Source organism: Ziziphus jujuba, chromosome 12, assembly GCF_031755915.1.
Source record: "Ziziphus jujuba cultivar Dongzao chromosome 12, ASM3175591v1".
NCBI lineage: Eukaryota > Viridiplantae > Streptophyta > Magnoliopsida > Rosales > Rhamnaceae > Ziziphus > Ziziphus jujuba.
This window is the reverse complement of record NC_083390.1, coordinates 1445119-1557875: the sequence shown is the minus strand read 5'-3', so window position 1 is coordinate 1557875 and position 112757 is coordinate 1445119. Positions and strand designations below refer to the sequence as shown.

The 112757-nt window shown below is 32.6% G+C and overlaps 14 protein-coding genes, 2 long non-coding RNA genes, 2 other non-coding genes and 1 pseudogene across 41 annotated transcripts; 10 read left to right on the top strand and 9 right to left on the bottom strand.

Moving 5' to 3' along the window:
* Positions 1 to 897: 897 nt before the first annotated feature.
* On the bottom strand, positions 898 to 4745 carry LOC107428172 (4-coumarate--CoA ligase 1). Its single transcript, XM_048462822.2, has 5 exons — positions 3623 to 4745; positions 1882 to 2080; positions 1522 to 1735; positions 1308 to 1410; positions 898 to 1204 (listed from the first exon to the last, which is right to left on the bottom strand). Exons 1-5 carry the CDS (start codon positions 4628 to 4630, stop codon positions 1085 to 1087), a joined length of 1644 nt encoding a protein of 547 aa, XP_048318779.2. The 5' UTR covers positions 4631 to 4745; the 3' UTR covers positions 898 to 1084.
* Positions 4746 to 7003: 2258 nt separating this feature from the next.
* LOC112493205 (uncharacterized) lies at positions 7004 to 7903 on the bottom strand. Its single transcript, XM_048462824.2, has 2 exons — positions 7603 to 7903; positions 7004 to 7285 (listed from the first exon to the last, which is right to left on the bottom strand). Exons 1-2 carry the CDS (start codon positions 7656 to 7658, stop codon positions 7030 to 7032), a joined length of 312 nt encoding a protein of 103 aa, XP_048318781.2. The 5' UTR covers positions 7659 to 7903; the 3' UTR covers positions 7004 to 7029.
* A 1527-nt stretch (positions 7904 to 9430) lies between these two features.
* LOC107428193 (ACT domain-containing protein ACR11) lies at positions 9431 to 14035 on the bottom strand. The gene is made up of 10 exons (XM_016038684.4): positions 13580 to 14035; positions 12708 to 12759; positions 12471 to 12596; positions 12218 to 12312; positions 11369 to 11453; positions 11197 to 11256; positions 10493 to 10548; positions 10175 to 10280; positions 9993 to 10061; positions 9431 to 9773 (listed from the first exon to the last, which is right to left on the bottom strand). The coding sequence occupies exons 1-10, from the start codon at positions 13735 to 13737 to the stop codon at positions 9711 to 9713; spliced, it is 870 nt and encodes a 289-aa protein (XP_015894170.1). The 5' UTR covers positions 13738 to 14035; the 3' UTR covers positions 9431 to 9710.
* A 678-nt stretch (positions 14036 to 14713) lies between these two features.
* Positions 14714 to 19969, bottom strand: LOC107428192 (vacuolar cation/proton exchanger 2). Of its 3 annotated transcripts, none has more exons than XM_016038682.4 (12): positions 19497 to 19969; positions 18160 to 18599; positions 17822 to 17889; positions 17699 to 17727; positions 17350 to 17546; positions 16998 to 17210; positions 16652 to 16783; positions 16115 to 16231; positions 15909 to 15962; positions 15609 to 15725; positions 15312 to 15405; positions 14714 to 15055 (listed from the first exon to the last, which is right to left on the bottom strand). In XM_016038682.4, exons 2-12 carry the CDS (start codon positions 18511 to 18513, stop codon positions 15045 to 15047), a joined length of 1386 nt encoding a protein of 461 aa, XP_015894168.1. In that variant the 5' UTR covers positions 18514 to 18599; positions 19497 to 19969; the 3' UTR covers positions 14714 to 15044. The 3 variants fall into 3 exon arrangements, with proteins under 3 accessions (XP_015894168.1, XP_015894169.1, XP_015894167.1); XM_016038683.4 differs by having other exon boundaries at positions 18160 to 18518; XM_016038681.4 differs by having other exon boundaries at positions 18160 to 18513; positions 19497 to 19966.
* A 1772-nt stretch (positions 19970 to 21741) lies between these two features.
* On the bottom strand, positions 21742 to 24564 carry LOC125418670 (mitogen-activated protein kinase kinase 5). Its single transcript, XM_048462823.2, has one exon. It carries the CDS (start codon positions 23969 to 23971, stop codon positions 22868 to 22870), a length of 1104 nt encoding a protein of 367 aa, XP_048318780.2. The 5' UTR covers positions 23972 to 24564; the 3' UTR covers positions 21742 to 22867.
* A 1710-nt stretch (positions 24565 to 26274) lies between these two features.
* On the top strand, positions 26275 to 29218 carry LOC107428185 ((R)-mandelonitrile lyase-like). The gene is made up of 2 exons (XM_016038671.4): positions 26275 to 26889; positions 27460 to 29218. Exons 1-2 carry the CDS (start codon positions 26610 to 26612, stop codon positions 29019 to 29021), a joined length of 1842 nt encoding a protein of 613 aa, XP_015894157.3. The 5' UTR covers positions 26275 to 26609; the 3' UTR covers positions 29022 to 29218.
* A 2769-nt stretch (positions 29219 to 31987) lies between these two features.
* LOC107428194 (GATA transcription factor 28) lies at positions 31988 to 36085 on the bottom strand. Of its 5 annotated transcripts, none has more exons than XM_016038687.4 (8): positions 35893 to 36085; positions 35168 to 35502; positions 34639 to 34725; positions 34420 to 34514; positions 34010 to 34138; positions 33193 to 33298; positions 32506 to 32574; positions 31988 to 32401 (listed from the first exon to the last, which is right to left on the bottom strand). In XM_016038687.4, exons 2-8 carry the CDS (start codon positions 35498 to 35500, stop codon positions 32327 to 32329), a joined length of 894 nt encoding a protein of 297 aa, XP_015894173.3. In that variant the 5' UTR covers positions 35501 to 35502; positions 35893 to 36085; the 3' UTR covers positions 31988 to 32326. The 5 variants fall into 5 exon arrangements, with proteins under 5 accessions (XP_015894173.3, XP_060669444.1, XP_024934145.3 ...); XM_060813461.1 differs by having other exon boundaries at positions 34420 to 34553; positions 35168 to 35666; positions 35893 to 36084; XM_025078377.3 differs by having other exon boundaries at positions 34420 to 34553; positions 35168 to 35658; positions 35893 to 36084.
* Positions 36086 to 36976: 891 nt separating this feature from the next.
* On the bottom strand, positions 36977 to 40770 carry LOC107428196 (GATA transcription factor 28). 2 transcript variants are annotated; one of them, XM_025078378.3, is made up of 8 exons: positions 40560 to 40770; positions 39857 to 40338; positions 39396 to 39482; positions 39180 to 39274; positions 38775 to 38906; positions 38173 to 38278; positions 37476 to 37544; positions 36977 to 37361 (listed from the first exon to the last, which is right to left on the bottom strand). In XM_025078378.3, exons 2-8 carry the CDS (start codon positions 40187 to 40189, stop codon positions 37293 to 37295), a joined length of 891 nt encoding a protein of 296 aa, XP_024934146.1. In that variant the 5' UTR covers positions 40190 to 40338; positions 40560 to 40770; the 3' UTR covers positions 36977 to 37292. The 2 variants fall into 2 exon arrangements, with proteins under 2 accessions (XP_024934146.1, XP_015894174.1); XM_016038688.4 differs by having other exon boundaries at positions 39180 to 39313; positions 40560 to 40769.
* Positions 40771 to 41972: 1202 nt separating this feature from the next.
* Positions 41973 to 47705, top strand: LOC107428197 (mannosyl-oligosaccharide 1,2-alpha-mannosidase MNS1). Its single transcript, XM_016038689.4, has 14 exons — positions 41973 to 42473; positions 43183 to 43230; positions 43666 to 43842; positions 44043 to 44155; positions 44452 to 44517; positions 44708 to 44879; positions 44973 to 45062; positions 45342 to 45466; positions 45615 to 45680; positions 45981 to 46089; positions 46173 to 46271; positions 46542 to 46622; positions 46698 to 46868; positions 46970 to 47705. Exons 1-14 carry the CDS (start codon positions 42321 to 42323, stop codon positions 47213 to 47215), a joined length of 1716 nt encoding a protein of 571 aa, XP_015894175.1. The 5' UTR covers positions 41973 to 42320; the 3' UTR covers positions 47216 to 47705.
* A 1138-nt stretch (positions 47706 to 48843) lies between these two features.
* On the top strand, positions 48844 to 51951 carry LOC107428178 (probable cinnamyl alcohol dehydrogenase 1). Of its 10 annotated transcripts, none has more exons than XM_048463068.2 (7): positions 48845 to 49071; positions 49541 to 49664; positions 50126 to 50239; positions 50316 to 50546; positions 50788 to 51073; positions 51160 to 51310; positions 51485 to 51951. In XM_048463068.2, the coding sequence occupies exons 2-7, from the start codon at positions 49573 to 49575 to the stop codon at positions 51679 to 51681; spliced, it is 1071 nt and encodes a 356-aa protein (XP_048319025.2). In that variant the 5' UTR covers positions 48845 to 49071; positions 49541 to 49572; the 3' UTR covers positions 51682 to 51951. The 10 variants fall into 10 exon arrangements, with proteins under 10 accessions (XP_048319028.2, XP_048319026.2, XP_048319025.2 ...); XM_025078603.3 differs by having other exon boundaries at positions 49503 to 49664; XM_060813720.1 differs by having other exon boundaries at positions 49483 to 49664.
* An 845-nt stretch (positions 51952 to 52796) lies between these two features.
* Positions 52797 to 55821, top strand: LOC107428187 (probable cinnamyl alcohol dehydrogenase 1). Of its 3 annotated transcripts, XM_025078579.3 has the most exons (7): positions 52800 to 53023; positions 53490 to 53648; positions 54081 to 54194; positions 54271 to 54501; positions 54777 to 55062; positions 55159 to 55309; positions 55422 to 55821. In XM_025078579.3, exons 2-7 carry the CDS (start codon positions 53557 to 53559, stop codon positions 55616 to 55618), a joined length of 1071 nt encoding a protein of 356 aa, XP_024934347.3. In that variant the 5' UTR covers positions 52800 to 53023; positions 53490 to 53556; the 3' UTR covers positions 55619 to 55821. The 3 variants fall into 3 exon arrangements, with proteins under 3 accessions (XP_060669296.1, XP_024934347.3, XP_060669295.1); XM_060813313.1 differs by lacking the exon at positions 53490 to 53648 and having other exon boundaries at positions 52797 to 53023; positions 54285 to 54501; XM_060813312.1 differs by lacking the exon at positions 52800 to 53023 and having other exon boundaries at positions 53143 to 53648; positions 54285 to 54501.
* A 181-nt stretch (positions 55822 to 56002) lies between these two features.
* Positions 56003 to 61347, top strand: LOC107428174 (metal tolerance protein C4). Its single transcript, XM_016038648.4, has 13 exons — positions 56003 to 56746; positions 56860 to 56914; positions 57281 to 57413; positions 57554 to 57609; positions 57969 to 58083; positions 58221 to 58278; positions 58375 to 58493; positions 58674 to 58793; positions 59096 to 59197; positions 59277 to 59349; positions 59587 to 59654; positions 59791 to 59851; positions 59936 to 61347. Exons 1-13 carry the CDS (start codon positions 56428 to 56430, stop codon positions 60058 to 60060), a joined length of 1404 nt encoding a protein of 467 aa, XP_015894134.2. The 5' UTR covers positions 56003 to 56427; the 3' UTR covers positions 60061 to 61347.
* A 2379-nt stretch (positions 61348 to 63726) lies between these two features.
* On the top strand, positions 63727 to 68311 carry LOC107428171 (vacuolar protein sorting-associated protein 52 A-like; annotated as a pseudogene).
* Positions 68312 to 68525: 214 nt separating this feature from the next.
* On the top strand, positions 68526 to 69235 carry LOC132800278 (uncharacterized). The gene is made up of 3 exons (XR_009635259.1): positions 68526 to 68595; positions 68682 to 68814; positions 68925 to 69235. It is a non-coding gene; the product is annotated as an uncharacterized LOC132800278 (long non-coding RNA).
* Positions 69236 to 69855: 620 nt separating this feature from the next.
* Positions 69856 to 72219, bottom strand: LOC107428176 (large ribosomal subunit protein uL30y). Its single transcript, XM_016038649.4, has 7 exons — positions 72060 to 72219; positions 71313 to 71486; positions 71124 to 71221; positions 70982 to 71039; positions 70539 to 70618; positions 70351 to 70453; positions 69856 to 70272 (listed from the first exon to the last, which is right to left on the bottom strand). The coding sequence occupies exons 2-7, from the start codon at positions 71484 to 71486 to the stop codon at positions 70057 to 70059; spliced, it is 729 nt and encodes a 242-aa protein (XP_015894135.2). The 5' UTR covers positions 72060 to 72219; the 3' UTR covers positions 69856 to 70056.
* A 5168-nt stretch (positions 72220 to 77387) lies between these two features.
* On the top strand, positions 77388 to 87957 carry LOC107428190 (calcium-transporting ATPase 9, plasma membrane-type). 4 transcript variants are annotated; one of them, XM_048462354.2, is made up of 35 exons: positions 77389 to 77503; positions 77736 to 77792; positions 77954 to 78246; positions 79059 to 79175; positions 79261 to 79300; positions 79758 to 79867; positions 79993 to 80124; positions 80244 to 80333; positions 80701 to 80770; positions 81230 to 81300; positions 81380 to 81463; positions 81546 to 81623; positions 81706 to 81777; positions 82099 to 82182; positions 82271 to 82353; positions 82444 to 82552; positions 82644 to 82699; positions 82864 to 82906; positions 83004 to 83087; positions 83207 to 83344; positions 83442 to 83507; positions 83593 to 83691; positions 83867 to 83977; positions 84078 to 84248; positions 84753 to 84812; positions 85075 to 85239; positions 85371 to 85487; positions 85728 to 85826; positions 85962 to 86099; positions 86221 to 86321; positions 86731 to 86776; positions 86863 to 86997; positions 87201 to 87308; positions 87405 to 87496; positions 87615 to 87957. In XM_048462354.2, exons 3-35 carry the CDS (start codon positions 78043 to 78045, stop codon positions 87718 to 87720), a joined length of 3279 nt encoding a protein of 1092 aa, XP_048318311.1. In that variant the 5' UTR covers positions 77389 to 77503; positions 77736 to 77792; positions 77954 to 78042; the 3' UTR covers positions 87721 to 87957. The 4 variants fall into 4 exon arrangements, with proteins under 4 accessions (XP_048318312.1, XP_048318309.1, XP_048318311.1 ...); XM_048462355.2 differs by having other exon boundaries at positions 77388 to 77503; positions 77736 to 78246; positions 84081 to 84248; XM_048462352.2 differs by having other exon boundaries at positions 77388 to 77503; positions 77736 to 78246.
* Positions 87958 to 89310: 1353 nt separating this feature from the next.
* Positions 89311 to 89383, bottom strand: TRNAK-UUU (transfer RNA lysine (anticodon UUU)). Its single transcript has one exon. It is a non-coding gene; the product is annotated as a tRNA-Lys (tRNA).
* A 778-nt stretch (positions 89384 to 90161) lies between these two features.
* LOC112493141 (uncharacterized) lies at positions 90162 to 93161 on the top strand. Of its 3 annotated transcripts, XR_009635022.1 has the most exons (3): positions 90184 to 90628; positions 91049 to 91094; positions 91228 to 93161. It is a non-coding gene; the product is annotated as an uncharacterized LOC112493141 (long non-coding RNA). The 3 variants fall into 3 exon arrangements; XR_009635021.1 differs by lacking the exon at positions 91049 to 91094 and having other exon boundaries at positions 90162 to 90628; XR_007237406.2 differs by having other exon boundaries at positions 90162 to 91094.
* A 3602-nt stretch (positions 93162 to 96763) lies between these two features.
* On the top strand, positions 96764 to 107937 carry LOC125418353 (uncharacterized). The gene is made up of 13 exons (XR_009635201.1): positions 96764 to 96895; positions 97691 to 97755; positions 97914 to 98034; positions 98378 to 98428; positions 98512 to 98593; positions 103092 to 103148; positions 103239 to 103274; positions 103359 to 103746; positions 103889 to 104814; positions 104975 to 105742; positions 105913 to 106192; positions 106275 to 107220; positions 107358 to 107937. It is a non-coding gene; the product is annotated as an uncharacterized LOC125418353 (transcript).
* Positions 107938 to 112757: the final 4820 nt, after the last annotated feature.

Below are 112757 nucleotides of genomic sequence, written 5' to 3'. Positions count from 1 at the left end.
AAGATCAAGCTGTCCTCCTGATTCTATTTTTACCAAATTAACAAAAAAATAAATAATATATAAGACGATCGAACAGATTAAATGAGGGGAGAGTTTGAAGAAATTAATGTGTTTATCCAATGCTTCAACGCATTCCAACAAAGCGGTCCGCCAACTCTCTCGTAGTTGTAGACAATAATGTAAGCAAATTAATGATAGAATTTATTTATTTATTTATTATTATTTTTTATTTTTATTTTTTTTTTTTGTAAGTAATTAATGATATATAGTTCGGGTAGAGAAAAAGGGCTACACGTGTATGGAATTCTATGTCCAAGGATGAGGATCTATCTCCTCTGACCTGTCCCAGATGATGGCATCGGGGCCTCACATGATGTTCTGGGTCATGGTCCAACAAAAAACCTCGGATACAATTAAAACACCAGTTAATATCAAAGCCAAAATCCAGGTGATAATAAGAAACACATAGCGTCCCCTATTGCATGCAATGGAGAGAAGCTTTGGTACATCGGATATACATTTTATGTGAAAGAAGGTATACACATACACCTTATGTGAGTGAGGGTGTTCATTCATTCGGTGTACTCTGTAATTTTCTTTTGCTTGCAATGGGTAGCGTAAATTCATGAATGAGACAGGCATGTTGCATAGGGAATGTTAATTATTCCGAAAAGAAAAGCTCGCAAGGAGAACTAGGGAATAAACTCTAAGGGAGACTTAGGCATTGAAGAGGCTCATCAAGTTAGAGGCATGTAAGAAAAACTAATACCTGGTTGTTTTTCTATCAAACTAACTTAGGCTCCCTCCTCCACTCCCAGTGGGAGTGAGTGAGCTGAGCCAAGTAATTAACTATGTTTATAGACGCATCCATTAGGATTTAATATTACTCGAAGCATCTCAATCAATTTCAAAGTCTTTATAGCATTAATTAATAATTACACATATTTTCAAGTTCACAAGTTAATTATATATGGCAATGGGTATGAATTGGAGAAATTCAATATTGTTGTTATTTTGTTCAACAACCAAACATTATGTAGTAAATATGGCCCCGTAATGTAGTTAATCACTTCAAGCCCAATATCTAATTTGGAAATCCAGCAGCAAGTTTTGCTCTCAACTCCTTCCGCAAGATTTTTCCAGATGGCGATTTTGGAATGGCTTCGATGAAAAATACCCGATTTATTCTTTTATAAAATACAACCTGCAAATTGTCATCACATATAAATATATATATATATTAAAAATGTACCAAAATCTATTAAAAATTGTTTTCTATATATTTTTTTCTATTTATAAATATATACCTCTTTAGAAACAAATTGCTTGATTTCATCCTCGGTGATGTTGGAGCCATTTGATCTGACCACAAATGCAACAGGAATTTCCCCCGCTGCTTCATCTTTCATGCTGAAAATTTTATCATTTGTTTTTTTTTTTAAATACATTAGTTAGTTCATATATTTTTAATCATAGTATTATATGTAAAATGAGATTGATTATGTATAATGTATGACTTACGGAACAACTGCAGCATCAGAGATGTAAGGATGGGTTAGTAGAAGAGCTTCAAGTTCAGCAGGGGCAACCTGAAACCCTTTGTATTTGATGAGTTCTTTTAACCTATCAACAATGAAGAGCTCATCATCATCATCGACCAATCCAATATCTCCGGTATGCAACCAACCTTCATCGTCTATGGTTCTCTTTGTAGCCTCTGGATCGTTAAGATAACCTATATAATACAATATTATAAACATATATTAAAATCGTCTCGATAGGTCAAGTCACAATATCATACCATATTATAAAAAAATGAAACACCGTGTAAATATTAATTATATATTTTATATATATATTATATAATTAAGTAGTAAGTACCTTTCATGATTTGGTCACCACGAATGCAAATCTCTCCAGGCTGGTTTCTTGGTAAAGAAGAACCAGATTCAGGGTCAACGATCTTTAATTCTGCATTTCTAACAACAGTTCCACACCCTCCTGCTTTCACTTCAAATGGTTTCTTTGCAAATGCCAATGACATTGTCAACACCGGCCCTGCTTCTGTCATTCCATATCCCTGAAATATACGTTACTTATTAATTCAAAACCCTTCATTATTTTTTAATGATCTCTACCTTTAACTACTCCATATATTTATTACACGAAAAGATTTTGAACGATTTGATCAACACCTAGAGTTTCTTTTTATTACACGAAAACATTTTGAACGATTTAATCAACACCTAGAGTTTCTTTCTTTTTTTCCAATTTGAGATTGCCAAATTCTTCTTCTCTATGGTTTTTTATTTTTTTTTTGGTCTTTTATGAATTTCTAGATTAAAGACAAGAAAGCGTAGCACTTTTTAGACTATTTCAAAGAGAGACGTTTCAGAGAATTTAACTTCTAGGCCCCTATATATATGTACCACCAACCCTATTTTAAGTCTATAACTGAAGATGGAGTTATGTGCCTTCTTATTAATTATTAATTCGACTTATAAATAAAAGTCCTACTTTTACGATAATTTTTTTTCATCAAAAAGAATTAAACGGGTTATTTCAAGGTCTATTCATCATTGTAAACTTTGGGAAAAAAAAACAAATTAACTCGGATGCATATATCATCTATACTTATAACTACAAGCCGCAAGGACAAAAGTTTTTAAATATATATTCTTATGTACAAAGACAAGTCAAAATGGGCATGTACTTTAGGATGAGTATTATAATTATATTGCAATAGCTGAAATTTGTGGTTTGCCACTAACTAAGGTTGCCATCACTTAGATACTGCCACATGGCAATAGATATAGCTACAGTGGGTAAAATGGCTTTTTGCCTTTTAGCCGGGTTCAGGGAAATCCTCTTATATATATATATATATATATATATATTCTCAGTCAAAAGAAAAATGTCAAGACTTTGATTTATTAGGTATGCCTAATTAGCAAACCATGACATGTTTTATATATTCTCAAAAAAATATATAAATAGAACAAAATAAAATAAAACATTTTCAGTTCATAATTGTAAGCATCATTTTTAGTTGGTCTATTTATTATGTCCAACTCCAAATGTCATTATCATTCACCCAATTTCCCTCACTTAGCCTTCCCAACCACCAAATATATAAATATTATGCCTGCTCAACCAAAATTGAACACACGCTATAAGTCACCCTCCACAAGCTGTCTATTACATCCGCATATCTATCCACAAATTCAGTTTCTTTGCTATATATGATGTTGAGTTTCTAGAAATTATTAAACAATTAAAAAAATTTATCCATGTGTGCGCGCGACAATTACATTATTCTAATTCTTGACATAATCATTGACTTGTTAAGCGACACTTTTTTTGTTTTGAGACTTGGTTAAGCGACCTTGACATCACACTAAACTTTTTATAAACAATAGTAATCTATGTAAACATCTTGCTTTACCAAAACAATATCAGACCTGATTTTTCTATCAAATTTGGGTCTCGATAACTTATAATTAATAAGCCAGAGCCACGGACAATCACAAAAAAATAAAAACAAGAGGACCATGATTATTATTTTAATTAATCAAAAAAGAAAGAAAGAAAAAGAAATTGAAATTTCCAAATCAATGCTTACCTGGCCCAGCGTCACATTTGGAAACTTGCATCTGACACTGTCTTCAAGCTCCTTACCCAGTGGAGCACCACCAGACTTGAGAACTCTCAAAGACGACAAGTCGTATTTATCAAGCTCAGGATACTTGGAAATAGCCAAAACAATCGGCGGCACAATCGGTGCCACGCTCACTCTATGTTTCTCGATCAGCTTCAAGAGCAAGCCGATCTCAAATTTAGGCATTATCAAAATGGCGGCTCCGGCTCGTAGCGCGCAGAGCAAAACAGAGTTCAACGAATAAATATGGAAGAGAGGCAAAACGCACAAAACGACATCGTCTTTATCGTAATACAGGTTCGGGTTCTCTCCGTCGACTTGTTGGGCCACGCTGGTAACTAGTCCCTTGTGCGTCAGCATCACTCCCTTCGGCAATCCTGTCGTTCCGGACGAGTACGGCAGCGCGACGACGTCGTCGGGTTGAATATCCACATCCGGCAAGTCGTTTTCGTCTGACTGACTTAATTCCGAGAAATGCAAGCAGCCTTCGGGAGGCGAATCGACGGTGACGATTTTAGCATCGTTTTGTACTTCCAGATAATCCTTCACTTTGTCGTAATAAGCAGCTTGAGTTATAATCAGCCTCGCCTTGGAAGCTTTGGCTTGTTTCAAGATCTCGGCGGGAGTGAAGAAAGGATTCGCCGCAGTGGTCATCGCGCCGCGGAACGACGCGCCAAGGAATGTGAGGACGAATTCCGGCGAGTTCGGGAGCAGAACCATGATCACGTGGCCTTGTCGGACTCCGAGACGGTTTAATCCGGCGGCGACTTTGCGAGCGGTGAGCTCGACTTCGGCGTAGGAATAGACTTGGCCCGTGACGCCATTGATGAGGCAAGGACGAGAGACGTGCTCAGGAGACTGCTTGTTCTGGAAGCAGTAGGTGTGGAGAGGAAGGTGTTTGGGGATATAGATATCGGGAAGTCTCGACCTGAAAATGATGTCTGTTTGTTGTTTCGTTTCGGTGACCGCCATTAATGACTAGAAGAAGAAAAAGAAGACGAAATGCAGAGAGAGAGAGAGAGAATTAATGAAAAGGAGGAGTTGAGGGGGTTGGGATAGTTGGTTTGGCCCTGCAAAGTGAAGGAAGAGAAGAACGTCATAATATACAAGGAAACAAGGAGTGGTTTGGGTGGCAAAAGTTGGTGGTTGGTGAAGGGGTACAATTGGAATATTATATTTTGATCAATGGTAAACTGGAAAAAAAAAAAAAAAATGGTGTTATGAAAAATATGAAATGTGTACAAAAATGACAAGTATGGTTGGTGACTTGTAAAGGCAAAAAGTGGGGTTTGTAAAGTATATGGGGTTGGTGAGAGAGTGCGAGAGGCAGTGTTTTGGGAGGTGGTGGCGGTGGGGGTGGTGGTGGTGGTGGAATGTGGGGTCCTCATTTCAAATGACCCCACTTTGATTTTTCACCTACCACCAAGTGGTCGGAAAAAAAAGTCTTTCCCTTATGGCTGCCGCTGTCCTTCACCTACTCCCACGGCCAACGCCGCCGTATTTGCTTCGGTTAATGGGAAGAGATTTCGTAGTGCTATTCTATCATTAATGTTGATAATCATTGATGATAAATGACTACCTATATGATAGCTTTAAAAAAATGACAAAATTAAAAATGTAATCAGTAAGTAGTAATATTTAATAACTTAAATTATAATAATGTGGTTCACATCATCTGTGATGCTTAGTAGCTTTGGCTTGGATCATAAAAGGCTTGTACGGATGATGATTGGAATCTATATATGTATATGTTTATGTATAGATTAAGCCAATATGGAATGGGGCTGGTATTTGCGTTGTCATTACACATGCTTATTTTGTTTTTATATTATTGTTGTTGTTACTCTTTGATGGTGAACTTTGGAAGAACCAAAAATAAAATAAAATAAAATAAAGTATTGATTGAATTAGAATGTTATTCAGCAGCATAAACTTGGTTTAAGATGGAAACAGTCACAGGACACTTTTGTTGTCCGATACGTACGTGCGGTCACAATTCCATGCTTTTGTATTGAATATATATGTATATATATGGAAATTACAATAAAATGTTATGTGTTTGTATTTTTTTTTTATATTTATCTGTCTTTTTACATATTAATTATAGCTAATCACGTTAGATGTATCATTGTAACATGTGCAACAATAAATATTTTTTTCTTATATTTTAAGGTTATTTTTATCTTAAAAAAACGTCTAGCAGCCCATAAGTTATATGGGTTTATAGTGCTTAATTTGTTTTTTTTATATTGTTTGAATCTTCGACATATATTCTAACTAATGGGTGGTTTTAAAATATGATAAAATATAATTGTAATTTTCAAAAGTTCAATTTTTTGTTCTCCTTTTTTTTATTTTTTTTTATTTTTAAGGAACATTCAAAATCATTACAATTGAGATGAGGGAGGAATTTCAACTTCAACTAAAATTGTATTTTTAATGATTTAATTGTTGGATTAGGGTTACAGATGCTTAAAGAAATTTGTATATTACATAAAGTAAGAGTTTTACTAAAAAATATTATTATCTGATTCATATACAAATTTTAACATGTTTTGAGATATAAGTATAAATAATAGTGACATGTAATGTTTGTTGAGGGTAGAGAAGAAAATGTCTTACTCGGAAAACAATACTTTTAAATTATTATTGAAAGAAAAAGAATGATGAAGACTTTTAGCTCCTCTGTCGTTTCAATATTCTATAAGGGGAATCACAATGATGTCACTCGTAGAAAATGCATTAAATCCTTACTATATACGATTTCATGTCTAATCCAAATTATAAACCAAAAATAATAATAATAATAATAAAATAAAATCTAGAAACACCAAAGCAAAGCGACCTTTCAACAATTATGATACCAAATCAAACAGTCATTTAAATGTGTCCTTGAGCATTTATAGTGTGGCAAATACATGTATATATGCAACATTATTGAAAATTATGAAGTTAATTAATGCTTTAAGAGCAAGAAAATTAATTTTCTCTGATTCTTATACATATTACCTTTCATATTTTCTTATCAATTAGGGGATTTTGATTAATTTACGGGTGAATATTTATATAAATATTATCCTTTATCATTAAAACAACATTAAAACTGATTATAAATTTACACAATTTGATTTACTATGCTTCCTTCACAATCTCTATGTTTTTCTTAGATGAATGAAGAAGTTTTCTATTTGAAAATAAATAAATAAACACGTTGCTTGCCTTGCATATTCCAATGTGAAAATATGTAGCAAATTAAGCTTCAGTAGAATGATACACAAATTTTTGAACTAAAATGGGAAATTTTTAATTTTTTTTTCCATTTCTGATTAAAGAAATATAGAATAATTAATAAATTAATCATACTGATTATACTAAGAAAACCAATTGACAGGAGTCATGTCTTTTTCAGCATTTGGAGGAACATCTTGCATGACTTTCTCATTGCCTTTTGGGTAATAAATTCCAGTCTTTTCATGAGGAATCCAGAAATTATTATTGTTATTATTATGATAATCATAATAATTATCCTGGCTCATCTTCTTCGCTTCTTCACCTTCCACTTTCATGCTCTCGCGTATGCCATCCCCAGTAGAGCCTTTCTTATGGTAAGCTTTTCGCCCTATTTGCCTGCATTTAACAAGTCAACACACACACACACACACACATATAAATTGACAATATAACAATAAATAAGGCGCTCCATTTAATCTTTGCCATAATCCTCTATATTGAGAGGGCCATCTATTGAAAAAAAAAAATATATATATATATATATATATAATAGAAATTATTCACAAACTGCAAATTTTCATGGTTCAAAAGGATCATAGCATAGTAGTCAAATGTCTTTTATGACCCTTTAGGAAGGGTTGGAGTTGAAATTCAAATTAGGAAAAAAAAAAAAAAAAGGCAAATATAGCACTAAGAGTAGAGAGAGAGAATACTTGAAAAAAATGGAGTTTATGGAATTTGCTCCTCTCCCAAAGGCCGTGGTTGACATTTTGATTGATTAAAGCTTAGGGTGCATTTCATGTATATATAGATAGATAGATAGATAGAAAGATACATAGAGATATAGATATAGAATATAGAATATGTATAGACAGAGAGATAGAGAGATGATATAATCACAAGTCATGAGACGGTATGGATGGAAGCTGTATGTTATCCATTTCTCTCTTCCCAATGAGGAGAGTTTTTAGTTAAGGATTGGGGACCGTTTCTGCTTATGTGATTGTCCACTTTAAGGTCTTTTACAAAAGATGCTTCATTATCCTATCAAACTTGGGTTTCTTACATCATCTTCAATGTGTGGGTGGATTTTTGTCTATGTAGTATAAAAATATAGAAAAAATTTTACTTATGTGAACTAAATATTTATTTTAAAGTTATTCTCTAATTATTCTATTTATATTTTATTTAATTAATTGATAATGTGTCAATCATTTCTATTTTCAAGTATGGATTTTTTTTGGATAAAAAATGTTTCTATTTTTTTTTTCCTTATAAGTGTATTATTAAATATTTATTTTGTTTAAGAAAAAGTAAACTCCTTTTTTTTTATTTGCCACAATTTGACAAAATCTTTGCACTAACCCAATGAACAGGACTTTTTTTTTAAATTTTTTTTTTTTAACCGCTACTTCTTTTTCTAATGTGTGACAAAAAAATTTTAGTAATGGATAGAATCATTGGACATGTTTTTACAACAATAACCATTTAAATTTAATCTTCAAGTTTTATGAACATTCAATCACATCTGGAGATAATAAAAATTTCTCTCATCCAATTTAAATTATGACCAATATACATCAAACTTATCTATCATCATTTACTCTCAAAGAAGAAGTTTTATTTGACAATCAATTTTTTTTTTCCCCATTTTTTAGCCGCTCACATTTACACTCTAAGTTAAGGGTATGAATCATGCCCCCTCCTCTTAAATTTAGAAAATTTGTAATCATGACCCCAAAAAAAAGGGGCTTTTTTTCTTTTTTCTTTTTGTATAAATAAATGGTTTTGCCACTTGATGAAACTATAACACTATTTAGTATCAATTTTCCATACTCTTATTTTAATTTTTTTCTTGTAGAATCTCTATTTAGGCCAACTATAACCCATACTTTATCATCCCTTTGAAGACAGACTAGTCAAAAGTATAACCAAAGTAAAACTTAAAACGTATGATAAACAATGACTTTCGGAATTCCATATTTCTACAAACTTTTAATATCCTTCTAGCTCTTGTTATAGTCTATTTGGGATCAAAATAAAAATGGAATTTCTTTAAATGTTAGAGGCATATATGAAGGAAAAAAAAAAAAAAATCATACTGTATATTTAAAATCTATCACGGACAATTAATTTAGGTAGCTTCGAATTCTTTTTATATTTTATTTTTTTGTCGTGCGACCCACAAACTTTTTGGGCCCAAAATGAAAAGTCCGAACCTTTCCATCGGTGGGCTAGCCTTTTCAACCGGAGCAGGCCACCCGAAACGCATTGAAGTTCTATTTTGTTTTCTGTGTACAGAAAAGCATGTTAAAGTCTATAAACCAACAAAAATTTATGACAGAAATTTTATTAGTGACCATAAAAGCAAAAATCAATTTTTACCCCCAAAAAATAAAAAAGAAAAAAAAAGCAAAAATCAATATTTGCACATACAAGAAATGAATCCATTTCAAACAGCAATAAGAAATAGAAAGATCACTAATAAACATGCAATAATTATTTTCATGCTCATATACTTCTTGATTTTATTTTGGGGCATGGTCATAAATCCTTCCACTGAGAGCTTTATTGACAGAAGGCGAGCAAACGTAGGAGGCAAAGAGGGTTACTATAATGTAATTACAACAATTTCAATAATTTTGATTTTACATTTCTGTTGCAAAGTCAAATTTAAACTTCCTATCAATGTTTTGTCCATATATATCCATCAAATCGAGAAAATGATGCAACAGTGTTTTAGAATTTCCCTCAAGCTTATTATTTTTGGACAATTTCCAAAATCCTTCCCTGTAAGTTTCCATTAGTAATGCTTAGAAGCTCAAAAACTAGATTCCTCGGTTGTTGGGCGCCTTAGAAAGTATCGCAAGCTGTTAGCAATAACCTGCAAAAGTTGGTACCATAAGTTTTTACATCAAAGCAAGCAGAAAACAAAAGTAGACACCGAGCCTCGTATAGTTTTCAACACAGGTCAACAAGCTTAGTGGTAATGCAAATTTAGCAGGCTGAGGTTTGTCACTCAAATCTTTCTTCGCAGAATTTAACATAGTAAAATAATGAGTTATATTTTCACTGCTCTTTCATCGCTGGAATCTTAGCTTACCTGTTGGAGAGGTTTGATTAAGGCCTTACCCTTGTAGCTAACATGAAATTTGGCCTTAGCCAATAAACCCTAGGTTGTCAAACAAAAATTAAAGAAAAAATTAATAAACATGGCCACTAGGTGGGAAAAAAAAAAAAAAAAAAAAAAATCAAAGGTGCAGTAGGACAGCCAGAAATGACCACCTCGGTGTCAAATTCTCCTGATTCAACAGCTATGTCGATTTCAGTTATTATCTTTACAAGATCTACAAGTAGTCCGGGCCGATCAGCTGTTTCCACATAAAGGAGACTGTAGAAAAGAAGATATTTTTTAAATAGCAAAACACCTACAATAGTGAATAAGACATCATTTTCCCAGGACTTTCTCATTCAAGTATGTCGTGAATGGCTGCTATTGGCTGATGTAGAGATACAGTCTCAATTACTATTGTTCAAAGCACAATAGCAGTTTCTGGGTTGCAAGAGCCCGTCAATCAAGAAAAATACTGATTCACACATTACCTTCGGTCAGGACCATCATCACTGATGCTTATGTGGGTTGCTATGTCCACATCAACCTGAGGAATTAGAGCATAACAAGTTTGAATTGGGACAAATATATAGGGCCAAGACTCCACTACTTTGACACTTGACACATGCATCATCTATCCATCAGGTAATACAAACGATGTTACATGCATTATTGCATATGCAGAATTTTTTTAAAATGAGCTTTGATTAAATCCACACTAATCCCCCTCAATTCTTTTGTAAGTTACCCCCAAAAAAAAGAAAAAAAAAAAAATCATGAATTTTGGAGCAAACTACTCAATTTTGTAACAGTAAAATAGTAGTTTGGGAAATTTGATTTGAGTAATTCACAAAAAGTCAAGCAATGGACCCTATGTGAAGTAAAAGAGAGAAGGGGGAAGCTGCGAGATGTCTCTCTTGAGGATAATGTATAGAAAACAACATTTGAAAATACTTTTGTATGTGTATCACTATGAAGAACCAATTATATTCATGCTTTAACTTGCACAACTGCCCCATGCATGACCACAGGCTTACAGCACCAACTGATACATATACAACAAGCAAAACAATGTCAATCAGAGACAAGCTTCAGCTGAAATAATTAGAATTTCCAAAGAACAACAAATCTGCAGCAGAGAATATCGATTTATGTCTACATATAATAATACTCAAGAGCAGAAGAGTTCAAACACCTCTTGTTTTGGTGGCACAATTCCAAATGCTACTCCCATTGCTAACTGAGAGCTTGATTCCTGAAAGACAGACAGAATACATTCAGAAAGCTTAAAAAGAGATATTCTTGCAAGAGGTTTGCTACCAAATATTATATCGAAAGCAAAAAGAAAGGGATCAAACAACATATACCGGGTGATACTCAATCAGATTGTTTATTATTGTCAAACGAATTGCCTCAAGCAACTCTGGATTTTCTACTTTTCTACCAGTATCCCTGCAAAAAAACCCTATCACTTTGTCAATCAGATTAGCCTAGTACAAGATAAACATACATCTTCGGAAAATAGCTTGCAAATTCAATTGAGAAGCTAGGTTTGCATAGTGATTCAGGACACGGCTAACTACGTCCCCCTAATAATCCATGGATAAGCGTATTTTTAGCTCACTTGCACATGAGTTCATGGATCCACCTTTTTTTAATTCAAGTAGGAGCAGACAAGTAAGTTGGGTTTAAAAACAACAACAAAGGGTTTATCTTTTAAATAAAATAAAAAACTATATATTCGAATAAATAAATAAAGAAAAGAAATGTCAAACTTCATCGTATACAAAATCAGATTTCTAAACAATCTAATAATATAGTTTACAAAATCAGATTTCTAAACAATCTAACAATATAGTTTCTGTACAATAACCTTAACATGATGATGACTACCGAACCAGAGGAGGATCATGTGTGGTAAAAACACAATGAAATAAAAAAGCAATTTTTCTACCAATGTCACAAATGGTGTAGGAAACATAAACAATAATATAACAACAAACCCAAATTGCAGTCACTTCCAGTTTTCAGAAGTTCAAAAATACATGCAAAGGAGGATCATGCATCGTAATAACACCATGAAACAAAAAAAGCAATTTTTCTATCAATGTCACAAATTGTACAGCAAATATAAACAACAATATAAGAACAAACATAAATTGCAGTCACTTCCAGTTTTCAGAAGTTCAAATATATAGGTAAAGCATCAAACTTACGCTCTAGTGATGGCAAACTTGTTATGCTTCCCAGAAGAGTCCAAATATACATTTGCCTTGACAACATTCAAGCCAAGATTTTTAAGGGCATCCATCTGCAGCCATTTATACAGTTAATGTACATTATTTGATACACTCTTAGCTAGGAACAAAGAAAAGATTTCACTGAAGTAGAATAATTGTATTCCATAATCAAATTTACAATCATCAAGTTAATGAGAGGTTATTTAAAGCAGCAGTATTGGCTTTATACAGTATCCAGAAGAGCTCCCAGTCGATCACCAAAGGTTATCTCCACCACTGTAGCATTTGGATCGGAGTCTTGGTCAATAATTACTTTAGGAATTGGAATTGAATCGGTCTCACTATGGCTCCCGTCCTGTTCACAATCCGTTCCCCAAAATCCAACATCCAAAACAAAATAGGTAACTTAGCAGGTTGAACATACAACAAAAGACATGCGGATGACACAATGAAAATTGACCAATACCTCAACAGCTGTAGATGACGATGCTCGTGGAACAATTGTAGACGATAACATTCTGTCAAAGAAGGCACATCAACTTAGAGACAAGCATAGCAACAATGCATTTCAAATAAAGCCATGGCTAGTAATCTAAACAAAAGGCCATATGGCATGCACTATACATTTTGCAGCATGCTTTCATTTTCAATGCTGCAGGCTAGACACTCAAATAGAGCTTTAAACGCTGTCAGCACTATGAATCTAACCAACAACTATCTTTGAGTTTTGATACCAGTTATATTTTCTAGGGTCATCATTGACTTCAGAACTCCTAATAATTTTGGCTTCATTTGCAAAAGATAATATAAAAAAAATCTCTGATCCATCTCCATTACTAATTTTAAAATATATAATGACTGTTTTGAACCCAAAACACAGCTAAAGACAGATTCAAACCCCATTAATTTATTCGATTCTTAACCTTCCTGGAAAAGAAAACCAACAATCATCATAGAGACATCAAATAAACAAACTAAGTACAAATAGTAGAATCCCATGTTCCATATTCCAAAACTGATATAACTAAAAATAAATAAATAAACAACTTTTTGGTGCCGAAACTTTTAAGTGAAATACGATTAAAATTATAACAAAGGAAAGCCCAATGACTACTAATAGAAAACAAAGAAGACAGATCCATGAAAAAAAAAAATTAAAAGAAATTTTCAAAAAGGAAAACATAGCTGCTTGGCAAAGCGATAGAAATCTGTGAAGTAGCTGAACAAATAAACTTATCAACTTCCTATCCAAACCACCAAACAAAAACCAATAGAATCTTTTTCTCATAATAAATGAGGAAAAAAATTCGAAAACCAAAAGACATTTGATTAGCATACCTTTCCTTAGGAATAATGTAGAAGCGTTTAGAGCCAAAGCTAAAGCCAAAGGATCCATTCACAAAAGACCCACTTGACAATGGAATAAGAAAGCTCCTCGAACTATAATTACAATTCAAGTGAACCCCAGTACTCAAAGAAGCCATAGCCACAGCCATTTCAAACTCAATCCGGAAAACAAAAGTATGTGAAAAATTAGAGTGAACCCAGATTAAAGAACATCAGGAGTTCGAAGAAGAAACCAGAATGTGATATCAAGGAATTGCAGCTGAAGATGGGCAGTATTGGCCTTGGCTTTGATATATTCGCCATGACAGATGAGATAAATAGTGAGCAGAAAAGCTGAAAAAATAAAAATAAAAAAGCACTCTTTTATCTCTTCCTGCTCTGCTCTCTTTCACTGTTTTTATTTTTTTATTTTATTTTTTATATTTAAAAAATAAAAGTTTCGTTAAAAAAATAAAAATATAAATTTCAGTATTTTGCTTCTTCAGAATTTTCTCAAACGCCCGTTCGTCATCTCCACAAATGATTTCCAAAATTTCTTTTTTATTTTTTTATTTTTTTATTTTTTTATTTTTTACCTTAAAAAAGAAAAGGTCAAATTTTTTTTTTTTTTTTGGGTTTTGTTGTCTCGTGCTGCGTTGGCCATTTCCTTGCCCATAAAAGCGACGCGTTTGGTTAAGAATTCAGAATTCAAGATTGTGTTCCATTCCACGTGCTCCGCACGTGTTTTTGTCTTGTTTATAGCAGACCCAGATTCGTTGGCCCAATTTATTGTGTGGGCTTCTAGGTCCATTTCCATGGTCTTTATTTATTCCTTTTTTTTTTTTTTTTTGGAATGCGAAAATTGATTTTAATTGCCAATATAAATACTTCATTACCAAACTTCACACACCAATTGACGCCGCGCATTATCTTACTATGACCAAAATATACATATTATTATCATACTTCCAAATGCATTGAAGTGGAAGCATCCATAAAGAAAAATATATTCTACTCATAATTCAAAGCGTTGAACACCACCCCCACACATGGAATCCACCTCAATCCAAGAAAAGCACACAGAATTGCTAGGCAAAATACCATACAAGCTATAGAAGTCCATAAGGAAGAGATCGGGGAGGACTATTTAATAAAATGTAATTTGTTGAAATTGAAATTGAAGGGTCATTTTATGACAAACATTTGAGAAAGAATGAGAATCGCAAAAACAAAGATTACAGCTCAATTCTCATGTTTGTCAACATAAATTTGTTCAACTCTATTTTACAACGATGAAAAATTTTCCAGCTTCTGATGCTGGCAGATCATATGGGTGTTCCATTACATGATCTAGAGAAATAAAACAAAATGCAGGCTTGAAAATTAATGGAAGAGTAGCTTTGAGTACATTGCCTGCTTCCTCTTTTGCAGTGGAGATACATTGTCCGCATGCACCAACACCGAGCCATTGATTATGTTAATCGTCATCTGCACAAATAACAATATTCATGATTAAATCAGGTTTTTGCTGAGTTTTAGTTCCAAAAATGACTCGCAAAACAAAAAGCTTGTGGATAGAGGGAGACATTATATAACATGAAGATGAGGGATTTTTAGTTACTTTATGAATACTCCACAATCCTGTATTTTCTTCTAATTACAATTATTTCAACTTATTAAGAAATGAGCATTTTTCATGAGATATTATAATTTACAATAACAACTTTAAGTCTCTGTGTCTCACCATTTGAAGGGTCAACGTGTACAAAGAAACTGGCTGCAACTATGAGGTAGCACAGAATAAGCATCAAGCCTTTAAAATAGTTTGAGGTTCCTTCCTACACACAGAGAAGATACGGTTAGGAAGTTTTTGTTGCAAAGCAATGCCGCATTTTGAAGTAAGAAAGATAGCATCTACAACAAATCTACTTGTCACCATCATATTAAAAAAAGAATAATCAAAACAACCAGGTGATAATATTATGAATGTTTACAAGTCATTCAAAAAGTGGAAGACAACATAAAGAAAAGGCTCACCCACCTGTAACATAAATGCCACTACCAGCACAGTTATAAAGAGTGTAGCAGTCTCAAAGAGTTTAAAATTTAAATCCATAGGCTGTCCCATGATCCACCCAACAACTACACAGAACGGGATCTACAATACCAAACAGCACAAAAGTCATAAACCTTTTTATAGATATCTGGAATTTGATATCAACAATTGTTGTGAGCCTATCTCCCAAATATAACCAACTTAAAAATATATCAACTTGCAGGAAAGTTGAATTGAGGTTAGTAAATGTCTCATCAAACTTCAATAATTATTTTGAGTACTTACCACAAACATAGATATTTGTGTAGAAGATCCAATAGCAACTCCAAGTGTGATGTCCTAGTGAAAAATTAAGTCCATCAATGGGGAGGAAAAAGAAGAAGAAGAAGAAGAAGAAGAAGAAGAAGAAGAAGAGGAAGAGAGAGAGAGAGAGAGAGAGAGAGAGAGAGAGAGAGAGAGAGATAAGCTGTATATATCTTCAAAGCACTTACAAGCTTATCTTTCATGGCAAACATGATCGCACTTGCATGCTCTGCTGCATTTCCTACAATAGGGAGCAGTATGACACTAATAAAAGCCACAGGCATGTTCAGCGACTCAGATGCTCCCTACAAGAAACCACAAATAATATGAAACACTCTATCAAAGCCCTGACCAAACTAACCTATAATCAAGAATTTGCATTTACAAGGGTGCCTCATAAAACATGGAACTTAGTGTAGAAGAGTTGTTGGAATGGAGTTTCAAGTGATAACATGGGCAAGTGCAAAGGGTGGAGTAAGCTAAAGAATCTAAAACAGATTAGGTGGCCTTTTTAACCTTAATATTAGAATTCTTATCAACTACAACAAAACTTTTGGCAAAGTAATCAAGTGGAGACTAAAAGGTATTCCCCTTTTAACAGGCATATATAAAAATTTGAAGTTGAAAAAGTCATTAAAATGATGGCAATTAAAAGAACTAGGCATACGAGTCTATTAAGTTGCAGTCCGTCACAAACAATGAATCAAATTTCAATTAGGTTTTACCTGGATGGCATCAACAAGGTATCCAGATAAAATTGACACCCATACAGTCAAAATAGCAAGCCAGCAAATTGCTTCCCAGTGAGTTAACTCAGGAGCTTCCTCTTCATCGGAATCTTCATTATTGTCTCCTTCCTATAACCATTACCAAGGTATGATATTCAAGACAATATTATACAATTCTATCATTTAATTATTAGCCACATCAAATCAGGAATCATGCCATATAACAAAGCATTCAAAAACAAAAATAACTAAGATTGGCTTCATAAATCCAATGTTGAACCACTCAGGATCAAATAAATCTTCTTCTCCAAGTACCAAACCAAAAAATTGAAAAAAAACTTACCCCATCAAGAGGACCATATAAGTTCTGCTGACTTCTAAGCTGAAAGAAAAGGTAGCTTGCATACGCCACTAGCATTATACAGCTGCTAAATCTTGATAAAGACAACTCAGACTTCCCAAAATGTAGTTCCGAGTGTGTGAAGTGAAGTACAGCTGGAAACATTATACCCATTACTGCCATTAACAGCAATCCAGAGTTCACAATGGCAGCTGCCTGTTGCAAAAGTAACCCACTTTGATGTACAATCAATATAGAAAAGAATGGAAAAGCCAACTTTACCTAAAATATCATTGGAGAGAAAAATAAAAAAATAAAAAAAAATAAAAAAAGGGTACATTCAGATCGTGACTACCTTATTGAAAACTTGAACTTTCTTATGATGAATTATCCCACCAGTGAAGAAAGCACATCCAAGCACTAGGAGCATGTTTGATAAGATGGATCCCAGTAAAGATTGCTGAACAACCCTAATCATTCCATGCTTCAAAGCATAAATCGATATTATCATTTCTGTCGCATTTCCAAATGTGGCATTCAGAAGACCTCCAACTGTGAATACCAACACAAGTAATCAGAAATCAAAAGAAGTATTTAAAATCAGTTGGGAACAGGAATTCCCAAGCTGAAGATAAAGATTACCTCTCAATGGCCATGAGAAAATAATTTATTTAACAATAACAGAAAAACATAAATAATTGTACCTGTTGATCCCGTGTAGAAAGCAAGCTGCCTGCAATTAAGTAATGGGCAAGAGTATTAGGCTCTAAGTTTTAAGATGACTATAAGAAACTCAGCTTGATCTAACTCGCCAAGTCAAAACTTACTCTGTTGCAAATCCTAGACGCTCTGCCAATGGTGTGATGCCCAATAAGCTAAAGAAGAAGACCAATCCCTAACACATATAAGATAATCGTCACGAACCAAAAACCACAAGGAAATATAATTTAAATTCTAAAGTTATAACATAGTAGGTGTACACCACAACACTATCATTCCAGGTTTTAAAAGAAAATGCACAAGTTTCCAACGCAAAACAACCTTTTATTGATCAGTTGCTTCAACAATTTCATTCTTCTACAGGTTTACCCTTCCTAAATCTACTGGATTCTTCTTCTAACCAAAGCAGATACTCATAAAGATGTTGACGGGCTGTAATTCTTACATGTTTTCCAGTGACATAGTGTAGCAATATTGCCAACGGACCAAAAGGTAGCAGTATGTTGATCTTTGCTCTAATTAAGATGATGTAAATACTCCCAAGAGGTCTTATTCGCATGAGCTTGTAAATAAATGAGTTCACCGAATTCACACGCGAACGCATATGGGCCATCTCAAAATCCAATGAATTGATTTTCCGTCCGGCTGATGATGTGCCAAAAGGGATCTCCTCATCAGACTCAAGGTCTGTCTTCGAAATCTCAAAATCCAATGAATTCATTTTCCTTCCGGCTGGTGATGTGCTAAAAGGGATCTCCTCATCAGACTCAAGGTCTGTCTTCTCCTCAATTGATCCCATCTGCACTGACAGGTTATCAACCAATTTAAGTACAGACACAAGCAACACGAGCAGAGCAGACAAACATAATATCTCTGATTTAACTCCTGTTATTGTAATAAGAAAACAAATATTTATAATATTTTAGCTGCTTAAAACAAAAGGGTTAGAAAATAAGACAAAGTTAATGATTCTGATCATGTACAATAAGCAATTAGGAAGAAAGCTTCAAACGAGGTTACATATATACAATAGCTACTTTTTCCTTTTCAATTTTATATGAAAACATAAAAGAACTTTGAAAGTTTGCAAAGTGAATCCCTTGAGAGTTCTGTTATAATGGCGGTCCCTTATTTATTTAATCATTTGATTCTTCTTCAATTGGGGATTCAGAGATGTCTGGTTTCATTAATTTAATCAAGGAATGGACATTTATTGCTTACGGCTTTAATCTGAGATTTTTCTACAACAAAACTAATACCGCAAAATTTAAACATAAAAATCAGTACAACCACAAGTGCAATCTTTTTTTTTTTTTTTTTTTTTCACATTCTACACTGATAAACACCCCCCCAAAAAAGGAAAAAAAAAAAAAAAGAAGCTTTTTTCAAAAAAGGAAAAAACGAAATATTTAAAACGGGTTGCAATCAAAGAAAAGAGATTTCAGATACAGTTTTTAGCTTAATTTGCATAAAAAGTAAAAAGACACTCTCAAAGTCATTGTACTGAATCGGAGGGACCACTACTCGGAAAATCCAGTTTATCAGCTTTAAACTCAAGTTCACCCCCTAAATATCGTCTCGTTCCAAAGTATTAAAAATAATAATAATATTAATAAACATATAAATACATAATTTCATAAATTCTAGGAATCTTAGACAGTGTTCCGACAGTTTAACATAATATTTGCAGCAGATGGAAATTAAAAAAAGACCCAAAAAAAGAAAAAAAGGCAAAGCAAAGCAAAATCAAAATATCAAAAGCAGAAGCAGAAAAACACTTACCTAGCACAAGAAGAAGAAAAAACACCAGTGATCCGAGAACTGGATCCGATTCGATCCCGAAAAGTGATTTGGGCTCTGAGCTCAGCGAGAGCCTGAGAGTGTAGACTCCGCCAGCTCGGATCAGAAGGCTTTCGTTCGGGTCGGGTTTTAAATTGGCTCTTTTTCTGTTTTTGCTGGTTTCGTCTTCTTTGTTTACTTATTCTGAGATTTAATTCTGAGAGCTTTTTTATTTTTGTTTTTGCCTAGACAGAGAGAGAGAGAGAGAGAAAGAAAAATGATGGTGATTTGATGGCCGGCATGGATTGGAAGTGAATTAAGCCACCGTTGCCCATGAAGGTTCTGCGAAGTACCGCCTTTTTAATTATTTTTTTAATTTTTTAATTTTATAATAAACCACTTTTCATTGTCGTTCATTTTATCTTTCTTCCCACGACTCACCGTTTTGATTTTCTATTCTTTTCTTTTCTTTTCTTTTCCTTTTAATGTAATAACATCATCCTTCATGAACAAAATATAAAAGCCCAAAAATTTATTCAAACTGACTATTCGTGGAAAGTTTCCATTTACACGAAGTTTCTAAATTTGGAAGCCAACTTTGACAGAATGTCTATAAACTAGAATAGACTTTCTAAAAGAAAAAATAAATAAAAGATACGAAGATTACTACAACAAATGGTATAAGAAGCATGAAGATTGGGATAGATTCTACATAATGGAATTTAATGTCCTAAAATGTTCCGATTACCGAATCAATGCATGACACTTGTCATGAAGGGCAAGGTTACCAATATTGATATTATATCTAGCAAATTAATTAACACCAAAGAAGGTATATGAAAAATTAACAAGGGGAAACATCTTGATAAGTTGAAAGATCCTAACATTATTTGTCCAAAGTCACGGAACATATCGTTGAGTAGTGTGGAACGTGAATGTCTGGTGAGGCTGTAGCAAATATAATTAAACTCACAACTCACAACTCACAACTCACAACTCACAACCTACTTATTTGACCAAATCAAAAGGATAAAAATGAAAAAGGCAAAGACCAAACGTTGACAATATATATAGAGGAATGAATAAAAATTACTAAAGCCAAGAATGTTACGACAAGAGAGAGGCCCCCAAAAAAAGAAAAAAGAAAAAAAAAAGGCATAATAAGACTGAAGGGAAAAAGATCTTTCGTATTCACTAATCCAAATCATCTGTATTATTAGTTGTGTTTGTTATGTAATAGTGTTTACTAATAATGTTTGTCATTGGATTAGACTACCTAAAGTTGATGATTTCAAAAGTTAAAATATTGATAGTTTCAGCATTACAAGGACATTGAAATCTTCAACTTTAAGTTAAAGAAAATTGAAGAAAACAAAGATGGAAGCTCAAGTCAGCATTCGCATAATAAAACTCGTTACTTGATCTTCAATACTAGATTGACATTGCAGTCCGAAAATATGTCAAACCAAATCCAGAATGTGTTTAAACAGAGCGTATAAAGAGTCAAAATTGGCTATTTGAAAATTTAAAAAAAAATAATAAAAAATAAAAATCGAAAGGAGACTAGCTAAGAATTGATTGGTCGACTGAGCTAAAGATCTAGTTATCTAGAATCTGGATCATGTCACTCCAACAATCAGAATTAAAATTTTCGTATTAGGTAAAACGTTGGCATGTTTACCCTTGAAACATCCAAACTTAATCCTTAATGATCTACTACCCATTCAAGCAGAAAAAGCCAAAGACTATACTTTTAGGACATATATTATTTGTGTCCAACACGTTTGCATATGCAAAGATCAACAAATTGTTATTTTTCTTTTGCTTTTGTTCTTTAATTTATTAAAAATATTAAAACGTTTTACAATGTGCATACGCATCCTGTGCTACCATAAGCTATCAAATTATTAATTACTATCAGTAGTCGTTAATTGTTATTATCATTGATGACATGTAACATTACTCTTTAACGTATAGCACAAGTTATTTTTGAAACTTTACCAAGCATAAACCTTAATTATTATATATCACTTGTAAATTTAAGGCAGAAAGAAAGCCACTTAAATAATGAGTTGAAATTCCGGTGCAAAATTTAATCGAGGCTTAATAAATCAATATAGCAAATGAAAAGAAGATGCTTAGAGTAGGAGAAAGTCTTGGAAGAAGAACTAAACACAGCATTCAACTTGCTGTTTGTATCGTAAAGCCACCTCCTACATAACCAAGACATCAAAAGAAGAAAAAGAAATGGCGGGAACAAAAAAGCAGCAGCCAAAAACCAGATGGTTTTCAGCTCTCACTATTGATTTTATTCAACATATTACAGAAACAAACACCTCTGCAAATATGCAGAAACTCTTGGTAGCTCCTCATCTTCATCTTCATCAAATAAAAAAAAAAAGTACAGCACAATTTTATCAAACCCACATTGGATTATGTCTTTGCTTTCTACAATGGCATTTAACCATATGATATGAACGTCCTTCCTCCCTTCCCACCCCCCTCTCTTCACTATCCCCATATCCCTAAATACAAGAAATGGAAGAGGAAGAAAGAATAAATGAAATTTACCATTAAACCATTTCGTACATAAACAAGGACTCCAACTAATGACAGACAGGAGGAGGTAAAAAGTAAGAGAGAGAGAGAGAGAGAGAGAAGAGTATCAGCAACTTTCCCTTTTCCGTGTAATCACCATGATGATATACAGAGAGATTCGTGCATTAATATTACAAAGGCCAATCTAAAATATCATCTACCCACTCTCCCACCCATAATAAGTCGAAAAGCACAAAGATTCACATTTGATTCTTCCCAAAAATACCCCACCTACAAGATTTTTAACTATATTTGGCAAAATTAAAAAAAAAAAAAAAATTCACCCCCAAGAAATTCCATACCCACCTGCCTACAAAACCATAATCCATCAAACTTGGCTACAACAAAAATGGATTACCTCAAATTCAAAACTTTTTTAAGGGGGTTCAGTCCCCATAACAGAACCAAGAACACGATCAGCAATAATAATGATAATAATAATAATATTAGTAATCCAGCTTCCTTCCCATTTTTGTGGTAAAAATTTAACATTTTTATCAAATGACAGATTGATGATTCACCAACAGATTTGAGTGATTGGTTTTGGTTTAAGCAAATGAACCGGAAAACATAACCCAGGAAAAGTTCTTCCAATCATATCAAAAATTACACCAAATCATTACTATTATAGTCAAAAATAAGGAGGGGGAAAAAAAAAAGAGAAAAGAAGGAAAATTCATTTCATTTGACAGAGAGGGAAAAACCAAAGAGAGAAAGAGAAGAAGGAAAAAAAAAAAAAAAAAAAAAGGATCACTAAGCTAAAAAGAGCTACAAAGCTAAGAAGGAAGTGGGCGTGGAGGAGGAGGCAAAAGTTGATGAACATTGTTATGCACCTGGTTCTGACCACCATTGTACTGCGATATGAATGGGTGCCCCAACAATCTCGAAGCTGTCCACCTTCTCCCAGGTTCTCTCTGCAAACAGCAAGCGATAAAGTCCCTGAACTCCCTGGAAGCCGTAGCCGGAGCCTCAGGCGGCTGCGACATACAGATTGCACACATCAAGCTAGCCCAATCTCCTTGGCGACCCACCGCGAAAGGAAACCTACCCAGATAGAATTCAAGAATGCTAACCCCAAGACTCCAAATATCCCCTGCATACCCATCGTACTGACCCTGATTGAGATCGGTGTTGATCCTCTCCGGGCTCATGTAAGCAATGGTTCCGACCGATGAGTTACAAGGGTCCATAGTCTGAGCTAAGATACGGCTAACCCCAAAATCTGCGATCTTGACCTGCCTCCTAGCGTTAATCAGCAGATTCGAGGGCTTGATGTCCCTGTGAACGATTTTCCGGCCATGGAGATAGGCGAGTCCGCGGAGGATCTGGCAAGCGAGGCCGGAAAGTTTCTGTTCATTAGGGATATGATTGCCTTCCAGAGAACCCCCGTCCATGAACTCGAGGAGGACTTCGATTTCGCCGTTACGGTCGTACATGTCGTGGCACTTGACGACGTTAGGGTTGTCAACGTCTCGAAGGATCTGGATCTCACGGCACATCTGACGGCGAACAGATTCCTCGTGATTCCCATGGATCACCTTCAGGGCGAAGAGCCGGCCGGTCAACCGGTGGATCACCTTGTAAACGGTACCTCCGCTTCCGCTTCCGATTCGGTTAACCCGCTCCAGCTCCTTCAAGTCGATTCGGATATTGTTGTTGTGGTTGTTAGTGCTGCTATTGTTGCCTTGATGGTGGTTGTGAATCGACGAAGCCGACGATGAAGACGAAGGGGCCGAGCTCGGAGGCAAAGGTAAAGGCACGGCTAAGGATGTGTCCCGCTGTGGAAGAGGTAGGGTTAGGTCGGGACGACGTCGTCCTCCTCTTTCCTTCTTCGTTGTGGTTGGGCCAGAAGGCGGCGGAGGCGATTGACTCGGTCTCATGACTCACTGATTTCTTCGAATCGATTTGAAAACTCAGATTGAAAAAAAAAAAAAAAAAAACAAAACCAACAATCGCTTCCTTCTTCTTCCTCTTTCTTCCGCGTTGAATTTACTCTCTCTCTGTCTCTCTCTCTATGTATTTCTTCTTCTATATATATATATTTATTTTTTCCTCACCCTTTCTTTTCCGAATATCTATTTTCTTTCTTTCCAAGAAAATGAAAAAAATTTTCCGGGAGAATTCAATAGGAGAAAATCAGCATTTGATTGAGGGAGACGTGGGAGAGGATTTTGAACCTTTCGATTTGCCGTGTATATATATATATAAGTAATTATATACAGAAGGAGGATGAGGGTTTGGTGTTTGGTTTCTTGGAATCGAAAATCCAAACCATGACTAATTCGTTTGAGCAAGTGAAATTTTTGTTTTTCCGAATTTTCTAGAGAGAAAGTTCCTGGAAGAGGCAAAAGAGGAAAAAAAAAAAAAGAAAAAAGAGCAAGAGCAAGGAGAAAATTAAGCAGAAAACTAAAATGTATTAAAAATAAAAAACACGAAAGAAAAAGAAGAGAGAGAGAAATTGCAAATACCCAAATAATATTAGATCGAGGTAGAGAGAGAGAGAGAGAGAGAGAGAGAGAGAGGTTGCAATCAAAAAGAGGGAATCGAGATTTAAAAGGCAAAGCACCGCACGCGCTTCCAGAGAGAGTAGGTGTCAATAAACAATTCGATTGGAGGGTGTATAAGTGGACCCCGGGATGTCCAATTAACGGTAGATGAAGCGCGTGATTGTCGGAGCGTGGGATTAAAGACGTTGGGGGTATCTTCGTGGAAATATATTGGGAGGGTATTTGCTTAGGGCTCTGGACCCCCACCACAGCCTCCCCATTAGGACCTTTTTACTGGGCATCTGGTAACACCGGATCCTAGCCTTTTATTTTTTTTATGAGTATAATAAATGTGTGTTGGTTTTGTTTTTGTTTTTATATTTTTATTTTTTATTGGGGATGAGAATTGAGAAGAGATGCTTTCTCTCATAGCTTTATAAATTGGATTATTGGCACTGTGATGTATCCTTTGGAACCATGCATATATATGTATATGATATGATTTTTACTGGGACATAAATTTGACTACCAAGCCAAATATCTATGTTTGGAGTTTGGTTTATTGGGTAAGGATAAAATTTTATATATTTTGCCTTCATTTCAAAATCAAATCCAAATTATTGGATAAAACCATATCCAAACGAATGATCCATAATTATTTCAATTCAATTTCTGAACCTTTTGAATTGGGGATATATATTGTTTTGCACCTAAAAATATGCTTTCAAAGGAAAATTTGTTTTTAAAAAAAAAATAATAATAGCAAAGATTTTTCCCTGTTTTTTTACCCTTTTAAAAAAAAAAAAAAAAAAACCAGCTAACACCTTCTTTCTTGTCTAAAATAATTGACATAACTCTCATTAATTACTAAAAAAAGAAAAGTACTGTATGAATATTAATGTTTGTTAAAAATTATGAAACTACCATTTGTATTATTCTTATTATTTGTCATAATTAAACTACCATTCATTGATTTACCTGTTTGTAATTGATCCAATTAAATATCCCAAGATGCATTGAGTTTGCTGGGATATATTAACTTTACTTGTGAACATTTTTGGAAGCTTTATAGCTCCCGTACCAGGGAAAAACAAATTATATTCTTAACTTTAATTAAATATGTTCATTGAAAAAAAAAAACAAAAAAACAAAAAACAAAAGCTGATCGAATTTTCTAAAAGTTGCTTCTTATCTCTCTCTTTTTCTTTTTTATAGAAAGTAAAAAAACTACATAGCATATTTAGATTTTTCTTATGTTAATACCATAGCATATTTAGATCGTTTACCAATATAAAGTTGACCTTTTCCTCATATTAATATTCATGACTCTCAAACGTCAACCTCAATTTTTAATAAACACATCTTCTCTAATATTCACAGGCATTTTGTATCATACAATGCATTAATGAGTAAAACCATATAATTAAAAGGGCTTCATAATTCTTGGCACACTTTATTGTAAAATTTTGACTTTTTTTTAATGCAATTTATGGTCAATCAGAGGTAAATTTGTCATTTTATTGTCTCTTTTTTTTTTTTCCTTTTTTTTTCTTGGGCTATTTTTCTACTAAGGAGATCCTGATATACTACTAGCATACTTGGGTATTTGCAACAAATTTGTATACATATATTTTATTGAAAAAGGAATATTTTCAAAGTAAATACTATTTTCAATTTATTATAACTTCATTACTAAGAATATTTTCAATTCACTTTCGCCTTCCATGTATCGTTCCAATGCCGTTGTCTTTTATTTATTTATATATTTTTACCGACATTGAAACAATGAACCAAAGATTTTAAAGTCAAATATTCCTTGAAATTTAAAAGTTAAATTAAAAAGAAATACTCTAAAAAGAAAACTAACAAATAAAAAAAAAAAAGAAAAAAAAGAAAAATGAAGAAACAGGCACTGTCAGTTTCATCTTATCGCTGGGGCCTCTCACTGCATTGAGGCTGAGACCGTCAATTCCATCTCTATGGAGATCAAAAATAAAAAATTAAAATTTAACGGTGGATGATCGACTAGAGAATGCTGAAGCCGTATCAAGTATATAACACACACAGCCTTTCACTCTGCTACAACGACTACTTACTTTTACAACTGCTTCTGTGTTTCTGGTCTTCTCTATTCTCTCTCTGTCTCTCTCTCGCAAGAAACACCAAGAAAATTTTATATCTTCTCCAAGTAGCACACAAGAATTCTTCAATGGCGAAATCTATTTGCTTTTGTTTACAGAAGCTTGTGTTTTTCATCTTGTTGAGTGCCATCGTTTCTCATGCCAGACCACCACAAGTGCTTCCTCGTCAAGGTATAACTCTTTCTCTTCTCCATTCAACCTCAATTTTCTTCTTCGTTCTTCTTTGTTATCTGATATGGCGATGAATATTTCTCTCTCAATCTTCCCTGTATTGGAAAAATTCAGCTTAAATACATAAAACCCAGATAGCAATTTCATTTTTTTCTTTTCCATCTCAGAAAAAAGGTTGCAAGAAAACAAATTAAAAAGCTTGTTCTTTTCTGCTCCAAACGAGCCCCACTGAACAGATTTTCGCAGAGTTGAGTCATTTTCATTGTTTTCTTTCAGACTTTTTCTTGGCAACCATTTGAATCTCTGTATAGAGCCAAGCAATCTGACAGCATTATACCCAGATTGGAAATTTCGTTTTCTTTTTTCCACTGATTTCTGTATCATCGTAAACCAACCAAGAAAAAGCTTTTTCTCCTCCATCTCAGACAGAACTTCCAAGAAAACGATATATCGCATTTAGTTGGCTTTTTACACTCACCATTTTCATTGTTTTCCTCCCGGCTTTTTTTCTTGCTAACCAAACAAGAAGAAAAGAAAATCTCACATTTTTCTCAAAACTTTATAATACAGAGCCAAGCTACCTGAAGTTCGTGTTCAACGCCACGGACTTACCCTCGGAGGACTACTACGACTACATCGTCGTCGGAGGAGGCACCGCCGGCTGCCCATTGGCGGCGAGTCTCTCCCACACATTCCGAGTCCTCTTGCTGGAACGCGGTGGAATCGCATACGGCAAGGCCAACCTCATGACCCAAGACGGTTTCTTATCCACCCTAGTGGAAGTCAACGCCTTTGACTCGCCGGCCCAAGCCTTCACCTCAGAAGACGGAGTTCCGAACGCCAGGGGTCGCGTTCTCGGCGGCAGCAGTGCGATTAACGCCGGCTTCTACAGCCGAGCCGACATGGACTTTTATAAGAATTCGGGGATCAACTGGGACCTCAAGCTGGTCAACGAATCCTACGATTGGGTCGAAAGGGCAATCGTTTTCCGACCCGAATTGAAGAACTGGCAGTCGGCGGTACGTGACGGGTTGCTGGAAGCGGGTGTGGATCCCTATAATGGGTTCAGTTTGGATCATATTCCGGGTACCAAGATTGGCGGGTCGACGTTCGATAGCTTCGGACGGAGACACAGTGCGGCGGATCTTTTGCTCTACGCCAGGGCCGCGAATATCCGAGTTGGGGTTTACGCAAGCGTCGAGAGGGTTCTCTTGGCCTCGACGACGCCATTTTCTGGGTCAAGACAGTCGGCCATTGGCGTCGTTTTCAGGGATTCGAACGGGAGGTACCACCACGCGATGGTGAGGAGGCACGGCGAGGTGATTCTCTCTGCCGGCGCAATCGGAAGCCCACAGCTGCTCCTTCTCTCCGGCGTTGGTCCCCGGCCACAACTCTCGGCTTGGGGAATTCCAGTGGCCCGCCATTCACCCTACGTCGGACAGTTTCTGTACGATAATCCCAGGAATGGAATCTCCATTGTCCCTTCGATTCCGTTGGAGCATTCTCTCATACAGGTTGTGGGCATTACTGAAGACGGAGCTTACATCGAAGCAGCTTCCAATATCATTCCCTTCGCTTCGCCAGCTCGCTCAGTCTTCATCCATACACCGTCTTCTCCACTGTACCTAACGGTGGCAACTCTCATGGAGAAGATCGTGGGCCCGGTGTCATCTGGGTCGCTGAGACTGGGTTCATTGGACGTGAGAGTGAACCCCATTATCCGATTCAACTACTTCAACAACCCGGTGGACGTCCGGCGGTGCGTGAACGGCACGAGGAAGCTCGCCGGAGTGCTGAGGAGCCGGTCCATGGAGGATTTCAAGTTCAGGGACTGGTTCGGGAACAGGGATTTCAGGTTCGTTGGGCCAGCGCTGCCTGTGAACCAAACGGATGAGGATCAGATGGCGGACTTCTGCAGGAGGACGGTGAGCACGATCTGGCACTACCATGGAGGTTGCGTGGTTGGGAAGGTGGTTGATGGGGATTTCATGGTTATGGGGATGAATGGGCTTCGGGTCGTTGACGGGTCGGTGTTTGGTGTGTCGCCGGGGACGAACCCTCAGGCGACGTTGATGATGATGGGGAGGTATGTGGGGATGAAGATCATAAGGGACCGGTTGAGATATAGTTGATTGATTGTTTCGTGGGAAAAAAGCATAGAGAGGTTACCCGCCAAATTCCTTGCTCGTTTTCGAAATTTGTGTAGAGATTTTGACTTTGACTTTTTTGAATTAGGATTTTCTTTCTTTTATGAATATTTGTTGTAAATCTGTAAAGGAAGATTAAAGGGCCCAATGGGGTTACATTTAGACCCAATGACCCAATTCTTTTTGTGTACTTACAATAATAATTGAAAATTACATTTTTCCTTCAAATAACGTATATGATATTCACTAGTTTAAAATGTTTCTCAGTAAATTTTGTTTCTTAATAGAGGGCACATGCCTTTCTAAGGTGATGCTTTCTGTTCGTTTTTAAAACGGTGGTTCAAACCAAGGCAAATTTTTTAATATGACTATAGACCATGTAGAAAGGACAATGCCAAAAGAGCTTAAATTCAAGGGATCAAATGTTGTTTGTCTTAACAGATTTCACCATCGTAGTAGTTCCAAAGGAAATTGCACATATTAAGATCAAGATGGAGAAGTTTAGATCAAAAGCGGGACAAATGTTAACAATGATTTGTATTATTGCTGGTGGCGGGTAGGGAATTGTTTAAGAATTGCACAATTAAAAGCAAGCAGTTTTAATCTACGAAACATATAAAACTTTTCTATGAAACTAATCAAAAAAACTGTTTTCGCTGATTAGTTTTATATGATGCTTGCTACAAAAAATGTTCAGTCATCTTGTATGCAATCTGCGAAAAACCAACAGACAATCCACCAACAGCATACTCGTTGTAACTTCATGTCTTTTGTCCAAACTCAAAAGTGGTTATATACTCATTCTCTTAAAACATAAAACTATTAGTTGTTATTGTTTTTTTATCTCCAGATATCCATAGATCTTTATCAACACTTGTTGTCTGAGTCTAATTAGTCCTAATTCTTTACACCAACAAAGGATTATTTTATACAATTTTCGGATTCAAAAGACTTAAAAGTTTTATTGATGAAAAATCACTTTAATACCAATTACTCACACCTGATTACTGTGTTGAGCAGTTATTGGCATTGTAACAACAATAGCACAGCTTGAACCTGAGAAAGATAATATAATGGATTCTATCAGCAAGCTAGCTGTTTAATATTGTTGAGAACAGTGCACATATCTCAATTTTCCTGAGTTAAAGAAAAGTCATACAACACATGTAAGATAGCAACAATGCTAAAACAATTTTAACTCAAAATACTTTTTACATGCTAACTTGTATTACAAGTAATTTAAAAATACCTAGTTTTGGCTCAGCAACAATATTTATTAGAAGGCATATTTCCAACAATGGGTGCATAAGCATTGCTGCTCTTTCACCATACTAGGCTTTTATTATATTATAGACTAAGCTGGTATACTAAAACAGATTTTGTAGCAAATACCGGCCAGTAATGTTTACTAATGGATAGTTCTCTCCACGATAGTAAATGAACTATCAGTGTGTCAACACCTGAAGTGTTGGTTAATGTGGGGATGGACATCTAGGATGTGGGAAATGAATTGCTGTATTTGTTGTCCTTAAGAGTGAGTGAGTGTGTTTTATTTTATTTTATTTTTGTAAGTTACATGCACCTAAATTTTTACATACACTTAGATTGTTTTCATAAGTCGGCAGGGTATTGCAATAACTTTGTCAAAAGCGACGACATCAAGAATTTAAGAGACATTGAACAGTAGTACAGTATCCAGATTGATGAAACGCCAATGAATGTTGCTATCTTTATATAAACAGATGCTGGCCATTTGTGTGTGCGTGTGGAGTGATCTTGTTATTTCGATCTGTTACTGTGATTGACGAATCTGTGCAGTTTTTTTTTTTTTTTTTTTCATCTTTCATTTTGCCATGGATTAAAATGCTATTTACGAGAGTTCAAGTCTGTTGCAAATTATATATTCGCAGTTTATACACCATTGATTGCAGGATGGGGCAACAAAATAATTTAGAAGGATAAAATGGTTTTTAGGTGTATAATGCTAAAATATGAAATTGTTTACCAAATAGCTTAAAAAAATATGATGTTATAATTTTTATTTATTTATTTTTTAAATAATCTAATAGGTTTGTCAGCCACATTTTTGGTGCATTATTTTGTTACATCTTATTATCATTCAATTTTTTTTTTCTTAAGGGAAACATAATAGTATATTTGCCATTACAAAAAAATAAAAAATAAAAAGGTTTAATTCACGCTTAAGGTACTTTCTTTAGGGATAATCTCCAAAAATCTAAATAAAGTCAACCATTGACTCAATAGTCCTTTTCCTTTTTTGCTGGGCATTTCAATTTTTTCTATACTTGATATATGTTTAAATACAAAAATAACTATTTGAAAGCTCAGAATTGTTATTTTTGTATTATTATCTAAATAAATTTAAAAAATACTTTTACCATATTCATAATATATTTAAATTTAAATGATTTATCATATTTAAAAATAATACATAAATAAGTATAAAAGTTGATTTTCTTTTATTAATTTTAACCAAATTTGATGCTTTAAAAAACTAAAATTTTAAATTACTTTTTTATTGTTATCAAATATATAAATAGAAATCATTATTTCATTTTATTTTATTTTTATTTCTATAAATAATTTATTTCCATTTTAATAGAAATAACCATTCTGTAAACTAAAGGTCAAAAATTCAAAATGCAAAAGCACACAAAGTTTTGAGGTTGAGGGGCGTGTTGTTGGATTGAAACGAATAATGTTTCTTTATATTATTTCTGACTATTATATATTAAATTCTTTTATTGTATTAGCCATTATTATATATTGGATTTGTAATAATATATAAATAGGAATGTATTGAACTAGTTTCTTTATTCGGTTTGAGCAATTTTCTACTTTTATAACCTTGTATTGGATATGCTTTGTTAGGACATTTAACTTTCTTTTTTCCCCTCTTAAACACGGCTAGTTAAGAAACTAAACAGGTATGATTAAAACTAAAACCATATTAAACGATCATACTAATAACCCGTTAGGTCTGCACAATAACAACTTTACAGGCATATTTGATTTTACTCTATTTAACTATAACACTATGCACATTGTCTGGGCACTAGCTCGCCATCCCACTTCTAGTCTCCTGAGGGACCTGCCTGTCTGTCAGCTAAAGTAGATATGAACTAATCAAACCAAGTAGGCGAAAAATCTGTCAGCATTGGAGCATCACTTCCTTACAAACTCATCCAAAGAGGCATTGAAGAATTACTTCCTAATTAACTTATACCCTCAATACCCCCTTATGATGGTCTAAACCAGAATGATGGCTATCAAGCAGAATCACCACCATTCCCTGAAGTTCCAAGAACCATTTGGTCGGCCTCAACGTTTCCACTCTCCATAGCCTGCAAAGTGGGAGGAGAGAGAAGTCAAGGAATGGTACGATAGAGAACCATAATTTCAAAAACCTCAACCGTGACATATAAAATTAAATGAAATAGTTCCTTACCTCATTCCTGCTTGTGGAAGTATTTTGCCCAGACTGAGATACTGCCTTGGATAGGTCCCTAAGGGTTCCCTATCATAAATAGATAAAAGTGACCTTAATGATATATTACTAATAAGAGAACCATTTCTTTCCTTTCAGAACATTTTCACATAATTTCTGAACGAAAAGGCGAAGGAAATTCCTGTCACTAACTAAGTTGACAGAATAACTCAACAAATTATGGAAATTTTGTTTAATTCCATGAAAACCAAATAGTGTGAGAAGACTTGGTAGAAAGTAACGCAGGTTTAGGGATCACAATTTTTTTAAAAACAGAAACAGCAAACATAAAACCACCTTACTTGAAATCCAAATAGATATCATGCCAAAGTTTCAATCACGTGTTCTTCAGTAAATTTTTTTTCTTATCAGAGGACACTTGGCTTTCTAAGGTGCTGCTTTCTGTTAATTTTTAAATTAGTGGTTCATTCTAAGGCAAATTTTGAACATGGCTATAGGCCAGGTAGAAAGGACACTGCTAAAAGAGCTTAAATTTGAAGGACCAAGTGTTGTTTGTCTGAACAAATTTTATCTTCGTAGGAATCTCTTGAGATAGAAACTGCTTATTATAATAGACCCTGTAGATATATGTGAAATGGTATTAAATGAGTTGCTATAGATGACGTACAAGAAGCTCTTAGTACCCACCTTGTTAGCCCACATAAGTCCACATGCATTGCAAAGGGTTCTTGGTCCTTCAGGTCCACGCCGCATCATTGGTGTACACTTCTCACTGATGCCACAATGTTGGCAGCTGGAAGTAGTTCCACAGGATATTGCCCATATAAGATCAAGAAGGAGAAGTTCAGATGAAAAGAGGGATAAATATCCAACCCATGATAACAGGTTGTTCCTAACAGCATGCACTAAGTGAGCATGGAGAATAATAACACATGATTCCACACAAATGTTAATAGTTTTAATGTTGTTGCTGGTGGTGGTGTTCTTTTTTCTTTTTTTGGGGTTAGGGAAATGTTTGAAAATTGCAAAGGAAAATATAGAGCAAGCAATTTTATCTAAAGATGTGCACATAAAGAGACTTGCAACTTATAAAATATGATATAAACATAAAATTTTTTCTATGAAACTAATCAGAAAAAAAATGTTTTTAATGGTTAGATTCACATGATGCTTTCTAGAAAAAATGGTTAGTCGTCATGTATGCAATCAGTGAACAACCCACAGACAAGCGACCAACAACATAATTGTTGTAACTACATGTCTTTGGTCAAAACTGGTTTGTCTTCTTTAAAACATAAAACTATTAGTTAGTAATTGTGTTTTCACCTCAAAATGTCCATAGATCTTTGTCAAAACTTGTAGTCTGAGTCCAATTTGTCCTAACTCTTTACACCAACAAAGGACTAATTTATACAACTTTCAACGTTGGAAAATTTAAAAGTTTATTGATGAATATGCCATCGGAGGTGACATTATAAAGTAAATATAAATCATATTCACTTACAGAATCTCTGAATGTTGGCCACCATTACCATCCTGACACCAGTCATTTGTCCCCATACTTGTTGCAGCTGATGCGGAATCATCATTATTGCACTTAGAAGATGTAAATTGACCCTTGTTCCGTTGCATTCTTCAACAATTCAATAAAATAATCAAAAAAGGGACCACCATTTTTCAATATTCTAAGCATCAGGGTTTCATTAACTATCAAACGTGCTGGCCATTCAAAAAATGAAACAGATAAAACAGAAAAAACAATAGAGCAAAAAAGAAACGAAAAATTGACACAGTTAGATGACATCATACTCAACTTATACTATGCAAAAAAGAAGTAATAACACCTCCACATTTGATAAACTATTTCCCGGTGAAGATGTTAATGATATAATAAAACAGATGCCAGCTGCATACCTAAGTGCTACCTCTTTACGAACAGTATAGCGAATTTTCTTGTCAAAATTCCGTTCTTTTCGCTTCTCACGGAATCGAATCAGCGAGGCAACTCTCTGAGGGACAGTAAATCGTTGTGGAGTAGCCGCAAGACCCTGATTGAAATACTTATTATCAAGGTACTACGACATAAAAAACACATTACCCATCAAAAAATCACTTTATACCAATTACTCAAACCTGATTATTGTGTTGAGCAGATATTGGCACTGCAGGAACGCTTGGAGGTACTTCACCACCTCTTAGCAATAATAGCACAGCTTGAACCTGAGCAAGATAATAGAAGGTTTTCTATCAGCAAGCTGTCTCATATTGTGAGGAAAGTGCATATATCTCAACTTTCCAGACTGATGATATGCCATACAGTAAGATTGAAACAATGCTAAAACAATTTTCACTCTGTATTTTACTTGCTAAATTGTATTACAAGCAATTTAAAACTATCTCGCTTTGGCTCAGTGCCAATATTTGGTAGAAGAAGGCATATTCTCTAAACTGGGTGCATAAGCACTGAAAATATTTCAAATACTATGGTTCTATTATACCATAGACTTACCTGGCATACTAAAACAGTTTTGGTTTTTTTTCAGTAGATACCCAGCAATGTTTACTCATACTCCAAGATTATCATTCATGCGAGAAAAACTGTCAGGTGAAACTTAAAAATCCATTACACTGTGAAATATAAAATTGAAGGGAATGAAATAACCTTCTCTGGTGCAACTGAGTCAAAAACATAAACTTGACCCTGAAAAGACAAGGTAAGCTGGTCTCCACTGTCACCGCCAAGATCTACCATCGAACTACGAGTATCAGAAAGGTTCCCGAGATTAGACTGGATGGTTCCCTCCACAACATCAGTACCATCGGCAACCCCATCCCCACAATTACCATCATCATTACCCTCAGCCACTCCACTCCCATTACTTAGATGGTGCAAAACATGATGATCATGCTCTTGCACATACTGCAAATGCACCTGATGATGTTGCTGAGCATCGCTCATATGCATCCGAACATCATTCCCATGAATGCCTTCCATTCCTAATCATCAAAATTTGTTTTGGACGAACTAATCATCAAAATTTGTATTCAACTATTTCACCACTTTCAGATTTTCTTCCTATAAACTTTTCTACATAATAAGCTTCCACCTTTACATCAATGCCAAAAAGATACAAATTTGAAGATCAATTTGGGCTGTTTGGCTGATAAGAAAATAGAAAACCCAAATAAAAAAAAAAAATTTATTTTTTTAGAAAATAGAAGTTGCAAAGAACTACGTTTAAGAGATATATTTGAGTCAAAGTGAATAATTGAACTTATTTTCTTTCAACTTCCCAATGTTTCTCAGCAAACAAACGGTGTCCTTAATTTAATTCGGGAAAAAAAAAAAGAAAAAAAAGAGAAAGAAAATAGGATAAACTGAATTACCATTCAAATGCGAATATTGGAGAGTTTTAGACGAAGAAGAAGAAGGAAAGTTTGAAGCTTTGATGAGAAAAATGACTTGATGGTTTGGAATGGAGGGCTTGTTTGGAGTACGAGTTTCTCTGTAAATTGGAATGGGTTTCGACAGGGAAAGAGGTGTGAGAATGACCTTGAGGGACACGGTTTCCTTATTGCAATTAATCTTTTTTTTTTTTTTAAATAATAATAATAAATGAATAAATTCTATTTTTCATTATTTTTTTCTCCCGTCTAATTTTATTTTAACCCTCAATTTAATAATTAATTTTTTTTGAGTCATTTAAAAGAAACAATATCCTTAAGTGCCCCATAATTATTGAAATTAGTAGATAAATTTTAAAATAATAAGGCTATATAAATACCAAAAAGCCTGATAAAATATTTAGTTAGGTAATGAAGTATCACTTTTATATTTAATTATATTTATTTATGTTTAGCAATTAAATAAAACACATCATTTTCACATATTATCGTAGTAAATGAACCTTGTAGGATTTCTGATTTTAAAAATGAATGATACTATGTCATTAAAACAGCTTAGTAGGGTAAATCACTTATAACAAATTCCAAACTCTGAGTCCAGCGCCTCCATATTTAAGTTATATTATTAGTTCAACCAACTAAAAAAATGTTTAAAATGAATTTTTTTAATAATAGTAAAGAAAAATTGTGCTAGTCCCATTATAAGAGTAAAGAAGCTTTATTCATAAGGGAGAGAACCAAAGATTTTCTTTTTAACAATCATTTGGCACTTTGCCACAGTTTCAGTTACATTCAGTCTATTTTTACAACTTCGGAAATGAACGATGGATCTTCAATTTCATTGTGTTTGGGGAGGGTGGAACTGAACAAGAAACGATGGAAGTTTTACCAAAAAGCAACAACGGAAGTTCTTGATTCTCAAACACCGTGAGAATTGACCACCGTGAGAATTGACCGAACAATGAAATTATTGGATATCTTTTCACTTGGCTGCAAAACACAAGATGCCACAGAGGGCGGAAAACCCAAAAAAAAAAAGAAAAAAAAAAAGAAAAAGAAAAACACATTCTTTGGAATGGCTGGCTACTGGTTTACCCTTAGATTGAAAGAACAAGATCAATTTTACAGGCATTTTGTTCAATTACAACACCAACACATTCTTTGGAACTGGCTGGTTATCCCAACTTTAGTCTCCTAAGAGACCTGCCTGTCTGTTAGCTCAAGAAGTTAAAGATTTGCCGAATTCAAGAACACGGAAAAACTTGCCAGCATAATCATGGAATGCAATCTGAAACTAAGCCTTACAAAATCATCGAAAACAAGAATCAGTTCCTAATTAACTTTATCTTGATTATCTCCTTGATGGTCCAAACCAGAATAAGTTATGATGCAGAATCGCCACTGTTCCCTGAAGTTCCAAGAACCATTTGGTTGGTCTCAGCATTTCCATTCTGCAAAGCATGCATTTGGGATGAGTGGAAGAATGCAAGAAATGGTACATAGAACACCACACTTTTCAAAAACCTTATCCGAGAAGAACGTACTGAAATTAAATAGTTCCTCACCTCGTTCCTGCTTATGGGAGTATTTTGTCCAGTCTGTGATGTTGCCTTGGAGAGGTCCCTAAGAGTTCCCTACGATAAATAAATAAAAGTGACCTAAATGATTAGTCCTCTTTTCACTTTCTAGTAAAGACATTTTTGCATAATTCAAAACAAAAAGGCAATGGAAACTAGAGTTGACAGAACAACTCAAAACATTACAAAAATTTTGTTCAATTCCATGAAAAAACTGAATTATGTAAGAAGACCTAATAGGAAGCAAAAGCTGGGCTTAGGGATCCCAATTTGTTTCAGACCAAAAACAGCAAAAATAAACCACCTTAATTGAAACCTAAAAAGATGCCATGCATCTTCATGGAAATAGAAAATTTTCATATGTTCTTCGGTAAACAAGATGAAAGTTTGTTCCTTATGAGAGTAAACATGGCTTTCTAAGAGGCTGATTTCTGTTAGTTTGAATCAATGATTCAAATTAAGGCAATTTAGGCCACCAGGTAGAACACAGTTACCATTAGCAGTTAAGAAAGGACCCTGCCAAAAGTGCTAAATTTGAGGGACCAAGTGTCATTTGTTTTAACAAATTTTATCCCCAGATGAATCTCTTGAAGTAGAAACCCTAAATCAAAATAGACTCTGTAGAATATAGACAAGATGTAAATGAATTCCGATAGATGAAGTATAAGAAGCTATTAGTATTCACCTTGTTAGCCCACATAAGTCCACATGCATTGCAAAGGGTTCTAGGCCCTTCAGGTCCACGCCGCATCATTGGTGTACACTTTTCACTGATGCCACAATGTCGACAGCTGACAGTATTTCACAAAGCAATTTTCATATGAGAACAAGACAGAGAAGTTCAGAATGAAGAGGGATGCTATTCTACAAACAACAGCACATACAGAAGGCCAACTAATCCAACAAGTGATAAAAGGTTATTTCTCTTGTGATGTTTCCATGAAGCTTTCCTCAAAAATGATAAAGTCTTCTTGTATGCAAAATGTACACAACCAACTGACAACCCACCAATAACATAATCATTTTAACTTCATATTTTTTTGGTCAAAACTGATTAGTCATCTTTTAAAACATATTACTATTGCTCGAAATCATTTTTTCACCTCCAAAATGTTTGACATATTACAAAAATTTTTGTCAAGACTTGTACTCCGAATCTCATTTGTCCTAATTGATAATGTCAATACAAGACCACTTTACACATCTCCCAAAAGATTTTCAAAGTTTAGTAACGAATCTGCCATTACAGGTGAAATTATAAGATCAAAACAAATCATATTAACTTACACAATCTCTTGATGCTGTGATCCATTACCATCCTGACCCCAACCCTCATTTGAGGCCCAACTTGTCACAGCTGATGCAGAATCATCATTATTGCACTTAGAAGATGTAAATTGACCTTTATTCCGCTGCATCCTACAAACAGTTCAATAAAATAATCAAGAAAGCAACCAACATTTTTCTATATTTTAATAACCATCAGGATTTCATAAAGGCTGTTCTAAAATTAAGAAATAGACAAGTTGAGAAAACAATAAAAAGTGAAAAAGAAAAAAAAAAAATAACACAATTAAATGACATCAGAGTCAACTCATGCAGTACAACAAAGAATTAACACCTTACAATTGATAAAAGATTTACCACTAAGATGTTAACAATAGAGTGGAAAACAGATATCAGATGTCATACCTAAGTGCTACCTCTTTACGAACAGTATAACGGATTTTCTTGTCAAAATTCCGTTCTTTTCGCTTCTCACGGAATCTAAGAAGTGAGGCTAGTCTCTGAGGGACACTAAACCGTTGTGGAGTACCAGCAAGCCCCTGATTGAAGTACTAACTATCACGTACTACAACATAAAGCATATTAACAATCACAAAATCATTTGGGATCAATTACTCATACCCGATTATTGTTTTGAGCAGCTATTGGGATTGCAGGCATGCTTGGTGGTACTTCACGGCCTCCTAGCAATAATAGCACAGCTTGAACCTGAGGAAGATAGTAGATGGGTTTCAACCAGCGCCGTCTAATATTGTGAGGACAATGCACATATCCCTCATTTTTACTCATAATTTACATGGTAACCTGTATTACATGTAATTCAGTTCTAGCTAGTTTTGGTTTGGATGCAATATATGTCAATAAGCATATTAACAATAATAGCTGCATAAGTCCACAAACTAGTTTTTTTAACTATGCTATTGAGTCACCCAGCATTCTAAAACAGTCCCTTTAATAAATATCTGGTCACATACACTAATCACACTCCCAGTTTATCATTCATACATGAAAAAATCTCTGGAGAAACATAAAAGTTCAATGCAATGCGGAAAAAGATAAAATTAAAGGGAAATGAAAAAAACCTTCTCTGGTGAAACTGAGTCAAAAACATAAACTTGACCCTGAAAAGACAGGGTAAGCTGGTCTCCACTGTCACCACCATGATCCACCAATGCATTGCGATTATCAGAAAGATTCCGGGGGTCAGACGGGACATCCGCTTCAACAATCTCAGCACCACCAGCAGCACCACCATCCCCACAACGACCATCATCATTACCATCAGTCACTCCAGTGCCATTGCTCAGATGGTGCAAACCATGGTGATCGTGCTCTTGCACATACTGCAAATGCACTTGATGCTGCTGAGCATCACTCATATGCATGCCGACATCATTCCCATGAATGCCGTCCATTCCTAAACCCTCAAAACTTTCTCTCCCACTATTTCACCACTAATAGTTTTTTTTTTTTCCCGGAAAACTTAGATTCCTATATACAATCAGCTTCAACCTTCACATCAATGCCAAAGCTATAAACTTGAAAATCAATTTGCTCTATTCAACTGACAAAGAAGACAAACACACAACAATTAAATAATTATTGAATTCAAAATACAAACAAAATAAAATCCGCAAAGAACTACATTAAGTGATTTATTTTAGTTGAGACTGTTAATTGAACTTGTTTCCTTTCACTTTCCGGACGTTTTCTCAGCAAACAAACGGTATTATAAAATTGATTCCAAGAAAAAAAAAAAGTAGAGAAAATCTGAAAAAACCATACGAGATTGGGGGAATAATAATTGAAAGGTTGAAGCTTTTTGATGAAGATGGTGAAGGAGAGGTTGGGTTCGAATGGGGAGGGCTTGTTTGGAGTAAAAAGAGTTTATCTGGGAATTTGGATTTTGGAACCAAGAAAGGTTTTCTCGAGGGGCAGAGAATGTGCGTGAGGAAACACAGTTTCCCTTTTTCCATTTAATCTTTTTTTTTTTTTCCTCCAACTAAAATATAAAAAAAAAAAAAAATGTGTGCAGTGTGTGTGTGTGTTTTTTTACTCGTTTTATTTTTGCTTTAGCCCTGAATTTCATTATTAAATTTTGTACACTAATTTTTTTTTTTTTAGTTACCAAAAAGTACTACAAAATTTATTTATTTATTTTTATCATTTAGAGATAGATTCGAGTGTGAAAGATATACCAATATATATTATGAAAATTCATCGATTTATTTTGTAAATATTTTTGTAATAAATGAATTTTCAATTGAGCAGAATTATTATGAGTATTTTATCATTATATTTTCATTTTGAATATGTAATTTTTTTTTTTACAATTTATTTAGTTATTTTTTAGTGTAAATTAAACAATTTATTTATTTAAATGAAAAATTGGAACAAAGGAAAAAGTCCAGCTTTATAGGATGATTTCAGATTAAAAATAAAAATAAAATAAAGCTTCCAAATTTCAATTATAGTTTGTTATTATTTTATTTTAATTTTCTATCATCCATATTATTGAACTCATTTGTGCATTTTATGTTAAAAAATGGATTAGTCAGAAAGGATGAGACTCAAGCTTAAGCATATAGATATTGTACTTACAAAGTTTAGGTAAAATCCTTGCTCATTTTAGTTTAAAATATATGTGAAAGAAAGAAAAAAGAAACTATAGCATATATACTATAAGAATGATAATAATGATAAATCTTAAAAAACAAATAAAAATTAAAGCTTGTGTAATTATCTGAAATAATATCATGATTCTCTTTTAGGATAATTATACTATTTTAGCTTTGGATTCTCAATTTTGTAACAAGCTCGGTTAAAAATTTTAATCTATTTATAAAACAATGCATTTTTTTTTCTAAAGAAATGATTTTCGTCTTTATATTGTTATTAAACTTCACTTTAATCGACTTCAAAGCCAAAATAAATAAATAAATAAATCTTTAAACGTATATTACATGCTAAAAAAGATTTGAAAAATTGGAAAGAAACTTCAAAGAAAAAATATATATATATATATATATATACACAAAAGAAAAAAAAAATAATTCAAGGAAATATATATACACAAAAGAAAAAAAAAATTTAATTCAAGGTTAAGACTTTGACCGAAAATACTGGTAAATGAATTTTAAGTCTAAATTCGATATTTCATAATAATCGAAGGTTTTTATTTGGAGTTAGATATTTATGACTTGGTGGGTTTGGTTCATCGTCCAAGTCTTCGAGGACAAATCGTCTTTCTCTGATTCTCAAGTCTTTCTACCACCAAAACTTCTTTTTCACCTTTTTTCTTCTTCCCTACCTTTACCGTTTCTCTTCTGTCCGAAACGTAACGTGCATTTCACGAAACGGGAAGAAGGAAAAACCAAACTGATCAAAACCCACTTCCCCAATTTCCTTAATTACGATCATGGTTCCTGGCATTTTGGATTTGTTGTCCGATTGAAAAAAATAAAAATAAAAAAAAAGGGGGGGAAGATTTTTTCTTTATTTTCCATGTTTTGGTTCTGATATTCCAAGTGGGGTTTTTGAGATCTAATGGCTAGGAGCAGATCGTCTTCGAGCAAGTTGAGGTATTGTAACCCCTCTTATTACCTGAAGAGGCCCAAACGATTGGCTTTGCTCTTCATTGCGTTTGTTTGCGTGAGTTTGTTCGTTTGGGACCGTCAGACTCTGGTCAGAGAACATGAGGTAACTTTTCAATTTTTTTTTTATTTTTGATTGTTGTATTATGTGCTTGGATGATAAGAAAGTTTCAAAAAGAGAACAAAGATGTGAGCTATGATTCTGACTTTGATGCACTGTATATTTCCGGGATCTGGGTTTTTTTTTTTTTTTTTCCTGGATGTGGATATGTGTTGATCTTGGTTTAAAGTATAAGGGAGTTTTAGTAATTGCCTTGGAAAAGTATGTTCCTTTGTTCATATTTCTTCCAGGTGCCTTGGAAAAGTATGTTCCTTTGTTCATATTTCTTCCAGGTGCCTTGGAAAAGTATATGTTCCTTTGTTGATATTTCTTCCAGGTGTATATAGAATTGGTTTAGATTCAAATTTTAATAGGTATTTATATGATTTGACCCTGGCAATTTGGCAGTTGGGTTGCTGAGTCTTGTAGGTTGATCACTGAATCTTGTAGGGGTCCTATGATCAACTGCTGGAACTTGCTTGATATAGAAATGGGTGTTAATGGGGTTGTCATATAGGGTTGACTGCAGAAATTATATTAATATCTTTGTCTGACTGGTTGAGAGTACTGTAATATCCACTTAAAATATGTGAAAAACTTTTTGTTTTGAGTGTTCTATGTAACCCTTTTACGAAATTGAATTATAGAGCATGCGTTAGTGTGAGATATATTTTCTTCATCTCGCATATTCAGTGTAATCCATTCTTACTTGCAGGTAGAAATTCAGAAGTTAAATCAAGAAGTGTCCCAGTTGCAAAATTTGGTAAGTTTCTAAAGTTTCCTCCAGTCTATTATCAAGCTCAAACTACCAGTCTCCCATAACTATGATATTTAATTTCCATTACTTTCACCCTTTCCTATTATGGATGGAGGTTAGAGGGGCGAGTTCATGACACCTTTAGCTTTTGGTTCATAAATTATTTGAGTTATATTCTGAGGTTTTCTTTAAACTTTTTCAAAGTTGATTTGCACTATTTTTGACATATATACATTCTCATTTTTAGCGGGCAAGTTCTCCCACTGATCCCTATCCTTTTATAATACACGAACTGCTTTTCCCACTATTTCTGTTCTCAAATGAATGATAACCATTTATGCTTTAAGGTGAAGATAAAAATGAAATATCCTGCAATGATGTTTTAATTATCCTTTTATGGGCTAAATATGTGTGAACTAAATTGATAAATTCTACTCCCAGTTGGAAGAGATAAAGAATGTTGACAGCAATGCGGTTAGAACAACCATAAATAAGTCATCCAAGAAGGTTGTCTTGGATGATCCTGTTGATAATGAACGAAGAGAAAAAGTAAAGGAAGCTATGATTCATGCATGGAGTTCATATGAGAAATATGCATGGGGCCAAGATGAACTTCAGGTACAGAATAAGATTTTAAAGTATGAATATATGATCTTGTTCCATCTGTAGCAGATCCGCTTGAATATATTTATGCAGACTTCCTTGCACATGCTATTTCAGATTTTTTTATTAGTTTATTGTAAATTACCATGGTGATTATGTTTATCCGTGAACTGTTAAACATTTAGAACTAACATCAAAATTTCCCTGCATATCAGCCACAGTCAAAGAATGGTGTCAATAGCTTCGGTGGTCTTGGAGCAACTCTAATAGACTCTCTCGATACGTTATATATTATGGGTCTTGATGACCAATTCCAAAAGGCTAAAGAGTGAGTTCATAACTTCAATATCTTTGTGCTAAATTCTCATTAGGTAGAGATTACCGCAAGTCACATTATTCTCCATGTTGTTTATGTGTTCATTAAAGTCAGTTTGTTTGTAATGGGAGCTATTTGTGTTTGGACATACTTATTTGGTTACTTCATTTTGACTATCTTCTATTTCTCTCAGTTTAATTTTATAATTTGCATGTCTTTTGGGCATGTGAACATGAGATGTAGTTATACTATTGTTTATCATTTTTTGTTACTTCTTTTTCTATTAATTGATGTGATACTATTGGCAGGTGGGTGGAAAATTCATTGGATTTTGACAAGAATTACGAGGCTAGTGTTTTCGAGACAACCATAAGGTTGCGTTATAAGGTTTAAACTATTGTAGATTTGAATTGTTTCCTCCCCCACCCCCCTTTTTTATGTGTGTCTTCTCTTTGTTAAAATGAAGTGTTATTGGCAGTTATTATTTTGTGGTTTTGGAAACTGACGTTGTGAAAATTTATTTGCTACTTCTAACTCTTTTTGTCTGTTTTCACTGGGATCCAGAGTTGTCGGTGGACTTGTTAGTGCATACGACCTCTCAGGGGATAAAGTCTTCCTTGATAAGGCTAGAGATATTGCAGACAGATTGCTGCCTGCATGGGATACACCCTCTGGGGTCCCTTATAACATTATCAACTTGGCACATGGAAGGGCACACAATCCTGGGTGGACTGGGGTAAGTAGTTAACTTTCTCTTGTTAAGCTTAAGCAGTAACCATAACTCTCATGGAATTTGATTTTTAGTCTTTTTAATTAATTTTTGTTCTAGGGCGAAAGCATCCTAGCAGATTCTGGCACTGAGCAGCTGGAGTTCATTGCTCTTTCTCAAAGGACAGGAGACCCAAAGTACCAGCAGAAGGTCTATTCCTATCTAGCATATAATTTTTTTTTTTTGGTTATCTTTCTCTCTTCTTCCATGCTTGAACTATTTTTACGTTTAATGAGGAATAGTAATTGCCAACTTACAATGTCTTGTCTGGTATGTTATTGAATAGTTTCTCTGATTATATCTGTTTATATCAAAATGATTAACTTCCCTGTGTGTGCATAAATAGCATTACTGTTAGAAGGGCATATATCACAGATATTTAACTACATCAAAGCAGTGAATTGAATTACGTAGGTGTTACTTTTCCAGGTTGAGAATACTATAACAAAGCTGAAAGAAAGTTTCCCTGATGATGGCTTGCTTCCCATTTATATTGATCCTAGTAGAGGAACTGCATCATACTCCACCATAACCTTTGGTGCCATGGGGGACAGGTATCATGATTTAAAGAAATTAATTTGATTTTTTGAGAATTTTCTGAGGGCTGCATTTTATTGTTTTAGTTATGTTTTACTTGTGAGCTGCAAATTCTTATACTATATTTGTTACTTCATTCTGATTGACTCAAATTATTGATTGCAGTTTTTATGAATACTTACTCAAAGTTTGGATACAGGGCAATAGAACTTCTGCTGTAAAGCATTATAGGTAAGAAACCTTGGTAATTTTTTATGTTATCATTTTGCTTCATCCAGATTTTGTTTTCTTAAATGACTAATTGGTTTATAAGTATATATATATATATATATATTTTTTTTTTTTTATAAATCTGATTTGGAAGATCAAATTTGTCTTGGAACCAATCCATTTTTTTGTTTTATTATATGTCCAACCTTTTTTATTTTCTTTCTTGTTTGGTTTTGTAGTTATAATACGATGTTTGAAATAGCTTAAATGACCATCTTTTTGAAAATTATCGTAAAGGTAAACTTAATCTCTTCTATGCAGAGAAATGTGGGAGAAATCAATGAAAGGTCTGTTGAGCTTGATTCGGAGAACAACACCATCATCTTTTGCATATATTTGTGAGAAGAATGGGGATTCTTTGACAGACAAGGTGAGTTTCTTACTCATCCTGCTGTAGTACCATATGTATAATTTACAATGTATAATACTTATTGCCTTTTCCTTCACTTGCAGATGGATGAATTAGCTTGCTTTGCTCCAGGAATGCTAGCTTTAGGATCATCTGGTTATGGTCCTGATGATTCTAAGAAATTTTTATTGCTTGCCGAAGAGGTAACTCATCATATATTAACTTATTTTGCGACTCGTATTTCAACTTCTGTATAGGAATTGAAATAAAAAGATAAGTTTGTATTTTGGTAGTTTGTATGTGCATGTATTTATGTATATCAGACCACCACTTTTTTCAATCTGCGTTTTAGACTTGGACAACATTTATGTTTTTGGTGGAAGGGTATGTTACACTCAATCCGAATCACTATTAGGTAAAGCTGTTTCACTCTTTGGCTGTTTTATTGGATATAATCCCTTTTTCTTGGGCAGCTTGCGTGGACATGCTATAACTTCTACCAGTCAACGCCGACAAAGTTAGCTGGAGAAAACTATTTCTTTCATGCTGGGCAGGTTAGTTTTTCTTATTCTTGTCATCTGCATTGAAATTGCTTGTACGCTCTCTTGATCCATAAATCAAACTATCAGGATATGAAAGTGGGCACATCATGGAACATAATGAGACCAGAGACAGTTGAATCACTCTTTTACCTATGGCGTTTAACGGGCAACAAGACATACCAAGAGTGGGGTTGGAATATATTTCAAGCATTTGAAAAAAACTCCCGCATCGAGTCAGGATATGTTGGTCTGAAAGATGTATGTACTCTTTGAAAAATCATCTTTATGATTGATTATTTAAATACACTTCTACATCACTTGGCCTATATATTTACTGCTGGTTGGTATTCTTATATCAGGTCAACTCTGGTGTCAAAGACAATATGATGCAAAGTTTCTTTCTTGCGGAGACCCTTAAATATTTATATCTTCTTTTTTCACCCCCTTCGGTCATCCCCCTAGATGAATGGGTTTTCAACACAGAAGCACACCCCATAAAGATCGTCACCCGGAATGATGGACAAAATTCTGGAGGAACTGAAGGGAAACAGAAACCATTGATTAAGTTGCGGGGCAGGAAGCAAGGTCGACCGAGAGATTACTAGCTAATATATATTACTATTTTCTGATAGAAGACCCTCCAAATTTTCAGTCTTTCGTAGACAAAGAACCAATTGATTGAGTATAGTAGCCCTCGAAATTAGATTCTGAGCTCTTCTGTTCAGGTAATAATGCGGCTCAACTTGTTTACGGTAGCTGGGAAAGGTGGTTTGGTTTCATAGTTAAAAAAAAGAAAAGAAGAAAAAAAAGAAAAGGTTTTTACCCTTCTTTCACACTGAATGGATATGTAAAACTTAGGTATAGGATATTTGGCACACTAGGTAAATGAGCTTTTCCCCATTAACTTACTTCCAACTTTTAGGGATGGACGAGTATATGTAATTCTCCATGGAAAACTGTATTCTCTTCTTTTGTTTTTTCTGTTATTGTTTCTGTTTCCTGTGCGTGTTGTCATTGCTTAAACTTGTTACTTGACTTATGTGGGGGCTGTTTTATGACGATGATGTTGTCATTAATTAAGCTTATCTTGAGATATGGCCAGTTGCATTGAAATAGTCCACTTCATTTTCGTTGAAATTGCATCATCTTCGTGGAAATCACTAGCATATTAAAATCTCTCTCTCTCACTCTCTCTCTCTCTCCCCAGTTAAATAAGATTATTATTTTATTTTTCCTTTGCATGAGTGGTCAAAAAAGAAAAAGAAAAAAATGGTTGTTAAAATGCGTCCTCTTTGTCAAACAAGAAAACAATCAAATAAAATGGTAAGTTATAAAATTATAAACTTTTTCCAACCTTGATGATAATAAATTTGATTACTAACTTCTTTAATATATTAATTTTAATTTTGAAAAATTTGACAGTTAAGTCTTTCTTTATTCTTATTTTATCAAACTTTTGACAGTGTGTGTTTAATTAATTGTCGAGTAATTTTGAACATACAAATTTGAATCCCAACTTCTATATGAATCGTTAGTTATTAAATTTAAATTGTACGTGTCATTTAGGGAAAAGAAGATAAAATTTTTTGTTTGACAAAATAACCACAAAAAAAAAAAAGGGATAAAACCAAGATAGATAATAATATTAAAATAAATAACTGGAATGTTTAATTATACTCTCCTTTTTTTTTTTTTTTTTTTTTTGGGGGGGGGGGGGGGAGAAAGAATTAGAATCAAATTAAACATTTTTATGATATTTTTCTTGGACTATATAATTATGCTTAGAAAAAAGTTATATTATCAATATTTATAAATTATACTTTTATGTAGTTTTTACAATTCTGAATAGAATAACATAAATTTTTTTTGGTAATAAGAGTAACATACTTGTTATATTTATCAAAAGTTGTCTAATAATATCATGTTTTGAGAACAACCTAAAATAATATTAGAGTTAAAAAAAAAAGTAAAAAAAAAAAAAAGAGGCCCCATAGCAAATTCATTTTTCATTTTTTTTTTCTTTTAATTTGCATATATGTTATTTACTTTATTTGTTTATGTTAATTAACGGTGGTTGTAATTTATTAGACATTACCAATATATTAAAAATTAATATAATTTTAAATTCTATTTTATTTTTTATTTATATATTTATAGTTAATAAATATATATAATTATCATCAATTAACATTAATAAAAAAAATAAACTTATCATCAAATGTTTTCTTCTCATTGGCAGTAGTTGCCTGCTGACGTTGACCTTCTCCTGTGGTTCTGGATACTGGATTGTCACTCTTTTAGCAAGGATATGGGAAATTCATCATAATGAACTGGGTTATCACTCATTTGGGATTTCGAATTGATCCGCTGGAAAAAAGCTTAGAGCTTTGAAGGTTTTCAATCACATCAATTGGACTGGGTGGGCTTCAGCTACTAGAATTCAGCTCATCAGCAGAATCAGGTGAGTTCTAAGCCTCTGTCTCTTGATTTTTAAGCTTCAGAATTTGTGTGTTTTGTTTTGTTTGTTTGTTTGTTATTTGTTTTTGGGACATCAAATTAAAGAGCTTTAGAATTTATGCTATACAGACATGAGATTTTATAATATCTTTAGGTTTTAATCCTAAATCAGATCAACGCATTTGTTCCCTTGTTGCTTACTTACCACTGGTTACAACTTACAAATAAGTGATTTAGAGATAGTGGTCAAGCAGGGGAACTTTTCAAACTAATAGTTCTTTCTTTTGTAGTTAATGCTAAACAACATTAGAGATTAATATGTTTTGGTATTCCACCACAACACCCCCCTCTCTCTGTCTCTCTCTCTCTCTCTCTCTCTCCTTCCTGGTTATTAATCACTGTATGTGGTTTATAGCAAAATTGTAAATCGAAAAGTGAATTATAGGAGGGAGTCAATTGGGAACTTGAAGCAGGTGTTTTGTTTTTCTGTTTGGTTTGGCGAACAATGAGTTCTGAAGGTTCAAATGGTCATAACTGCGTTGGATGGGCTGCAAGGGATGCATCTGGCACTTTATCACCTTACCAATTCAGCCGCAGGTATGTTTCCAATGAATTTTTTTATTTTAATAAATTAAAATTGGACAATTTTATTGTTATCACATGGTTAAAATAGGAAGCTCATTTTTCATCTTTCAAAAGTTAGTCATCAAAGTTTGTAGGTTTAGCAACGTAGTAAGTACACAATTACCAAATCTCTGTACATAGAGATTAGGTAATGGGACTTTCTTGGACCGGAAAAAATAGTAGTGATTAGGTATTTGGCTATAATAATACCTGTTTGTTAGGCCTTAGCAAAAATTACCTAGGATACGACTCAACTTTTTTTATTAACTAATACATGTTATAACAAGTAAAGGCCTGCCAAACTGTGACATTTGTTTGCCGAGCATGAAACACAAAACACAGACTTGGAACTGGAAGTGAGAAATTCGTCTCTCTAGCTTCTCATCATTATGGTTGACCATTGAAAATGATGGAGTTGCGTTGTATTTATCCAGGGTCATTGGCAGTGATGACATTTCGATAAAAATTACACATTGTGGAATTTGCTATGCTGATTTAATTTGGACCAGGAATTATCTTGGAGACTCCAAGTATCCTGTAGTACCTGGGTGGGTATTATATGATAAAAGATGGTTCTTTATGATTATATTTTTAAATGGTTTGGTTGTGACTATGACATGCCAGACATGAGATTGCAGGTATTGTCCAAGAGGTTGGTCAGAATGTTCAAGGTTTCAAAGTTGGTGACCATATTGGAGTAGGAACTATAGTGAACTCATGCAGATCTTGTGATTATTGTAATGATGATTTAGAATCCTATTGTGTGAAGGGAGCGGTGTACACTTTTAATGGCATTGATGTGGATGGTACAGTTACAAAGGGAGGATATTCCAGTTCAATTGTTGTCCATGAAAGGTAAATACTTTACAGTGCTAACTTCTGTTTTCATTCTTCTGTTTCCTGTAGAATGAAATTTGAGCTTACAGATATCATTTATTGTTTTTCCCTCTCTTGTAATCTAATGTTCACTGGAAGGTAGGAATTGGTGCTCCTTGGTCACTTCTCAATACTATTTTTTAATACAGTTGTTCTTTGAGCTAGCATGTGGGAAACTGGGGGTCAATTCTTATTGGTTTGGTCTGGATCATATATATAGGTACTGCATCAAGATACCTGTTAACTATCCATTAGCTTCAGCAGCACCATTGCTTTGTGCCGGAATTACTGTTTATTCTCCAATGATGCGCCATAAGATGAACCAGCCCGGTAAATCTCTTGGGGTGATTGGGCTGGGTGGTCTTGGTCATATGGCGGTGAAGTTTGGGAAGGCTTTTGGGTTGAATGTAACAGTTTTCAGTACAAGCATATCCAAGAAAGAGCAAGCTCTGAAATCGCTTGGTGCTGATAAATTCGTGGTCTCATCTGACCAAGAGCAGATGAAGGTATAGAAGTGTTGAGGTTTCTTATAGATGGCATTATTTGGTTCCAATTATAAATCAATGATGATAAATATTGTCTTTCTATGCAGGGCCTGGCTAAGTCATTTGATTTTATCATTGATACAGCCTCTGGTGATCACCCATTTGATCCATACATGGCATTGTTGAAGACTGGTGGTATTCTGGTACTAGTGGGTTTCCCCAGTGAAGTCAAATTCAGCCCTGCGAGCCTTAATTTAGGTACCATTTGGGTTTTGGCAATGTGCAGAGCTGCTAAGAGTTTCTCTAATTATGATTCCATAAGTCTTTAATGCTTATGGTTTAATAGCGTCATTAACTCGTTATGGCAGAGATTGAAATGCTAATTACTAAATCTATAAAGAGAATAACTGCATTGTTGACCTTTTTTGGCAGATATGAGAACGGTTTCTGGCAGTGTAACAGGAGGGATGAAAGAGACACAGGAAATGGTAGACTTCTGTGCTGCTTATGAACTTCATCCAACTATTGAACTAATTCCAATTCAGTACGCAAATGAAGCCCTTGAGAGACTTACTAAAAGGGATGTCAAGTACCGGTTTGTGATCGATATTGAAAACTCCCTGAAATGAGCACCTTCATTGGAAAGTTGTAGCTTGATTTTCTCTAGCTCATATATTAATAAGGTTCTATGGATTGAAGGCTTTGAACATATTGGAAATTCAAAGACAATTTTTAGTGCTGATAGCTTTTCTTCCCCTTGTACTTGAGGGATTCAATAAATTTTTTAAAAAAAAAATGTAATTATTCTATTATATAAATTGTCTGTATTGTTTAGATGAAATTTTGTCACATTTTAATACCAAAAAAAATTAGAAAATATATAATTTGATATTGTGATATATATATATATATTTTTTTTTTCTCAAATAATAATGCGAATACTCTCTATATATATTTTCTCAAATAATAATGGGAATACTCTCTCTCTCTCTCTCTCTCTCTCTCTCTCTCTCTCTCTCTCTCTCTCTCTCTCTGTGCAGTCAAATAAGAAGGGTATTATTTTATTTTTCTGTTGCGTGAATAGCAAGTTAAGGGTATTATTTGATTTTTCTGTTGCGTGAATAGCAAGTTATAAAATTAAAACTTTCTCCAACCCTGACGATGATAAATTTAATTATTAACTTCTTTAATTATAAAATTAATTGTAATTTTGAATAATTTGACAGGTAAGTTTTTTTATCTTTTTATTTTATTTTACCAACCTTTTGACGATATGTGTTTAATCAATTGTCTAACAATTTTTAACATATAGATTTAAATCCCAACTGCTATATGAATTGTTAGGAACAAAATTTAAATTGTACATGTCATTTAGGAAAGGAAAGATAAAAATTTTTGTTTGAAAATATAACAAAAAATAAAAGGATAAAACTAAGAAAGATAATAATATTAAAATAAATAACTGGGATATTGAATTATACTCAAATTTAACATTTTTATGATATTCTTCTTGGTCTATATAAATTATGCCTATAAAACGGTAATATTATCAACATTTATTTAACTTTACTTTTATATAGTTTTTACAATTCATAATAGAATAACATAATTGTTATATTTAGCAAAATTTATAAACTAATATCTTAGTGGGGGGACAAAGAAGAGAAATTTGTAATTTTGCCAATTATAATTTCCCCATCCCCCAAAAAAAAACAAAAGACTAGATTTCCTTCCATGCGCTTTCTTCTTATTGGTACTCCTTCCGTGCTTTCATCAACCTTTATTTATTTATTATTTTTTGATATACTATCTTGTGTAGTTCTGGACTGTCAGTCAGTTTGACCATTGTGAAGATGAAATATGGGAACTTCATCAAACAGTCTCAGTTTTGCAAAGTTGGAATTTCTAATCACATCCTTCGCATTGGGCAGGCTTCAACTACCATAATTCAGCTAATCAAAAGGAATTCAGGTGAGTTCTAGGCCTCAGCCTCTCGTTTTCTAAAGCTTCAGAATTTATGCATTTTTGTTTTGTTTTGTTTTTGTTTTGTTTTGTTTTTGTTTGTTTGTTTGTTTGTTTTTTTTTTTTTTTTTTTTTTTTTGGCTTTGTTTTGTTTTTTATTTTTTTTTTTTTGTGTCTGGCCATCAAATTAAAGATCTTTAGTATTTTATGTATACACATACAGATATGGGATGCTATATAATATCTTTTGATTTTGATCCATGAATCAGACCAGCCCATTTGTTCCCTTGTTACTAGCTTGCCACTGCTTACAAATAATGGATTTAGAAATAGTGGTTGTTTCAAACTTGTAGTGGTTTCTTTCACAATTAATGCTAAACTACATGAAAGAATAATATATATATTTTTTCTTCCGGTTATTAATTCACTATGTGTGATTTATAGAAAAAATTGTAAATTGAAAATTGAATTATAGGAGAGAGTCAATTGGACACTTGAAGCGGGTGTTTTTTTTTTTTTTTGGGGGTTTGGTTTGGTGAACAATGAGCTCTGAAGGTTCAAATGTTCATAACTGCCTTGGATGGGCTGCAAGGGATGCATCTGGCACTTTATCACCTTATCAATTCAGCCGCAGGTATGTTTCCAATGATTCTTCTTTCATAATAAATGAAGAATGGACAATTTTACTATCTCCAAATGATTAAATAGGATTTTTATGCACCTTTCATGAGTTAGTTGTCAAAGTTTCTAGTTTTAGCGATATTGTATGGACAAAATAGCAAAATCTTTATACAAATAGATAATTTATTTGCTATCTTTTTCTTTTCAACTGACAATTGGATATGGCATTCTAGGCCTTAGCAAAAATTAACTAGGATACAACTTCACTTGTTTTATAACCTACTAAATGTTATAACTAGTGAAAGCCTCCAAAACCATAAAATTTGTTTGCCAGTTTGAGCATGGAATACAGACTTTGAACTGGATTAGAATCTTATATCTCTCTAGCTTCTTGTCATTGTACGTTAATCATTTTTAGTACTTGAGTTGGATGGTCTTTATCCAGGGCTGTTGGCTGTGATGACATTTCAATAAAAATTACACATTGTGGAGTTTGCTATGCTGATTTCGTTTGGACCAGGAATCATCTTGGAGACTCCAAGTATCCTGTCGTACCTGGGTATGTATTATATGATTAAAGATGGTTCTTTATGATTATATTTTTAAATGGTTTGGTTGTGACTATGACATGCCAGACATGAGATTGCAGGCATTGTCCAAGAGGTTGGTCAGAATGTTCAAGGTTTCAAAGTTGGTGACCATATTGGAGTAGGAACTATAGTGAACTCATGCAGATCTTGTGATTATTGTAATGATGATTTAGAATCCTATTGTGCAAAGGGATCCGTTTTCACTTTTAATGGCATTGATGTGGACGGCACAGTCACAAAGGGAGGATACTCCAGTTTCATTGTTGTCCATCAAAGGTACATACAGTGTGATGCTAACTTCTTTTGGCACTGTTTTGTTTCCCATAGAAGGAAATTTGAGCTTACAGATACAATTTATTGCTTTTCCCTCTCTTTGAATCCAATTTCACTGGCAGGTAGGAATTGGTGCTCCTAGTCCTCGGACCTTGGTCACTTCTTGATACTATTTTTTGGTTTAAATCAAAGTATCCATGTTTACATTTACTGTTCCTTTAGATAGCATGTGGAAAACTAGGTATGAGTTCATATTGGTTTTGTCTGGTTATATACAGGTACTGCATCAAGATACCTGTCAACTATCCATTAACTTCAGCAGCACCATTGCTTTGTGCTGGAATCACTGTTTATTCTCCAATGATGCGCCATAAAATGAACCAATCTGGTAAATCTCTAGGGGTGATTGGGCTTGGAGGTCTTGGCCATATGGCAGTGAAGTTTGGGAAGGCATTTGGGTTGAAAGTAACAGTTTTCAGCACTAGCATATCTAAGAAAGAGCAAGCCCTGAAATTGCTTGGTGCAGATAAATTCGTGGTCTCATCTGACCAAGAGCAGATGAAGGTATATATAAGTGTTGAAAATGAAAAAAAATTCTCAATGATGGCATTATATGGTTTCAATTATAAATCAATGATTAATATCATGTTCCTTCCACAGGGCCTGGCCAAGTCATATGACTTCATAATTGATACAGCATCTGGTGATCACCCATTTGATCCATACATGGCATTGTTGAAGACTGGTGGTGTTCTGGCACTGGTGGGGTTCCCCAGCGAAGTCAAATTTAGCCCTGCAAGCCTTAATATAGGTACCATTTTGGTTTTGGCAATGTTTAGAGCATTTAATTATGTCTCATTTACTCTTGTGGTTTAATAGCGTTGTTAACGAAACTAACTGCATTATCGACCTTTTTATGGCAGATATGAGAACGATTTCGGGCAGTGTAACAGGTGGGATGAAACAATTACAGGAAATGATAGACTTCTGTGCTGCTCATGAAGTTCATCCAACCATTGATATAATTCCAATTCAGTATGTAAATGAAGCTCTTGAGAGGCTCGCTAAAAGGGATGTCAAATACCGGTTTGTGATCGATATTGAAAACTCCCTGAAATGAAACACTTTCATGGGAAAGTGTAACTTGATTTTCTTAGCTCATGTATTAATAGGCTTGTATGGATTTGATGGTTCTGTACATATTGGAAACTCCGAGACTGTAGTGTTGTTGTTAGCTTTTGTGGCCCATGTACTTGTGTGATTAAATATATTACATAATGTTTTTAATGTAATTAAATAAATATTTGTCTCGCTTCTCTGTTATGATGTGTATAAATTCAGTATTAATTAGATGATTAATTTGTCAAATTGATTAAGGAAAAGAATTATAAAAATATATAATGTGATATCGTGATATAATAATTGGGGTGTCAAGGTGTTTTTTATTTTATTTATTTTTTCCCTCAACCTATTATAAATACAAAAAGAGAATTAAATTAAAATAAAAAATTAAAATCATTGCAAAGACCATTGCTATGCTATGCTATGGAGGTCATTTTCCGAAAAGGCCCCTGAAGAAAACTACTGGGCCACGTGTAGTGAATCTGGGTGTTGGCTGTCTCAATTTTCATGTCTGCAGGGGGGTGGAGTGATTGTCCGCGGAGGGGACTAGATTATGCTTTGTTGCATCTCCTACTTTGAAGTGGAAGGAAGAGGAAGGAATATTCTTCTTCTTCTTCTTCTTGTTCTTCTTCTTCGTTACTGTCAAGATCCCGCGTACGACGTCGTTTTACTCTCTCTTCTCTTCATCAGTTGCAGCAGAGAACCCAAAAGGAAAATAAAACCAATAATTTTAATAAAATAAATAATATGAAATGAGCAGAGCATAACTAAGTAGAAGAAAGAAAGAAAGAAGAAGAGCATGCAGCGATGCAGAGAAGAGCAAAGCTTTGCATCGTTGGTCTGATGCGAAATTACTCTTCTACCCTCCTCTTCTCTCGCCTCCGCCGATCTCCCAATCTCCCCCAATTCCTTCTCTTCCATTGCTCAGGCCCCAACCCCACAGCCCCTCACCAGCATCTTCACGCTTCTACTTCTGCCTCTCAAAACGCTGCGTTTTATTCCTTCCCTCATACTCAGCTACCCTGTCTTCCTTCAGCTCCCTCTTATCCCAAACGTTTCGTTTTGTTCAGTTTGCCTTCGACAGATTCCAACACCCATCACCATCATCACTACTCCTTTCATAGAAGTGAGTTTTCTTTCTAATTTTCCTTTCAAAAAATAATATTGTTATTTGTTAATTTGTAGTTTATAAAATATAACTTTGCTTTTTTTTTTTTTCTTTTTTTTTTTAAATTGCAGATTTTTTTACGAGGGCGAAACATGCTAAGAAGATTGAAATCAACGATTACCACAGGTACCTATATTTTATATCCATAGAGTTTGCTTGTGCATTTTATATGATCTTGGCATTTGCAGAATTCAAAAACAAGTTTCCAAATTTAAACTCTTTTATGCTTGGTCTTTGTTGTAAAGATTTTGTATTTGATGCTGGATTCAACTGATTAAGTGGTTAAATTCACATACCAATTTTTTTTTTTTTTTTTAGTTGGTGATTTCTGATTAAAAAGCCTCATTTTTTATTATTGCAATAGCTTTGTAAAATGACCGAATATGGGCATAATCATGTGTCAATATTAGTTGATATATGTCATTCTTCGCTTGCTGACCATTTAATCCTTTTTAACCTGCTTTATGTTGTCTGCAACGATGTTAATACTAGTCAAAGGGCAGTCACTACCGCATTGTGGTGCAACTTCCTTGTGTTTTCTCTCAAATTTGGGGTCTGGTTTGCAACCTCAAGCCATGTTATGTTGGCTGAAGTTGTGCACTCTATTGCAGATTTTGCCAATCAGGTATTTTCATGCTGATGGGATGATATTATTGATTACCATGCCACATGAATGTTTTCCTTTTTCTTTGATCTATTGGTTTACAATTAACTTGATCCATTGACTATTGAATGCAGAGTAACTAATAAGTGTTGACATTGTAGGCGCTCCTTGCTTATGGCCTGACTAGCTCAAGGCGTGCACCAGATGATATCCATCCGTGAGTCTTTTATACCATGGCCACCTTACCCCATCATCAATAATATATTTTGAATTTTTGTTTCTTTTATGAAGTGAGATTTGGTGTCAAGTTCTTTCTGGATTTCAAATGTTGAATTACAAGCTGTGTTTGGATAAAATAAAAAACCCCCTTCAAACAGTTTTGTGCTACACCTGAACTTAACCAGTAATGATTTTCTTTTTTCTTTTTTTTTTTTTTTTTTTTGCCTGGTTCTAGAATGTCTGCATGAGCTCTATCAATTAGAGCGAGTGCTATATTCTAGCAAGATGTGTTAAAATAAAGTCAAATTATTTTTCTATTTGTTTATGTTCTGTAATATTATATTTAACATTGTACAGTTATGGTTATTCAAAGGAGAGATTTGTTTGGTCTTTGATATCCGCTGTTGGTATCTTTTGTCTTGGTTCTGGTGCTACCATTGTTAACGGAATTCAGCACTTATGGACTGCACAGGTAATCAATCACATAACCGTCATATGCTTTGCCTTTGGATTTTTTTAAGAAAGAATATAGAATATTCCTTATCCTTATCCGTCGTGTTTGTAAATTAATTTGTACTTTTATTGAATCTCTATGTGCATCTTCCACAGCCCCCTGAAAATCTTCAATTGGCAGCTTTTGTGATTGGTGGTTCATTTGTTATTGAAGGTATTAACCACTGAATTGTCTTATTGACGATTGGTTTCCCGAGTCATTTTTCTGTCTTTAAAAATATCTTATTATTCTAAACTATGCATCAATTAGGTGCTTCTCTTATTGTTGCTATACAAGCTGTCAAGAAAGGTGCAGCTTCTGAAGGAATGAAAGTGAGAGACTATATCTGGCGTGGTCATGATCCCACATCTGTTGCAGTCATGACTGAGGTTAATTAAATGGATATCTTCTATGATAAGCTTATTGTTCCTTTTTGTAATTATAGATAACATGTTAGTATTTATTTGCATTATATAAGTTCTTGTTGACATCTATATCTAGTGTGTTAAGCCATTAATATTGCTCAATGTTAATCTAAATCCATTAATAAATTATTACAAATATTGCAGGATGGAGCTGCCGTAACCGGCCTTGCTATTGCTGGAGCATCATTGATTGCAGTAAACAGGACAGGAAATGCAATTTATGATCCGATAGGTTCAATTGTCGTTGGCAACCTACTTGGAATGGTATATAATGCTTCTTGTCAATTCATATGCAGCAAATATGTCAGAAAAGAAAACTATATTTCTTTTCCAAGAAAATAATGTAGTTACTTTCATAATTTGTCAGTCTAAAAATTAATTTCTCATGACATCTTCAGAGAAATATATACAGATCCTCAACCATAGAGTTGGCTTGTTAGTCCTTATTTTTCATGTATCTAAAATTTTAGAAGGTAAACTTAGCCAGAGAAAAGATTTGAGAAGATAGTAGATATCCAAATTTTTGAAGTTTGAGATGATGTAACTAGACTGAAGATATCATCCAGGTGGCAATATTTCTGATCCAAAGGAACCGGCATGCTTTAATTGGTAGAGCAATGGATAACCATGATATGGAGAAGGTTCTCCATTTATTACAAAATGACCCGGTATGTCAGTGTTGCTTAATTTTCATTTTATCACTTGGTTTATGTTCAAGTTTGTTTACTGTGGAAGTCTTTGATGTAGGTTGTTGATGCTGTATATGACTGCAAAAGTGAGGTGATTGGACCTGGGTTCTTTCGATTTAAGGCTGAAATAGGTAATTTTCTTCCATGTTATTCTGCCATGACTTTTTTTCTCGGAATAAGGATTTGGCAAGAATATATATCCTCTTCCATTTCCAACATACATATTTCAGGAAAGTTGATTTTTGGTTTGTATTTAAGAAACAATTTTCTGTTCGAAACAAATCTTTATTGAAAATTAGTATTCAAAACTAAAAAATATATAATGGACTTAGCACATTTTCTGAATCTGATCTATTTGTGTGCTACAGATTTTAATGGAGTGGTGGTAGTGCAAAATTATCTTAAAAGAACTGGCCGTAATGAGTGGGCAAGACAGGTTAATCATTGCAATCAATAATTGTTTTGTCTTCAGTTAAACTTTTCAAAGAACCTGAAGTTTCCTTTAGCGTGTTCTTTCAGTATTTTTGTAAGCTATAAACCATCTTAGTGACTCCAAAGCTAAATACATGCAGTTTCGTGAAGCTGCAAAGGAGAAAGATGATGCTGCACTACTCAAGATCATGTCAAATTATGGTATGCAGTATGCAGTATGATGATTGGCCTGCTTTTTTATCAAGTTATGTTTTCATATTAAGAATGACAAGTTATTCATTGCAGGTGAGGAAGTTGTAGTAGCCTTAGGAAGTGAAGTTGATAGGTTAGAGAATGAGATCCAAGAGCTTGTTCCCGGCATACGCCATGTCGATATTGAGGCACACAATCCAACAGAGTTATCACCATGATTTTTGCAATTATTGAAATTTTGCAGAATTGTTTTTGCATTCTTTGACGTTACTGCAAGTTTTGGCAGGCCAATCTATGTTGTATAAGTGGAACTCTCAATGGTTAAAGCTGAACCAAAAAAAAAAAAAAAAAAATTCAGTCAGCATGGCTCTCAGTTGTGCTCTATTTACCCATTATTCAACATTTTGGAATCTTGTTTTTCGTCACCCTGTAAATCATAACTATGTATTTAGAGTTTGATGTTACTATAATCTTTTTTCTTACTTGTGGTAGCTCGATTGTGGGCGTATTTATTTATCTTAGTTTGCTTCAACAATGTGCAAAAAAGTTGTGAGATTATGAAGGTTTTTTCATGCTTCTGTTGGGTCTCAAGTCTCAACGAAGGATATTATGTTGTTCGTGTAGATACAGTTTGATGGTAATGGGATATTCTGGCTTCAAGTTTCTTCTATCCGAAAAAGGAAAATAGCCAACGACATGGTTAATTTGTCATGTTCCAACAACATTTGTTGATGAGATGATTATTCAGAAATTAATGTGCAACTTACACATAAAGAATAAAACATATAAATTGCAAATTACATTGAAAAGAATTCAAGGCAAAAAGTCAAAAAGAAAAAAGAGAGCATTTTTCCAAAACCAAAAAAGAAAGAAAAAAGAGTCAAACACGTCGACGGTGGAAATCCAACGAATGACGTGGCGATTCATGATTGAACAGCATTAAAAACACCAACCAATTAAAAACGTCCACGTGACCAAGAAAGCGAGATGGCGGGCCCCAAAGAACGAAAGGGAGGAGTAGATTTCCAGGAATGAAGGAGAAAAGCAGGTGGTGGACGTCGCAGAAACTACAAGGAAATATGCGGTGGAAACCAACTATAAAATGTTGGGATGGATGGGATGGCATAGGAAATAGGAAAGAGAGAGTAAGGAGAATGGGAGCGTTGTCGGTGTTCAATGTGAAAGAGAAGGTAATAACAAGACAAGGTGCAGGAGCCATTTGCCCATACTGTGGTGGTCCAATTCTGGCCTGCTGTTATGATTCCAATTTGCTCTTCTTTTTCATTTCCATTTCCCGCAAAATCAAGACCAAGTATTTCTGCCTTATTTGTTCCCGTCGCTTAATTCTTACTCCTCCTCCTCCTCTTTCCCTCTGACACCCCCTTCTCCATTTTTAAAAAAAAATTATATTTACCATTGCCTTTTATTGTATTGTAATTTGTATTCTCCTATACATTAAGATTGAAAAATAAGAGTTGAGGTGCCTGTTTTCTTGTGATTCTTAATTTTTTTTTTTATTAATTATAAAAATATAAAAATATCTATGTAAATTTGCAACTGTATCATTTTTTTATTTTTTTACGAAGCAATAATATCTACTTTAACGGTTAAGTATTTTTATTTATGCTTATAAAATTATAGATTCAAATCATACATAGTAATTTTAAATAGTTTAAAAATTAAATGATTTATTACAAAAAAATGTATCATCTTTTAAGGTTTTTTATTTTAAGTGTAACTATACGCATAATAAGCTAGTAACGACGTACTAACAGGAAACATTATGAAGCAATCATGAACATTAAATAAAAAAATTCCATCTGTTTCGTTTTCAATTTTATTTTTCCAGATACCGTATATCAAGTATATTATATAACTTTTGTTACGGTTTGCTTCTGTTAACCAAAACTTGTTCTATAGGCTACCATGTATAAATAAGTATCTATTTAGGAAGTACTACTAAATACTAATAGAGAATGCTAGACAAAATAACGACAAAGATTCCTGAGAGATTCTATATTCTCCAAAATATAAACTAGGATCACCGAAGATGCGAACATAATGGACTAATTGATACAAAATTTCTGGCAACCAAAAGAGTATCAGAAGGATTTTGATGAGTAAAAGAAACACCCAAGTGGATGTAAGAGAGCCAAAGAAGAAAAACCAATGTATATTTGAAAAGACTACAAAATTTTGTCGCATTATAAGCCCTGAAAATTTAAAAACACAACCAGAGGGAAAATGTGTGTCCAACTTCAGGCAAGTCAAATAAAGTTCAGATTTTTTTTTTTTTTTGGTTTTTTCGATAAATAGCCACCTTACAACTCCATTTTAGAAAAATAATAAAAAAAATTTTTAAAAAAAAACTAATCACCTTGGAACAAAAATACCTTTGATAAAATTGAAAATTACACCAGAGGTTTTTTTTTTTACCCTTTCCTTTCTTACTCTACACAGCCGTTCGTGAGGTTTCTACACAGCCGTTCGTGGGGTTTCTCTAAGGTCACTATTTGCATCTCATCGCCTCTCACTCTCATTTTTTGTATTTTGTCATATTTCAAACTAAAATCAGGTAAAAATTTTATCTTTTTTCTTATTAGATGAAAGTAAGGAAATATGTGTTTTTTTTGTTTTTTCTCTTTTTCTTTTTTCTTGTAAGTTTTATTAGTTTAGGGTTTTTTAAGCTTTTTATTTGATATGGGTATGCAAGAAATTAATTTATGAGATGTTATATGTGATTTTATAGGTGGCATATGGTTTGAAAATGGGAGAAATTTTGTGTAAAACTGAAAAATCGGGAAAAACAGTAAAAACGGAGGAAATTTGGCGAAAAAGATGAACTTCCGCCAATTTCCTTTAGTTTGTCAGTTTTTGCAAAATTTCCGCCAATTTTCCGCCAGTTTTCCGTCAATTTTCCATCAGTTTTCAACCAATTTTCTGCCATTTTTCTGCCAGTTCGTGGAAAATGGCGCTGCTGGTGTGCTTCTAAAGGGAAAGGGAAAGGGAAAATGGCGCTGCTGGTGTGTTTTTTGCTTGAAGTGAAAATGGCACTGCTAGTGTGTTTCTAAAGGGAAAGGGAAAGCTTTGTTTTTATGCTCTAGTTCTGTTTCGAAAGGAAAAGGGAATTGAGGAAAAAAAAAAAAAAACCAAAAACAACAAACTAAAACAAAGTTGCATTTTGGTAGAAAAAATAGACCCAAAAAAAGAGTACAAAAGGGTATTTTGGTCCTGATGTACTAAAAGGTGGTTATTTTTTAAAAAAAAAAATTTTTTTTGCTATTTTTCTAAAATGAAGTTGTAAAATGGCTATTTTTCGAAAAAATTTTTTTTTTTTTGGGCCCTTTTATTACATGACAAACAAGAAGCTTGGGCCTAACCCCGAAAACTCAAATGGGCCACATATTCGAAGAATGCCCGTGTGGACCCGATGTCAAGGTCTATCCAAATTCCAAACGGATCCGAGCCATAGTACTTTTTTCCTTCTCCATTTTCAAACCAAAGAATATAAAAAGAATAAAAAAAACACGGAAACGTGCTCTACAAGGCAAGAAATACTAGGCTCTGTCTGATTTTCAAGGTTTATTTTATATGAAACCCACACAAGAAGATGTTCTGAAACCCCCGACTCATTAAACTTTAATTCTGGAATGAATGCGGTTTATCATGCATCTAGGCGAGTGGGGTCTGGCACCAAGGTATTGGATGAGGTTGAAATTATAAGTCAAATTGAAGTGTATAGAATTGCCTAATACAAAAATTTCCAAGGAATAAATTGGAATTTAATGTGAAAATTAGAGCATCAAAAACTTGCTACTTAAAAAGTCTTACATTATTTATAAAAAGGTTGGTTTTTGATTTCAAATGTAGGTTTGAATGATATGTGTGGGGCTCGTTTTGTTTGAACAAGATGGCTGAAGTTGGTTTTTAACTGAAAAACCGGTAGAGTCAATTTCCTTAATGCATATTTCAATGTTTATGGCTTTGTGAAAGAATCTGTCTATTTTTGTGGTTTTATGTACACTCGCGCATGCATGCATAAAGAAATATTTGTATATATGTGCAACATAGAGTTGAAATTCCTGCATAATGTTCATTTGTGTTAAGCCTAACCCAGTTTGTATTTTGTTGGATTTTGTACTTTTGAGTGCACGGTCACCATTATTAGGACAGTGCTTACTCCCAGAAAAATGTTTTTGATTTGGTACATTTGTTCGGGACTTGAAGAAGATGCAAGCAGGTATATTTATGTGCTTCCTCACTCGAGGAATCATTCATGCCTTTTCTTGCGATTTTTCATCCCTTCATTAGTTTGTACCTTCCGACGATAGAAGACCTTATGGTTTGCTGATGTACTATTTCTCATACTGCAAATACAAATAAACAATACTCATATACATATAAATGCAAACTAAATGATGTGGTTGTGCACTTCATGTGCCATATCGATGAGACTTGGGGCTGTGTTAGATGTAAGGTTCAAGGAAAGCTACTTTTCTAGTACATAGCTCAGAATTCGTGATTACATAGGATGCTTGAAATATTATTTCCTAAACAGATGGAATAAATTCCCATTAATATTTTTTGCTTTTCTGAATGTGTCATATATGGAAGATAATTCATTTTTCATTTTTCCCCTTTTTTCAGTGATATATCATTGGAAGGACTACGGCAAGAGCTGGAAGAATTCAAAAATGATGATGTCAGTAGCATTATTCTAGTTATTGATGCTCCTTGAGGATACAATACTTGGTTTATTGTATAATTTTACTGTTTCCTTTTTTGTTACTTTTTTATTTTTTACCCGTTTCATCTTTTAAATACCGATTGATTCTTTTCTTTGCATGTTCCTTGTGATGGTTTCATATAGGTAGTTGCAAATATTCTGTCCAAAGGTACTAAACTACGAGAGTATACTAAGGGGGTTGAGAACAACATATGGCAAGTTGGACAGGACTTAATTCAGGTTTGTAGTTATTCTTTAGAATCTTTTCTTTGCAACCAATAGTTCTATGATTAGTTTATATTTTAAGTTTTAACCATTTCAATAATGCAGGACTACGTAAAAGAAAGTGATAATTTGGTATCTCTCCATGATCAGATTCGTGATTGTGAAAGCATCTTGTCACAGGTGGAAACCTTTCTCAGGGGTCTTCAGGAATTCTGGTTCTTGATTGGCAGTTTGTCAACAAACTTTATACTCACACCCAGAGTTAGACTCTTTTGTCCTATATTCATGTATGAACACTGATACCGCTTTCATTCATGTACTGCATAAGTTGATACCGCCTTCATTCATGTACTACATAAGTAAGAAGTATATGAAACCCAAACACTGGAGGCATTTTAAATAATGTGATTTCTTATTATATGCTTGTTGGACTAAATTAGATTAATTCATGTAGTATCAGGATTTCTTGTTTTTATGTTTTGTTGCTTAATGTTTTCATATTCTTTTGTTGAAATTTTTATATCCTTGTTGAATTTTCCCCTTTTAAAAATATTGTTTTCTGCTGTAATTGTTCCTCTATTATTAAGACTACTTATAGTTTTAGAAATTCTTCCAGGCTGCAATTGGTCCTATAAGTTCAGACATAAAAATTCTTTAGGAGAAATCAATGGATATGGCTCTAAAACTGAAGAATCACAAGGTACAGCATTGAATGAAAAGCTCTGTTATATATTAATGTTGGCACGGAATTGACTGTGTGAAAGATGATATGATTTACTTATCTTCTCATTTGTCCCTTAGATTTATATTTTATAAGTGTACATGCCTGTGCTGTGTGCATGTGTCTTAGCATGGCAAAGAAAAGAGTAATTGAATCTTTTAGTTCAGTCTTATTTATCAATAGGTTTACATTTAACTGGGTGAATGGTCTACCTTCTCTCGACAGGTGGCTGAGTCAAAATTGACAAATTTTGTCGGGGACATTACAGTCCCGCCATGGATGGTAGACATTATTATCAATGGAGAGGTACAATATTTTTATTTTAACTATACTTTGTCCTTGTAATCCTTATTTTGTTGTCCTCCTTATCATCATCATGATCACTTACCATTGTCATTATCCTTATAGCTGACAATATTACTATTTTGAGGTTTATGTTTTGCAGGTGCTTTAAACAAACTTAATGGACCTTACACACCATTTGTGGTTGCTTGTTGAATGTGGAATACACGCTTCCTTTTTTGTAGCTGCTGACATGCTTTTATGTAATGGTTATCCAGGTCAATGATGAATATATAAGAACTCTGGAGACTCTTAGTAAAAAGTTGAAGTTTGTAGATGCGGATCCCATGGTTAAAATTTCAAAAGGTCTCAAAAATGTTCAACCTGAGTTGGAAAAACTTCTGCAAAAGGCAGTTTCAAAGGTTGTTCACTGAAGTTGGACAATGGCCGGTTTTGATTAGTTAATTGATGGTGTGGTTGTATGTTTCGCACATTGCCTCTGGATTATCTTGCATGTGTATATATAATCCATGACAGCTTTGTGGATGCACTAGGAAATTTTTTCTACAGATACCAATTTTCATGATTAGACTTAGTTGTCATATATCAGCTATATCCACCCTTAGTAACAAAGTTATGAGGATAGAATCCCTCCTCAACCCCATAGGTTTTGTTGCTTCCTATTTTGATGATACTTAGTTGTCATATATCAGATATATCCACCCTTAGTAACAAAGTTTTGAAGATAGAGTCCCTACTCAACCCCACAGGTTTTGTTGCTTCCTATTTTGATGATAAGCTAACATGAATGAAGTTATAAGGTTCATGGTATCAGACTTACCTTTCTTTGTCGAGCTTTTGAAGTATATATATATATATATATATTTTTTTTTTTTTTGGTGATGGCAATTTATTTATCAGCTTTGGATAGGGTTCTGAGGTCATTTTTCATGTAATGTAAATATAAATCCTCATGACTTTATTGATGATCTGTTAATTAATGAGAGATTCTTTCCAACCATATATATTTCCTGCAGGTGTATGAGTTCATTTTTCAGAAGCTTTCCTCACTCAGAAAGCCAAGGACAAATAGATCCTGCAACAAAGTGTTCTTTTGAAGTATGAGCGAATGGTTTTTGGATAATTTTGTTGATAGAGCGTATCAATTTGTAGTTTAATGTTGTAATTTCTTATCTCTTGATTACCTTTAATTTTCACAGAGTGTTGCTTGATGATGATGTTTTTTGTCTACCATGTTTATTAACTTAGGGTGGTGATTAACGTTTTTCTTCTTGCTGGTACTTGTTGCCAGTTGTTTCTGTATATTAATTTTTATGTGCTATTAGACCAGAAATACAATTTGACCAATGCTCCACTTCTAAGTAAAAAGTCAATTACATAATTTTTGTGTGCGTTACATTGTTACCTTCCTCAAGGAACATGGAAAGGAGGTATAAATATTGAGGACCGTGGAGCATACACTGACACAATGAACGAGGTCAGTACTGTATTCTGTTATTTATGTTGAAATGATGAGTTGCAGTGGTCACTTGCTTTATACTATTAACTGTTTTTACATAAAACTTAAGAAGCTCTGTCTAACGGGATTCTTTTAAAAAGGAGGTCTGATAAGCCTTCATTGAAAGCTCACTGCTTCCCACTAAAAGGGCCGTCCTGTACCAACAAGGCCTATCATTTTAAATAGAAACATGCTGCTTGCAAATAGCTAGTCCCCAATACTTAGAAGCTTGTTTGTTTTTTGGAACATTGCGTGTTGAAGTGCATCATGTTTTGCTGGTCCTAGCGCTCATTTCCAGGCATATATTCAGGCATTGGAGAAACTACAGTTGGATATTGGAACATCCAGTGATTTGATTGATGTAGAGGCAAGAAATACTAGTCTTTTTCAAGTTGAAGAGAACCATTGAAGAATCGCTCATCTGTTTATGTACTTGGGGATAGGATAAAAATCTTAAAAGGTCCTTTTGAAATGATCCTACTCTCTCTTCCTCCTCACCCTTAACTCGGTTGCTCGGATATATGTCTTCTCTTAGTTAATTCATGTAAAAATTACATTTAATATTGCACTGCAACCATGGAATTATGTTTGAATGGCACTCATGGCATGAATCTGTAGTTTCTTTATATCCTGGTTTCCATCAATTTGGTTTGTTCAGTAAATGAAGATACATCTTAGCCTTTATAAAATCTTCTGTTCTACTAGCATATTATCTGTGAAGGAAAACACTTTAAAGGAACATCAATATGTTACACTGATTAACTGCGAGTAACATTGTCATTGTGATAGCATGGGAGGATTTGATGGGAATGTAATATACACATCGAATTTTTGTAGATATTCTCAAGTCAGTGGTTGGCTAATATTTATTTTCCTTGTTTATTCTTCCTTTTAAGAGGGGGGAGGGGGGTGCTATCTTCATAAGAAAGTAATAATTGTAAAGGGAATGAGACTTGATGAGAGTAATTGTAGCCAAATTGACTTCTCTCTCTCTCTCTCTCTTTTTTTCCTCCTTTTGGTTAGTAAATAAATCTGAAAGCTTTCTGCACCGGTATTGTCGATCTTTCATATCTTAACACCTTTTGCTACCATGACTAATTCTTTACTTATTTGGCAGGTCAACGTTGTCCTATACCTCATTTTAAGATCGTGTTTGACATGCATCTGAATAGCCTATGCAATGCTAATGTGCAGGCGATGTGGGAAGAGGATGTTTACGTCATGAGGCGTTATGCTGAACTCACAGCTTCCACATTAATGGTGAATATGGAGATGGACAGGTTGGATTTGGAGAATGAAGTCATTAAATATTGACTGATTAAAGTTCTCAATTCAATTAATTGAAGTATCATATCTATATTTGCAGCTTGAACTAAATTTGGAACGTCTGAGAATGGCTACTGATGATTTGCTTATCAAGCTTTCCAAAACATTCCCAAAACCAAAATTCAAACCGCATTTTTGAAAACAACTATGATATGAAAATTGCAGTGCCGAAGGTAACATTTACAACCCAATTTATTCTTTGGATTAAGAATGTTTGTTATCATTAAACTGGAATTTAAATGTTTTACTGAAAAGCAAAAAAGTGGGGGCAAGATTCTTTCAGGTTGTAAGGCCTTTATGATGGTTAGTATGATCGGTTTCACAGTAACTTTCCGAATATATTTATCCTCCAGCCTCTTCTATCTCACCTCTAGTAATATGAATTTCTGGAAGCTGGTCCAGAGGGTGGGAAAATTCAAATGCACTTTGAGGAAGGAACTACTGAAAACCAACACTGCATTAGTTGTGGTAATATACTGTCAATAGTTTGAGGTCTGCAATGTCCCAGCTGCTGCTTTGATATAATAGCATATGAGATTTAAAGCTAAAGCCGCTTTAGAGGCTTCTAGTACACAATGACATGCCTTTCTTTTTTTTATTTTTATTTTACTGAATATATAAAATTATATTCTTTTTGGTAAAAATATGTAAGAATTATATTCAGATATATAAATTTATAAAATTGAATATTTGATAGATATTCTTCCCTTTATTTCATAAGTTTTAAATTTTACCAGATCATACAATTTAAAAAAAAATATATATATATATATATATATTTATCATCAATAATAAAAACATTCTACATGATATTGAATCCATAAACATTAAATCCACTGTGAATCTCATAAACATTAAATCCACTGACGTATACACTAGTAACGGTCACCACTGACATACAGTGATACTCATTTTAATTTGCTTGAATTCCTCTTTCCAAATTCAAATTAAAAATAAATCTTTTAGATTATAAAATATTTTAAACATTCAAATGGGAATTTTTTTTTTTTTTTCGTTTTTAAGTACATGATGAAATGGCAAGAGAGATCTATACGCCCCACATATGAACCAGAACCACAGAAGATGCAAATATAAATGACCGATCGAGACAAAAATTCTGGAAACCAAAAGATTATTAAAAAGATAATTGACGAAAAAATAAAAATATATAAATAACCCACAAAAACAAAAAACACCCAAATGGATATGTGAGAGAACGCAAGAAAACCCAATACATATCTGAAAGGCAACAAAATTTTTTAACATAAAAAGTCTTTGAAAATTTAAGAGCACAACACAAGGATGAAACTGTGTCCAACTTCAGGTCAGAAAAATCAAGTTCTTTTTTTTTTTTTTAAATCTCTAATGACAAACGAGAAGCTCAACCTCTGGAAAAGTTTAAAAACTGCCAACGCCTAATTCATTCTCCTAATGAGCTCATTGATAAAGTTTTCACGGTTTCCAGCATCTCCTCCCTCCACATAGTGATTCCTCTTCTTCTTCAGACCACCTAATGGTGCCTTGAGCTTAAATGGCCATAGGAAATTATTTGCCTCCTTGAAATGAGGTCCTACAGTCAAGATCTCATGGATAAGATCTTCGGTGCAGATAATGCCATACTTGCCAAGAGCCTGTACAAAACTAGCATGTTAGCAGAAACTTTTAACAACAAATCCCACAAAGAAACAGCATCAGAAAGAGCCATAAACCTGTTCGATGACAGAGTTGTCAGTCAAAGCAATTCTGTGCTTGTTCAGCTTTCCATAACCTCTCTTGTATATCAATTCCCTTACACTCTTCAAATTGGGATATCTAAAATCATGCAAAATAAGATAATCAGAGTAGGTATAAATTAAATATGCACCCCTATGTAAATCAGAAAACAAAACATACATACCCATATGTCACATATGGTTCGACCCTGTGAAGCATATTCACGGTGGCTTTGTTTACTTTGAGAAACACACCGTTGAAGATCTGTTTAGGAATAAGAAATTAAAAAAGAAAAACATTATTAGAGTGGACAAAGATCGAAATTGACAAGCATGGTTTAAGACTAAAAGACACAAATCCTTGTTTTGCTAATTGATACTCATATAACACTTCAGGCAGAACATAAATCACTTCAGGCAGAAAATAAATCATACTTAAACATAAAAAAGTAAGGTATCAATACCTCATAGCCTAATCATAAAGGGATAAACATAAAAGCCAAGAAATCATCATAATGAAAGACCCAACTTTTGACACAATAAGGATAACCATACCAAAATATATTAAAAAAAAAAAACTAAATTTCATTACTCAAGAATCCTAGACTCGAAATATCAGACCCCACACCTGTCTCAACCGGAGAAGCTGCAAAATCTTCCTTGTTTTTGGGTCAATTGCATTGATACTGAGATTCGCACAAAAGAAAAATGTATGAGTGCATGCATATAAAAAATACATAATACGAATTCAATCTAACACAGGGCCATACCCCCGAATACGAATAATAAACAAAAGCTTGGCCTGTGGGTCGACATAAAATCCCCCTTTCAACTTTGCCTCACGCTTTAATTGAATGAGCTCCTTTTCCTAAATAGTTATTAAGAAAAATAAGAATACAACCTTAGTAGTAAGAAAACTAATCAACCATTAATCAATATAGGAAAGGTGCACTATTTACCTGTTGCTCGTACTCCTTGGCATACTGCTTTGCTCTGTTATAAATCAACTTACGATTCTCGGTGTTCTTCTTCTTTGCAGCTTCAAGTTCTTGCTTTTTTGCCAAAGCCCATTCCTCTTCCCTCTTCCTCTTCTTCAATACTGACTCTGGAATCACTGCCTTGACTTCACCCATCTGAATAATCATAATCACACAGATTCATAAAGATATCCAAGTAATAAACTACCCAAAAAGTACTTAAGTATACCACAGATTAGATTAAAAAGCATGCCATTTTGCTGAATATAGAATTCTATCTCATGCTAAGAAATGGGGCAAGCAAAAAAAAAAAAAATGATATAAATTTATGAAAAATGTATGTATATATATATATATATATATATTCTCCTTCCCATTATATACCATTAAAATCTAAAAGGTTATTAAACAGAATAGCTTGAGAACAATTTCCAAAGTCACCAACAGAAAGTGCTATAAGCAGCAGAAAACATACAGGCTTCAAGTCATAATAAGTTTTTACTACTTTTCCACTACTACCCAATTTGCTTCTTCTAACCCAACTCATTTTCCTAGCAAACTAACAGTCCAAATACAAGACTCAAAATTTCAAGTTTCTTAGTTGAGCCGATTTCTTCTCATAACCAAACGCAGATAACAAACCAACAATTAAACAATCCCATACATACACAAATTGCTGATCCAATTAGCTAAAATAGAAAGGAGACGGGAACTGAAAACAAATATTACCTTCTGCAAGATCAGAGATCTGAACGACCAGAAATGCTAGGGTTAGGGTTTCTCGGCGGGCTCCTAGAGGAAGGATGAAAAGCGTGAAAAAGAAAGGGTTTTGTAGGGTTTGTGAGTGTTCATTGGTTTATTTAGCGGTCCAGATTCCTTTTTGTCATTAAGAAAAATCCTGGCTGTCCATTATCCGACTATATGTTTTTTTTTATTGAAAAAAAAAAGGGCCCAATTCTTTTTGGTATTCTAAAAAAGGCCCAAGCCCGTAGCTCGCACCATTTTTTTACAATGAGATTTCTGTATACGTGAGTTCCAACTCACACAAATTAAGCAACCATAACAAAAGAGGTAATCCAGCAAACTAATAAATAATAATAATAATAATAAAACGAAATTGAAAAAAAGAAAAAAAAAAAAAAAACAAAAAACAAGAAACAAGCAAACTATACTTGTATGCATTGGATTATTCGTTTTGTGACAATTATGTAGATTGTGAAACTTATATGTGTTCTTTTTGGTAATGTCTATGTTTTTAATACTTGACTTTTTTCAATTTTTAAAAGGTTTTACTTTAATTGTGTTGCTTCTGTAAAATTGAATTGTGCAAATAGGATTCTCAAACAACTTACAAGCTTTAAAAGACTAACTAAAAAAATAATAATAAAGAAATAAATATACAAAACTCGAAATTAAAAATCATTTCAAACAATTTATAAAATGAGAATTTTTGATAAATTAAAGAAAGGGGATTTAATATCAGGTGGTGCACACAATATTAATTAATAAAATTTAATATCATTTCTATGACCAAACAAATTTGATAAACCATTTTAAAAACCATACTATTTGTAACTTGCATGCAAAATTTGAATAATGTAACTCTCACCCATGAAAGAATTTCAGTTATCAAAATAGAAATCATAATCTCATGAAACTAAATTACCTTATGTGAAAATCATTTGCTGACTTACAAAAGAAGTATTTTTAGTGGCTGTTGAAAGTATGCCGACAACAACATATGACATAAATATTGAAGTAAAAAAAAAAAAAATATATATATATATATATAGGGATATTCTATGATGCAGATCATTCATATAGAAATCGCACCAAAAGTTGATATTTTTTGAAAAAAAAAATATTCAATTTACTGTATATGTACACTTAGCAAAGGCGATATTTTTTTTTTCCAAAAAACATGGACTTTTAATGTGGTCTTTCATAAAAACAGTCCGTACCGTAAAACTATTATATATATATATATATATATTTATATATATACCTCATGCAAAAAAGGATGAGCAAAGACAGCCATCACAGTTAAATTTGATAAAATCTTCAAAAGGTTTGATCCATCTGCTTATACGAAACTGGAAAGTGACATTGTAATCACCAATAGGCAATTGAAGAACTCTTCTTCCCCGGCCATTGGAACTCAAAGCTTGGCTTGATATAAAACTCTTAACTTCAATGACTCAGAACAAGCTTTGTTAAATACATGTACACTTATTCCAGGGGCCTTCCCTTTATTCCAGTTCCAACATAATAACGAAAATAGAGCACGGATGAGATGATCTTTATCTTCTTTTATATGTTGAATATATTACCCTGCAACTTGCTTTGAAACCAAGAACTGGAATGTAAGATAATAGTCTCTGATTGTTAAATTAAAAAGGGACCCAAACCAAAAAGATTACTGGGCTTTTTTATTTTTTATTTTATTGTCTTTTTGGGTGAATGATTCTCTTGGTGGTTTTGGTGGTTTTAGTTAAGTTAGGACAATTCTTTTCCTTATTTGCAGATGGATCAAAATCCAAACAACAAAAAGTCCCAGTGGTCATATTCATACCAAGGTCCCATACAAAAAGTCATTTAACAATCAATTTTCGAAAGAACTTTCTGAGAGATTAATTCCTATTGCCTGTTGTAAGCCAAGAGGACTAAAGGATTTGGGCCAATAGAATATTCCTGCTGCCAATAGAATATGTCTGTGGGCTCTGCAAACAAGTGCAGAATTACTAAAACTATTCTCATGCGGTCCATTACAGGACAATGTGATGAACTTCGCTTTTCTTAAGTCATAATAAACTCTACTTTTCTTCTATAAACCATAGGATTTTCAGAACTACACCTTTTTTCTTTTCTTCTGAATTTATATATATATATATATTTTTTTTTTTTTTTCCCAGCAATGTTAGATAAAGAGTGCTGTCATAAAATTGTGTATTTTATCATAATTGAGCCGTTAAATGTGGACTAGGAAAGGCTGATAATTAATGACATACCCATCATTATTTATTTATTATGAATACGTACCAAACTGAACGGTGACAACTCTTTGGGCCAAAAAAAAAAAAGAAAAAAAAGAAAAAAGAAAAGAAAAGTGAACTCAAATTTGATTTTTGGAAGTGCAATATGAAGGCCATTACAAGAGGCTACGTGGAATTCAATCTAAACGTGATCCAAGGTTCCTTGTCAACGTCAAAATCTCAAACACCAATTGGAATTTGGAACAACGATTGGAATTACCACAATCTTCAATTACAGATAAGAAAAGCATATATTGGCAATGATAAAATTATATATTGTTTTCCTTTTTATCAGAGTTCAATTCTTGTGAGAGCATTTTGGAAGTTTTTTGACTTTTAAATGCACTAGTAACGAGGCTGATTGGAAGAGTACACCATAAAGTTAATTTAGTGACTAATGAAGGTCCACCAAGTGGCCCTCGGACACCCTCTAACCCCATTAATGTATAATTAAAAAATAATAATTATAAAGTTACAATAATCGTTAAATTAGATTATGTCCATGTATAAAGCTATTATATTTTATCAATTAAACTGTAAAAGTAACACCATCAATCCCCCCCAAAAAAAAAAAATAAATAAATAAACTTCAAGTAACACCTTTTTGATGATTTCATATAGTAAGAGGTAAAGTACATGTTAACAAAATCATAAAAATGATTTTTCTAAATAAACTCATGTTCCAACACGCACAATTCAAACATCATTGAAGATGAAAGAAAAACCATTACATCTATAAATTTGAAAATTTTAATTTGAATTTTGATATGTTTCGTTATCTCACATTAATCTATTATTTATAACATTTATTAGGAGATATATTTTTTTATTCACCGAAAAAGAAAAACAAACGCACACAAGTTGACCAAAATAAAGTTCCAACGCGCACATTATAAACAAAAATGGTATTCTTCGAAATTAGCAAACAACTGAAACAAAACCATTAAAAAAAAAAAATTACTTTTATGAATGGTCTGTTGTAATTATTTTTTTTTTTAATGAAAATTAGATAGATTATAAAACTTAAGTGCTCTTGAAATATTTGTTGTTGTTATTTTATTTTGTTTTTAATTTGTTGTTGTTGTGTATAATTGGTTTTGTACTTTAAATAATAGTTAAATTTATTAACTAGCTTAAAAAACCTATGGAATAAGATAGAATACAAATATATTTTAAAATCTTTATAAAATCAAAATCATTTTGATAAACTATATTTTTCTTTATGTTACTGTAAATAACTATTATGTTAGTCATTTATTACTTTTATATACTTAATCTCTTAAACAAAAAAAGAAAAAAAAAAGAAAAACCAAAACCTATAAGTCTGGTTTGTGAATGCGATGTTTCTTATTTTTTAGTTTTTAGCTTTTGTGATGATTTAAAACATGAATGAATCTTGTAACCATTAAAAAAAATGTATTTGGTACCCATTTCCATTTTTCTTTTTTTAAATTAAACTTCAATCTTAAGATTTAAAAGATAAAAACTTGTTTTTTCAATTTCAATTTTTTATTTTTTTTTATTTTCTTAGTTTCCAACTTCAACTGAATCTAAAATTGCCCGGATGAGTTGGGATCCAAGACCGGCCAAACTATGCCGAGTTTCTAGTTTGCCTAATCATTGTCGAGGCTAAAGTATGCCTTAAACTCGAACTATATGGAGGTTGTTATATGTCAATATTATTGTTCTAGTGATCCTAGATTATCACGTTGTTTAAAAAAATTTGGAGATATTTAGATGATCACAAATCCCAGTTGTATTTGGGTAATCCTATATGACTGCAATCTAAAGTTAAAATTTTTAGTGTTCTATTTTTTGGAATATATCAAATGAGATTAATCTAGTTAGTAAACAATACATATAAAGGAAAGAGAAAAAATTATTGTAAATGATTAAAAATAAAAAAAAACTTTTATAATAAAGATTAATGTTTCATTTATAAAAATACTTTTAAAGAAATACAAAAGGTTTGGAAAAAAATAATAAAAACAAACGGTTACCAAATTGATGTTGAAATTTATTTAATTATAAAAATAGAGGTTTTTTTTTTTTTAGAAATATATATTTTTTTAAAAAAATTACAAATTATTCTAGGCTTTGTTTGACAGGATATATATATATTTTTTTTCTTTAAAAATTCTATTGGAATGTTAAAAGTTCTTTTATAAAAAAATAAAAATATTCGATAAAAGTCAATAAGTACTTATTGACTAAAAAATGAGTTTTTTTAAGCTGTTTTAGAAAAGCCAAAACTTTTGAGCTTCTCTACAATTTTTTTTTTTTTTATCTTATATGGAAAATTAATAAGTATTTAATACAGTTTAATGAGTTTTAATGCAGATTTTTTATTTACAATTAAATACTTATTAGCTTTTTAATAAAAAATATTTTTCAAAAAAATCTATTATATAAAACTCTACTGACTAAAATTCTATTTTTATCTACTATATCAAACGGATCTGGATCTAAATCCCATACAACTAGGTAAAAACACTCTATCACTGTAGCTATCATCCTTTTCTTTTAAACAAGCAAATTTGATAATAATCTTAAACAATTTCAATACTCCCGACCATATCTGACATTAATTTGTTTCTTTTTGGGAAAAAGCCATACCATTTTTAACATTGTCATCCCCGTACTCCATATTAGTTTGACTTTGTTTCGCTCTCTAAAAATCAAATTACTCGTTAAAAATAAAAAAGAACATTTTGAACGTTTACAATAGATTTTTTGTTAAAAAGGAAAAAAAAAAAAACGTTTATCATATTTTTTCTAAACAATTATTATTTTTAAATAAAAATTAAATAGATGAAATTAATTAATGTTTAAAAAATCTATATCATTATATTTTTAAAATTTTAATCTAAAAATAATATAATAAACCAATCAAGTAATAGTGACCATAAATTGATGATGGGGATTATCACAGGTAACAAAATTATTTTAAAATAAATTTATAGACACGTGACGTAAGTTAAAAGTGGTCGCCCACTTGAAGTTAGGCGCGAAGTTTCGAAGAAACTTCCTACACAATTAAGTCCATCGTCGTCCCATTTTTTTTGTCAAAAAAAAAAAAAAAAAAGAAGAAAAAATCTCTCTTGTCAATCTCTGCAATCAACGACGATGAATCCGGGCAAGGTGATGAGTCGTTTTGCTGGCTTTGTCTTCGTAACAGACTGTCTCCTTCTGTTACGCGGAAACGTATTCAAAACGCAAAAAAATAGAAACGTTTTCGAAAAACAACAGCTCATTTTCTAGCTTTTTTGCAAATCTCCAAACCAATAAATCCCCATTTTTAGTAAAACCGTACCAGACGAACCCTAACATCGATTTGTTTTCGTTTTTTATATTTTTATTTTTTAAATTCCAGGAATGTTGAAGGGCGTTCCAGCGGTGGAACTGTTATTAGCTATGATGAAAGCGATCGGTAATAATCGTTTCTATGTTCGATTTTTGTTTTCTCATTCATTTCTGATTCTGTAAAAAGCACCTATATATAGAAGAGAAAGAGAGGAAGAGGAAGAGAGTTTGCGATTCGGTGCGGTCGATTTTATTTTATTTTATTTTTTTTGTTGTACTGGTACGGAGGTGGTGGTGGTCGGCACAGTATAAGCTTCAGATTTCTGTGCCATCTCTCCCTGCGACGACTTTGATTTGATTTTTTCGAAGCTATAATAATGGCTTCGAATGGTCCTTCCAACGGCGGCAAGTTGCCGTTCTCCAAGATTGATGTTGATGAACAGCATGATTTGATGGAGGCTGGGAAGCAAGTGTTTGACGACGGCGTAGATGCTGAGGTCGACGTCGATGCCTCGTCGGAGGACCCTTTCGACATTACCAATACAAAGAATGCACCTCCGGAAACTCTCAGACGTTGGAGGGTAAATTTATAACTTAGTTTGTGAATTGCCATTATCCATGCACGCTTACTTCATATTTTTGTTCACTGAGACGATGCTGCATTGTTGCGTTTGATTAGTGCAATCATCAACTTTGGCTGCAATATCTAGAATTGGGTTTTTGTTAGATGGGAATGCATGCGTTGGCCTTCTATGCTCAGTTTGGGATTGTAAGTTGTTAATTAGATTGAAAGAGTGGGGGAAAAATAACAAATGACGTATATGTGGTTTTCTATTGGGCTCATATAAAACTGATACTTGTTATTGATATATAAAATTTTGAGGTGATAAGAGGATAAATGAGTATGAGTGCACTACACATGAAAATGCCAAAACCATTATGTGATAATAGAGTTAAAGTTTCTCGTTGCAGTAAAAGTAGTTCTTGGGTAATTGTCAATTGGTGTACAATATTGTTTATTGGTTTTAACAGGTGCGTGACTGTTGGCTGCCTTTTACCTCTTCTAATGAAACTATTAAATACGATGCAAATAAAAACGACTGTTAATGTGAATATGATGGTGTGAATTTGAGATACCTGAGAGGAGCCCAGTATTTAGCTAGTAAAAGGTGCTTGGAGTTGACAAGAATTTAGTTAGTTGGTGGTAGTAACAATCGGAAGGCAAATAGATCCTTAATGCGGTACAAGTTTAATTAAGCAACTTCGAGAGAATTCTGTGCAAGTGTCGGTCAGCTTTTGCGCCTCTAGGAGTGTAAGAAAAACTTATATGTTAAATTTGCCTTATTGCACGTTGTGTCCTTGTCCTCTCAGAATTTCTCGTTTTTCTTTGCAGCAAGCAGCACTGGTACTAAATGCCTCTCGCCGATTTCGGTACACTTTGGACTTGAAGAAGGAAGAAGAACAAGAGAAAAGAAGGAGGCTGATCAGATCTCATGCACAAGTCATAAGAGTAATATTTTTGACATCGAGAAACTTTTTATTATGGTATTTTAGTGAGTCTGGTAAATTCTAACTGATATTACTCCTCAAATCAGGCAGCATTGCTTTTCAGACTGGCTGGAGAAGGGGAAATTGGTATATCACTGACAAATTTCTTTAGCAACTTCATGATTGCTTTTCATATGATTTTTCCTGGAACAGAAGTGAAATGTGCCAAGACGAGTGGTTTCTTATAAAATAATAATAATAATAAATAAGAAAACTCCAAACTTAATCCTAAAGTTTATCACATTAAGAACATTGATAAAAAGCAGCATTAGCAAGTCTGAAGACCTTTTTTTGACCACTAATGTATAAATGATTCAAAATGAACGCTTGAAAACCCATATGTGTGCCTAGACTTGGCTTTCACAAAAGATAATTTTTGTCTTGTCTAACTCGCCTTTTGGCTACAGCATAGGCATAATTTCTTATTTACAAACTTTATAGCTTAGGCACTGCTTAACTTATTTTAAAAACATGGTTTTATACTCCTCATTGCTATACACATTTATTTCTCATTTTTATTTTTCTTTTGATCAACTATTATTAGGTGTGACCGTAACTTCCCCAACTCCGAGCGGTGATTATGCAATTAGCGTAGAAAATCTTTCTTCATTAACAAGGGACCACAACATTTCTGCTTTACAACAGTGTAACGGGGTCGGTCAATAGGCAGCATGTTTATCATTTTTTGATATCTATATATATATATATATATTTTTTTTTTATTTTATTTTTTTGGCATTTTTTAAATTGATGCAATTATGCACTTTGATGGTAATCAGGTTAAAGGCTTAGCAGCTATGCTTAAAACAAACATAGAGAAGGGAATCGACGGGGATGATACCGATTTGTTTAAACGAAGGAACACGTTTGGGTCAAATACATATCCTAGGAAAAAAGGGCGGAGTTTTTGGGTATAATTATTTTATTTTGTGTTTTAGAATTAGGTGTTATTTTTCTTATTAGTTCCTACTTTCAGGTGTTATTTTTTCTTATTAATTCTTTTATTTTATGCTTATGCTTTGTCCTGCAGACATTCCTTTGGGAAGCTTGGCAAGATTTAACTCTCATAATCTTGATCATAGCTGCAGTTGTTTCATTGGCACTTGGAATAAAGACAGAGGTATGCTTGGCCTTCTTCTCATTTCGTGTTTGTTCTAAGTACTCCAATGATGAATTTGGAAGCGCTACTGTATAGTTTGATTTTCAACAAAACATGACTTTTATTTGTTGTTCTAATATTATATTTAACCTGTAAAGGAAAACTATTTTAATTAATGTTCTTTTGTCAGGGCACCATTTCACTCGAACAGTTAAAACACTACTCGTTGATTTTTCTCCCTTTCCTGTCTTTCATTTCCTTTTATTTTTATTTTGTTTAGTTTCTTCTTCCTGTATGGTGCTCTGAATGTCTAGGTGTGCTTTTTTCCTTTCTTCTATTATGCTTAACCAGGGGTTTCATGTCTCTTCATTCTTGATGTTCCTTACAGGGTTTGCAAGAAGGATGGTATGATGGGGGAAGCATTGCCTTTGCTGTTATTCTTGTTATAGTTGTCACAGGTATTTTCTTTGATTTTTAAAAACATTTTTTTATTTAGATATGCCTTATGATTTCTGTGTAGACAGAGGATTAGTTATGTTGGCCCTTGGAAGGGTCACAAGTAATTAATTTTTTTCTTCCTTGTCGACATGCAATGAGTACTTACGATTTTATGTTGGGAAATGAAGTTTATGCAACTTAAATGTTTAAATTGTTGGGCTACATCAGCTTTTTGTGTGTTGGTCAGAGCTAGTAATTTTCTATCAAAGTTATAATCTTAAAAAATCTCTCCGTGTTTAGTCAGTTTGCGAAATCTTTCCGTGTTACAACATTTTATTGTCGTGCCATATATTGAATTTATGTGGTTTGATTTTGCTTAAATCAGGCTTCTTTCAGAAGCAATATATACCTATCTTCAATCTGAATTTCAATTGGAATAAGTGTCTTATTTACCTGTATATTTTGTTTCTGTTTTGCAGCTGTTAGTGATTATCGGCAATCTCTTCAGTTTCAAAATTTAAACAAAGAAAAGCAAAATATACAGTTGGAGGTGCGCCTCTGTATCTTGACCTATTTACTTACGCTTTTTGTTGTTAAACTGATTGCTTAACTATTTGGTAATTTCACAGGTCATGAGAGGTGGAAGAATGGTTAAAATTTCTATATTTGATATTGTTGTTGGTGATGTTGTACCGCTTAGAATAGGGGATCAGGTAAGTATCTTAATGTTTTATTTTGTTCTGGTAGGACTTGTATTCTATGTGTTTCTTAATCATATTACTAATTTCTACCAAGGTCCCTGCTGATGGAATCTTAATTAGTGGCCATTCTCTTGCCATCGATGAATCTAGCATGACTGGTGAAAGCAAGATTGTGAGTTGGTTTAACGTCATAGTAATTTAATTATCTGATTGTAAGTCTTTATTATATTTAAGCACACATGATGTTTTTGTAGGTGCACAAGGACCAAAAAGCACCTTTTTTGATGTCTGGTTGCAAAGTAGCAGATGGTGTTGGTACCATGCTGGTAAATATTCCCACTACCTTATTGCATGGGTGTAATCGGCAACGCTTTGTAGTTTAGTCAGACCCATATGTACAAATGAGTATTTACCATATTATTGCTTTAATTTTCGTCTTCATACTATTGGTCCTTAAGCTATTGAATGGTAAAAATTCATTTGTTGTGTGTGCCTAATTGTCGTTGAGACGTACAGTAGCAATGAATTGCCATATAGTCCTTTCTCAAAATTCGATTTTTCTGTCACTCTGTGTATTATTTTCCCATGATTATGGTACTTTTCATTATAACCAGCATGCTGCTTCATCTTTCTTTAACTATTTGCAGGTGACTGGTGTTGGATTAAATACTGAATGGGGCTTGTTAATGGCAAGTATTTCGGAGGATACTGGTGAAGAAACTCCTTTACAGGTGTTGCCTTTTTTCTTTAAAATTTATTGCAGTGGCTTATTATATTTGTTCATCACATCTTATATTTTCTTTCGGTGACCTGTTTCAGGTACGCTTGAATGGAGTTGCAACTTTTATAGGCATTGTTGGGCTTACCGTAGCTGTTTTTGTGCTTGCTGTCCTCCTAGGCAGGTAAGACATTTGTAAGTGGACAATTCATTTTCTGTTACATGACTTCTATGCTCTCTTACTTATCAGCTATGTACTATTTTAATCCTTTAGATACTTTTCTGGAAATACAAGAAGTTCGGAAGGAAAGGTCGAATTTCATAGAGGCCAGACTAGTATTAGTGATGCTGTAGATGGAGTAATTAAAATCTTCACCATTGCAGTAAGTGGAATAAACTTACTGAATGAATGTTTGCTTTTATTTTGTTATTGGTCTTTTTGGGTCTCTTTTATCTAATTTTGGAACCAATCAGGTCACCATTGTGGTTGTTGCAGTGCCAGAAGGACTACCATTGGCTGTTACCTTGACGTAAGAATGACCTGTACCTTTGTTTATCATTGCGATAACAATGGAGCCTGTTTCTAATTTTATAAAAGTTTCTTCTTCTTCTTTTTTTTTTTATTTTTTTTAATTTTTTTCCCCATTTAACCTTTTTCTAACATATTGTTGTTGTACCTTGATTTCTTTGACAGTCTAGCATACTCAATGCGGAAGATGATGGCAGATAAAGCACTGGTAAGTTTTATTTTATTTTTATGTATAATATTTCATCTTACAATTTGTCTGCAATTCATAACTTGTATAACCATTTTCTACGGCACTATACATGCAGGTGCGAAGGCTGTCTGCCTGTGAAACTATGGGTTCTGCAACAACAATTTGCAGTGATAAGACTGGAACACTGACTTTGAATCAAGTGGGTTTTATAGTAGAAACTGAATTTCTTTTCTGAATATGATTCATGGGTCATATTTAAAGAATTGGGTATTTTTATTTCTTTATGAAACTATGAGAAAGTTTATATTTTGACTACAGATGACTGTGGTTGAGGCATATGTTGGGACAAAGAAGATAAATCCACCAGGAGATTACTCGCAGCTTCATCCCATGGTTTCTTCTCTGCTATGTGAGGGTGTTGCTCAAAACACCACAGGCAATGTTTTTGTACCTGAAGTAAGCCCTTCTTTTATGTTTTTGGTTTGCGGCAACAGATAAAACAATTCTGATGTTGCGTAAAATTCTGTATTTTAACTGCTTTTCATTATAACAGGGTGGTGGAGATGTTGAGGTTACAGGATCTCCCACAGAAAAGGCTATCCTTTCCTGGACTGTGAAGGTATATATTTTAACTGTTGCTTACTGTTATGTTTTAAATTTTTTTTAAAAGATTTTTTAGTCATCACAAAATTTTTATATTGCAGTTGGGGATGAAGTTTGATGTTATCAAATCAGAAACAACAGTTCTTCATGTTTTCCCATTCAACTCGGAGAAAAAGCGAGGCGGTGTTGCAGTAAAACAAGTAAGTAGTGATTCATTGTTGAGGTCCAATATTTGATGTTCGGTGATCAATTAGCTCCAAACTTATTTCAAGTGGCATTATGAGAATGTTATACCCTATTCTTAGAGACTAATTCGGTGCATCAAATCATTAATTGTTATGCAGTATGCTAATTAGATATTATTTTTCATGGCAGCGTGACTCCAAAGTTCACATCCACTGGAAGGGTGCAGCAGAGATAGTTTTAGCCTCATGTACAGGATATCTCGATTCAAATGCCAGCCTCCACTCAATCAATGAAGATAAGGTTAGGAATTGCAATCTATCAAGATACTTCAGTCTATGGTCTATTAGTCTCCATAAGTGTTAGTCAATATTTGCTAACATTTTCTTTCACGTCATTTAAGCAGGAATATTTCAAGGCAGCGATTGATAGCATGGCAGCGAACAGCTTGCGTTGTGTTGCCATTGCATATAGATCGTATGAATTGGGAAAAATTCCTAAAGACGAAGAACATTTATCCCAATGGGCTTTACCTGAAGATGAACTTGTTTTACTTGGTATTGTTGGGATAAAAGTAAGCATAAAAACCCAAGCTTCTCATGATACTGCTCAGTAATTAATTTTTTTCAATTGTTTTTATAGGACTGCATATATCTGGCATTTGGAATTGTTTGTTCCTTTCATGCTCAATTTGTCGATTTTCAAAACATTACAATGTGAATCACGTTAAATAGGAGATAAGTTATTATTTCCATATATTCTCTTACCGGTAAATGTGCAAAGTGACAAAAATCTGAAGAAACTTTGTTTTTGGACCTTGAAATGGAGCTTTTCTGAACAGCTTCAATGATGCAGGCAAGCTTATTCAATATAATACAAATTTGGATACGTACACAACTGAATGCATATATATAAACTTTATTAAAATATTGCTGTAGTGTACGGGCTTGTTCCTTTCAAATGCATATGAAAAACAAATAGAGTGATACTCCTGGAATTTGTTTTCTTCATTCCATTTTAACATTCAATCTTGGATTTGTCATTCTCTAATAATTCTAATATGCATGTCCTTGTGTAGGATCCTTGCCGCCCTGGTGTCAGAGATGCAGTTCACATCTGCACATCAGCTGGTGTTAAGGTAATCTCTCATGTTTTCTAGAGAAAGAGCTTCATATATATATATATATATATCATGTTTTCAAAAGAAAGAGCTTCATATATATATATTTGTATATATATTTCTGAACATGCATAATTATTATTTCTAATATTTAGACAGCTTCCTTTTAAGCCTGAAGGTTTAATGAAAATATAGTGGTTTCTTGTTTGCTAATTGTAATATGTGTTATGTAACAACCAGAAAATAACAAAATGGGGATCATATGTTTTTGATTATACAGGTACGCATGGTCACTGGAGACAATATCCAAACAGCTAAAGCAATTGCTTTGGAGTGTGGAATACTCGATGCGGCTGAAGATGCTACTGAGCCTAATATCATTGAAGGAAAAGTATTCCGTGCATTATCTGATAAAGAGAGGGAAAAAGTTGCTAAGCAAATAACGGTATGGTTCTAAAAGCAGGGAATTATGACACATTACATTTCCATAGATCTTGAATAAAATTTATTCAACTTAAAATAATTTTTCTCATAGAAATAAGACTAATGTAAATGGACATTAAAAAAAAAATGCAGGTTATGGGAAGGTCTTCACCAAATGACAAGCTTTTGCTTGTACAAGCATTACGTAAAGGGGGAGAAGTTGTTGCAGTAACAGGAGATGGAACTAATGATGCTCCTGCTCTTCATGAGGTTTGTCATTGTTTTTTCCAATTTATATTTTCATAACTTATTGTATTGGCAACTACAATTTAAGGGAGACTTCTAGCTGGATCTGACAGAATTGTAGGTTTGATATTTTAGTATTTTGGCACATACCTATGATACGTTTAACTTCAAATTTCCAATGTTGTGTTTTCAAAACGTCCTTTACTTGTGTGTTTTCTAGTCATAGTTGATTGTATCTACACATTATGCGATTTTATATTTTAGGCAGATATTGGTCTTTCCATGGGCATCCAAGGAACTGAAGTTGCGAAAGAAAGTTCAGATATCATTATCTTGGATGATAACTTTGCTTCTGTTGTAAAGGTAAGTAAAAGATTTTGCATTCATTGAAGCAAATTTGTCTTGTTATTTTATCTTATAATCGCCGGATTGCGGTGGAAACTTGTACTTATGTTTATGTTACTAATTGTATTTCCTTGCTCTATCTAATTTATCTAGGTTGTTCGATGGGGTCGTTCTGTGTATGCAAACATTCAGAAATTTATTCAATTCCAGCTAACCGTTAATGTTGCAGCTCTTGTAATTAATGTTGTGGCTGCAGTTTCCTCTGGTGACGTTCCTTTGAATGCTGTTCAGGTTAGTCTCTTCAACCCTGTCCTTCATTCAAACTTACAACATCATGAAAAAGCATTGGCATTTCAAGATGTGTCAGCATCACGAACCTTTGTGTTTCGCTTTTCATTTTTGTTTTTTACAGCTTCTGTGGGTAAACTTAATCATGGATACTCTTGGGGCACTTGCATTGGCTACCGAACCACCAACAGACCACCTTATGCATAGATCACCAGTTGGAAGAAGGTATGAGACAGCGTGTTTATCTAAATTCAGTTCTTTTGAAAAGCTATAGTCATCATAGCTTATGATGTGATGATATGGTGCTTATCAATTAGCAAAGTCTTGGTTGATCTAATTTGAGCATTAATTGAGATTTCTTTCTCACAATTTAAATCTTAACTGATGGCCTCTCATGTGCTTTCTTTTCATTATTTTTGGTCCTTCTGTATTTATTGTCAAGTTGTAGTTTATCATAAAATTTTGAGGTTTGCGTTATTTCTCTAAAATGTGACTGCTTAACTGTCTGTGTGATCTCAAATGTATTTCCCTGGTTGCATGCGCTTCTGTTTGGAGTGTCATAGCAATCCACTTTTAGATTTATACATGTTGTGTTTGTACTAATGATTTTGTTTTTAATATGAAACTCATTCAGGGAACCTCTTATAACAAACATCATGTGGAGGAATTTAATCATACAGGTATCAGTTATCTTGTATTTGTATTTTGTTTGACATTTGTTTAGATCACAGTGGAATATCTCATATTTATGTTTTACTCATTGCAGGCTTTGTATCAAGTTTCTGTTCTTTTGGTTCTTAACTTCCAAGGCAATAGTATACTTGGGCTGAACAATGACACCAGGGAGCGTGCCATGGATTTGAAGAATACTGTGATATTCAATGCGTTTGTCCTCTGCCAAGTAAGTACAAAGCTTGAAAATTATAATATGATACGGGAATGAGTTCTTGGTACTGGTGCACTAAATTGGGTCAAGGGGTTATAATATTTCACATGTGATCTGATCCACTGGATCTTAAGTTGACATACCAGCAAATGTAGCTTGCAGAGGGTCTTTTGTTTTTGTTGCAAATTATTAATCTTCTATCCATCAAATATTTACAGATATTCAATGAGTTCAATGCTCGAAAGCCTGATCAAATCAATGTCTTCAGAGGAGTGACGAAAAACCACCTCTTTATGGGAATAATTGGAGTAACCTTTGTTCTTCAGGTGCCCCCCCTTCTCCTTATGGTTATACATCTAGAGTGTTTCATGTCATAATATTTGTTAATTTATTTGTAATCCATTCTTCAACTGAATTGGCAGATAATAATCATCGAATTCCTTGGAAAGTTTACCTCAACAGTTAGACTCAATTGGAAGTACTGGCTTGCATGTCTTGGTATTGCCATTGTCAGGTATGATTGACTTAATACTATAATTAGGAATCAATGATTTGAATTGTATTTTAATTATCAAGTAAATTATATGTAATAATTTCCATAACAAGCTTGTCTGCTTTTTGTATTTTCTCAGCTGGCCTCTTGCTGCTATAGGAAAACTCATACCAGTTCCAGAGACTCCACTATCCGAATATTTTCGTAAGCCAATTCAAAGATGCAGAAGTAGTCCTTGTGCATAATGTCCATCTCTCTGGTTGCAGTCTGCAAATCTTGAATTCGATAAAACACTGGTTGAATAAGATCTTTTCTCAATTTTATAGAAGTGTAATACTCTAGTAATCCCTCATAGCTTTTACAAATTGACTTTATCATAGAGTTTATATTCAATTAGCTAATGTCTGCTATGTGCCATATAAATAGCTTACAATGTAAATGAACTGGTATTCCAAGTGTAGTTTGGGTTTCTGTTTCGAAAACTGATTTTTTATTTTTATTTTTTTTGGGGGGATTCGTTAATTCGAGAAGAACTTAAAACTTTTCCTTGTTTGCATTATTTTTAGATGTGATAATAATTTTTAAGTAAGGTGGAATAAAGGAAAAAGCTCAAATTCTGTTTAGGGTTTGATTGTATTATGTAATGGTCCGAGCGAGGATGCTTCAGATCCTTGCCTCGGTTGGGGTATCTAATGAAGGAGCTGGTTCCATTTAGGTCATCTCCCCGTGTCGTTTGCGTCGGCCCGATCCCTTTTGGTAAATTACTTTTTTGAAGTATTAAAATGAACTAAAAATTACAAAAATTGGAAAATTACAAACTGCAAAGCTACACTACGACTGTGTGGATTGAAGTCAGATAAGCAACTCTTACATATTGGCTGGTAACTTTTTTTCTTGAAAAAATATTGGTTGGTGATATTGTAAGTAGAAAATAATAATAATAATAATAACTCTGTAAATTTGTTGATTAATACTTTGAAATTTCAAAGTCATATCCTGATGGTGGTGGAGCTTAGACATAATAAAGCTTATGTGTTGTTATTATTATTTTTATAATTTTAAGATCATTAAATATATCAAATAATGTATATTTTGAATTTTAATATCTATGTAATTCTATATCATCCTTGTACATACAATTAAAATAAGCTAGCAAATTACTGATAATAATTTTCTAAAAAAATACTAACCGATGATAATAGGAAGTTTTTTTAAAATTATTGCTGAAAAAATAAGTTTATTATAATTTTTTTATATAATTATTATTTGATTATATATATATATGCTATTGGGATAAAAATTGTCCACCACGTGGCTGAAAGCCTTGATAAAAATGGATGGCCCAGATTAATGAGTCAGAGCAAAATCATTTACTAAAAGTCTTTTTCATTGGCTCCTACTCTAACAGCTCCACCACCTAATTAGCAAAATATTTCCAAGTTTACAACAAAAAAATTATTGCCGAAAAAGAAAATGTTTATAATAATTTATTTTACTTTATTTCTATATTACATTAAATATAAAGGTGGTTTTACTTTGAGTGCCGCTGGGATAAGAATTGTCCACCACATGGTTGAAAGTCTTGATAAAAATGGACGGCCAAGATTAATAAGTCAGAATAAAACCAATAACTAAAGTCTTTTTTTTAGACTCTTTAATTCCTACTCTAGCAGCTCTGACATCTAATTAGCAAAATATGCAGCCAAGTAGCTTGTTTCCACATAATTATTCACCAATTATGGAGACTCAACTAGAGGAGATTTAAGAAAGAATTAAAAAAAAAACTTAAAAATAAAATTTAGACACAACGAAAAGCAAGGAAAAGAATCGCAAAACGCCGTCTGTGGGAATCGAACCCACGACCACACGGTTAAAAGCCGTGCGCTCTACCGGCTGAGCTAAGACGGCGTGTTGTTAATTTTCTAAACAAATTACATAAACAAAAAAGTATGAGAATTCCAAGATCCAAAAATAAATCTGATCAACTGAGAAAGGGACCCAAAAGGCAGTGTCTGAAAGCAAAATAGAGAAGAAATAACAGTGGCCGACAAAATTCTAAGTAAATGATCGAGGCTTGAGGTTGTTGGTGCCAACGGCTAACTGAGACTATAATTAGACAAAAGTCAATAAATAATTAAAGCTGTCCCGTCAAATAATTATGATTATCAACAATCCTCCACCTACCATTGCATGTGACAAGCTGATTGTTTGATCAAAGGATACTGGTGTGATGTGGTTGAGCTTGAGAGAGAAAATTGCATGTACAATTAATTGATGCTATTTTAATTTACTTGTAAAACACTTACCATGCACTCAAGTGAAGTATTGGCATTCTGTTTTCGCTATTTTCATAGAATCTATATGTCAAAGTCCTCGTCGTCATTCATACGGTTAATATCATATTGATGACTCTTAATTAAGACAGACATTTTTTTTAAGCTCCATTTTATATTTTAACTATACATGTTTACTGGCTAATCAAGATTAATAAATGTGTTTTATGGAGTTTGCCATGAAGATGGTATTTCCATTCATGCAGTGGTTTGGCTATTGTTCGGCCAATATTAATAAAACAATTATTTTCTAGTTTTAGAAACAACAATAATTGTTAAAGATATATGCTGGTTCTAAAACCTGAAAACTTTTTTTTTTTTTTTTAAATTGAAAAATGGGGACAAATAAAGTTCCTAGCTTCTTTGCGGTTTACTATTTGGTTAGAAAATATATGTGCTTTATATCACTCTACTTTGATGGCACCTAGTAAGCGGGGTGTCTAGCATCTTATATGATGTCATGATGGCTTAGGAGGTCATTATATCAAGTAAAATATCAAAAGTTAATCTGAGGTATTTTGATATAATAATTGAATATCCTTTTTGTAATAAATCAGAGAGCTCTCTGATCGATGTAAACGACTAGTGGTAAACTTAATTAGCTAAGCAGTAATGAGCCATATTATTGGTTTCCATTTTTGGTAACTCAGATCACATTATTGGTTTCCCATTTGTATCTGACCTATTTATTGGTTGTGACTTGATCTGAGCCATCCATTGTTATCAAGGACCACGATCTTCTTGGAGCTCTGATTGGAAAGCACGATTTGAAGCTGCCATACTTCACTCAAAAAACAACCTTTTTTTCTTCTCTGCGAGTGTGAGTGTGAAATCAAACCGGGAAGATCATCAGCCCAGTAGAGTTTTCATTTTTTTTTGTTAGTTTATTTTCAAACCGACACTCTCCTGTTTGTTCTCCAGAGCTAGAGATTGTTCTGCTGTTTGCTTTCCTAGCTTCTTTTGTTTTCTTTTTCTTCTTTGAATCTTTACTTCTCTTGCAAGTTTTTTTTTTTTTTTTGGCTTTAAAATCAGGTTTTCTTGCATACTCAAATTTCTTCTTCTTCTGTGTGATTTATGCAATGTTTAGTCACTCTGGGTATTCTGCTTCATCTTCCCTTGGGAATCTTTTGAATCTGGTCTTGGTTGCACATATGTTGAGTTGCTGGCATTATAACATTGTTCATGGCCTTTTATCCCCTTTTGAATCTGATTGTGCCCCATTATTACTTTATGCCATCAGTAATTGGAGGATTTCGGTGCGGCTGTCCTCTTTTCTACTTAAGCATGTATATGAATCAATCATCTTCTTCAAAGTTTCCATGCATATATATATATATATATATATACACACACACAATATAGACATATATGCCATGAGTTATGGTTTTGAAACATGTGTGTGTCTGTATGTATAAATAGGGATGTCAACGATCCAGATGTGAGATCGCTTCTGGGAAGTGAATGGTAACACCGCCAAATGAAGTAAAAAAGTGCATGGTAATTTTGCATAAATACGAGCGGTTGAGGAGTGGATGCATGGGCTGTACAATATTTCATAAATGCATTGTAATTTATGAGAAACAGATGTTAGTGAATCTCAAAATGTGAGGTTCATAACCTTCCAAGAGCTTGGTGAGTTTTTAATATTAGTTAACATATGATTTGTTAATTTTTTTTATATTAATTAGTTTCAGGCATTCAGTAACCCTTTCCTTTTGTAAGAAAAAATGTGCCCTTTCTTGTTTTGTTGGACAAACTAATTTTTGTACTATGCTGCAATTTACATCGTATTTTACTAACATTTAGTTTGTTTTTCAGAACCCAGTACATAACCAAGTCCGTTCACCGAAAAAAGTTCATTCTTTAGCATAAATCAATTTCTGTAATCCAAAAACTAAGGATACTGTACCGTTGTGGCTTAATTTCATTTTCTCTTTGTTACAAGTTTTGACTCAATTATGTGTCTTGATTGTAGGTCTTTCCTATATGCTACTAATGAAGATGTTCTCAAGGATGCTTTTGGACTTCATGGTGAAATAATTGAAGGTAGAGTCAAGATCATAAGGTTGTTAACGTCTTCATGGAAGCTTGTTTTCTTAAATGACCATTGTTCTAAGGAAATGCTAAGTTGTCATTTCCTGCATAATATGTCATCGCTTAGGGAAATAAGTAGCTAACGAGGAATGAAAAAGACAAAATATATATATATATATATATAATATAAAAGAAGAACCATTTACGCCATGTGTCAGTACATTATTCTTTTAAATTCTCTCCAAAAATATATTTTTATTATCATTATTATTTATTAATTATTATTTATTATCTTACTTTTTTTGTTATAACCAAACATATACATATATAAAATAATTTCAAAATAAATAAAATATTTAATTTGATATTATATGATTTTTTATCAAATATTAGTAGAAAGAAGTTAAAAATGAGTAATATTAAATGGGCTATTATATAATATTCATATATTTTTTTACCAAATATAAGTATAAAGAAGGCCCGTGCATGTACATTGACCAAATATAAGTAGAAAGAAGGCCCGTGCATGTACATTTACCCAAAAAAGAAAAAAAAAAAGCCCGTGCATGTATAGCATGAATATAATTAGAGATTTAGAGAATATTCTTTTACATATACTATTATTCAATATTAGATCAATATTTTATTTACCAAATAAGTTAAACATATTTGACTATAAATTAGTAACTGATATCTCCTGGTATTTTAAAATTTCGCTATTCAATATTTGTTAGTTTTTATTTCTCTCATATTTCTGTTTTAGGGTTTAATTTTTTATTTTTTTTTTGTTCTTTAATTTTAATTTTTTTTCTTATGGATCCTAAACATGATCATGTTAATCATAAGCATGCATGTAAGCCATGCTATGGATTTTTGGAAGAAATTGATGATTTTGAATCAAAATATCATGTACAAACTATTAAAAAAAGAAGAAGATGCTTCTGACGAAGAATCCATACTTATTAATTCATCTTTGTCTATCAACTTTTTCAAGATGTTGGATTAAAAAAAGATAAAAATGGGAAGATGCAGGAGATTATTCACATCGAGGACATGCAAGAAAAAGCAAGACGATTGTTCTAGAAGTCAGGTGGTGCTGGAATTCCCTAATTTTGAGGCAACTTTATTGAACAAGAAGCAACTTAAAAAAATTAAACGTCTGTGCTAGATATTATACTTTTTTTTTTCTTATTATGTTTTTTTTTTATTGGGAGCGAAATAATATAATGTTTTTATTTTAGTTAGTATAAATTACAATATGGTTTTTTTAGGCAAACAATATTTTTGATTTTGTGGTTCGTTAATATAATTATTCCCTATATCTTTTTTTTTTTTTTGTAAATGAATTATTCTCTATATTTGTTCAAAATTGTTCTCTACATTAATATAATTTATGACCTCACTAATAGAAACATAATTTTTATTTTTATTTTTGTAGTTTGTTAATATAATTATTCTCTGCATTTGTTCATAATTGTTCTCTACATTAATATAATTTATGGCCTCACTAATGGAAACACAGTAACCAAAAAAGGAGTATATTATCGTTAAAAAAACGAAGGGGCGGGAGTTTCAGAGAAACAGAAAAAAGAAAGTAAAAAAAAAAAAATTGTAAAAAAAAGGGCAAAAGCGTGGAGGTGTGTACTTATTTTGCTGTCTCATCCTTAGAGATGATAACTTAGAATAATTGTTTCAATCTCCCAATGAATGAAGTGTGGCAATTGCCTATTGATCCTTGGATTAATTTAGTTGGCTCATATCGCATGAGGTACTCGCGCCAGATGTGTTTGCTAGCCCAGTTATTTATTTCCAATGTGGTGGTTATAGTGTTCTATATCCTGTGTCTTTAAGTTATAAAACATAATTAAGTTATATTAGATTAAGAGGCAAAGGCATTAATTTCTGTGCAGACTAAAAACAAGTCCCGAAAATGTCTTTATTATTATTATTTTTTATTAAAAAAGCATACTTAAAACATACCAGTGCGATTTTAGATTTTGCATAAAATCAGAATCACAATCCCAAATTGTAATAATGTTGGGAGGTCTAATATATATTTTCCTTCCTTTTCATGTTATATATATATATATATATATTTTCTCTTCTATAACCTACCATTTTTTAGATTTTCGCCATGTTAGTTTTTCACAAACTTTGTATTTGGTAAACAAATAAAAAAATTCTCTATATACTTTAATTTTTTAATGGATTAATTTTGAAGGAAACATTATGTAAGTTGGTTTTACCTATAATTCAAAACAATATATAATTGGAAAAGATTTTAGAAGATGCTTGGTATATATGGACAAGGGAAACAATATAATATTATATAAAAGTTAGACATTTCCTTTCAAATGTATTCATTCTTTTTTTTTTTTTTTTATTTAAAAGAAGTACTTAAAACATAACCGTGCGATTTTAAATGGAAAAGATTGGAAGATCTTGGTATATATGGACAGGGGAAACGAACCTGTGCGTTTAAAAATGGAAAATATTTTAGAAAATGCTTGGTATATATGGACAAGGAAAACGTGAAAGAAAGAGATTCCAAGTAGAGAAAGAAATAATTACTTTTTTAAAATTTTGTTAAAATAATATTATGTATCCATTTTTTTTTTAGACGTTATTTGTCATATATATTTATTGATACATGGATTTGTCCAAATATATAATAATTACTTTATTTGTTTTTTCTAAAATTTTTTATTTGTTTTCTTATTAAAATATTATTGAAGAATCAAAATCAATTAATCATCTATATTTTACCTCACATAAAAGACATAAATTTTGCATAAGATCAGAATCTCAATCCCAAAACTTAACTATTTTTGGGAGGCCTAATATATATTTTCCTTCATTTTCATATTAAATATTGTTTTCTTATTCTCTAACCTACTATTTTGAGATTTTCACCATGTTAGTTTTTGACAAACTTTATATTTGGTAAACAAATAAAAAATATTCTGTATACACTTTACTTTTTTAATGGATTAATTTTGAAGGAAATGTCATGTGAGTTGGGTTTACCTATAATTCAAAACAATATATAATTGGAAAAGATTTTAGAAGATGCTTGGTATATATGGACAAGGGAAACGTGCAGTGAAGAGATTCCAAGTAGAAAAAAGAGAATTATTTTTTTAAAAATTTTGTTAAAATAATATTATATAATGTGTTATGGACCATAATACATATAAAATAATTTGAAAATGAATAAAATACTTGGTTGGATATTATTTACCAAATATATATTTATGGGTTTGTGTCACCATAATTAAAGATAGCCCGTACACGTACAGCATATATTTTAATTAAAGATTTCGAGAATATCAATTCTAATTATGGCATAATATATATTTTCATAAGGTTTACTAATATAGATTTTAATATCTAATATTTGAATTTAAATTTTATAATTAGAGAGTATTTTATATAGGTATCAAATTTTTAGTTCTTAACAAACATTCATAATATACATTGAAAAAAAAAAAAAAGATCCAAATATATTTCTCATCAATAAAACTTTTATTATTATTTTATTTTGGAGAATATGTCCAAGCATATCGATTTTATCAGTCACATCAATGCTAACAAAACGTAGTAGATATTTAAAGTTTGTATTCTAAGACTTTGGAAGGTTCTATATTTTGATGACAAATCAGAAATTAATAACATTGAAATGGTATTAATGGATGAGCAGGTTTTGTTTTTTTATTTTCATTACATGAAGTTTATATTATTATTATTATTATGTGTTTATATTATACAATATATTATTATATATAATATTGTGCATGTGTATATAATATACAATATAATATTTATTGTTATTATTATTGTACTTACTATTATTATAGAGATTATACAATATAATATTATAATTATAATAATATAATAATATTATGTATCCATTATTTTGTTTAAAGTTTAACAATTTTAACAAATATTTATAGGGTGGAAGGATTCATGTTACAATAAAGCGTTCATTGATTCATCGTTTTCAATCTACTGATTCATGAAGGTCAATTGTATTTAATGCAAAATTTTATAGTTGGATTCAACAATATCAAATTTAAGACCACAAAACACAAATACAAATTGAATTTTATGCCAAAGACTAATATTGTTGACGCTTTGGATGGAAGTTTTCCAATTCAAAATTTTGTTTTCAAATCATTTGCTGAAATTTTGAGTGCAACTGAAACCAACGAACAAGAGCTATTTGGTAAGTAAAAAATTTATAATTGTGCAATTATTTATGCTTAAAAATTATTTTTAACTTTTTTTTAATAACTTTTATATATAACTTTTCTACTTTTTTTGAAGATATTATTGGAGAAGTTGTTGGAAAAGACAATGTTAAAAGCCTAGAACATGAAGGAAAGACAAACAAGCTCATTGATATTGTGTTTTAGGATCTAAAGTATATTTTATTTATAATTTGAGTATACTTTAAATTATAATCTTATTTGCATGTAATATTGTATGATTTTGTGTGTTTATTTTACAGAAATACTAAGCTTTTGTGTACTGTGTAGGGTGATTTTGTTGATGACATCAATGATTATCTAAATTCTGGAAAAACAAAACCTATAATTTTAAATACTTCAATTTAGCCGTGCTAAAATATTCAGAGGTTATATCTTCAATTTTTTTAATACACATAAATTCTAATTTAAACATTTTTCTCCAATATAAATGTTTAATTAAATTAAAAGCTACTTTATTGCAGGAGAGATTAGAATATCCAACACATATTAGATTTCAAAGTTGATGGTGAATGCCCTTATCAAGGAAGTTATTGAATTTCAAAATAAGTAGGTTTTTGTTTTTTTTTTGTTTTTTTTTTTTGGGGCAAAATATTTGAGTATTGGTATCTTTATTTCAATTTAATTTAACAATTGTTTTATTTTGAAGATTGATGGGTGAAGGTGATTGCAGCTCTCAAAGAATAAGTCAAATATCTTCTTTATTTGCTCATTATGTATCTAATGATTTAGAAAGTGAAGAAGTTATTGTGAAAACTATGGAAGAGTTAGTGGAATCTATAGAGGTAAAAAAACAATACAAAAATAATATGGCAGCATTATTTAGCAATCATGCTTTCTTTTTTTTTTTTTTAGGTGCATTCATATGATACACATATATATATATAGTGCATAACAATAAACGTTCTTTTTCACACAAAAAAATAAAATAAAATAAAATCATAATAGACATTCTGATTGGCAGGAAAAAAGTATAAGAAAAAAGAAAAAAATCCATAATATAAAGGAGACAAAAAGAAAAAAATGTAATATATTTATAAAACCAACACATTAAAAACATATAAATATATATACAGAGAGAGAGAGTGAGAGAGAGAGAGAGAGACAGAGAGAGAGAGAGAGTAATCATATGACATAATTAATTTTTAAAAACAAATTGTTTAGAATGCTATATATTGTTTATTATTTACCTTAAAAAGTCATATCAGTAGAGAAGTGCACCGTCACACATACATGCAAAAATGCTTTATGAACCTCATTAACGCAACATAGTACTTCTAATATCAATGAGAATCTACATCGCACGGAAATCAATCTCCTTTTGCCCTCATTTTTTTTAATGTGGTGTTCTATAACAACACATTGATTAAAAAAAAAAATTAATAAGTAATTATGTGAGCAACCGTAATTAAATTCATAACTATTTAAAATAAAAACAAATTGTATTTTTTTATATAAAATTATTTTGTAATTTTTTAAATATAAATTTGAAGACAATTGTTTTACATATTAATTAAATGAATGAATTTTTCTTTTCACTATTGTTATTCCGACCAAATTGTTATAATTTTTAATTATAGGTTGGTAGTTGTTGGATTCTTGCTACCATTATTGCAATTGAGAATGTAAAAAATGTCCCAAAAAAGTTAGCCCTGTTGGAACAAGATTTTATTGTGAAAGATGTGACAAGTTTGATTCCCAGGAATTCCTAGGTAAAATAACTATCATTATTTTTTTCATCAATATGATTTTTAATTATTTTTACCATATGTCATTTAATCTATTGTTTGATGTATTAATTAGGTTCAAAATAAAAGTTAGAGTTATTGATGGTACTGGTAGTGCTTCTTTTTTGTTGTGGGATCGTGAATGTTTACAGATACTTGGTAAAACTGCTAATGACTTGAACGATGAGTTGGTGAAGGTAACTTTCTTTGACTATTAGTGTTAGATTAACATAATCCTTTTTACATATGAATCTTCAAATATTGGAAAGGAAAATGTTATTCAAAGTTCAAATCAAAACTCCAAATATTAGTGAGCATAGTGAAGTTTATACAGTAATGAGGTTGACCGACAACAATGAACTCATAACAAAATATGTTTTAAATTCTTCTGAAATAAATCAGGTTAGTGTGAAATAAGCTAATATAATATGTATATAAACTTTATATATATATATATATATATATAAATATTCATATACCATTGTCTTCAATGTTTATTATATTTTCTATTGTTCTAATCACACAAAGTAATATTTTTAGGATTATGATGAGCTTTCTCGACTTGAAAACAATAATATTGTTGAGCTAAAGGTAGTTTTCAATATTACCTACTACATTTATTTACAAAAAACTTTCTTTAATTCATGACCCAATACATTTTAATTTTTGTATAGGACTCTATCACTAAAAATGGCTTCAATTTTCCAAATGTAATTCTTGGAAAACGATCTAATCCAGTTTTTGTTGAAGATGATGGTTCCAATAAAGAAGTTGTTAATGGCGAACCAAATTCATAGATGTCAAGCAATAAATTATCAAGCAATAAACTAAGAAAGATAATTAAGCAAGAAAAAGTTTAATTTTTATTGAACAATTTTAGAATATTTATTTTTCATGCTTTTTCAATTTCGAAGTCATTTTTAATTGAATAATACTTAATGAGTTTATTATTATTCTTATACAGTTTTAAATTTTTGTTATACTTTAGATGAGTTTATTATTATCGTTATATTTTAGTTTCCCAAATTTATAATTTTACTTAAAAAACATAAAATAACAAATTGGATTAGATAGACATTGTCCAGTGGACATTCAAAAGTTGACAAATATATAAAACATAATTAAGTTATATTAGATTAAGAGGCAAATGTCCCGAAAATGTCTTCATTCTTTTTTTTTTTTTTTTAAAAGACGTACTTAAAACATACCTGTGCGATTTTAATTGGAAAAGATTGGAATATCTTGGTATATATGGACAAGGAAAATGTACCCATGCATTTAAAATTGGAAAATATTTTAGAAAATGCTTGGTATACATGGACAATGGAAACATGCAAGGAAGAGGTTCCAAGTAGAGAAAAAAATAATTACTTTTTTTAAATTTTGTTAAAATAATATTATGTATCCATTCTCTTCTTCTTTTTTTTTTTTTTTTTTTTGTTTTTTTGTAAACATTGTTTGTCACATATATTTATTGATACATAGATTTGTCTAAATATATCATAGTTACTTTGATTGGCTTTTTTTATTGTTTATTTTTTCCTTATTAAGATGTGAATCAAAATCAATTAAGCTTTTATATTTTGCCTCACATAAAAAAAATAAATTTTGCATAAAATCGGAATCACAATCTCAAAACTTAACTATTTTTGAGAGGCCTAATACATATTTTCCTTCCTTTTCATATTAAATATTGTTTTTTTATTCTCTAACTTACCATTTTGAGATTTTCACCATGTTAGTTTTTGACAAACTTTGTATTTGGTAAACAAATAAAAAATATTCTATATATACTTTACTTTTTTAATGGATTAATTTTGAAGGAAACGTCATGGGAGTTGGGTTTACCTATAATTCAAAACAATATATAATTGGAAAAGATTTTCGAAGATGCTTGGTATATATTGACAAGGGAAATGTGCAAGGAAGAGATTCGAAGTAGATAAAAACATCCAAGGGAATTTTCGTTTATCAAATTGGACTTTGCTTGGATTATTTATTTTTCATGCTTCCTCCTTATCAAACTCTTAGAGCTAAACCATTATCCACCATGAGTAGAGTCTACCTGCTTCCTCCTTATCAAACTCTTAAAGCTAAACCATGATCCACCACCACAAGCACCTTCTTGTGAATCAACCATCATACCCGTAAGAAAGCTTCTTCTTCTTTTTATTTTTATTGTTATTATTTTGTTTTGTTTTTGAATGTGTGTGTGCTTTTTAAAAAAAAATAAAAAATAAACTTAAAAATGAAAACAATAGAATTTTATCTTATTTATTCAGCCTTCATCTTAAAATATTAGATACAAGTTTGATTTATTAATAATAATATATAATCAATTTTTATTATGTTATTTAAATAATTATTATAATGAGATTTAGAATATAAAATACACTTTTGCATTACTTTTAAATTCCTTTGCATATTAAATTTTGTTTTGTACTCTCTAGCCTACCATTTTGAGATTTTGGCCATGTTGGTTTTTGGCAAACTTTGTGTTTAATCAACAAGTGAAAAATAGTATGTGTATACTTTACTTTTTTAAGTTCATAGGAATGTGAAATGATTTATTAAAGAATCACAATCTTATATTAAATTAAATCTTTTGTTTTTGTGAAACATTTTCTTATTTTATGGATTTGGTTTCTGCTCATTACCAATTGCAACAAAGTGGGCAATGGATAATTGTTTGACTAATTGATGAGGCCTTGAGTTGGCATGAATAGAGTCCACCTGCTTCTTCCTTATCAAACTCTTAAAGCTAAACCATGATCTACCCCCACCACCACAAGCATCTTCTTGTGAATCAACCACGACACCCGTAAGAAAGCTTCTTATTCTTTTTCTTTTTATTTTCTTTTATTTTTTGTTTTGTTTTGTTTTTGAATGTGTGTGTGTGTTTTTTAACTAGAAATTCCTTATTAGATAATTATTATATATGTTATATTATTTTTTCTATATATATATATATATATTCTTAGAATGAGATGATATATGTGAAAAGGATTTTTTTTTTTTTACTTTTTTTAATTAATTTGTTTAGAAAGATATTTTTTTTGATTTGATTATTAAAAAAAATAATACATATATATATATATTTAGTATTTTTTATATAAAACATTTTATTTATTTCATAAATTATAAATGAAGACGCATTTTTTAAAAACAAATATTGTAAAGCAAATTTAATATATTTGAATACATAAATATATAAATAAAAAAATATAATAGGTGATAAAATATTGGTTTTATATTAGGCCATATAAATCTTACTACAATGGCCATATAATATTTATGGCCAACATAACATTATATAAAAGTTAGAATCCGGCCATATAGTTAGGCCATATATATATATATATATATGTGGCCTAATAGATATTGTAGTAAGTTTTTTTTTTTTCTTTTTTTAGGCCATAAAGCAATTACATTTGTGAAATAATAAGATTATGTTTCAAAAGATAAAAGATAAAATTCCATAAAAGATAATTGCTTTGTGAAATAATATATTAGAGAATCATAACTTTTTTTTATTACTTTTTAAAATACATTTTAATTTGGCCTACAAATTTTTACCTAAATAGAGAAATGAAAAAGAAAAAAAAAACTGATTCTATATAATTATATACTAAATTTAGTGCTGTAGATCTATGTTTTTTTTTTTTGGTTTTTTTTTCCATTGGAAGAAATTGCAGTTTAAAAAAAAAAAAAAAAAACAAAAACAAAAGTTGCAAATGATGAAAAAAAATAATGAGAAATAGAATCTCACTTTTAAAAAATATAACAAAAGAAGGAATTTTCTTTTTATTCGGGTTGTTGATTAACATAAAAATATAAAACGAATGTGTAACTTTTCTTTTTTTTGTACAAGGTCTATTATTTGGTTTTTTGTATCACTGATAATTGTTAAAGGTAAACTAATTATTTCATACACTTTTGTGTTCTTACTCTAAGGTCAAATCAGTAAGTGCACCGATCAAAACAGTTAAATTTATTTTGTGTTAAAGATTGATAATGGATGCACAGTCAAAAAAAGAAGCAAGAATGAAAAAAATACAGATAAGATTTCAAAAACGCCAAAAATCACATTATACATATGATGGTTAGTTTATTTTTTCATTATTTCTTTATTGATCCAATCTTTAAATTCTTGGAAGCTTTTGTTAAATAGATATATATATATATATATATATATACACTTTGTAATTTTATATTTAGACTATTATTTTGTATTTTAAATGTTCATCATCATTATTATTATTAGAATTTATTATGTAACATAAATAATTAGTCAAAAAAATGAGAATACAATTTAGTAGAAAAATAGAAGAAATGCTTGGAGCATGGCTTTAGCTTTATAGTATATTCCAAAATTATATTAATAAAATATTTTTGTAAAAAGGACAAATAAATTTGTAATTTTTTTTTTTTTAAGGAAGACTATGTTATGCAAATACAAAAAGAATATACATGTTGTATACAACGATTTGCAATTTCTCTTTGTAACATGCTCATAGTAACTATATTTGGACAACATACAGAAAATATACCATCTTAAACAAGAGCATTAGATGGTTGTTTCGTTTCACCAAACACAAAGGCTATTTGTCAAAGTCAAGATTTGTTAATAAACTCACAAAGTTGCTCAAGAACCCCTTTGAGTCTTGTCACATATGGTATGATTATTTATTTATTTTACATTTTAGCAGTTTTAAAAGGTAAAGATTTACTAATAGAAAATATCAATTTTGTGGCAATTTTGCAAAGAGAAGGAAGGCATTGCACATTTGTCAATAATACCAACTTCTCTCAAGGGAGTTTTGGATATGATAAATGCAACAAAGCATCTACACCATTAAATGCACTATTTTTTGGGAAGCACATAATAATAATGGATTTACCATTGAAGGTTTTAATGCAATGTCAAATACTTCTTCAGATAAACATGTTTCTAAAGATTTTTCAGAAAACACATGCAACTTAAATAATGGTACGGTGCTTTATGAAAAATAAAATAAAATTCAGTTATTTAAATTAATACTATTAATTTACTTTTTTAGTTAAATCCATAATTATTGTTTTAGAAGTGATCATGGAAATAGATTTGCCAGTACATAATATTCAGTACATAATATTCAATCGAATATTATTGGTGTATTCTAACCTTTTAAAGTACATTAGTTAATTATTTTAATTTTTTTAATTTAAAACTATATGATTATTTATTTAGTCTCATTAGTTTGCTATGTTGTAGGTAATGAAAATCCTATAAATTCTGATGTTGCAAGGAGTGGTGATTGCGAATATGATGGTATAGTTATTGTTATACAAAATTCCAATTGTCATAAGCAAATGTACTATTATAATTTGATTATTTACTAATTGTTTTACCTTTTTTCAGGGGATGAAGTGGAATGCGATGACTTCTCAACTATGGGTATATTTTTAGGATTTTATTGTTTTTATTTCAAAATTGCTTATATTGCTTATATGTGAATTTTAATAGTATTATTTAATGCAGACTATTGGGATATCGGAGATCCTTGCAATAAATGTGAATTTTGTGGTGCATTATTTTGGTATGATGAAAGGGTTAGAAAGGATTACAATTCATCAAAACCAAAATTCTCTTTGTGTTGTATGTAAGGGAAAGTGGAGCTTCCAATGATGCAAGACCCTCCTCAAATTCTTAAGTATCTACTTTATGGTGTAGACGACAAAAGCAAGCATTTTCTTGAAAATATTCGGTCATACAACAGCATGTTTTCTTGTACATCCATGGGAGGAAAGATCGATTCAAGTGTAAATCGTGGAAGAGGGCCTCCTGTATTTAGGTTACATGGTCAAAATTACCACAAGATTGGAAGTTTATTGCCACCAGAAGGTTCACTGCTAAAGTTTGCTCAATTGTATATTTATGACACTGAAAATGAAGTGTCAAATAGAATACAAGTTGTTAGGTAATCAATGTTTTCCAAAATTTTTATTTTGCATACTAATATATATAACTACTTATGCTAACAATGATTGTTATTTTTATATATGTATCAGCCAAAATTTTGACATAAAAAAACTGCACACTGAGATTGTTCATGACTTGAAGATGATGCTTGATGAGCATAATGTTTTAGTTAAGTCATTTAGAATGGTAAGGGATACAATTCGACAACATGACTCCTCAAATTTGAAGCTCAGATTCATTGGAAGGAGAGAAGGAAACAGAAGGATGTACAATTTACCAATTGTATTAGAAGTTGCAGCTTTGGTAGTTGGCGACTTTGAAACATTTCCGGCTGATAGAGACATTATAGTTGAAACTCAAACTAGAGAGTTGAAACGAATCAATGAATTAAATGCTTCATATCTTGGACTTCAATACCCTTTGCTTTTTCCATATGGCCAGGATGGATATCGAAAGGATGTTCCACTAAAGCAGTCAGACACAAAATCATCTGCTAGAAGAAAAAGGTTAAGCATGAGAGAATTCTTTGCCTATAGATTGCAAGAAAGAGATAATGAGTCCCCAGATATTTTATTCTCAAAAAGATTGTTCCAGCAGTTTTTAGTTGATGCATATACGATGGTTGAATCATCACGTCTATCATATATATGTACCCATAAAAAAGAATTGAGGTCTGAGATGTACAGAGGTTTGGCAGAAGCAATTTTAAAAGGAGGAATAGATGCTTCTTCACAAGGAAAATGTTTTATATTGCCTTCTTCTTTTACAGGTGGGGCACGATACATGATTCAAAATTACCAAGATGCAATGGCAATTTGTAAATGGGCCGGATACCCTGAGCTTTTTATCACACTTACATGTAATCCAAAATGGCCAGAGGTTGTTCGTTTTGTGGAAAGTAGAGGTTTAAGACCTGAAGACCGGGCATATATACTTTGTAGGATATTTAAAGTCAAGCTAGATCAGTTGGTAAAAGATCTTAGACAAAACAAGATATTTGGAAAAGCCAAAGCAGGTAATTTTTCATATTTATTTGATGAATGTTTTTTATAAATTGCATCCTTTAAATAAAATTATTTAACTAAGATAAATATAATCTTACAACAATATATATATATATATATATATAATTGATGATATATGTTTGCTATCATAATTTTAATATTAAAATACGTTAATATACACCGTTGAGTTCCAAAAACGTGGATTGCCACATGCACATATACTACTTTTTTTTATATCAAGAAGACAAATGTCCAACAGATGAAGATATTGATAAGATCATTTCAGCTGAAATTCCCGATGAAGTAAATGATCCAGAATACTATGCTGCAATTAAAAATTTAATGATGCATGGACCATGCGGCAACTCAAGAAAAAATTCTCTATGTATGTTGGATGGAAGATGTACAAAAAATTTCCTCAAAAGGTATGTTGATTGCATTACAGTTGATGAAGATGGATATCCAATTTATAGAAGGAGAGACAACGGAAGAACAATTGAAAAGAATGGAACTGCCTTGAATAATAGATATGTCGTTCCGCACAATCGTTACTTACTTTTGAAGTATGGTGCTCATATGAATGTTGAATGGTGTAATCAGTCAAGATCTATTAAGTATCTTTTTAAATATGTCAATAAAGGACATGATCGGGTCACCGTAACTTTTTATGGAAGCGCTAATGACAGTAATGTGCATGGTCACATGGATGAAATAAATATGTACTATGATTGTAGGTATATTTCACCATGCGAGGCAGCTTGGAGAATTTTTGGTTTTGATATTCATTATAGAGATCCTCCAGTTGAGTGATTGAATTTCCATCTTCCCAATGAGCAAAATATAGTATTTCTAGATAGTGATTTGATTAATGCTATCATGAATCGAAATACCGTGAGCAAATCGATGTTTTCAGCTTGGATGGATGCAAATAAAAGATATGTTGAAGCGAGGGAGTTGACTTATGTAGAGTTTCCTATTAGATTTGTATGGAAGAGTTCAGAAAGGGAGTGGCATCCAAGGAAGCGTGGATTTGCAATTAGACGAATGTTTTTTGTGCCTTCAGGATGCGGTTACATGTACTATTTGAGAATCTTCTTAACATAGTTCAGGGACCAAGAAATTTTGAAGACATAATGAATATAAATGGCATTCAATATAATTCTTTGAGAGATGCTTGCTATGCACTTGGTTTGTTAGATGATGATAAAGAATATGTTGATGGTATAGCTGAAGTAAGCCATTGAGGATCTGCATATTATTTAAGAAATCTATTTGCAACTTTGTTGCTGTCAGATTCATTAACGAAGCCTGAATTTGTTTGGGAACAAAGTTGGCGGTATCTATCAGATGATATACTCTATAGACAACGCAACATCCTCCATCATCAAGGTTTTATATATTCTTTAATGTTTTTATTTACATAATAATAAGGATTAGTATAATTTGATTGGCTATTTATTCTACTTGACAGATTTGCATCTGACTGATGAAGAGATAAAAAATTACACTCTTATAGAGATTGAGGAGATCTTACGGAGCAATGGAAAAAGTCTTCGTGACTTTCTAATGATGCATTTCCCTGGTACCATTGATGTTTTTTGCCGCCAAAATAGGCTTATACAGGATGAGCTACGTTATGATAGAATTGCTTTGGCTGAAGACCATAATAAGTTTGTATCAAATCTCACAGCTGAACAAAAAAGTGTTTATGAAACAATTATGGGTGCTGTTGAAGGTGTCAAACCCAGTATATTCTTTATGTATGGATATGGAGGTACTGGGAAAACTTTTATCTGGAAAACTCTATCAGCAGCATTGAGATCGAAAGGGAAAATTGTGTTGATTGTAGCATCGAGTGGTATAGCATCTCTTCTTCTGCCATGAGGTAGGACAGCACATTCGAGGTTTGCTATATCTCTTGCTCCAAATGAAGATTCAACTTGCAACATTAAACAAGATAGTCCACCTGCTGAGTTGATTGTCAAAACCGAACTTATCATTTGGGATGGAGCACCTATGATGAATAGATATTGTTTTGAAGTGTTGGACATGACTATGAGAGATATTTTAAGATTTAGCAATCCACTAAGTTTGGAGCAACCTTTTGGAGGTAAAACTGTCATGTTTGGAGGAGATTTCAGACAAATTTTGTCGGTTATCCCAAAAGGATGTAGGCAAGACATTGTTCTTGCAACTTTAAACTCATCATATTTGTGGAAATATTGTAAAGTTTTGAAGTTGACAAAGAACATGAGACTTCAAAGTATTGACTCGGACATTGATAAGGATGAATTGAAGGCTTTTTCAGAATGGATATCAAGTATTGGAGATGGAACAATTGGCGGTCTGAATGATGGTCATGCAATGATTGATATACCTGATGATCTTTTGATAAAGGATACAGAAGATTCAGCTACATCTATTGTAAATAGCATGTATCCTTTTTTCTTAGAGAATATTAATGACCCATCATATTTGCAAGAAAGAGCCATACTTGCTCTGACTCTTGACATTGTTGAATCCATAATGACTACGTGACTTCCCTTAATCGAACTGAGGAAAATACATATTCAAGTTCTAATGCAACTTGCAGATCTGATTCGAACATTGATCTTATAGGAGATCTTCATACATTTGAATTTTTGAATGCTATAAAATGCTCCAGGGTGCCTAATCATCAGTTGAAATTGAAGGTCGATGTCCTTGTTATGCTATTAAGAAATGTCGATCATTCTTTGGGGTTGTGCAATGGGACTAGATTGATCATTACAAGGCTTGGCAATCATGTTCTCGAAGGAAAAGTTATTTCAGGAAGTAATGCTGGGTTTAAAGTTTTTATTCCAAGAATAACTTTAACTCCATCGGACCCAAGGTTGCGTTTTAAGTTTAAACGAAGACAATATCCTTTGCTTGTATCATATTCTATGACTATTAATGAGAGCCAAGGTCAATCTCTTTCGCATGTCGGACTTTTTCATAAAAGACCAGTTTTTAGTCATGGACAGTTATATATTGCAGTCTCCAGAGTTACAAATAGGAAATGATTGAAGATATTAATTTGTTATAAAGATGGAAAACCTACCAATTCAACCACTAATGTGGTCTTTAAAGAAGTTTTTGAAAATTTAGATTAATTATGTTGAATTTTTGAAAAATTTGGTTTAATATTATTTTTATAATACTTTATATATGATTTGATTATAATTCCTTTTTACATTTATTATCAAAATAATATATGGCAATTGTATATGCCGTGCATTGCATGGGTATATATCAAGTATATATATATATATATTTATCTTGGTTTTCTCATATGGCACTTCTTACAATCCTAGGTGGAATATCACTTATGCGAATCTGATGCAGGGCGGAAGCATGAAAGAAACAATAAATTATATAGATGCATCAACAATAATTGAAACTCAAACCAGTTAGCACATATTGCCTCGCGTTGGGGCTTGACCAAGAACAAGCTTATTGAACCTTTGTTAAGCTCAAAAGTTTTTGTACACACTATGAATCAAGATTGTGGCAATTGTGCCACAACTTGATTCTTTGGCAACTTGATTTTGTACGATTTCTCCTTGTATGCCTGTTTTTGGTTAATATAACTCCCCTTTTGATATTAAAAAAAAGAAAAGAAAAGAATAACCCAAAGGTAGAAATTATGTTGAATTGAAAATTTTGGTTTAATATTATTTTTATGATACTTTATATATGATTTGATTATAATTCCTTTTTACATTTATTATCAAAATAATATATGGCAATTGTATGTGCCGTGCATTGCATGGGTATATATCAAGTATATATATATATATATATATATATATATATTTTTATCTTGGTTTCCTCATATGGCACTTCTTACAATCCTAGGTGGAATATCACTTATGCGAATCTGATGCAGGGCGGAAGCATGAAAGAAACAATAAATTATATAGATGCATCAACAATAATTGAAACTCAAACCAGTTAGCACATATTGCCTCGCGTTGGGGCTTGACCAAGAACAAGCTATTGAACCTTTGTTAAGCTCAAAAGTTTTTGTACACACTATGAATCAAGATTGTGGCAATTGTGCCACAACTTGATTCTCTGGCAACTTGGTTTTGTATGATTTCTCCTTGTATGCCTGTTTTGGTTAATATAACTCCCCTTTTGATATTAAAAAAAGAAAAGAAAAGAATAACCCAAAGGTAGAAATTATGTTGAATTGAAAATTTTGGTTTAATATTATTTTTATGATACTTTTTATCTGATTTGATTATAATTCCTTTTTACATTTATTATCAAAATAATATATGGCAATTGTATGTGCCGTGCATTGCATGGGTATATATCAAGTATATATATATATATATATATATTTATCTTGGTTTTCTCATATGGCACTTCTTACAATCCTAGGTGGAATATCACTTATGCGAATCTGATGTAGGGCGGAAGCATGAAAGAAACAATAAATTATATAGATGCATCAACAATAATTGAAATTCAAACCAGTTAGTACATATTGCCTCGCGTTGGGGCTTGACCAAGAACAAGCTTATTGAACCTTTGTTAAGCTCAAAAGTTTTTGTACACACTATGAATCAAGATTGTGGCAATTGTGCCACAACTTGATTCTCTGGCAACTTGGTTTTGTACGATTTCTCCTTGTATGCCTGTTTTGGTTAATATAACTCCCCTTTTGATATTAAAAAAAAGAAAAGAAAAGAATAACCCAAAGGTAGAAATTATGTTGAATTGAAAATTTTGGTTTAATATTATTTTTATGATACTTTATATCTGATTTGATTATAATTCCTTTTTACATTTATTATCAAAATAATATATGGCAATTGTATATGCCGTGCATTGCATGGGTATATATCAAGTATATATATATATATATATATATAGATATATATATATATTTATCTTGGTTTCCTCATATGGCACTTCTTACAATCCTAGGTGGAATATCACTTATGCGAATCTGATGCAGGGCGGAAGCATGAAAGAAACAATAAATTATATAGATGCATCAACAATAATTGAAACTCAAACCAGTTAGCACATATTGCCTCGCGTTGGGGCTTGACCAAGAACAAGCTTATTGAACCTTTGTTAAGCTCAAAAGTTTTTGTACACACTATGAATCAAGATTGTGGCAATTGTGCCACAACTTGATTCTCTGGCAACTTGGTTTTGTATGATTTCTCCTTGTATGCCTGTTTTGGTTAATATAACTCCCCTTTTGATATTAAAAAAAAGAAAAGAAAAGAATAACCCAAATGTAGAAATAAAAAACTTTGTTAATTTCACAGAATACCGAAAAATTGATAGAAATTGAGAACTCAAAATAGTATTATTCATAATCAACTATCCTGTTATAATCACCAAAGGTATTTCTATATTATAAGCAACATAAAAGCATAAAAATAAATAAATTAAAAATAAAAAAGGAAAAGATCTTCCAATTTCCTAATCTCCTAATTTTCTAATTAGACTAGCCACTTATAAATTAAAATAAATGAGATTAATATAATATCTTCTTGTTTCCTAACTAAAACTAATTCTAATTTAAATACTAACAAATAATATTTTACTATAAATGAAATATATTAAATCAAACATATGATATTTTCGTGCTAGATCAGAATCACGCAATGCTTATCCATGTTCCATTCTCATATATTGCAGTTGAAGTACTAAGTGGTCAATACAGTGGGAAATCAAAAGGGTGTGGGTTTCGGTAGTTTACTTTTGAGTTTGCAGCCAGCACAGCCTCTAAAAGAAATGGATAGTTAGACAATTAGATATATATTAATTATTGATTGCTCATGCGATTTGTTATTGTCCTGATGTCTAAATTGTACACTGGAAGTTGCTAGGAATTATCAGAAACGTTATATAGTATAAGGTTAATTCACAAATATAAGTAGTTTTTTGAATTCCAAGCGTAGGGAAGCATACATTTCAAAATTCTAATTGAAAAAACTTGTCATAAAAATTTAATGTGGTGCATTTATATTTGAAACTAGCAGAAAGATTTTTCTAGGTAATTAGCATGTTATCCTTTTATTATTTGTCTAAAAATTGTTTGCTTACCTTATCTTCTAATTATAAACCTAATTAATTTATCGTTTCAAAACTTTTTATGTTATAAAACTTCTAGTAATAAACCTAAGTGACATATAGCATATTGAAAACTTATGAAGAAATTGTGCAATCAATGGAAATCATTCTCAACGGACATGGAGCTTTCAAAGTATTATCATGATGGATCTTCAATCATTTATGCAAAGCCTAATAAGATGAATGTTTCGTTCGAAAGAACGAATTTGCATGTCAAAACAAACCCTCATGCACTTGAGGCAATTAAAGCCTAGTACGATAGATGCTTTGTTTGAAAGAACACATTTGCATGGCAAAACAAGCCTTCATGCACTTAAGGCAACCAAAGCCCAATAAGATAGATTTTTATTTGAAAGAACACATTCGTATGGCAAAACAAACCTTCATGAACTTTTGAGGCAAAGCCCAATAAGAGGAATGTTTCCTTGGAAAGAATACACTCACATGGTAAATCAAAGCCCTTTTATATTCAAGGCAATCTATTTTAAGCCCTCATGTATAAGATGCAATCTATACAAAGCCCTTATATACATGATACAATCTATTTTAATCAATTTTAAGTGCTCATATATTTGAGGCAATCTATTTTAAGCCCTCAAATATTTGAGCCAATCTATTTTAAGTCCTCATGTTTGAAGCAATCTAGTTGAAGCCCTTTTATATTTAAGGCAATCTATTTTAAGCCCTTATGTTATCGAGGCAATATAATTTAAACCCTCTTACATTTCGAGGTAATCCATCTAACGAACTGTGGCTGATTTGATTCCTTCAAGGATATGTAGGCGGCTTACGTATTATATTATAATAGGTGCAGTCCAAATTTGAAAAGAAATTATTTAAATAAAATTTTCGAAAGCAGAAACTATGTTACTTAAATCTTGCAAAAGATATGTAGGCAGCCTAGTCCTATTCTAGATGCATTTCAAATTTCAAGTAAAGATATGTAGGCAGCCTACTAATATTCTAGATGCATTTCAAATTTCAAGTAATATATCTCAAAACAAATGTATTTGCTGAAACTCAATTATTACTTTTTGTGTTAAACGCTTTGCTGAGAAAGTGGGGGTTAACTGTATGAGAATATTAATTCACCCCCATGATTATATATCTCTTTTGGCCCACTAACAAGTCCAAAGAATAAATTAATACAAGTTGAAGGTTTCCATCTAATGAAATTATGTACTATATAGTTTATAGGATCAATCAATCAAGGGAATCCAAAGTTCACCATTTACCATTAGATCAATGTAGAAGAAGTAAGCAATCCACAAATTAAGAGAAGAAATCAATATGTTGACTTACATAAACAAATCTTAGTGTTAGCTGCGGGTTCTCTCCATTGCCATTAGCTTTGTATCAATCACTAAACTCCTGTTCTTGCAAAGTAAGAAGAAAGCATGGCTGGAGCATTGATGGGTGGAGCTTTTCTCTTTGCTGCCCTGCAGGTGCTGTTTGATAGGCTGGGTCATCCTGAGGTCCTGGACTACCTGCGCGGAAAGAATTTCAGTCGCGGACTGCTTAAGAAGTCGAAGACAATGTTAATAATCGTTAATGCAGTGCTCAGTGATGCAGAGGAGGAGCAAATCACAGACCAAGCAGTGCAATGGCTGGATGAGCTTGAAGTTGGTGCATATGATGCCGACGATGTATTGGAAAAGACTGCAAGTTATGCTTTGCAGCATAAGTTGGAACCTGAATCAAGAACTGGCACAAGTAAGTTGATGCCTCCAACACACACTGGACATTTCTGGACTTGCTAGTCTTATGAGGCTTGACATGAAAGGGCTTCAACACCTTACCTCTCTCAAACAAAATGTCCATTAGTCGGTGC

What these genes read in the sequence shown, in the direction of transcription:
- LOC107428187 (XM_025078579.3), top strand. Translation starts at nt 53,557, where the DNA reads ATGAGCTCTGAAGGTTCAAATGTTCATAACTGCCTTGGATGGGCTGCA. An exon ending in AAGTATCCTGTCGTACCTGG is followed by an intron (nt 54,195 to 54,270) that starts GTATGTATTATA and finishes ATGACATGCCAG; the next exon opens with ACATGAGATTGCAGGCATTG. An exon ending in CTGACCAAGAGCAGATGAAG is followed by an intron (nt 55,063 to 55,158) that starts GTATATATAAGT and finishes TTCCTTCCACAG; the next exon opens with GGCCTGGCCAAGTCATATGA.
- LOC107428176 (XM_016038649.4), bottom strand. Translation starts at nt 71,486, where the DNA reads ATGGGTGAAGTCAAGGCAGTGATTCCAGAGTCAGTATTGAAGAAGAGG. An exon ending in TTTATTATTCGTATTCGGGG is followed by an intron (nt 71,040 to 71,123) that starts GTATGGCCCTGT and finishes TGCGAATCTCAG; the next exon opens with TATCAATGCAATTGACCCAA. An exon ending in ACAACTCTGTCATCGAACAG is followed by an intron (nt 70,273 to 70,350) that starts GTTTATGGCTCT and finishes AGTTTTGTACAG; the next exon opens with GCTCTTGGCAAGTATGGCAT.
- LOC107428185 (XM_016038671.4), top strand. Translation starts at nt 26,610, where the DNA reads ATGCTGAAGCCGTATCAAGTATATAACACACACAGCCTTTCACTCTGC. An exon ending in ACAAGTGCTTCCTCGTCAAG is followed by an intron (nt 26,890 to 27,459) that starts GTATAACTCTTT and finishes TTTATAATACAG; the next exon opens with AGCCAAGCTACCTGAAGTTC.
- LOC107428194 (XM_060813461.1), bottom strand. Translation starts at nt 35,500, where the DNA reads ATGGAAGGCATTCATGGGAATGATGTTCGGATGCATATGAGCGATGCT. An exon ending in CGTAAAGAGGTAGCACTTAG is followed by an intron (nt 34,139 to 34,419) that starts GTATGCAGCTGG and finishes GAATTGTTGAAG; the next exon opens with AATGCAACGGAACAAGGGTC. An exon ending in CTTCCACAAGCAGGAATGAG is followed by an intron (nt 32,402 to 32,505) that starts GTAAGGAACTAT and finishes CCCACTTTGCAG; the next exon opens with GCTATGGAGAGTGGAAACGT.
- LOC112493205 (XM_048462824.2), bottom strand. Translation starts at nt 7,658, where the DNA reads ATGTCAACCACGGCCTTTGGGAGAGGAGCAAATTCCATAAACTCCATT. An exon ending in ATAAACTCCATTTTTTTCAA is followed by an intron (nt 7,286 to 7,602) that starts GTATTCTCTCTC and finishes TGTTAAATGCAG; the next exon opens with GCAAATAGGGCGAAAAGCTT.
- LOC107428172 (XM_048462822.2), bottom strand. Translation starts at nt 4,630, where the DNA reads ATGGCGGTCACCGAAACGAAACAACAAACAGACATCATTTTCAGGTCG. An exon ending in TCTGATGCTGCAGTTGTTCC is followed by an intron (nt 1,411 to 1,521) that starts GTAAGTCATACA and finishes TAAAATTTTCAG; the next exon opens with CATGAAAGATGAAGCAGCGG. An exon ending in AGCAATTTGTTTCTAAAGAG is followed by an intron (nt 1,205 to 1,307) that starts GTATATATTTAT and finishes GACAATTTGCAG; the next exon opens with GTTGTATTTTATAAAAGAAT.
- LOC107428178 (XM_048463068.2), top strand. Translation starts at nt 49,573, where the DNA reads ATGAGTTCTGAAGGTTCAAATGGTCATAACTGCGTTGGATGGGCTGCA. An exon ending in CCTTACCAATTCAGCCGCAG is followed by an intron (nt 49,665 to 50,125) that starts GTATGTTTCCAA and finishes GTATTTATCCAG; the next exon opens with GGTCATTGGCAGTGATGACA. An exon ending in CCCTGCGAGCCTTAATTTAG is followed by an intron (nt 51,311 to 51,484) that starts GTACCATTTGGG and finishes CTTTTTTGGCAG; the next exon opens with ATATGAGAACGGTTTCTGGC.
- LOC107428174 (XM_016038648.4), top strand. Translation starts at nt 56,428, where the DNA reads ATGCAGAGAAGAGCAAAGCTTTGCATCGTTGGTCTGATGCGAAATTAC. An exon ending in TCACTACTCCTTTCATAGAA is followed by an intron (nt 56,747 to 56,859) that starts GTGAGTTTTCTT and finishes TTTAAATTGCAG; the next exon opens with ATTTTTTTACGAGGGCGAAA. An exon ending in GTAATGAGTGGGCAAGACAG is followed by an intron (nt 59,655 to 59,790) that starts GTTAATCATTGC and finishes AAATACATGCAG; the next exon opens with TTTCGTGAAGCTGCAAAGGA.
- LOC107428196 (XM_016038688.4), bottom strand. Translation starts at nt 40,189, where the DNA reads ATGGACGGCATTCATGGGAATGATGTCGGCATGCATATGAGTGATGCT. An exon ending in ACTCAGTTTCACCAGAGAAG is followed by an intron (nt 39,483 to 39,856) that starts GTTTTTTTCATT and finishes TATCTTCCTCAG; the next exon opens with GTTCAAGCTGTGCTATTATT. An exon ending in CTGCTCAAAACAATAATCGG is followed by an intron (nt 39,314 to 39,395) that starts GTATGAGTAATT and finishes TACTTCAATCAG; the next exon opens with GGGCTTGCTGGTACTCCACA.
- LOC107428197 (XM_016038689.4), top strand. Translation starts at nt 42,321, where the DNA reads ATGGCTAGGAGCAGATCGTCTTCGAGCAAGTTGAGGTATTGTAACCCC. An exon ending in TCTGCTGTAAAGCATTATAG is followed by an intron (nt 45,681 to 45,980) that starts GTAAGAAACCTT and finishes TCTTCTATGCAG; the next exon opens with AGAAATGTGGGAGAAATCAA. An exon ending in TTTTATTGCTTGCCGAAGAG is followed by an intron (nt 46,272 to 46,541) that starts GTAACTCATCAT and finishes TTTCTTGGGCAG; the next exon opens with CTTGCGTGGACATGCTATAA.
- LOC107428190 (XM_048462352.2), top strand. Translation starts at nt 78,043, where the DNA reads ATGGCTTCGAATGGTCCTTCCAACGGCGGCAAGTTGCCGTTCTCCAAG. An exon ending in GCGGTGTTGCAGTAAAACAA is followed by an intron (nt 83,692 to 83,866) that starts GTAAGTAGTGAT and finishes TTTTCATGGCAG; the next exon opens with CGTGACTCCAAAGTTCACAT. An exon ending in CTTGGTATTGCCATTGTCAG is followed by an intron (nt 87,497 to 87,614) that starts GTATGATTGACT and finishes GTATTTTCTCAG; the next exon opens with CTGGCCTCTTGCTGCTATAG.
- LOC125418670 (XM_048462823.2), bottom strand. Translation starts at nt 23,971, where the DNA reads ATGAGACCGAGTCAATCGCCTCCGCCGCCTTCTGGCCCAACCACAACG.
- LOC107428192 (XM_016038682.4), bottom strand. Translation starts at nt 18,513, where the DNA reads ATGGGATCAATTGAGGAGAAGACAGACCTTGAGTCTGATGAGGAGATC. An exon ending in TATATGGTCCTCTTGATGGG is followed by an intron (nt 16,784 to 16,997) that starts GTAAGTTTTTTT and finishes TAATGGTTATAG; the next exon opens with GAAGGAGACAATAATGAAGA. An exon ending in ACCTTGTTGATGCCATCCAG is followed by an intron (nt 16,232 to 16,651) that starts GTAAAACCTAAT and finishes GGTTTCTTGTAG; the next exon opens with GGAGCATCTGAGTCGCTGAA.
- LOC107428193 (XM_016038684.4), bottom strand. Translation starts at nt 13,737, where the DNA reads ATGGCTGTGGCTATGGCTTCTTTGAGTACTGGGGTTCACTTGAATTGT. An exon ending in ATCTGATTGAGTATCACCCG is followed by an intron (nt 11,257 to 11,368) that starts GTATATGTTGTT and finishes TCTGTCTTTCAG; the next exon opens with GAATCAAGCTCTCAGTTAGC. An exon ending in CAGGAGAATTTGACACCGAG is followed by an intron (nt 10,062 to 10,174) that starts GTGGTCATTTCT and finishes TTGACAACCTAG; the next exon opens with GGTTTATTGGCTAAGGCCAA.